The sequence below is a fragment of the Nycticebus coucang genome, chromosome X (assembly GCF_027406575.1).
Source record: "Nycticebus coucang isolate mNycCou1 chromosome X, mNycCou1.pri, whole genome shotgun sequence".
NCBI classification, from domain to species: domain Eukaryota; kingdom Metazoa; phylum Chordata; class Mammalia; order Primates; family Lorisidae; genus Nycticebus; species Nycticebus coucang.
This window is the reverse complement of record NC_069804.1, coordinates 71,357,755-71,501,933: the sequence shown is the minus strand read 5'-3', so window position 1 is coordinate 71,501,933 and position 144,179 is coordinate 71,357,755. Positions and strand designations below refer to the sequence as shown.

Sequence of the window (144,179 nt, the reverse complement as noted above, 5' to 3'; positions counted from 1 at the left end):
TGTTTAAATTTCATTGTCTCTGTACTTGAGTGTTGGAGTGGATTCCTCCTAGACTCCTTGATTCCTGTACTGTCTCACTGTGCACCCAGAGTTTCTTGGCATGACACTACAGCCAGATGTGGCTAGAGTCCACTGTCTTTGATGTAACTGAAAGCAGGTGGTGCAGACATGTTTCTAGTTCACTGTCCTCCTCTCCATTGTTCCATTTATATTTGGGAGAGATTAAATTCTGCCTCCAGTAATGAGACACTTACCTTACCTCCTCTTCAAGAAAGCAGACATCCTTTGAACAGTTTTTCATTTGCTTAAACAATGAGCCATATGGCAGCTTAACCAGCCTGTTGTCAAACTTCTATATTTACACAGAACACATAACTACCAAAGATAACTTTAGACCAAAGAGAATAAAAATGGAATGTTGTACTGACAGAAGATGTGATGATATAAAGGTCCTGGTTATGCAATTAGTGAAAAGAGGAGTTACTAATTTATATAGCAAGAGTTTATAAAGTACCTGTGCAACAAACATGGTTTGGCAACAGAAGATTTTGTTTAAAAAAGATGTGGCTAAGTAAAGCAACCAGATACCCTCATTATGGGATAGAATATTTGCAGTTATGCTTCTGATAAAGGTTGGATAAGCAGAATCCACAGATAACTAAAACTTAATAATAAAATAACAAGTAATCCCATTTCATTGTGGGCAAGGGACTTGCATAGACGCTTATCTGAAGAAGATAAGCACATGCAGACACATGAAAAAATCCTCATCATCTTTAATCATCACAGAAATGCAAATCAAAACCACTTTGAGATATCATCTAACTCCAGTAAGAGTGGCTCACAAAACAAAATCTCAAAAGTACAGATGTTGGCATGGATGTTGAGAAAAGAGAACACTTCTGCACTGCTGGTGTGAATGGAAGCTAATACACCCCTTTTATAAAGAAGTATGGAGAATACTCAGGGACCTAAAAGTAGACCTGCCATTTGATCCTGCAATTTCTCTACTAGGAGTATATCCAAAAGACCAAAAATCACTTTATAACTTTGCACCAGATTGTTTATTGCAGCTCAAGTCATAGTAGGCAAGTCATCGAAGAAGCCCAAGTGCCCATCAACCCATGAATGGATTAATAAATCATGGGATATGTATACTATGGAATATTATGCAGCCTTAAAAAAGATGGAGATTTTTTGAAACCACACTCAAGAAAGAACATTATAAAACTCCTCACTGGAGGAGGGAGGTAAGATGGCTGACTGAAGCCAGCTTTCAGCAGAGGCTCCCTTCCAGAGGGAGAAATAATGGCCTGAAATAACCCAATAAAGTAGATCAGGAGTTGAGCTGAAAGAGAGGATTAATGGGTTCACATCACCCCTGCTGTGACAAGATGGGACTGCAAGGGAACAAATTTCAGGTACAAAACCCATCCCACAGAGGATGGGAATCCTTCCCCAGCTTGAGGTAAGTGAGAACAGAGGACTTTTTGTTTCACCAAAGGGGAGAGAAAGACTGAGGACCTGGAGTACCTCCATGGAGAGATACCACTGCAAACACAGGCAGTCTCTTGCCTGGGACAAAAGTTGATCTAATATTCTTCCTACCTTTCTGAACTCCCAATCCAACCCTTCCCCCTCTCCTGGAAGTCTGGAAGACTACCCCCTGAAAAATTTAGACCATTTGGCAGATTTTTGCTAGGGTAGGGAACCTCATGAGCTGTGGGGCAGTTGCGCTGAAGCTATAAGTTTAATAGATGCAGAGAGTCACAAGGAGAGAGAAACTTGCCCCTTGCTGGAAACAGCATAGCTCGGGGCCCACACTACCGACAACTGGCAACATGGCCCATAAGCTCCCCAGCTTGGTAGCCCACAGTGGGTGGCTCGGCTCCCCACCAAGCTACTGTGACCTGCAGCCCACCGTTGGTGACTCCCACCCAGCTCCTGTGACCCATGTGGCCCACAGCCAGAGTCTCCTGCACAGCTCCTGAGACCCACAGCCCATGGCTGGCGACAACTGCCCAGCCCTTGCTATTGCTATCCCTGGCCTAGGGCTGTTGACTACACCTTTCGGCTCCCTGCCCGGCTCCTAAGACCTGCAGCCCTCAGCTGATGACTCCGCCCTTCAGCTCCCCACCTGGCTTCTGAGCCCTGCAACCAGCAACTCCTGCCCAGCTCCTGTGACACCTGAGGCCCCTGAGAGCAGCAACTCCACCCTCCAGCTTCCCACCTGGTTCCTACAACACGAGGCCATGGGTCAGTGGCTATGCCCTCTGGTTCCCCACCTGGCTTCTGTGACCCTTGTGGCTGGTGGCAACGCCCTCTGGCTCCCCACCAGTTTCTGCAACCTGCACACAGCAATACTGGATACCGTGGCACCACCCCTAACAGTGGCAACACAGGCCTTGACAGTGGTAGAGGCTCCATGGTTCCTCCCACTGGGGTCAAATTAGCTGCCAGTAGACCCCCAGTGCCTAGATGCTGAAGGCATGTTGGACTCTCCCACCTGATGGGTGTTTGTGTTGACCAGGACAATTGCTTTGGAACTCTTGACCTGGGCCAATCACCTGGAGACCCATCAAGGTTGTACCCTGGTTGTGTTGTTGTGGGAATGTGGGATTCACCCCTTCCAGCTGTCGACTGTGGAGTGGTGGAGTGTCTTAGCTACTTGTATATCTCCACAGCTGAAATTTCAGCCCAAAGCCACTGATTCACTAGGACTGGACAGAGTCTAGCTGAATACCATTCAGCACCATCTAGCCCCACCACACCAAGCAGGTCCCCAGAGTTTAAGGCTGTAGTTCTAAATGGGACCTTTGTAAAGCTCTAAGGGAAAATCAACAATCACCAATCCAAATACTTTGGTAAGGGGCTGGTTAATTACAATTCCAGTAGTGCTCAATTACATTACACCTTGCCAGCTTCCCTAGCCAAACAGTGAAAAATAATCATGGGGCAGAATCAGGGAGAAAACTCTGGCAACATGAATAATCAGAGTAGATCAATACCCCCAAGGAATGAAAAAGGAAACACAACAGAAGATCTCATTCATAAACAAATGGCTGAGATGTCAGAAATTGGATTAAGAATTTGGATTACAAATAAGATTAAGAGAATGGAGGTAAAGATGGAATTAGAAATTCAAGGAGCAATTCAAAAGTTGCCTCAAGAATTCAATGAATTCAAATACCAAATCACCAAAGATTTTGACGCAAGAATTTTGCAGCCTTCAAAGATCTGAGAAATACAGTAGAATCTCTCAGTAACAGAATGGAACAAGCAGAAGAAAGGATCTCTGACATTGAAGACAAAGCTTTTGAACACTCCAAAATGCTCAAAGAGGAAAAGAAGTGGAGAGCAAAAATGGATAATTTCCTGAGAGAATTGTGGGACCACTCCAAAAGAGCAAACATTTGCCTCATATGAATCCCTGAAGAAGAAGAAGAGGATGGTCTGAAAGGCAGATACTCTACTCCAAGAGATAATTTAGAACTTTCCAAGTATGGCAAGAGATCTGAAATTCAGATAGCAGATAGTTTCAGAACCCCAGTATGACTCAACCCAAATAAAGTATCTTCTGGACTCATTGTAATTAACTTCACCAAATTTAATATGAAGGAGAAAATACTGCAAGCAGTCAGACATAAGAAAATCATAATCTACAAGGGGAAGAATATTAGAGTGACTGCAGATATCAGTGCTGAAACTTTTCAAGCCAGAAGAGGATGGTCATCGACCTTCAATCTCCTAAAACAAAACAACTTTCATCCCAGGATCCTATATCCAGCTAAATTGAGTTTCATTTATGATGGACAAAATAAATACTTTAGTAACATACACATGTTGAAGAAATTTGCCATAACAAAACCAGCTCTTCAGTATATCTTCAGACCCAACTTCCATAATGACCAGCACAATGCTGTACCCCCAAAGTAACTCACTCTGAAATTCTTGGCTAAAACCCAATTTCAACAGTGGTGAAAAGATTGAAAATGTCCACTTGTCTTTCAAAAAACTTGACACTCAAAATACTACCAGGCTTATCAATATTCTCAATTAAAGTGGATGGCTTAAATTGTCCTCTTAAGAGGCACAGGTTGGCTGGCTGGATACAAAAACTCAGGCCAGATATCTGCTGCATAAAAGAATCTCATTTTACCTTAAAGGATAAATATAGACTCAGGGTGAAGGGATGGGCATCTGTAATACAGGCAAACGGAAATAATAAAAAAAAAAGTAGGGGTAACGATTTTATTTGCAGATACAATAGGCTTTAAACCAACAGAAGTAAGGAAAGACAAGGAAGGTCACTTCATATTTGTTAAGGGAAAAACTCAACATGATGAGATGTCAATTACTAACATTTATGCACCCAACCACAATACTCTTCAATGTATAAGGGAGATCCTAACAGACATGAGCAATTTAATATTTTCCAGCACCATAATGTTAGAGATTTTAACACCACTTTGGCAGTGCTTGATAGACCACTTAAGAAAAGAAATTATAGACTTAAACTTCATCATACAACAATTGAATTTAACGGACATCAACAAAACATTCCATCCTAACAAAACTGAATACACATTCTTCTCATCAGCCAATGCAACATCCTCCAAAATTGATCACATCTTAGGTCACAAGTCTAACCTCAGCAAATTTAAAAGAATAAAAATTATTCCTTGTATTTTCTTATACCATCATGGAATAAAAGTTAAACTTAGTGAGAACAGGAATGTGCATATTCATACAAAATCGTGGAAATAAAATAATCTCATGTTGAATGATATATGGGTCATAGATGTGATAAAGAAGGAAATTACCAAATTTTTGGAACAAAACAATAATGAAAACACGAATTACCAGAACCTCTGGGATACCACAAAGGCAGTCCTAAGAGGGAATTTTATAGCATTGCAAGCCTTCCTCAAAACAATGGAATGAAAGAAAGTCAACAACTTAATAGGGACATCTCAAGCGACTGGAAAAGAAAGAACATTCCAAATCCCAGCAGAAGAAAAGAAATAACTGAAATTAGAGCACAGTTGAATGAAATCGAAACAAAAAAATTATTCAAAAGATCAATGAGGAGTGTTCCCTTTTCACCACATTCACACCAACAAATATGGTTTGGGGATTTTGTGATGTGGGCTAATCTTACTGGAGTTAGATAATATCTCAAAGTGGTTTTGATTTGCATTTCTCTGATGATTAAGGACGATGAGCATTTTTTTCATGTGTCTCTAAGCCATGTGCCTGTCTTATTCAGAGAAGTTTCTGTTCAAGTCCCTTGAACACACTGAGATGGGATCACTTGTTCTTTTCTTGCTAATATGCTTGAATTATCTGCAGATTCTGGTAATTAAACCTTTGTCAGAGTCACAATGTGTGAATATCTTCTCCAATTCTGAGGGCTGTCTGCTTGCTTTACTTACTGTGTTCTTGGCTGTGTAGAAGCTTTTTAGTTTGATCAGGTCCCAGTAATTTATTATTGGTGTTACTTCAATTGGCCAGGGGGTTCTCCTCATAAAATATTCTCCTAGGCTGATTTCTTCAAGTATCTTTATAGTTTCATGTCTTAAGTTCAAATCTTTAATGCAATGAGAGTCTATCTTAGTTAATGAATTGCTGGTGGTAATATAAACTAATACGTTCCTTTTGGAAATTTGTTTGGATATCACTTAGGGATCTAAAAATAGACCTGCCATTCAATCCTCCAATTCCTCTACTAGGTATATATCTAGAAGACCAAAAATCACCTTATAACAAAAATATTTGCACCAAAACGTATATTGCAGTCCGATTAATAATTGCTAAGTCATGGAAGAAGCCCAAATGCCCATCAGCCCATGAATGAATTAATAATTTTGGTATATGCACACAATGGAATATTATGCAGCCTTGAGAAATGATGGAGACTTTACCTCTTTCATGTTTACATGGAGGTATGCACCACACCTATGTGCATTTACAAGGGTATACGTTAAATCTACTAAGTGTAGAATATAAATTTCTTAACACCATAACTAAGAAAATGCAGTGAAGGCTTTATTAACCAGTTTGATGGAAGTATTTCAAATTTTATATAAAACCTGCACATTGCACCCTATAATTGCATGAATTTACACAGCTATGACTTAATAAAAAATACAATAAACTATAAAAACTTATAAAAAAATTAATGAATCAAAAAGATGGTTTTTTGAAAAATTCAACAAAATTGATAAAACTTTGGCCAACCTAACCAGAAATAGAAAATTAAAGTCCATAGTGTCGTCAATCAGAAATGACAAAGGCTAAATAACAACAGACACCTCAGAAATTAAAAAAATTGTTAATGAATACTATAAAAAACTTTATTCTAAGAAATATGAAAGTCTGAAAGAAATTGACCAATTCTTGGAAGCATGCTATCTTCCTAGACTTAATCAGAAAGAACTGGAAATGCTGAACAGACCTTTATAGAGTACTAAAATAAAATCAACTATACAAAATCTCTCAAAAAGGAAGAGTCCGGGACCAGATGTTTTCACGTTAGAATTCTACCAAATCTTTAAAGAGGAACTAGTACCAATATTACTTAACAGTTTCCAAAACATCAAAAAGGAAGGAATACTTCCCAAGACATTCTATGAAGAAATAGCACCCTGATCCCCAAACCAGGAAAAAAAAAAAAATAAGAAAAGAAAACTATAAACCAATATTTTTAATGAACATATATGCAAAAATATTCAGTAAGATCCTAGCAAACACAATCCAGCAGAACATCAAACAAATTATACACCATGACCAAGTGGGTTTTATCCCAGGGTATCAAGGTTGGTTCAATGTACATAAATACATAAATATAATACATTACATAAACAAACTAAAAAACAAAGACCATATGATTCTATCAATTGAGGCAGAAAAAGCTTTTGACAATATCCAGCATCCTTTCATGATCAGAACACTTAAGAAAATAGGTATAGAAGGGACTTTCCTTAAACTGATAGAGGCCATCTACAGCAAAACCACAGCCAATTTCACTTTGAATGGAGCAAAATTGAAAACATTTCCACTCAGATCAGGAACCAGACAAGGTTTCTCCTTGTTTCCACTGCTTTTTAACATTGTAATAAAAGTCTTAGCCATCGCAATCAGGCAAGAGAATGTGATCAAGGGTATCCAATTATCAGAGGAGATCAAACTTTCACTCTTTGCAGATGATATGATTGTATATGTGGAAAACACAGGAACACAACTACAAAACCGTTAGAAGTGATCAAAGAATACAGCAGCATCTCAGTTTACAAAATCAATACTCACAAATCTGTAGCCTTTACATATACCAACAATATACAAGCTGAAAAAACAGTCAAGGACTCATTCTTTTTACAGTAGTGCCAAAGAAAATGAAATATTTGGGAGTTTACCTAACAAAGGAAGTGAAAAATCACTATAAAGAGAACTATGAAACTTTGATAAAATAAATAGCTGAAGATGTTAACAAATGGAAAAACTTACCATGCTCATGGCTGGAAAGAACCAACATTGTTAAAATGTCCATACTACCTGAAGAAATCTACAGATTTAATGCAATCCTATTAAAAAACCATTGTCATACTTTAAATAACTTGAAAAAATAGTACTTCATTTTATATGGAATCAGAAAAAGCTTTGAATAGCAAATACATTACTCAGAAATAAGAACAAATCAGGAGGTATCACATTACCAGACTTCAGGCTATACTATAAATCTGTAGTGATCAAAACAGCATGGTACTGGCACAAAAACAGAGAGGTAGATTTATTGAACAGAATAGACAACCAAGAGATGAACCCAGCTGCTTATCATCATTTGATATTCGACAAGCCTATAAAAGATAGTCAGTGGGGGAAAGACTTCCTTCTTAACAAATGGTGCTGGGTGAACTGGCTGGCGACCTGTAGAAGACTGAAACTGAACGCCCACTTTCACCATTAACAAAAATTGATTCTCACTGGATAACATACTTAAACTTTAGGCATGAAACTATAAAAATACTAGAAGAAAGTGCATGGAAAATACTTGAATAAATTGTCCTGGGAGAATATTTTATGAGGAGGACCCCCCAGGCAATTGAAACAACACCAAAAATACATTACTGGGATCTGATCAAACTAAAAAGCTTTTGCACAGCCAAAAGCACAGTAAGTAAAGCAAACAGACAACCTTCAGAATGGGAGAAGATTTTTTGCAGGTTATGCTTCCAACAAAGGTCTGATAACTAGAATCTACAGAGAACTCAAACTAATCAATAAGAAAATAATAAATAACCCTATTTCTATGTGGGTAAGTGACTTGACCAGAAACTTCTCTGATGAAGACAGGTGCATGGACTACAAACACATGAAAAAATGCTGATCATTCTTAATCATCAGAGAAATGCAAATCAAAACCACTTTGAGATATCATCTAACTCCAGTAAGATTAGCCCACATCACAAAATCCCAAAACTAGAGATGTTGGCACAGATGTGGAGGGAAGGGAAATCTTCTACACTGCTGGTGGGAATGCAAGCGAATACAACCTTTTTGGAAAGAAGTGTGGAGAGCACTCAAGGAACTAAAAGTAAACTTACCGTTCGATCCTAGAATTCTGCCCCCAGGTATATACCCAGATGATCAAAAATTATTTCACTACAAAGACATTTGAACCAGAATGTTTTTTGCAGACAAATTCATAATAGCCAAGACATGGAAACAGCCCAAGTGCCCATCGAACCATGAATGGATTAACTAATTGTGGTATATGTACACCATGGAATACTATGCAGCCATAAAAAAGATGGAGACTTCACATCTTTTATGTTTACATGGATGGAGCTGGAACATATTCTTCTTAGTAAAGTATCTCAAGAATGGGGAGAAAAAGTATCCAGTATACTCAACACAAGTATGATATCAATATATGACCACCTACATACTCATATGAATGGCAAAACATAACTACAGTCCAGAAAGTAGAAGGGAAGAGGAGAGAGAGGGGAGGGGGAATATGGGAGGAGGGTATTTGGGGGCACCTCACCCAATCCCCATAATGCAATGGTACATTTCAAAACTATTAAGAAATGAGTATAATTGTGATGGATATGTTACTTAGTTCATTTTAAACATTTCACATTGTATATTGAAGCATTACCCTGAACCCCATAAATGCAACAATGTACAAAGTTATGATTTAATAAAAAATAATTAATTAAAAAGAATACAGGACATTTCTTAAACTGATAGAGATTATCTACCATAAAACCACAGCCAATTTCACATTGAATGGAGTAAAATTGAAAACATTTCCACTCAGATCAGGAACCAGGCAAGGTTTATCCTTTTTCTTCAAACCAGGATAAACCAGGCAAGTTTTATCCTTGTCTTCACTACTTCCAATGTAATGGAAGTCTTAACCATCGCAATCAGGCAAGAGAAGGTGACCAGGGGTATACAAATAGGATCAGAGGAGATAAAACTTTCACGCTGTGCAGATGATATGATTTTAGACCTGGAAAACCCCAGGGACTCAACCACAAAACTCTTAGAAGTGATCAAGTATACAGTAGGGTCTCAGGATACAAAATCAATACTCATAAATCAGCAGCTTTTATATATACCAACAATAGTCAAGCCAAAAAAACAGTGAAGGACTCTATTCCTTTTACACTTGTACTAAAGAAGATGAAATATTTGGGAATTTGCCTAACAAAGGATGTGAAAGATCTCTATAAGGAGAATTATGAAACTGAGAAAAGAAATAGCTGAAGCTGTTAACAAATGGAAAAACATACCATGCCCATGGTTAGGAGGAATCAACATAATTAAAATGTCCATGTTATCCAAAGCAATTCAAAAGTTTAATGCAATCCCTGTCAAAGCACCACCATCATACTTTAAAGATCTGGGAAAAAGTAGTGCTTTGTTTTATATGTAAACAGAAAAAAAAAACTCAAATAGCCAAGACAATACTCAGAATAAAAGCAAATCAGGAGGAATCACTCTACCAGACTTCAAACTATACTCTAAATCTCTAGTGATCAAAACAGCATGGTATTGGCACAAAAATAGAGAGGTAGATGCATGGAACAGAACAGAGAAGCAAGAGATGAATCCAGACACTTATTCTCATTTGATCTTTGATAAGCCCATCAAAATATAAATTGGGGAAAGATTCCCTATTTAAGAAATGGTGCTGGGAGAATTCTCTGGTGACTTGTGAAGACTGAAACTGGACCCACACCTTTCATCAGTAACAAAAATTGACTTTCACTGGAAAAAAGATTTAAACTTAAGATAGGAAACTATAAATTTTCTTGAATAGAAGGTAGGAGAAACACTTCAAGACATTGGCCTTGGGTAATACTTTGAAGGGGACCCCCCCAGGCAATTGAAGCAACACCAAAAATACATTACTGGGATCTGATCAAATTAAAAAGCTTCTTCACTTTCAAGAACACAGTAAGTGAAGCAGGGAGACAGCCCTCAGAATGGGAAGAGGATTTTCACATGTTATGCTTCTGACAAAGGTTTGATAACCAGAATCCACAGAGAACTAAAACTTATTAATAATAAAAGAACAAGTAATCCCATTTCACTGTGGGCAAGGGACTTGAACAGAAGCTTCTCCGAAGAAGATAGGTGCATGGCCTACAGACACAAGAAAAAAAATGTTCATCATCTTTAATCATCACAGAAATGCAAATCAAAACCACTTTGAGATATCATCTAACACTAGTAAGGGTGGGTCACATAACAAAATCCCAAAACTAAAGATGTTGGCATGGATGTGGAGAAAAGGAAACACTTCTGCACTGCTGGTGGGAGTACAAGCTAATATGTCCCTTTTGGAAAGAAGTATGGAGAATATCCAGGGATCTAAAAGTAGACCTGCCATTTGATCCCGCAATTTATTTACTAGGTATCTATCCAAAAGACAAAAAAACACTTTATAACAAAGATATTTGAACCAGATTTTTCATTGCAACTAATTCATAATAGCCAAGTCATGGAAGAAGCCCAAGTGCCCATTGACCCATGAATGGATTAATAAATTATGGTATATGTACACCATGGACTATTACTCAACCTCAGAAAAGATGGAGACTTTACCTCTTTTATATTTACATGGATGGAGCTGAAACATTTCCTACTTAGTAAAGTATCTCAAGAATGGAGGAAAAAATATCCAATGTACTCAGTACTGTTACGAAACCAATTTACAATCACTCATACTTTCATATGAAGAATAGATCACAACTATGGCCCAGGATGAAGGAAGGAGAAGGGGGAATAGGAGGAGAGGGGAAAGGTCAGATGGAGGGAGGGTGAATGGTGAGATTACACCTATGGTGCATAATGCAAGGGTCCATGTCGGATCTATTATTATAGATTATAAATGTCTTAACACAATAACTAAGTAAACGAGATGAAGTATATATTAAGCAGTGTGATGTAAGCTTTTAATTCTACATGAAGTCAGCACATTGTACTCCATAAATGCATTAAAGTATACATGATCTATGTGTTTGTGATTTAATAAAAAAAGGAAAAGATGGCGACTTTACCTTTTTATGTTTATATGGATGGAGCTGGAACATATCCTACTTAGTAAATATCTCAAGAATGGAGAAAAAAGTATCCAATGTACTCAGTACCATTATGAAACCAATTTACAATCACTCACACTTTCATATGAAGAAAAGATCACAACTATGGCCCAAGATGAAGGGGGGTATGAGAGGGCAGGGAGGAGGTCAGATAGAGGGAGAGTGAATGGTGGGATCACACCTATGGTGCATATTGTAAGGATACATGTTGGATCTATTAAGTATAGAATATAAATGTCTTAAGACAATAATTAAGTAAATGAGGTGAGGAATATATTAACAAGTACGATGTAAGTATTCCAACTTGTATATGAAACCAACACATTACACCCCATAAATGCATTAATGTATACATGATCTACCTCTTTTGTTTTAATATAAAAAATAATAAGTGTTCCCTTTTCTCCGCATCCACGCCAACATCTCTGGTCTTGAGATTTTGTGATATAGGCTAGTCTCATTGAAGTTAGATGATATCTCAAAGTAGTTTTGATTTGCATTTCTCTGATGATTAAAGCGTGGATGCGGAGAAAAGGGAACACTTCTGCACTGCTGGTGGGAATGCAAATTAATACATTCCTTTTGGAAAGATATATGAAGAACACTCAGAGATCTAAAAATAGATCCGCCATTCAATCCTGCAATTCCTTTGCTGGGCATATACCCAGAAGACCAAAAATCACAACATAACAAAGATATTTGTACCAGAATGTTTATTGCAGCCCAATTCATAATAGCTAAGTCATGGAAAAAGCCCAAGTGCCCATCGATCCATGAATGGATTAATAAATTGTGGTATATGTATACCATGGAATACTATGCAGCCTTAAAGAAAGATGGAGACTTTACCTCTTTCGTGTTTTCATGGATGGAGCTGGAACATATTCTTCTTAGTAAAGTATCCCAAGAATGGAAGAAAAAGTACCCAATGTACACAGCCCTACTATGAAACTAATTTGGGACTCTCACATGAAAGCTATAACCCAGCTACAACTTAACAATAGGGGGAAGAGGGAAGGGGGGATGGGTAGAGGGAGGGGGATCGGTGGGATCACACCTGTGGTGCATCTTACAGGGGTATTTGCAAAACTTGGTAAATGTAGAATGTAAATGTTTTGGCACAGTAACTGAGATAACGCCAGAAAGGCTATGTTAACCACTGTGATAAAAATGTGTCAAATGGTTTATGAAGCGAGTGTATGATGCCCCATGATCATATCAATGTATACAGTTATGATTTAATAAAAAAAATAATAAAATAAAATAAATAAAATAAATAAATAAAAAATAATAATAATAGTTAAAAGATGTGGCCTCTGTTTGGAGAGATTATACGGTTTGCTTGGGAAGACACAATGCAAATACACATGTGAAAGAGGGCCACCACTAAATTTCAGTTCATTTGAGCTAAAGCCAGGGGAGGAACAGATAATATGGTTACAGGAGAAAGGAGTAGAGGGTGGGCAGGAGGCTTCTAAGTGAATGCAGAACTTAGGCTGGTCCTGGAAGATTAGATGTTGGCATTCAGAAAGGAAGATAACAATCATCCTAAATAGGTAAAGCCACACATTCCCAGGGAGAAGCCATTTACTCATTCCACAAACGTTGAGTAGCCACTCTGTGCCAGGTAATTTTGGAGGATATCTCTGTGAACCAAAGAGTTCCTGCCTTTGTAAAGTTTATATTTTAGTTGGACAGATAGGTAGTAAGTGAAACATCAAAAATAGATAAATTAGATTATTTTAGTTATTATGAAATGTTATGAAAAAATTAAAAGAGGTTGATAAAATAGGGAATGAGTTCAGGTTTAGCCCTTATTAGCAGCATACATTAAGGAAGTTATTTAACTGTTATGTTTCTTAGTGTCCTTAATCATCTATTATATGAGGGGAAACCATATTTATCTCATAGGAAAATAGCAAATATGATTTAAATTATGAAAAGGGCTTAGAACAGTATCTGGAATATTGTAAGCCATGTTTCTTCCATTACAGGTGTGTATGTGTAAGCTGGAAGATGTGACTACCTTAGATAGGCTGATAAGAGAGACTTATGTGAGATGGGACCTGAATGTAGGCAGATATCTGTGATTTGGGGCCTGAGTGATAAGGCAACTGCCATTCAAGGAGGGACAAGATGGCCAACTAAAGACAGCTTTTGACACAAGCTCACATCCAGAGGGATGGATTATGACCAGAAAGTACTCAACAATGCTGAAGACGAGGAACCAAACTGAGAGAGAAGAGCGATAACTGCACGTCACCACTGCTGAGGCAAGCTGTGACTCCAAGAAAGCAAATTTCAGGTACAAAACTCATCCCTAAGGACAAGTATCTGCCCCCTCCCCCAAGAGAGATTTTTTTTCCCTCTCTTTGGCTCACAGTAGGTTTTCTACAGGCAAGCAGTGAACTGAGGACCTCTTGCCTCACCCCACTGGAGAAAGTTGCAGGAATTGAGGACTACTTATCCAGAGGGACCCAGCTGTAACCCTGAGCACTCTCTTGCCAGGCATTAAAGATGAACTAACATTTTCTCTGCCATTTTGAACTTCCAGTCCACCCTTTCCCCCTTGCCTGACAGTCCAGAAGCCCAACCCCTGCAGAGACTGGAATGTCTGCGGTTCATTGTCAGGTCTGGGCACTGCAAGGGCTGTGGTAGAAAAGCTACACTGTAACAGTGAGCCAAGCAGTAGTGTAGACAAAGGGGGGAGGCTGTTGGGCTTGGCTCTGAGAAAGTGCAAACCAGCTGTGGGAGGAGGCTTCCCAGCCATGCACACTGGAACTGAGCACACTGTACCCCACCCAGCCAGAGCCACCCTGCAGAGCCTCAAGCCCCTGGACCCACCCAGCCAGAGCTGCTCGCCATGAGCCCCATGCTCTGGAGCCACTATACAATTGCCCTGCTAGAGCTGCCTGGGGCACCGCCCTGCCAGAAGCACACCCCACACTGCTGGAGCCATGCACCACACTTCTTAAGCAGCAAATACAGCCACCTCCTGGGCCATGGGAGCCACCTGGGAGTCATGCAGGGACATCTCCCATGAATACTCAGCAACAGTAGAGTGATCTCCCTGGGGTCTAATCTTGGAGAGACACCTCCCCAGCTCTGATGACTGCCAAAAGAAGTCAGACCTCACTCTATAGGGATACCAGGGCTGCAGAGTGGCTGGGGCAAAGGCACAGTGGCTGAGGGAGAAAACCATTTGCTGACTTGTTTTCCTCAGGTTTGGACTGGGTCAGGTGGAACACTCCCCTGTTGCCATTGAGTACCCAAGGCAGGCAGGCCACAGCTCCCCTAGCCGGCAGGTAGCAGAGCATGGTGGATGGGCTGAGGGGACATTGACTTTCCTTTGACTCTGGCAGGCACAAAGCCCTGGCACATCTTCTTATTGGAGGGAGCAGGAACATAGCCCCATGGGATACCATCAACTGGGCATGAAAGAGGTGCAAGGTGGAAAAGAGATATAAGCCCCCTGGTCGAATTCTGATACTGGGATGGCTTTTCTGGCTCCACTGAATGCAGGAGTGAGCCACATTTGAGCAGCCAGTAAATCCCTGCTATCTAGTTGTTGGAGACCTTTTGAACTCTCACACTTCAGATTTGGTACTGACTGGGTCAATTGCTTTGGTAATCCAAGGCTGTGTCAATCACCCAAAGACCCCCTCGGGTAGTACCCTGGTTGTGTAGAAATGAGAAGGGTTGATTTTCCTATCCTAGTTGCTGCCTGTGGGGGGTGGGGTGTCTTAGTTGCTTGTATTTCTCCAAAGCTGAGATTTCAACCCAGAGTCACTGATCCACTAGGATTGGAAAAATACCAGCTGAATACAAGACAGAGCCACCTAACCCCACCATACCAAGTGCGTCCCCATAGCCTCAGACTTTAATACTGTACAGATCCATTGCAAAGCTATAGGGGGAAAATCTACCGTCACCAGTCCCAGATCCTTGGCAAAGCTTGTTAACCAAAACTCCAGAAGCCCCCAATACAATTTCACCTTACCTTCCCATCTAGCCAAACAGTCAAAAATAATCATGGGACAGAATCAGAGCAAAATTCTCTGGCAACATGAATAATCAGAGTACATCAACTCTCCCAAGATATGAGAAAACAGACACACCAGATGATCCTATTCATATGGGTGAGATGTCAAATGAACATCTTGGGTGGAAAATAAGATCAACGGAATGGAGGTAAAGATAGAATTAGAATTTCAAGGAGTAATTCAAAAGTTGTCTCAAGAATTAAATGAATTCAAAGACAAAATCACCAAAGACTTTGACACATTGAGACAAGAACTTGCAGCCCACAAAGATATGAAAAATACAGTAGAATCCCTTAGTAACAGAATGGAGCAGGCAAAAGAAAGGATCTCTGACATTGAAGACAATGCTTTTGAATGCTCCCAAACACTCGAAGAGGAAGAGAAGTGGAGAGGAAAAATGAATCATTCTCTCAGAGAGCTCTGGGATCATTTGAAGAAAACTAATATTCACCTTATAAGAATTTATGAAGGTGATGAGGTTGCTTCAAAAAGAGCAGATGCTCTACTGCAAGAGATAATCAAAAATAACTTTCCAAACATGGCAAGACATTCTGAAATTCAGATAGAAGACAGTTTCAGAAACCCAGCACAACTCAACACAAATAAAACATCTCCCAGACACATTATAATTAACTTCACCAAAGTTAATATGAAGGAGAAAGTTCTGCAAGCAGCCAGGCATAAGAAAACCATAACTTACAGGAGGAAGAATATTAGAATAATGGCAGATCTCTCTGCTAAAATCTTTCAACCTAGAATAGGGTGGTTATCAACCTTCAATATTCTGAAACAAAATAACTTTCAACCCAGGATCCTATATCCAGTGAACTGAGTTTCATTTCTGATGGAGAAATTAAATACTTTAATGATAATGACATGTTGAAGAAATTTGCATAAATAAACCAGCTCCCCAGGATATTCTCAGACCTATTTTTCATAATGACCAGCACAATCCTCTACCACCAAAGTAAACACACACAGAAACTCTTAATCAAACTCCAACTTCCACAGTGGTGAAAGGATTAATGATGTACACTGGACTTTTGAAAAACTTCATACCCAAAATACTACCAGGCTTATCAATAATTTTGATTAATGTGAATAGCTTAAATTGTCCTCTAAAGAGGCACAGGTTGGCTGACTGGATACAAAAACTCAGGCCAGATATCTGCTGCATACAATAATCTCGTCTTACCTTAAAAAGGAAATATAGACAGGGTGAAGGAATGGTCATCTATAATTCAGGCCAATGTAAATCAGTAAAAAAGCAGGCATTGCAATTTTATTTTCAGATACAATAGGCTTTAAACCAACAAAAGTAAATAAAGATAAGGATGGTCACTTCATATTTGTTAAGGGCAACACTGAACATAATGAGATTTCAATTATTAACATTTATGCTCCAAACCAGAATGTGCCTCAATTTATAAGAGGGACTCTAACAGACAAGAGCAACTTGATTTCCTCCAACACCATAATAGTTTGAGATTTTTAATACCCCTTTGGCAGTGCTGGATAGATCCTTCAATAAGAAACTAAGCAAAGAAATTATAGATTTAAACTTAACCATTCAACCATTGGATTTAACACACATCTACAGAACATTTCATCCTAACAAAACTGAATACATATTCTTCTCATCAGGTGATGAATCATTCTCCAAAATTGATCATATCATAGGTCACGAGTCTAACCTCAGCAAATTTAAAAGAATAAAAATTATTCCTTGTATTTTTTCAGATCATCATGGAATAAAAGTTGAACTTAGTAACAACAGGAATCTACATACTCATACAAAATCACAGAAACTAAATAACCTCATGCTGAATGAAAGCTAGGTCATAGATGAGATTAGGAAAGAAATTACCAAATTTTTGGAACAAAACGATAATGAAAACATGAAGTAACAGAACCTCTGGGATACTGCAAAGGCAGTCCTAAGAGGGAAATTTATAGCATTGCAAGCCTTCCTCAAAAGAACGGAAAGAGAGGAAGTCAAAAACTTAATAGGACTCTCATGCAACTGAAGACAGAAGAACATTCCAACCCCAAACCCAGCAGAAGAAAAGAAATAACTAAAATTAGAGCAGAATTAAGTGAAATTGAAAACAAAAGTATTATACAACAGATCAATCAAAAAGTTGTTTTTTTTTTCAAAAGGTCAATAAAATATATAAACCTTTGGCGAACCTAACCATAAATAAAAGAGTAAAATCTCTCATTTCATCAATCATAAATGATAAAGACCAAATAGCAACAGACTCCTCAGAAATTCAAAAAATCCTTAATGAACATTACAAAAAACTCTATTCTCAGAAGTATGAAATCGGAAGGAAATTGACCAATATTTGGAAAGATGTCACCTTCCTAGACTTAGCCAGAAAGAAGTGGAAATGTTGAACAAGCCTATATCAAGTTCTGAAATAGCATCAACAATAAGAAATCTCCCCAAAAATAAAAGCCCAGGACCAGATGGCTTCACATCAGAATTCTACCAAACCTTTAAAGAGGAACTAGTACCTATATTACTTAACCTTTTCCAAAACATAGAAAAAGAACATACACTATACCAACATACACTACACCAACATACACTATAAAGCAAATATCACCCTGATCCTCAAACCAGAAAAAGATCCAACAAGACAAGAAAATTATAGAATATCTCTAATGAATATTGATGTAAAAATACTCCAAACCTTTAAAGAGGAACTAGTACCTATATTACTTAACCTTTTCCAAAACATAGAAAAAGAACATACACTATACCAACATACATACACCAACATACACTATAAAGCAAATATCACCCTGAGCCTCAAACCAGAAAAAGATCCAACAAGAAAAGAAAATTATAGAATATCTCTAATGAATATTGATGTAAAAATACTCAATAAGATCCTATCAAACAGAATCCAGCAACACATAAAACAAATTATACATCATGACCAGGTGGGTTTCATCCAAGGGTCCCAAGGATGGTTCAATGTACATAAATCTATAAATGTAATACATCATAAACAAAATAAAAAACAAAGACAATAAGATTTTCCCAATTGATACAGAAAAAGCTTTTGATAATATCCAGAATCCTTTCTTGATCAGAACACTTAAGAAAACAGGTATTGTAGGAACATTTCTTAAACTGATAGATGCCATCTACAGCCAACCCACAGCCAATATCATATTGAATGGAGTAAAATTGAAATAATTTCCATTCAGATCAGGAAGCAAGCAAGGTTGCCCATTGTCTCCATTGCTCTTTAATGTTGTAATGAAAGTCTAAGCCATCACAATCAGGCATGAGAAGGATATCAAGGGTACCCAATAGGATCAGAGGAGATCAAACTTTCACTCTTTACAGATGATATGATTGTATATCTGGAAAACTCCAGGGACTCAACTACAAAACTCCTAGAAGTGATCAAGGAATACAGCAGCATCTCAAGATACAAAATCAATACTCACAAATTTGTAGCCTTTATATATATCAGCAACAGTGGAGCTGAAAAAACAATCAAGAACTCTATTCCCTTTACAATAGTGTCAAAGAAGATGAAATATCTTGGAGTGTACCTAACAAAGGATGTGAAATATCTCTATAACGAGAACTATGAAACTCTGAAAAAAATAAAAAGCTGAAGATGTTAGCAAATGGCAAAATATACCATGCTCATGGCTGGGAAGAATCAACATTATTAAAATGTCTATACTTCCCAAAGCAATCTGCAGATTTAATGCAATCCCTATTAAAGTACCTCTGTCATACTTTAAAGATCTTGAAAAATTAGTACTTTGTTTTATACAGAAATTTAAAAAACCTCAAGTAGCCAAGACATTACTCAGAAATAAAAACAAATTTGGAGGTATCACTCTTTCAGACTTCAGACTGTACTATAAAGCTATAGTGATGAAAACAGCATGGTACTGGCACAAAAAAATAGAGAGGAAGATGTATGGAACAGAACTGAAAATCAAGAGATGATCCCAGAGACTTATTGTCAATTACCGTTGGTAAGCCTATCAAAAATATAAATTGGGGGAAAGATTCCCTATTTAACAAATGGTGCCAGGAGAATTGTCTGGCGAATTGTAGAAGACGGAAACTGGACAGACAACTTTCTTCTCTAACAAAAATTGACTCTCACTGATTAAAGGACTTAAACATAAGCCATGAAAGTATAAAAATTCTTGGAGATAATGCAGGGGAAACCCTTGAAAAAATTGGCCTGGGAGAATACTTTATGAGGAGGACCCCCTGGGCAATTAAAGCAACATCAAAAATATATTACTGGGATCTGATCAATTTAAAAAGCTTCTGAAATTCCAAGAAAGCAGTAAGTAAAACAAGTAGACAGCCCTCAGAATGGGAGAGGATATTTGCAGGTTATGCTTCTGACAAAGATTAGATAACCAGAATCTACAGAGAACTCAAACTTATTAATAAAAAAAGAACAAGTAAAAACACATGAAAAAATGCTCATCATCTTTAATCATCAGAGAACTGCAAACCAAAACCACTTTGAGATATTATCTAACTCCAGTAAAAGTAGCCCACATCACAAAATCACCAAACTACAGATGTTTGTGTGGATGTAGAAAAAAGGGAACACTACTGTGCTGCTGGTGGGAATGCAAGCTAGTACGTTCCTTTTAGAAGGGAGTTTGGAGAACACTCAGGATCTAAATGTAGACCTGCTGTTTGATCCTGCAATTCCTCTACTAGGTGTATATCCAAAAGACCAAAAATCACTTGGCAAGAAAGATACTTGCACCATATTGTTCATTGCAGCTCAATTCATAATAGCCAAGTCTTGGAAGAAGTCCAAGTGCCCATTGACCCATGAATGGATTAACAAATTGTGGTATATGTATACCATGAAATACTACTTAGCATTAAAAAATATGGAGACTTTACCTCTTTTATGTTTACATGGATGGAGCTGGAACATATTGTTCTTAGTAAAGTATCTCAGGAAAGAAAAAAAAATATCCAATGTACTCGGTACTACTACAAAACCAATTTATAATCACTCACACTTTCATATAAGAGATGAATCACAACTATAACCCAGGTTTAAGGAGGGAAGGAGACAGGGATGGGAAGGTAGTGGGTGGCTCAGTAGAGGGAGGGTTAATGGTGGGACCACATCTATGGAGCATATTGCAAGGGTACAAGTCAAATATGTCAAGTATTGAACACAAATGTCTTAACACTGTGACTAAGTAAATGAGGTGAAAGCTAAGTTAATTAGCAGGATATAAGCACTCCAATACGTACAAATAATCAACACGTTGAATCCCACAAAGACATAAATGTATTTGTGATCTATGTATATATGACTTAATAAAAAAAAAAAAAAGGAGACAGCAATTGGAAGTTCTCTTGGCAAAAATATTCTAGAGACCAGAACAGTTAAAGGCTTGGTACTGAAATAAGGTTGGGATATTAATGAAATAGAAATAAGGACAATGTGCCTAAGCATAGTAAGCCAGATGAAGAATAGTAAGAGCTGAAATAAGAGATAAGCAAGGCCACATCACATGAGGCCTTGTAGACCATGGTATAAATCATAGTTTCATTTTGAGTGTGACAACAAACCATTGGAGAGTTTAAAGCAAGGGAGCAATATAACCTAACCAAATAAAAGTGTAATCTAGCTGCTATGTTAAAAATTGACTGCAGAAGGGAAAGAGTAAAGATGTAGAGACCTGTTGAGAGGGTGTTTTTGTTGTTTTGGTCAGAGGTGATAGTAGCCGAGATTAGGTGATGGCTTAGAGGAAGTAAGAAGAAGCAGTTGTGTTTTGAATCATCTTTGCAAGTAAACTGCACAGGCCTCACTGAAGGTTTGGATGTAGAGTAAGAGAAGAGGAAGGATAATTTCCAAATTTGTGGGCCTGAGGAATGGGGTAAATGGTTGTAACATTTATTTACTGAAGTGAGGAAGAAGAGGGAGAAAAGTATTTGAAAGAAAAATCAGAATTCTGCTTTGACTGAGTAAACTTTAATGTTTCTATTTGATATACAGGGAGAAGTATGAAGGGAGTAGTTGGATGTCCAAAGTGAACTCAGAAAGACTTAGGGATGTTGACCTAAAAGCAAGAAGTAAGGCAAAATTAGCATAAGTAGAGAGTTTATGTAAGCCAAGTTTGAGTATGGCAACTGAGGAGCATAGATTCAAGTTGCCCTGAATGTACACTCCGATTGGCATCATTAAAGGCCAAAAAGAGGGACAGGGATGGAGTGGGATGATACAAAGTTGCTTTCCAGTGATTCTGATTGGTTTACATAAATAACATTGATTAGTGACTGGCTATACATTGCTAAGCTACAGAGTATGGGTTTTAGTGTCTGGAGTGGATTATGAGGTTAATTTATAGCCACTTGTGGCGATAGTAAGCAATTGAATACATAGCTGAAATGATGGGGGAGTAGGATATGACTGAGGTCTCATTTCTGATAATTAGAAAGACTTGCATTCCTCACATAAAAGTTCTTCTTTTCTCAGGAACTAGAAAGATAAACATGAGAGTCATAATATAGGCAGTAGTTAGTCACTAAACTGAATAAGATCCCCTCTGCCTTTCAGTAAATATGAGACCAACTTAGGTAGGAGTTGAGAAGATGCACAAAGAAGGTAAGAGGGGGGTAAGAGTTTCTGATAGGTGATTTGCAGCAGAGGATAGAAATAAGACTACAGATCTAGTGATGAAGCCACTTCCTAGAGGTTATAGTCCCAGCAACAGAGGAGGAGTAAAGTAGACATGCATCAAAAAGCAATTTAGGGTGCAGAATTGAAAGCAGAAGATGGGGCACAGAGATAGGCAAGGGAGTAGGAATTGTCAAGAGAGAAATGTCCTGATTCTTATTCTGGAATCTGGGCAAGACAATTGGAGTCTCAATTCCCTAGTTTCCTCATGTACAATAATTGCCCTTGCCTCAGAGATGTTGTGAATATAACATAAAGTAATGAAGCACATTGAGAGGTCTACCATAAACATTAATTACAATTATTATTACAAGGGCATGTAGGCTTAAGTAATTCCGGGAAGGTGAGGGGTGATAGGTCTAATATGCCTGAATGCAAAGCTCTGGTGGAGATACATTATAATGGGTAGTGGAAGATAGGACAAGTCAAATAGTGAAGAACCATGAATGCCCCTGGACTAAGGAAATTTGGCTTCTCTGCAAGGTGTAGCCCAGAGTGAGGTTTTAAGCAAGGTAGTGACTTGCTCAGCTTTGTTTTCTAGACCACTGAAGGGACAGTGGAGATATAAGAGTGAAGGCAGGGTCTGGCCTAGGTTAAGAGAGAACAAAGGCCTCAATCAAGGCCTCTGGAAAAGGTAAGGAAGGAGTGGATGTGCTCAGAGAGCAATAGGCTTGGAACCCTCCAAGTCAGCTTTACAAAGGCATTCAGGAATAGTGTGGCCCCTTCCCTTAAGATCTTGATTTAAAGATTCAAGGGCCATCACCTGTGCACAGATATGTAAGTGGTGGTGAGGGTGTTATTTAGGAAGAGTATTGGAAGCACAATAACTGAGACAGTAAGAGTGCTCCATGATAGATTGTGTACAGGTCTGGGTAGAGGCAAGAGATAGCTCAAGGCCACATTCTGACACTGACAATAGGCAAGTCCCTTTGACTCTTAAGCCTTAGTTTCTCACTCTATAAAATAAGAAGAAAAGACTGTATCCATGAGCCTGCATGGTTCCTTCCTACAGCAACCTTGAAATTAAGGGCTATTGGAAAATAGACAAAGAATCATTACTCCTAAGTGGAAATTGAAGGGAGCCTTGTGAAAGAATAGGAAAGGCCTGACTTGAGCCCTGAAGACCTAGAAAAAAGAGTCTAGGAGCAAGTTCAAAGCCCATATCTGCCTGATGGCTTGTGTGACATTGAACAAGTTTCTTTTCTTTACTTTTCTTTCTTCTCTTTTCTTTTTCTTTTATTTTATTTCTTTATTTTTTTTTATTAAATCATAACTGTATACAATGATATGATTATGGGGCATCATACACTCACTTCATAAACCATTTGACACATTTTTATCACAGTGGTTAACATAGCCTTTCTGGCGTTATCTCAGTTACTGTGCCAAAACATTTACATTCTACATTTACCAAGTTTCGCAAATACCCCTGTAAGATGCACCACAGGTGTGATGCCACCGATTCCCCTCCCTCTACCCACCCACCCCCTTTCCCACTTCCCCCTATTGTTAAGTTGTAGCTGGGTTATAGCTTTCATGTGAGAGTCCCAAATTAGTTTCATAGTAGGGCTGTGTACATTGGGTACTTTTTCTTCCATTCTTGGGATACTTTACTAAGAAGAATATGTTCCAGCTCCATCCATGTAAACATGAAAGAGGTAAAGTCTCCATCTTTCTTTAAGGCTGCATAGTATTCCATGGTATACATATACCACAATTTATTAATCCATTCGTGGATCGATGGGCACTTGGGCTTTTTCCATGACTTAGCTATTATGAATTGGGCTGCAATAAACATTCTGGTACAAATATCTTTGTTATGTTGTGATTTTTGGTCTTCTGGGTATATGCCCAGCAGAGGAATTACAGGATTGAATGGCAGATCTATTTTTAGATCTCTGAGTGTTCTCCATATATCTTTCCAAAAGGAATGTATTAATTTGCATTCCCACCAGCAGTGCAGAAGTGTTCCCTTTTCTCCGCATCCACGCCAACATCTCTGGTCTTGAGATTTTGTGATATAGGCTAGTCTCATTGGAGTTAGATGATATCTCAAAGTAGTTTTGATTTGCATTTCTCTGATGATTAAAGATGATGAGCATTTTTTCATATGTCTGAAGGCCGTGCGCCTGTCTTCTTCAGAGAAGTTTCTCTTCAAATCCCTTGCCCAGCCTGCGATGGGATCCCTTGTTCTTTTCTTGCTGATGCGTTTGAGTTCTCTGTGGATTCTGGTTATTAAACCTTTGTCAGAGATATACCCTGCAAATATCTTCTCCCATTCTGAGGGCTGTCTGCTTGCTCTGCTTACTGTGTTCTTAGCTGTGCAGAAGCTTTTTAGTTTGATCAAGTTCCAGTAGTGTATTTTTGAAGCTGCTTCAATTGCCCGGGGGGTTCTCCTCATGAAATACTCACCCAGACCAATTTCTTCAAGGGTTTTCCCTGCATTCTCCTCAAGTATTTTTATAGTTTCATGTCTTAAGTTTAAATCTTTAATTCAATGAGAGTCTATCTTAGTTAATGGTGAAAGGTGTGGGTCCAATTTCAGTCTTCTGCAGGTTGCCAGCCAGTTCACCCAGCACCATTTGTTAAATAGGGAATCTTTTCCCCACTGAATGTTTTTAATTGGCTTGTCAAAAATCAAATAGCGGTAAGTAGCTGGATTCATCTCTTGGTTCTCTATTCTATTCCAGATATCTACTTCTCTGTTTTTGTGCCAATACCATGCTGTTTTGATCACTATCGATTTGTAGTAAAGTCTGAGGTCTGGTAGTGTGATTCCTCCTGTTTTGTTTTTATTTCTGAGTAATGTCTTGGCTATTCGAGGTTTTTTCTGATTCCATATAAAACGAAGTAATGTTTTTTCAAGATCTTTAAAATACGACAGTGGAGCTTTAATAGGGAGTACGTTGAAATTATATATTGCTTTGGGTAGTATGGACATTTTGATAATGTTGATTCTTCCCAGCCATGAGCATGGTATGTTTTTCCATTTGTTAACATTTTCAGCTATTTCTTTTCTTAGAGTTTCATAGTTCTCTTTATAGAGATCTTTCACGTCTTTTGTTAGGTAAATTCCCAAATATTTCATCTTCTTTGGCACTACTGTGAATGGGATAGAGTCCTTAACTGCTTTTTCAATTTGACTGTTGTTGGTGTATATAAAGGCTACCGATTTATGAATGTTGATTTTGTAACCTGAGACGCTGCTGTATTCCTTGATCACTTCTAGGAGTTTTGTAGTAGAGTCCTTAGTGTTTTCCAGATACACAATTATATCATCTGCGAAGAGCGAGAGTTTGATCTCTTCTGACCCTATATGGATACCCTTGATCGCCTTTTCTTCCCTAATTGCGGTGGCTAAAACTTCCATTACAATGTTGAAAAGCAATGGAGACAATGGGCAGCCTTGTCTGGTTCCTGATCTGAGTGGAAATGATTCCAAATTAACTCCATTCAATATGATATTGGCTGTGGGTTTGCTGTAGATAGCCTCCATCAGTTTAAGAAAAGTCCCTTCTAGACCAATTTTCTTGAGTGTTCTGATCATGAAGGGACGCTGGATATTATCAAAAGCTTTTTCTGCATCAATTGAGAGAATCATATGGTCTTTGTTTTTTAATTTGTTTATGTGCTGAATTACTTTTATAGATTTACGTATATTGAACCAGCCTTGAGACCCTGGGATAAAACCAAATTGGTCATGATGTATAATTTGTTTGATGTGTTGCTGGATTCTGTTTGTTAGGATCTTGTTGAATATTTTTGCATCTATATTCATTAGTGATATTGGTCTATAATTTTCTTTTCTTGTTGGGTCTTTTCCTGGTTTGGGGATCAGGGTGATGTTTGCTTCATAGAACGCGTTGGGTAGTCTTCCTTCTTTTTCTACCTTTTGGAACAGGTTGAGTAATATAGGTACTAATTCCTCTTTAAAGGTTTGGTAGAATTCTGACGTGAAACCATCTGGTTCCAGGCTTTTCTTTTTAGGGAGGTTTTGTATAGTTGATGCTATTTCTGAACTTGATATGGGTCTGTTCAACATATCCACTTGATTCTGGTTAAGTCTTGGAAGGTGGCGTGATTCCAAGTATTGGTCTATTTCCTTCAGATTTTCATATTTCTGAGAATAAAGTTTCTTGTAATATTCATTAAGGATTTTTTGGATTTCTGATGAGTCTGTGGTTATTTCCTCTTTGTTGTTTCTGATTGATGATATTAGAGATTTTACTCTTTTTTTCCTGATTAGGTTGGCCAGAGGTTTATCTATTTTATTGACCTTTTCAAAAAACCAGCTTTTTGATTTATTGATCTGTTGTATTATTCTTTTGTTTTCAATTTCATTTAATTCTGCTCTAATTTTGGTTATTTCTTTTCTTCTACTGGGTTTGGGGTTGGAATGTTCTTCATTTTCCAGTTGCGTGAGATGTCCCATTAAGTTGTTAACTTCCTCTCTTTCCGTTCTCTTGAGGAAGGCTTGCAGTGCTAATAATTTCCCTCTTAGAACTGCCTTTGCAGTGTCCCAGAGGTTGTGATAGTTTGTGTCTTCATTGTCGTTTTGTTCCAAAAAATTGGTGATTTCTTTCTTAATCTCATCTCTGACCCAGCTATCATTCAGCATAAGGTTATTTAACTTCCATGTTTTTGTATGGGTATGCAGATTCCTGTTGTTACTCAATTCAAGTTTTATTCCATGATGGTCCGAGAAGATGCATGGAATAATTTCTATTCCTTTAAATTTACTGAGGTTAGACTTGTGACCTAAAATGTGATCAATTTTGGAGTAAGTTCCGTGGGCTGATGAGAAGTATGTGTATTCAGTTTTGTTGGGATGAAATGTTCTGTAGATGTCTGCTAAATCTAAATATTGGATGGTTAGGTTTAAATCTAAGATTTCTTTGCTCAGCTTCTTGCTGGAGGATCAATCCAACACTGCCAAGGGAGTGTTGAAATCTCCAATGGTTATGGAGCTGGAGGAAATCAAGGTACTCATGTCTGTTAGAGTTTCTCTTATAAATTGAGGTGCATTCTGGTTGGGTGCATAGATATTAATAATAGAGATCTCGTCATATTGAGTATTACCCTTAACAAATATGAAGTGACCATTCTTGTCCTTCCTTACTTTTGATGGTTTAAAGCCTACTGTATCTGCAAATAAAATTGCAACACCTGCTTTTTTCTGATTACCATTTGCCTAAAATATGGATGACCATCCTTTCACCCTGAGTCTGTATTTGTCTTTTAAGTTGAGATGTGACTCTTGTATGCAACAAATATCTGGCTTGAGTTTTTGTATCCAGTCAGCTAACCTATGCCTCTTTAGAGGACAATTTAAGCCATTCACATTGATGGGGAGTATTGATAAGTCTGGTGGAATTTTGGGTATCGAGTTTTTCAAAGGTCCAGTGGACATTTTTAATCCTTTCGCCAGTGTGGAAGTTGGAGTTTGATCCGAAGTTTCTGAGTGAGTTTACTTTTGTGGTATAGGATTGGGTTGGTCATTGTGGAGGATAGGTCTGAGAACATCCTGAAGAGCTGGTTTACTTATGGCAAATTTTTTCAACATATGAATGTCATTGAAGTATTTAATTTCTCCATCATAGATGAAACTCAGTTTAGCTGGATACAAGATCCTGGGTTGAAAGTTTTTTTGCTTTAGGAGATTAAAATTTGATGTCCAGCCTCTTCTTGCTTGAAAAGTTTCAGCAGAGAGATCTGCAGTTATTCTAATATTCTTACCTTTGTACGTTATAGTTTTCTTTCGCCGGGCTGCTTTGAGAATCTTCTCTTTCATGTTAACTTTAGTGAAGCTAATTATGATATGTCTGGGAGATGGCTTATTGGGGTTGAATCGTGCTTGGTTCTGAAGCTGTCTGCTATCTGAATTTCAGATTCTCTAGGCATGTCTGGAAAATTTTCTTTCATAATTTCATGTAGAAGGGCCTCTGTGCCCTTGGCAGCCACTTCATCGTTCTCCAAAATTCCTATAACCCTTATGTTGTTTTTTTTTTGAATTATCTGAGAGTTCTCTGAGTGAGTGATCCGTTTTTGCTCTCCATTTCTCTTCCTCTTTGAGAGATTTGGAGCATTCGAAGACTTTATCTTCAATGTCAGAAATCCTATCTTCTGCTTGCTCCATTCTGTTACTGAGGGATTCTACTGTATTTTTCATATCTTTGAGGGCTGTAAGTTCTTGTTTCAGTGTGTCTAAGTCTTTGGTGGTTTTGTCTTTAAATTCGTTAAATTCTTGAGACAATTTTTGAATTTCTCCTCGAATTCCTAATTCCATTTTATTAATCTTGTCTACAAACCAAATTCTGAATTCGACTTCTGACATCTCAGCCAGTTGTTTATGAATGGGATCTTCAATCACATCTGCCGTATCTTTTCTTGGGGGGGTTGATCTATTCTGGTTATTCATGTTACCAGAGTTTTTCCGCTGATTCCGCCCCATGGTTTACTGCCTTTGGTTTTTCCCCTGGGGTTTTATCGAGGGCCCGTACAGTGTTGTTGCCTGAGAAACTGGGGCCCTGTCTGCTGTGGTGGAGCAAAGTGGTTCTGTCTTGTTTTCAGCTGGTTTCTGTTCGATCCTATTGCAACTTCTACTCTAGCTTGAAGTCTCAGCTGTGTGGAAAAATCAGCAATTAAGTCACCCCGCCTGCCCACCTCTGGCCCCAGTTGGAAAAGGAGAATCAAGCCTTCCTACAATCGTACACCCAGGGCACCGCCTGAAAAATCCTCAGTCTATTAGCCCAGTTCAAAAGGTCCGAATCAACTGTCTCAATCGGCACTTGTCTCGGGTGGAAGGGTTCAAGAGGTCTCTGGGAACTGGATCACAGGGGCCTGGTGACTCCTCTGACACAGCTCACCCCAATGCAACGTGGAGTCAGGAGGAGCCACCCAGCAAACAGAGCAGTCTGGGAAGGTTGACGTCTCCTTCCCCACTTTGCCCCTCCGTCGGACCCAGTCACTGGTATCTCTGCAGATGGCTAACCCAGTTGCCTGCAGTGAACAGACACTCCAGGGGTTTGCACCTGCCTGAATCACAAGGAAGTCTGCCAGGCCCCCGAAGACTGCCCCTATCTAGCAGGAGGAGATGGGGCCTGACATCTTTGAGTGTTTGATGCAGGTGATGGGAAGGAGGTGTTCACTCAGGCTTAGCCCCGTCCCTGATGGATGCTGCTAACAGAACAGAGCAGAACAGACAACTTTGTGAGGTTCTGTCTCTGTTCCTGTCGTCGCCTACAGAAGACGGGCTGTTTTGAGTTCAAACGTCTTTGCTGCTGGAGAATTGCGTCTGAACACCTCTCTGGGTCTGCCCCGCCCTGGAAGCTTCCCAGGTTTGTGAGCCGTGTCACCGGTGGCCTCCTCTGGTTGCCCAGGGAGACAGGGGGTGTGGCCTCAGAATATCCAGAAGTGAGCGTTCTGCCGTTAAAGAAAAAACGGCTGTTGATCTACCTCCAGGGAACTGCTGCTCTGGTGTGGGCACTCAGGCAACCCTTTTCTCTTCTGTCCCGTGCCCCAGAGTCAGCACTGAGCGGCCGCAGTTTGTGCTGGGTCCACACCCCTTAAGAGATCCCCCAAGAATCAGAACTCTTGGGTGATGGGCCCCCAGACCCCGATTGGGAATGGGGGGGTAAGCTAGAGTTTCATTCAGTTTTACGCAACACTACGGTCCGGGGAGGGCTCCTGCACTGCACCGCAGGGAAGTGCCGCCAAGGCTTGATTTCCCCTCAGCAGAGTGCCCTCTCTTCGCTCACGTATCCCAGAGTCAGCGCTGACCTGACGCAGCTCAGGCACTGTGCACTCCCCTCGAGAAATCACCCAAGGAGCCGAACTCCTGGGGGATAGGCCCTCAGACCCCGAGTGAGAGTAGGGGTTCTCAGCTCTCAGCGGGGAGGCCAGAGTCTGATTCAGTCTTGGGCCCCGTATGCCTGGGGAGGGTTGCTGCACTGCACCGCAGGGAAGTGCCACGAGGCGTGACTCCCCCTCAGCCCGGTGCCCTCTCCTCACTCGGCGCACCTCAGAGTCAATGCTGACCAGTCGCAACTCGGGGACTGTCCACTCCCCTTGAGAAATCACCCAAGGATCCGAAGTCCTGGGGGACAGGCCTCCAGACCTCAGTGGGCGGGAGGGGAGCGCCGGGGATTCAGGGTTGCTGGCAAAGGATTCCCAAAGTTTTATTCAGCCCTATGTCCGGCAGGAGAACGCCACGGCACCCCAGTAGGGGAGGTAGGTCCAGTTTTTAGAAGGTCTCTCCCGTGGAGTGTAGTGGGAGGGCCTTTAATTTCTGCCACTTGTTCAATTGTGGGGCTCTTGAGCAGGTCTCATGGGGGAGGGGGACTCCCGTCCGCTTGGTGGTGGATTTTGTACCTTTTGTTTGCGTCCTTGTGATCACAACTTGCCTCAGCGGTGTTGATGTGCGTTCTTCAGCCTTCTCTCTTGGTGAGGCTCAAGTCCACCAGGATACTTACTAAATTCCTGTCCCTTAACTCTCCTTCTGGACGGGAGCCTTTGTTGAAAGCTGGCTTCAGTCCGCCATCTTGTCTCCTCCCCTAATACTGCCTTTTCTTTTCTTTTATTTTTGTTTATTTTTAGAGACAAAGTCTCACTTTGTTGCCCTCTGTAGAGTGTTGTGGTGTCACAGCTCACAGCAACCTCCAGCTCTTGTGCTTAGTCCCCGAGTAGCTGGGACTACAGGTGCCTGCCACAATGCCCAGCTATTTTTGTCGCAGTTTGTTGTACCAGTGTTGATCCATACTCTATACTCTATTCTATACTCTAGAGCAACCACTCTCTAAGTGTATTTCCTGGACCAGCAGCTTCAGCACACCGTGGAAACTTGTTAGAAATAGAAATTTTCAGGGTCCACTTCAGACTTACTGAATCGGAGACTCTGGAGTTGGAGTCCACCAATCCATTTTAAGAAGTCCACCAGGTGATACTAGTACACACTAAAATTTGAGAACCATAGTTCTAGATATTTTTAAACTTATCCAGTGAGTGAGGTCCCCCTTTTTATTTTTTATTTTTTTTTTATTAAATCATAGCTGTGTACATCAATATGATCATGGGGCACCATACACTTGGTTCATAGACCATTTGACACATTTTCATCACATTAGTTGACATACGCCTCTCCCCTTTTTATTTTTAAAAATGGTTTATAATTTGCACAAAGAATGGAGAATTATATGATCTTTAGCTGCAGCACTAGAAAGATAGTGGAGCAAGAGGAAAGAAAGTAAAACCTGTTTGGCTCCAGAAAATCTCCTGAAAAACAAAAAGGCTTATCAAGCCCTCAAAGCCACTCAGGCAAAGCAAGCAATTTTGGCAAAGAAAGAGCAAAATTGTCTCAGGTTTCAGTGACTTAAATCATTTCTAGATGAATTTTGGTGACAGCAACATGACAATGTGCATCTCAGATGACTAGAAGTAAAACCTCATGCCTTTGAGTAGGCCTTTATTGTATGCATCCAAAGATTAATAAAGATGGTGTAAAAGACCATCACAAGACTTCATCTGAAGAAATTTTCAGCAATGTCTTTTTCAAACTCACCCTCTAGAGCAGGCATCCTCAAACTGCAGCCCACAGACCACATGAAGCAGTGTGAATTGTATTTGTTCCCGTTTTGTTTTTTACTTCAAAATAAGATATGAGCAGTGTGCATAGTAATTTGTTCATAGTTTTTTTTTTTTTTAAACTATAGTCCAGCCCTCCAGCTGTCTGAGGGACAGTGAATTGGCCCCCTGTTTAAAAAGTTTGAGGACGCCTGCTCTAGAGTCTAAAAATGGTGCATACAGTGGAACCGTATGTGACTTGAGGATTTCAAAATCTGAAGTCTATCTGGGGACTTATCTTGAAAGGTGGACAAACCCTGGTCAAGAATAAGACCATATCTCTGACAGACAACACAGTGATCAAAGAGCACCTGGGGTAGGATGGGTGTCATTTGTTTGGAATACCTCATTCATGAAATTATCTTCCTGGGAAAATATTTACAGAGGATTTCATTGTTTTGTGACCTTTGCTCTTCTCAGGGGCCTGTCATCATACAACCAAGAATAAAGTAGACTTCCTCAAGGAGATGGGCTCGCTTGGCTATTGGAGGTAAACACTAATCATCTCACTCAACAGCTGAACTAGACCCAGAATATTTGAAAGCATAATACATTGGGAGCATGTGTTTTTGGCTTTTGGAATTGCTATCAAGTATCTTCAGAGAAGATTATTTTCTGTTCTATCTTCAAAAACTTAAAAGGAAGGGTCAGGGAAAATACAATAAGTTATGATCATGGCAGAAGCCTCTCATCACAATCCAGTTCCAAGTGTTTTATACTTTGGCTGCTTCCACCTCTAAAATCAGCACATGCCATGGGAGAAAGGAGTTTTACTTTGTCAGATCTTCTATTCTGGGATTTAATGTCGGTGAATGAACAACTCAAGCTTGTGTAGGAGGATCCCTAAGACTCTTGCAATAGTGAACTAAGCCAAGGGGCATACTTGAATCTGGGTATTCATAAGACTTTGTTTTTTAAAAAAATGATTTGAAATACAATTAGGAAGAAGAGTACAAAAATAAGCACTCATTTGCCTCTTCAGTGAATTCAATTTTTCAATGATAATTTTGAGAGCTCTCAGAAGGCTGGCTCTAAGTACATTTGGAAGTTTTGTATCCTAGCCTGGACCTGGCTTTGTCCCTTTCTCTAGTTCGGGATTTGAGAACAAAGAACATCTTTGCAAGAAAAACATGGATGTACTCAAAATTTTGCTTAAGTTTAGCATATTTGTAGACTTTTCTCCCCATGGACTTTTGCAGTTCATGTGAGAAAGTCCTCTTCTTATCAGGGTCACTCAAGCGCTTATCTTGCTAATCTCTAGTTCCATTGTCCTGTGGAACACCAAAGCTGACGAAGATAGCTTTTTCCCTTCCAAAAGGGATATTGTGTTGCCCCCTGCATCAACAATTGTGGAAAATGCCCACCATTTTCACCTCTGGGCTTCAGGATAAATTTCCTGGTTTCTCTGATGATCAGCTCTCTCAAACTGAGATCAGGAAGAAATGAATCATTTTCTTGATCTGATATGTATAAAACTAGCTCTATTTGGCTTTGTAGGCAATCAATAGGCAGCTTACTTGACCTTTTCCTTGCATATTCTGGACTCTGGGAGTATTGCCCTTTTTCCTACTAGTACTAATGTAGTAGACAAGTAATAGACCTTCTGAGGATGTTAATCCTGAAAAAAATCAGTCTGATACTGCTTATATATTTCGTTTCATCAGTGTCCACTCCTAAATGAGTCTTCACTTAGTTGCCTCAGCCAGCCCTCTGAGCAATTAGTGAGGATGTACCTGGACTAGTTTAAATTTGGACTTATTCTTAAACATTGTGTTCCCTGGTCCTTTCAGATCAGCTTTGATGCAATTTTGGTTCATAGAGACCTCAAATATAACTGTGAAATTGAGTTATAAGTAAGACAACACCTGTGATTCAGTGAGTAGGGCGCCCACCCCATATACTGAGGGAGGCAAATTCGAACCCGGTCCTGGCCAAACTCAACCAAAAAATAGCTGAGTGTTGTGGCGGGCACCTGTAGTCCCAGCTTAGGCTCCCCTCCTATACTGATGTTCTAGAAACCTAGAATTCTCTTTTCTGTATTAGAATTGAAGCTGTGCAATTGTCTCCTCTTCCCAGTACATGCCTGTCATCCCCCAGGAGTACACACTGGAATCATCAAATATACTGATTGCCTAGATTCCACTACTAGAGATTGTAATTTGACCTGAGCATAAGGCCTGAGCTTTGTAATCTTTAACAGAGTTGAAGAACATTTTCCTTAGTAAGATACCACAAGAATAGGAAAGCAAGTATACAATGTACTCAATACTAAAATTAAACCAGTAGAAAAACAACTACACATCCACACAAAAGTAAAACACAATTAAATCCAAGTGGAGAAGAGGAGGTGAAGGGAGGGCGGAAGGAAGAAGAGGGTAAGCTTTCATATAATAGGCACAATGTAAGAGTATATAGCACAGCCCCTGGGTTAAGGAATCAACTACAACTTGGACTTTACCTAATAAATGCAAACAAAACAGTGTAACCAAATAATCTGTATCCTCATATTATTCTGAAAAAATAAATCAATAAAAAATAAAATATTTTCTTGTGCTTTTACTTCAAAAAAAAAATAAAAATCTAATGTGCAGACATGTTTGGTAGCCACTGCCTCAAAGAGTTGTGAGGATTTCTTTAAAGGTCACAAAATATATGGTAACTTTCTTTCTTGTTAAGTGCGGACTCTCCAAGAAGGAAACTGATGAGAGTGCCAGGTCCAGGACTTCCTAGAAGGTTTATCTGGGCCTTAGTTTCCTCATCTACAAAGTGAGGATAACCATATCTAGGTTACAAAATGTTTTTTATATACACACTTGAGTCCCCATTGCCTTCTCCAGCAGGGCCCAAGGTCATTTCCCTGACCTTTATTGGCACTGAGTAAGTGAAAGTAGTAGGAATGGGAGAATTCTAGAGGACTTCCTGACAAAGAGGGAAGACAGCAACTGACCACCCCTGAAGAAGTCCAGAGATACGAAGAATTAGCTCCTGGGAGTATCACCTGGTCAATGTGGAGCCCATATCCACACTAGAAAAGTTTGCCTGAAGCTTTAGAAAGGGCACAAGCTATTAAGTCAGATAGTCCTATGACTTTAGGCTGTTATTCTACTTTTCTGAGTCTATTCTCCCCTGTACATAATAAGGATAGGCATATTCTCTCTCCCTTTAGAATTAAAATGAGGATGAAATGAATTCAAGGATGAGAAGGTGGCCTATAGAGTGGAAATTAAAGTAAAATATGGAAAGACACCAACTTCAATTGACAGCGAAAGACTTATGAGGACTGTAGTAATATGAGAGCTAATTTATAGTCATATTCTAAAACTCTCAAACTCGAGAAAACTTATCATGCTGTCTGCAAGCTTCATGTGTTGCTGAATCATCAAAAGGTAGACATTTCAGTAGGTGTTGCATTCTGTGTTCTGAAAATGTAGTATGGTAAACTGGAAAATTCTCCTCACTGAAAAGATTTCGTGTATTGTCTTTTTTTGCTGGTACACACCACAATTTAGAAGAATTCCAGTTAGTCAGAATTACTTTCTTTATGAAATCACCAGAATTTTGAATGAATATATTCTTACATGACTCTGACTAGATGCACCATCTGATTTATATACTTGATAATTACATCCACAGTTTCATTATCAATAAATTGCTAGAAAGCATCCAATGGAATATCGGGTTCCATTCTCAATTGTACTCCTGACTGAGTCTTCATAATATTAGCTGATAATCATCTCCGTGATCCTTTATTGGCTGTGAATTCCATATCATTTCCCATAGTGTCATATCTGAGTCATAGGGTGCTCTGTTTTTACAACTGGGCATGGTCTTTTTATCTTGGGCTCCATATTTTGCACTTCTTCTCCATCATAATCTTCTTCCTTTTCACTCTCTTCCTCATTATGAGTAATTTCATCTTCCACCTCTATGAATTCTTCTTTTTCACATCTGAACTAGTGAAAATGTTCTCATCATTTCCTTCATAATCTGACACTATCAGTTCTTCCTCAATCTCAGCTACTGACAAATTATGTTGCCTCTTTGCCATATTTGTGTCTCTATCATGAGAAAAAAATAGTCATTGCTTGACAAATGTAATTATAAAATTATCAGATATTCTGTATTTTCATCATACATATCTTAATATTCACCAAACACAAATATACTGCTTACTAATGTCACTATGAAAAACACTTAGAAAAAAAAAAAAAGAACAATCTTTTCCTAGAAAAGAGATCATAATCTATCCTTGCTGATAAGAAAATTGTCAAGAACTGTTGCTCCAAGTGTGTTTTTATGTAAAAGTGCCATGGACTGGTGGGTAAGGGTCTAATAATAAGAATCATAAACAATGAAACTGCAACTCCACACATAAACAAATACACAAGAAATCCATGGTGGGGTCTGTCCATGACCCCCTACTGGTATGTGACTGTTAAAGCTACCCACCAGCATAACAAAGAAAAATTGAGTCATAGTGAAGTCTTCCTAAATTTTATTGGCACTGAAATAGAACATGGGTTGAGCATAAACTCCTCCAGAAACAATTTTTCTAATCCCCCAAAATCAACACAAAAAAAACTGAATACAGAAATCTAATCTTTCTCCTCAGCCTCTGTGGGGGTGGGTTACTGCCCTTAAAGCAGCTAGATTGGCCCACAATTCCAGGTTTGAATTTAGTCAATAAAGGGTATCTCACCAAGTGAATGTCAGTACAATTCACAGCAATGCGCACAAGACTCCCCAGGGTCAGGCACAGAGGGGTGGGGCAGGGAAGGGGATTGAGGGAGGCTGTGGACTAGGGGCATTGAATGGAGGGAGAGGATGGCCCCTGGAGGACTATAAACTCTTGAGGAGAAGTCAAACAGGAACAATAAAACCAAATACCAAGTACTTTAATAATGGATTATATGACCTGTAGTGACAGATGACATTACTAACATGGAAAGCTTTTTACATTAATATTTCTAGCATAATATTCTTTTGTAATATAGTATATGCTTCCTAGGTATGGGGATAGTCAAGGAGTGAACCCAAAATGTTCCTGCCCCAAGACTAATATCTTCTAATGGTGCATTATCAAGAAAGGCAAAAATTGACATTGAGTTAGATAACACTAGATTATATAATACTGGTAGAAAGAAAAAGAGGACACTTGAGTCACAGAGGAGGAGGAGGAGGCTGCTTCTGGGTTGAGAGTAAGGTATAGGGGTGTGGAAAGACCAGGCCAGAATCCCTGGCACATCTCCAGTTTACAGCTCCAAGGGATAGCACAGCTGGCAGTAAGACCTGGGTTAGAAGTTTGTCAGAGACAAGGTCTAGACACCACCTTGGAGGGGGATGACAAGAGGGGGCTATTGGGTGTCTGAGAGGGTTGAGTAAACTGTGATATTTGGGTCACAGGCTTCTCTCAGTTTCTTTCAAACATACCCCAGTTGAATACTGGCTCAAGTTCTAGGGCTTACCCTATCAAGGCCTGGACAGCTGTGAAGCAGGAACTGTGGCCCAAGTAGCTCTGATGGAGGAAGTGACCTAAAAGCCCAGGCAGGGAGAATACTGAGGCAAAATGTGAATATTTACTCTTTGGTTAGGTAGAGTCTTGATGGGACTGGTGGGGCTTTAGGATACTCTATTCCTACTATTTTAGCTAGAGGGGATTTGGGTATTGCCAAGGGGAAGGACAGATCTCATAAGGGACCAGAGACCTAAAAGAATAACTAAGGGGTACCTCAGCCCATACAGCCCATATGAAACAGGCCTAAGCTCCATCAGGCAGTGGGGCAGGATCTTCTACTCAACCTTGCTAGAATTAGAAGGCCAATGGCCTTCTCAGATGTTGGTGAAGCCTCTTGAAGACAGTATGTCCCCATCTCACCCTGGGGAGAAATGAGTCCTTAAACTCAGGGACAAGGCTTATTAGGACTGAGTTTATAACAGGCCCAATCTGGGAGGTAGAAACAAGAATGACTAAACATCTCTTTATCCTCCAATTATTACAAAGCCTAAATAACTCTAAGCAGGATAGGCGTTAGGAGGTCAAATCCCAGGTCAGTTGACATCCTAAAGTAGATTTCCCCAGGGCCCTGCCTCTAAACCGTGTGATACTCCAACTCTGCAAATCACAAGACCTTAAAGAGGAAGACAATAGTGGGGCAGGGATAGGGGCTAGCTTTTAACCTATTTCACACTTGACTCCCATAGAACAACAATAAGTGTGGGAGTATTTGCCAAATAAAAGAGAAGTGCCTCTGAGCTGAATAAGTGATATATTCTAGCAAGTTAGATTAAATGTGGCAGAGAGTAGAAAGGAAGTCCCATTGGCACCATAGTGGGCCACTTATTTGCCCAGGCAAATAAGTAAGAGCTAAGGGGAAAGATTTGTTCTCCTAGTTGCATTGAAAGCTTGGCATGACTCCAGGGCTGCTCTAGTTAGTGGCTCCAGCACAGTGTGAGTCAGGTGAGGGTATAGGAGTGTGGGGGCAAGGGAGAAGGAAAGAAGGGTCCCTAGAGGCTGAGTGCCCATTACATGGACTCAAACTCATCAATGCGCTGCTTGGTGTTACCCTGCCGAATCTGGCGCAGGGTCTTGTATTTATCTCGGCCCAGTCGCACATTCTCAGCATGGATCATGTCATTGGTGGTCTTCTTGGACTCATCTCGAGCATTGGCCAGCTCTGAAGTGAGGGCCTGTGAGGGTACAAGGGGAAGCAAGAGTCAATGGCTTCCTCTCATTTTACTTTCCATCATTTGACCAGATTTTTATTCTCTTCTTTCTCTCTCTTCCCCACCCCCCCATATACAGAAAGAAAGTCATTACCATCCATATTAGGACCTTAGTGGAGCAAGAATTTTAAAAAATCACAAACTTAGGGGAAAAAATGATAATAAATATCATCCGAGAGTAGAACAATGTACCAAAGATTAAGGTAGGAATTTTAACAGCTAGATATTTTCTGAATTTAAGGGGTGAATGGAGTTTCAGTGCGAAGTGGAGCAGAGAGTAAATCCCAAAAAGGAGATAGGTAGCCCAGAGTCTGATTAATAAGTGAGAAGTGCCTACCCTTAAAGCTGTCTCCTAAGAAAGGCTCAGGCTCCTATATAGCACTGGGACAGAATCCTATACCTATCTCCCCTGATGGTCTAGAAAAGGCCGTGGGCTATTAAGTCAAAACCCTCAGGATACCTTCAGGTGCTTCTGCACACGCTCATTCTTCTCTGCCTCAGTGGTCCGTTCCTCCTCACTGCGGTCCTTGGCCATAGCATCAGCCCTCAGATCAGCACTGGCCTCTGCCCCATTCTCATCCTGCTCATCCTGATCATTCTCAGCAGGCTCTGCCACGTGAGGTGTACTCATGGCAGTCTTCAGCTCAGCACGAGTCTTCTCCAAGTCTTCTTGTACCATTTGGGCCTATCCAGTGACAGAAGATGAGAAAGACCTTCAATCAGACCAGGTAACCTGTGGCATCCTGTGCATGCCTAGAATAGTCTGGCAGAAGGCAGATACCAGGTAGGACAACTAACTTCATCTGCCTAATACTTAGTTTCCTCAACTGTAAAATAGAATTATACAACTTCTTACATGTACTGGGAAATTCTGGGAAGTATTTGAGGAAGACTTGAATGCTTTCTCCCACAATGCCTGCTGTTGAAGAAGGATAGAAGGGGGAGGTAGCCCAAACCTAAAGAATCTAAGGACCTGGTCCTTACACATGTGGCACCAGTTCCCCTAGTGCTTTGCTCTGCAAGTTGTGGCTTACCTTCTGCTGCCACTCCACAGCTTCACTCTCCTTCTTCTGTCGGGCCATCTCCAGCTGGGAGATCCGAGCTGTCAGTTCTGCCATTTCCAAGGCCTGTAGATAAATTGGAAGCCCGTGAGACCTAGGTTTCTGGTCTGCAGTGCCAAGGTGCCTTCAATTTCATTTTCCCTCAGGGAACTAGTAGGAACCTATTGCTCCACCTGCTTGCTGCCTTTTTATAGATCACTTCACACCAGTCCCATCTTCCCTATCCACTACCTCTTTAAAACTAAGAGCTCCCACCTAAACAATAGGCCTTGGAAGACAAAAAACATGCCATCTCTGTCCCTTCTTCATACCTCTCAGTATTACCAAGTATGCAGGTGGGATTTCAGTAAAGCTTTGGAGATTACTGGATCACTTCCTGAAGTGACAGATCCTTTCCTGCTATCTTAGAACGCTTAAGGCTTCACTAAGACACTTCCCAGGACAAGTATAGAAAAGACACCCAAGAGCCACAAGGTGATCTGAACAAGGTAAAAAAGATTATGCACACCTCTACATGTTGGACAAATCTCCCATGACAGGCTTCCCCTGAGAAATAGGCCTTACTCCTACCTCAAATAGTATAGGAGAAGATTATATGCCAAGAAATTTGGACCACAGGTTCTTATCTTCTGAGTCACAGAAACCTTGGAAATTATGATCAAAGTATGGATACCTACCCTACTCCCACCCAAATGCACAAACACTCATTTCTGATTGTGATTTCAGGGAGCAAGCCCTTCAAATAGAGGCAGAAATGGGTTCTAATCCTTATTCAGCTACAACCATATGAATTTTTATAAGTCCCTTAAACTCTCTGAGCCCTAATTTCTTTTCTGGGCATATTATCTCCCATGTGGTTAATCCCATAGGGTTATTAGGAAGAAGAAATAAGAAAGTAAGGAAAAGAAATATACCACTAACACAGTAACATATAGTAGGAACTCAATTAAGTGAGAGTCCCTTTTCTTCTTTCTTCCTTCTCTTTCCTTTGCCATGTCGATCCAAAAGGATTAGAAGAGTAAATAAAAACTAAGAGCTAGAGGAAACTGTTTGCAAAGATTTCTGGGCCACAACAATAATGTCTGAGCTTGCGTTTGAATGAGCTATGTGCTAAAAGCCTGTGGAATGGTAGCCTGCTGGAAGAGGCAGAGGTAGTTATACATAGATAGGTAGATAAGGGAGAAAACTTAAGTTGCACAATCCCATCCAATCCTCAGCATTACCAGCTGTTCCTGGGTCTTCTTCTGGTCTCGGGAGGCCTGCAGCAGGGCCTCCTTTGCCTCCTCAGCTTCTTGACGCTCCTTGGCCAGTTTTTCAGCCTCACTCTGGGCACGCTTCCGTTCCTGCTCAAGTTCCAGAGCCCTGCGGGTCTGTTCTTCCAGTTCTGGACAAAAAAAGAGAGGAAAAGGTGGTGAAGAACACAGAGATAAAGAGAACACAGGAACTTACTTCCTTGGAACGCTCCACACAGCTTGTAGAAGGTTTTGAGCATTCTTCTTGACCCATCCCTAATCTAGTCTGTGGATGTACCTGGACTACATTGTCAGACAGAAAGGTTTCTAGCTTACAAAGTCAGGCTCTTAGGAAAATCCAATCTCCAAGGTGCCTCCAAACTTCACCTTGTTGAGCCTTCTTAGTCTGTTCCTCAATCTGCTTCAGTCTCTCCATCAGTTCTTCCTTTTCTCGTTCAATCTTTTCCTTCTCCTTTTCTGCCATCTCACGCTTCTTCTTCTCATTTTCCAGAAGTGCACTAGGAAAGGAGAAAAACAGGGATGTAACAAGATAGAAAAGCTGCATGAAAACCTGGGGAGTCCCAAGGCTCCCTGGCCCTGGCTTCCTTAGCCCCTATCCTGCCAACACACACAGGGCTTGTAAGCATGGGCCATTTTCCCTTACCTCCACACACTTGTCCTCACATCATAGCCCCATGTGAGCCAGTTTTTCCAGGGCATAGTCAATTTACCCCTGAATCAGGAGACCCAAACTGGAATCCTAGCTCTGCCACTAACCCACTGGGTAACCTTAGCTATGTCACTGCTTTGCTCATGTCTTCAGTCCCCCAGTCTGTAAAATGACCTCGTAAGTCCCACCTCTTCTACCTTATAGAGTTATAGAGAACAAGTCTTGGTTTTGTGCTGCGATGCTGTGCTTCAAATCTGTTAATCTCTGTGGCTAGAACATCAATCTTTATATCTAACTATATCTACCCAAAAGTCCAGTTCTAGGCTCTTTTTTTTTCTAGAATTTGTTGGCAATCTGAAATAAGTATTTCCTTGTTCTTGCCATAGCACTTCTTCTCTTGCCTGTTATTTTTCACCATAGCACTTCTTATTCTCTCAAATATCATATAATTTGCTTATTTATTATGCCTGCCTCCTTCCACTAGAATGTCAGTTTCATAAGAGCAGGGAGTTTTTGTCTGTTTTTTGTTATTTTTCACTTACTGTTCAATAAATATTTATTAAGTGGATGAATGACATAGTCTTTGAACTTTGATATATGTATATAATATGTTTTCTTCTGTTCGCTACTAAACTATGAGGACCTAACAGGCAGGTTCCTGCCAGATCCAGCTCTGTAACTGCCCTCCGCAATCTTGGCAAATTTTACTCTGAATAAATATGAACTTTAGTTTCCAACCTCTCATATAATCTTTTACAGCCTTCTTGATTAGAAGCTTCCTAAGTTTCAAAACTCTTTATGACAGAGTACTTACCAGAGTAGTGCTTCTCAAACCTTAACATGCATAGCAATCACCTGGAATCTTTTAAAATAATTTATTAAGGTGAAATTCACATAATATAAAGTTAACTATTTTAAAGTGAATAATTTAGTGACATTTAGTACTTTCACAATGTTGTGAAACCACCACTTTTTCTAGTTCCAAAACATCTCATCACTTCGCCCATTATGCAGTTTTTTGGATGCAGTAAAACCCCCACCCATTAAGCAGTTTTTTCCTATCTTCTCTTCCCTCTAGCCCCTTACTACCACCAATCTACATTCTATTTCTATTATTTTTCTATTCTTGACATTTCATATAAACGTACCTTTTATATCTTCCTTCTTTCACTTAGCATGTTTTTTAGAAATGCATTAATGTACACAGATATGATTTAATAAAAAATAAAAATAAACAAATTAAAAAAAGAAGTTGATCTACCTTGGAGGATATATCAGTACTTCATTCTTTTATAGGACTGTATGTACATATTATACAATTTGTTTATTCATTTATCCATTGGTAGACATTTGGGCTGTTTCTACCTTTTCACTATTATGAATAGTATTGCTGTGAATATACATGTGTGTGTATTTGTTCGATCACCTACTTTCAGTTCTTTTGGGTACGTACCTAGAAGTGGAATTGTGGAAACATATGGTAATTGTATGCTTAACTTTTTGAGAAACTGCCATACTGCTTTACACAGTGGCTGAACCACTTTGTATTCTCATCAGCAACCTCACCAACCTGTTATATTCTGTTGTTACTTATTATAACCATACTAGTAGGTGTGAAGTGGTACCTCATGATTTTGATTTGCATTTCCCTAATTATTTAGGATGTTTTTGTGTCTGACATTTGCAAATATTTGAGAAATGATCACCTCGATTCTTAAGATGCAGATTCTGAATCAGTGGTCTGGGGCAGGTCTCAGATCCTGTCTTTCTAACAAGTTGCCAAGTTGATGCTTATGTTGCTGAACCTCAGATTACACTCTAAGTAGCAAACAGCTATGAAACAAGGACTAGGGGCTTTGTAGGAAAAATTCTGGTGGCTCTGCCCAATTCTGTTCAAAAAGCCTCACAGAATCCAAGTTTAAATATGCTTGGAGCCCTCTACTGCCGCCACTATATTGGTCAGTTAGCAACCCAAAATCTGCCTAGCACAACCATAGCATGAAGGTCATAGACAATGGGGAACTGTGCTTCGGATGCTTACTTCCCAGAACAGAGATGCCTAAAACTGAATGCTAAATGGCAGGGCATTTTACACGTCCATTATTCTCTCTGTCCCAATCCTAGGTTGGTTTCATGTGCTATCTTACAAGGCTGGGCACTTTTGAGAAACTTCCCGTTCCAGCCCTGGCCCCCACTCTATCCTTGCAGCACCTACCGCTCCATCTGTTTCTGGTGTTTCTCCTCCCGGGCCTGTGCCTTCATCTGCTGTACCTCAATGGTGTCAGGCTTACGGCGACGCATATATAGCTCATGGTTCCCCATGCACAGAGCCAAGATCCGCTTGTTAATCCGTAACCGGGGAGCATAGAAGACGAAGTCCTGGTGGGAAAACAGCAATCAGAAAGAGTTTAGAGGGCCAAGTTAAAGTGAGCTTGTACCTTCTGAAAAGCTAAGTCCAAAAGCATTGGAAAGATTATTTAATCCAATATTTCACATTACACGTGGGAAAACTAATTATCAGAGTGGTGAAGTTACTTGCCCAAGGCCAGACAGCAGGTTACTGGGCAGACCCACCACTAGAAACTCATGTTTCTTGACATTGAAATCAGTGCTCTTCCCACTAAATTATAATTTATTTCAACCTTTGTTTATGAAAAGCATCCTAAATTACCCTTAATCAAGTTGAAGGATCTGAACTGTCTTTCTCTATTAGGAAAGCCTGCTGGATTTCAGGAGACCGCTTTTAGAAGCCAAATAATCCCTGCATAATACCCTGGTGGGTGCAGTATGGGTGGCTGGACTATTTCTGTAATCTCCTAGATCTAGCCCCTTAAATTCTTTTTGAAACAAAAAACACTATAAATACATACATAAATACATACATTTTCTGAGCACTAAGGGAACTGGTGGTTGATTTTCTTTTTTATAAGCCCTTGATCTCTTTGTTACTTACCTTTTTCTGATGAAAGTTGAGCACAGCAGCAATAAAAAAACACAAGAAAATCCAGTGAGTTTTAAGCTTGTTACTATAAATATCACTGGACTAAAATCACCAACTGTTGTGCTAACCACCACCTCCTCTGCCAAGAACTCCAAACTGCTACTATCTCACATAGCTTGGAGTGAAGTTGAAGGAACACAGGTTCTCCAGGTTAAATGATGTAGGTATAAATCCCACCTGTACCATGTTTAGCTGTGTGATCTTGGACAAATCACTCAATCTGTCTAAACCTCTATTTCATCAGCTATAAAATGAAAATGTTGTTACCCACCTGAAAATGTTATTGAGGATTTACGGCAGTGGTTCTCAATTTGTGGGTCACAACCCTTTTGTAACAACGAAAATACATCACAGCATTAGGAAGGCTGAGAGCCACTGGTTTAAGGAGATCATATATATAAAGTCCCTAACAGGAAAGTTCATCTACCTCAGGGCTGGAGAACAATGGTTGAGCCCTCACAAGAAGGGTCAAGCTTAGCACAGCATTTAGCCTTGTTGGACATGAGATATACCAGAAGAGTAGACCCTCAACGCAGTTTCCTATCCTACCCTCAATCACCAGCTGACAGGTCTTATAAGCCATAGGCAACTAAGTAAGTGAGAAGCATGATGAGTATGTTAGAAGAATAAGTGAATCCAAAACATTTCTTTAGTCTTGGGTTGCTCTGGAGAGAAATCTGTGAGGCAGTAGTAAAGTTATACCAAAAACCAAGTTTGGGGGATCATCTTTGGATATAGACTTCTTTTGGCTCTGCCCTTTCTCCACAATTAAAAATAAATCAAATAAGGAGGCACCTGTGGCTCAATCGGTAAGGTGCAGGCCCAATATACCGAGGGTGGCGGGTTCAAACCTGGCCCCGGCCAAAACTGCAACCAAAAAATAGCCGGGCGTTGTGGCGGGCACCCGTAGTCCCAGCTACTCGGGAGGGAGAGGCAAGAGAATCCCTTAAGCCCAGGAGTTGGAGGTGGCTGTGAGCTGTGTGAGGCCACGGCACTCTACCAAGGGCCATAAAGTGAGACTCTGTCACTACAAAAAAATAAATAAATAAATAAATAAATAAATAAAATACATGAACAGTGTTCACTTTCTTGAGCTCTTGGGAAGATGAGAATAACTTTCTGTTTCTTCCGTAGAATGTCAGGCAGCAAATGACAATAACTAAGTAGCAGCACTTACAACTGCCTGTGTCTTTCCCTTATCCATAGCAAGGGAGACAGGTATTAGGGTACTCAAGGTACAGGATGCCTCCTGGCCATTTCTTGGCATTGGCATTTCCTTCCATCTCCAATCTCCATTTGTACCTACTATTCATGCATGTGCACACATGTTCACATACACACATGCATCCATCAGAAAAGAAAGAAAAAATACAATGACATGATTGCTACTAGCATTACCCAGGCCTTTGCAAGTACCTATCTTGGGCAAAGACAGGAATCACTCACCGGAGCTTTTTTGTCAATGGGCTTGATGACAAATTTCTTATCATTGAAAGAAATGTTCCTGATTTCACTCCAGGGGAATCCTATCTTTGGAGTAAGTCTGTAGAAATGAAGACCAATAACATTAGGGCAATGTCAAGACAAGGACATAGAGGGAACATGCCTTGCCCTCACCCCCACCCCAAACTTCTCCCTTGAGGAGGTAAACTCAGTGCCAGCTCAGCCAGTATCATCATAAGCCACCAGGTCAGTTGTCAGTATTAAGGGTGCACAAAGGACCTCCTGAGACCACAACCAACACATGATTCCTTGTCCCAATCTCTGAGGTTTGTTTTGTTATATTTTTGGTTGAGACATGAATCTTGTAACAATTCCTCAGGAGAATCCTGACCTTATTTAATTGATACTCATCTATCTGAGGCTGTAGAAGTTGAAGAAAAAATAGACAATGAGCTCCAAGAGTTAGGAGTTATATGTAACAATAATCTATTGATCTCCATCCTCACCAAGACTATGGGAAAAATATAAGCAAGCAAGATAAGGCTACATTGAATGGATTATAGACCAAAAGACACTTAATCATCACAAAGTAGGTTCCAGTACAGCACTGTCTCATAGAAAGATGAGAGCAGACATGTAATTTTTAGTTTTCTAATAGCCACATGAAAATAAGTAAAAATAAATAGGTAGAATTAATTAGAAGTTTAATTAACCCAATATATTAAAAATACTACCATATGAACTTGTAAATAAATATTTTTAAAAATAATAATGAGACATTTTACATTTTGTTCTTCACACTAAGTCTTCACTTACAGCACAGAATAGCCACATTTTAACTTCTCACTAGCCCCATATGGCGAGTGGCCACCACAGAGGACTGTGCAAGTTAATTAATATAGGATTTGGAGGCCTAAGGGAGGTGGTGAAATCATCTGCGTTAGACTAAATTAGGTAGAAAAAGAACTGATATGGGACCCAAAAGGTATAGTCCTGCTCCAAGTTGAGGTGTAAAACCTAAATGTCAGAGTGGCCCAAAACTGTCTTAGTTATAAGAGACATTTGGAATATACCTGTCATTCTGCTCATAGATGTTGAGACCCAGAGCATCCACCCCCAGCCATAGTTCTGAGCCTTTCTTGTTCTTGATACTGAAGTAGTTCACACCATACATCTCTAGGTCTTGGGCAATTTTCAGATATTCCAGGACAGCATCCTCCCTAAATGATAAAGAGTAACAGATCATACAGGGGACCTAGACAAGGATATGGAAAATCTGATTGCTCTGTACTTCTTACAAGTATCTTGCTATCAGGAGATAGTAAGGTGGGGAAAAGGACACAGGCAAGCAGATGATAGAGAACCAAGCCCAAGACTTTTGCCAAGAAAAACCTGCTAACAAAACTTAGGATCCAATACTGCCAAAGGCAGTAAGGGTGGGCTGACGCTTGTTGGCTTCTAGCATATTAGCTGCCACTGAAGCAATTTTCTTCCTCACATTTATTGTGGCAGCCTCTTATATAGGCACATTCTTTTTTTTTTTTTTTTTTTTTTTTTGCGGTTTTTGGCCAGGGCTGGGTTTGAACCCACCACCTCTAGCATATGGGGCTGGCGCCCTGCCTTTGAGCCACAGGCGCTGCCCAATATAGGCACATTCTTAACAGAGCTCAGATAGAGTGGTGATGGCAAAATGATGAAATTTGTTCCTTAACTAGGTAGCCCCCAAATGTTTTGCCATATTTAGAGAACTCCTCCATTTCCTTCTTAGGGAGGAGTCCCTGGTAGCCTAGCAGCTCCATAGAGATCCTGAGTACTCTTCATTTCTTTATAGTGAAAACTTTTGGGGTCACCATTCACCAAAACAAACAAAAAAAGTCTTATAATGGTTCTGATTTGCCTTCTATCTTTAAATGCCAATATCATTCCCGTCCCTTTTTCTCTAACATCCACCATGTCCCTAGTCATCTGCCGCTTCCCCTCAGAACACACTCTCATTCTCCCTATAACAGCAGTGGGGCCTACAGTTGCTTGTGCAGGCTTACCTGAGCATGCCCCGGTGTTCCTCATGCCACACCTGGATCCGTTCCTCCCACTGGTCCTTGTTGAGTTTGTGCTGCTCCAGTACTCTGGAAAGACAATAGATGAGTAGATTAAAGCACAAAGCCCAAGTGCAGGAGGAAAAAAAAAATCCACTTAGTTCTCTAAGGAGTTGATGCAAAGAGGATGTAGAGCTGGCCCACCGAGGTCATACTGAAAGTAGACTGAAATTATAGCAGGTAAGTACTAAATTAGAACTGCCTGGCTCGGTGCCTATGGCTCAAGTGGCTAAGGCACCAGCCACATACACCTGAGCTGGTGGGTTTGAATCCAGCCTGGGCCTGCCAAACAACAGTGATGGCTCCAACAAAAAATAGCCAGGCATTATGGCAGGTGCCTGTAGTCCCAGCTACTTGGGAGGCAGAGGCAGGAGAATCGCTTGAGCCCAGGAGTTGGAGGTTGCTGTAAGCTGTGATGCCACGACACTCTACCCAGGGTGACAGCTTGAGGCTCTGTCTCAAAAAAGAAATAGAACTTTCTGAGAGGTAGGTAAGAATGGATGACCAAAAAAAAAAAAAAAAAAACAATAGGAACACCTTCCTTTGTAACTTTATCCAGAAAATCCAATGATGTGCTATGGTCCCCAAGCACAGCAGTATTGTATCCGGAGTCTGTGCTGATTTAGTGGGCCAAGAATAGGAATAAGCCTCACAGAGCTAGGAACATTCTCTTCTAGATCCTCTTGGGACCATCAGTTTGTGTTTATAATAATACTGCTCAGGGATGAGAGGACACCCTTTGGCTACAGAACAAAGAACTGAACCCAAATGTTTTGGGGAGAAACCAACAAGCTCAACCTTCCAGGCTTACTAGATTGTAAACAAGGCTCACTTAAACATTCCATTTCAGATATTGTGGCAATGACTGGAGTCACAGGTCACAACCATTATCCCTAATACCTTCCAGTACATTCTACATATGCCACAGCTCTAATGAGATTGGTGCTCCCAGAATAAAGCAAACCTTGTCTTTCTAATCCAAAAGCCTATGGAAATAGCCATTGGATGCAACAGGAAATAAATTAAAAAACAGAGTTAAAATATTAAGAGACTAGGGTTCTAGGTCTGGCTCTGCCTCAAATGTGCAATGGGAGATAGGGCAAGCCAGTGAGAGCATCTCTGCATATCTGTTTCCTTAGCCAAGAAATAAAGATAATGCTTGCCTTATTCATTGTGTGTTGTTGTGATTCTAAATAAAAAACAATGAATGTCAGAGGGAGGGGGTGGGGGGGTCAATGGGTGTGGTACACCTTTTGGGAGCAGGACACAAATATAAGAGGGTCCTCATCTAACAAAAGCAATCAATGTAACCTGCTTCTGTGTACCCTCAAAGAATTCCCAACAATAAAAAAAAAGAATTTCAAAAATAACGAATGTTTGAGTACCTTCAACTTTGAAAAATGAAGCTCAGTATACTGGTTGTGGTTACAGTTATTAAAAGACTATTTGAGCTCCCCATATTCCTGTCTTGCATATTTCTGTCTCCCCTATGAACTTCTGATATAAGAGGCCTAAATCAGCAAAAAGGATTGAGAAAATGGAACCAAGGAGGAGAAAAAGGAATAAATCCATCTCTGGTTCTATATAAGCACCTGCCTCCAGGAGAATTAAGTTATGTAGTCAGACAGAATAGGAAAAAGTCTTTTCATTTGCAGAGCCAGAGAGAAAATAGGGTATGATGCTATATGCAAATGTGCTGCTCTGAGCAGCATAACAATCTTTCTGACAGATCTTAATGGACAGGAACAGATCTGGTAGACCCTGTGGAACAGGGATTGGTCAGCCCTGGGCTGCAGCCCCTCTGGCAAGGAAAAGGAGGCCAGAGAACCACCTCACCTCTGTGGCAGCAACTTGTCTCCGGCCAGGTAGCCAGACTTGTGCACCTCCTTATTGAAGTCACCGTACTTGGACTGGACAGCATAAGAGGCCAGTAGCACAGCAGTCTCAGGGGGACAGTAAATATCATCATTGAGAATGCCTTCTTTCACTTGAAGAAAGAACAGGCGCTGTGTGATGTCCTGGATTAATTCCTCAGATACATCCTCAGGGTAGAACTTGGCCCGGAACTTGAAGAGCAGGGGACTTTCTTTCCGCACATCTTGGGCGGTCACCTGAGAGCAGCAAGGGGTTATGAGTTCTCAAAAAATAGACTTTAGGGGTGGAGGAGTGGCTATAGGGTGGGGAGAAAACACTAAAGGTCATCAATTTGAGTGATTCCAGAAAGCCAGGTGGCAACCTGGCTAGTAATTCAGACAAGAGATACATATTTTTACTGGGGACCCAATCCCTTATCTATAATCACTTTCTGTTGGGAAATTCTTCCTGAAATTATCCAACAACCACTGACAGTCAGAAGCCTTCAAGTCATCATTATCTGAAAATATATCCAACTGCCCCCAAATTCAGAGTGCTGACATAAGCTCCTATTTTAAGTTCCTCTTTTAAATCTCCAACTCCATAAATTAGCAAAGTAAAGACTAGGATAAATGACTGAGGCCTGAAAATTAACTAGACAAAAGCACAAACTTGATTTTTTTAAAGCCTAAAACTGACTCCTAATGGATCTGCATTTGTCCAGAAAAAGTCTCAACTCTTTAGGAAGAGACAAATTAAGATAAATAAGCCACAGGACAGTATGGAGACTTCTATGAACAAGGTCAGCCAGTTTGAGGATCCCAAGATGGAAGACTGTCAGGTTTCTGCATAGTTGCTGCTTGGGGTAAAGAGATGAAATAGACTCAAATCATCTCACATGGATTCAAACTGTCCCATTTGAGGTACAACCTATATAGATCAAGAAAGAGGAGAGCATCTATATGAGGTTTGGGCATCAATGACCAGTGGAGAAGGTGTAACATAAGACTATGACATCTTTAGTATCTTTTTCTAGTTCAATAGTCCATGGCTCTCTGTTTAATAAATTTCCTAGAGCCTTAGAGTATGTAAAAAAGAAGGGGATACTGATCCCCTCTTGAAAGGTACTAATAGCTTTGGTCCAAAACATATCAAAGTTCAAGACAGTGCTCCCAGTGGAAAGGAAAGGTCTCTTCCTTGAATGTTGGCCACTCTTGCTATCAGAAGTCAAAGTGGAAACAGAACAAGAGTCTTGCCATGGCTGAATTCTCTGCCCTTATTCTGATTTGGGTGGTCAACAGACCATGCAGTGACAAACACACCCTTAGGTATCCTGAATATGCCAGTTAACATTTGGTACCCCCTGAGACAGTTCTGGTGGAAAAATTAATTCCAAACCCAACAGACGGGTAAGCAGTTACCTTCTTATTGAGTTTCAGCCAGGTAGAGAAACCCTTAGTGTCCTGATATTGCAGACCAAAGAACCATACTTCCCTCAGGCCAATCGTTTTCACCACCTAGAAGAGAGAATACAAAATAATTATTAATTGAATTTCTACCCTGTACCAGGCACAGAAGACAGTATAAAGGTTGGGGCCAACATGGCCACTGGCATTACGGAGTTTAAGATGGTCAGAGTCTGGCAAAAAAAAAAAAAAAAAAAAAAAAAAAACATTTAGCCAGCAGTCAAGAACCAATGCCAGCATCTCTCTGAATGAAATACTGCTGAGGTACAGAAGGGATCTGTTACTTATGAACACTGCCACACACCAAAAACTTTATATCCATTGGCTCCTTTAATTTTCACAATAGCCATATGATATAATTATAATTATGCACATTTTATAGATAGCAAAAGTGAAGTTCAGAGAGGTGAAATCATTTGCCCAAGATTCAAGTAGTGAGTGGCAGAGTCAAAACTCAAACCAAGTCTATTTGACTACAAATCCTCTCTCCCTCCACAATGACATGCAATTTCACACTCCTAGGGTGGATTAAAGAGTGAAGGTTCTACATCTAGTTCTCTTTGGTTGCTCCCATATATTTTCTTTTATCTTTAGGAACTAGGGCTAATGTCTACACCCTAAAGGTAGAGTCCCATTTATAATATCCCAAGAAAGAGTATTGGATAAGTCAAAGCAGCAATTGTGCTATCTTTACACTGTGAAGATGTGCTGCCCCTGAGTGCTAAGACACTTTTGTTTCAGCCCTGATCAAAGCCCAGTCGTGATTCCTCTTATACTCACACAGGTTGAGGATGGAAATGATGGTAGAAACAAGGTGTACCTCAGTATAGTCGCTGAGGGATCAACTCCCTGTTGTTTTGGGACTCCTGGCAAGGCAGTGGGCAGGAAAGGGAGTCCCGCCAGGAGAAGACAGATTGGGGGTCTAATTTCAGGGTCTCTTCTCTAGTCCCTGAAATTAGCATGTTAATGGTCTGGCTGTCAGCTCAACCCTAGCGTGCCTACCACTGGGCGTGGTAGCAGTGAAGCTGAGCCACATCCTAATGAGATCAGGCTGATTTTCAGGCAGTTTCAGGAAGGTTAAGGTGAAGTGAGTAGAGAATCTAAGAAGTGTACCTGGAGATAGGACCAGAGAGCAAGGACTGAGTGTTGTTGATCTCCCTGTGAACAAATTAATATCTCCCCTCAACATTCACACACACACACACACACACACACACACACACACCCCTCCACTATATCCATAGTTTCTACTGTGTATCCAAAGTCAAGTCCCACACTCACACCTACAGTTCACAATCAGAGATTCAGGGGCCTTAAGGAAAAAGTAGTTCATACCTATTAAACCACATGCCAAGTACTAAATGTTAGATAGCCTTATGAGATATCAATTATCTCCATTTAGGAAACTAAGGCTTAGAGATATAACCTATCTAAAATCACAGAGCCAGAGTCTTTCTGAACCTACTCTGTTTAGAAGGGCTACTTGATTAGTAATAACAATAATAAAAACAAAGTCACAGATCTATATAACCCTAATGTGTCTGACTTCAAAGCCTGTACCCTTTCTTCTGTAGGTATTCCCTAATGCCAAGGATCTTAGAATCTCTGGAATTCTCAAGTGCCCAAACACCCGAGACCCACTGAGATTCCATTATAGGCTTGCCAGCAGCTGCATCACCTACCCACCTAAAAGCAAATCAGTGCATAAATGGAAAGCTCTAAGTGGCTACCACCACATTGCTGCTTCTGTTACTTCTCTTCCTGTGCTCAAGTGGCCACCTGCTCTATAGCAAAAAACACTCAGCTAGTAGGGTCCTAAGTTTTGGAATCAGGCAAAGAGGAGGGGAGATGGTTACAGAGGACACAGCTGACAAAAGGCACCAGGAAACCTGAAAATACTATATGCCCTGGTTCAAGCCTCTGCTATACCTCTTCCTAGCTATGTGACCTTAAACATATTTTCACCTCTCTAAGCCTCAGTCCCTTGTTTGTAAAATGGTGATATTACTATTATAATAACAGATGTTAGTTATTTCATAAAATAAAAACACCAAGAAAGAGAAAGGTTTCCGTTCTGAATATAGTCTTTCAGTCTTAAGTATTTTACTGAGCCAGAAAAGTTTCCTAATTTCATAGTTTCCTCATCTGAACTCCCAGGGCAACTGCCATCTGTTTATTTAGCCCTTAATAAGAACAATTAACATTAGAATGCCTGCTATGCATCCATCACTTTATTTATTTTCTAATTAAATCACAAAATCTCCAAGATTAGTGTGATTATCATTTTACTGAGGAAAGTCCTGAGAGGCTAAATGAGTCATCCAAGGTCACAAAGGTAAGTAGCAGGAAAGAATTTGAACCTAGGGTTGACTCTAAATCCTATGCTTTATACATCATTTCATGCAATATGCACTTCAAGGATGCTTATGTCATTCTTTTTGTTAGGAGAGTGGCATATGCTTTTCTATGTCTCTATAGATAAGGAACTCCAAATTCCTTAAAGTACAGAGATAGTATTTAACAGAATAGCTCTTCAGAAGAAGGGATGGATACTGATATTTCACCTTTCTCCTAGGGCTCAAAACCTTGACGGAAGGAAGCACATAAAGGTAGGCTATAGTTAGAGCTAGCAGGGCTGGCTGGGGAGGAGACAAAGGGATCTCAAAGTAAAACTCACAGTGGTAGCACTGCCCTTCAGTGTCACCTAAGTAATCTACAATTAACAGCCCTTTGAAGACTCTCAGGCTTCAGAGTGGGAGACAAGTGACAGAATAATTTTGGCAAAACATTTCACTCTCCTCCCTAGCTGTGAGTATACTTACAAGAAGAAACAGAGGTAAACCAGAAGAACTGTGCCCCACTTCCCCTTCCCACCAAGCCCTGGCATCCCATTGTTGACTGCTGTTTGTCACTGGTGCCAAGGACAGTGCTTCCTCTCCCGTCTGCTTCCTCTCTGGTCATCAGCCAGATGGCTACTGGGTTCCAGGATGGCCTGAGAGCTTTTGTCAATTCCCCCCGGAGGTCAGCTCCTTCCTCCTAGGCCTGGGCTCTACCAGGAGAGCCTCCATGAATGATGGGTTTCAAGGGCCAGACAGAAGAAACTTCCTGCTATATGCCTCATCAAGTTAGAGACAAAAGCTTACATCCCCCAACTGCCTGTGATCACAGACCTCTGGCGATTCCCATCCTGAACTGTCTTAGTTTCAAGAGGGCCAATGCTCAATACTCTATCTGGAGCTCAAACTTTTTTACTGTAGTTTTCACCTGTAAGGTCTAGCTATGATTCTCCTGACCCCAGAGAATGTGACCACCCCCAACTTTCTAAGACAGTCCCCTCTGAAAACAGAGAATATACACATCCACCTATCTTTCATGAGTCTTCTTCAAACTAAACAGCCTCATTTGCCCCAAGCAGAGTAGTGCAGTAGAGGAAAAGTATAGTTTTCCAAACAGAGCTATATTTAAAACTCCATGTCACAACTTACTAACTACATGACCTATGGTACATTCTTTCACCTCAGAGATAGTCCCTACTAGGTAAATAAATACTACTCAAGATGGAAAAAATATATATATTCTGGATGGGAAGTCCTGAGTTTCCAGGTTTCTTCACTTTCCTTTTCCCAACCAGTCTGAAAAACTCAAGTCCTTCAAGGGTTTTGTTTGGGAAACAGTAGCTATTAAAACTAGCACACCAATGTGGCCAGGGCTCCCTACCAACTGGGCTTCCCTCAGAACCACACCCACAGTATGCAAACTAATACTAACTAAAAAATTACCAGGCCTTGTGGCTTTTTGAAGTTAATAAACTTACTTGTTCAAAGAATTTTTCTGCCCCAAGCTATACATCATGCCTTTCTCGTCCTCAGCAGCCATCCCCCTCCAATGCAAAGGAACAAAGACTCTGGTGTTGAGGGCATTTGGTTTGGGAGGGAGAGTGAGTCGAATCAGGGCTCTGCAAAGGAATCTCGGTAGAGGCCAGATGATCCTCTGGGTCCCAGGTGGACCATAAAATCTGCACTGACTGACACCCTCCCCTCTAGAGCTACTGCCCAGAATGATATTGCTGTTTAGAATAAAGGGTCCAAAAGCCTATGTATTATACAGGTGCCTCCTCCTTTTTATACCAGAGAAGGTAAAAAGCCTGTCTAAAGAGATGTATCCCCTGGCAGCTTGATCCCTCTACATACACCAATAACTGATTATAGCCAGGGGAGGTATTTCCCTCTTTCTTACAGAAAAGAGTTGACTGAAATCCAAATAGTGAGAATAGAAATGAGAGAAAGAGAAACGGAATGCAGAAATAAATGCCAGAGATAAACCTTTCGAAATATAACCAGGTTTGAGAGATAACTTAGACACTCTATATATGGGAAACTGAGCGCCAAAGGGGAGAAAGGTTTATGTAAGGGACCATGGGAAATTCGTGGCAGAACCAGCTCAAAAGCCCAAGATTTCTGATTTTCTAACCAGTTACTTTTCAAATTCAGAAGGCTGTCTCTTTAAAATTCCTCCATTATAAAATCTGCATGCACCACGAAAGCTATGTCAACTAGTGTGATGAAAATGTGTCAAACGGTCTATGAACCAAGTGTATGGTGCCCCATGATCATACTAATGTACACAGCTATGATTTAATAAAAAAAAGAAAGAAAAAAAATCTGCATGCAAAGGTAGAACACAAAACCTTAATAAAATCAGGATGCATTCAGATTAGCACTGTAATCACTCATGAGCTGTATGAATGTCAGCACATTATTTAATTGTAGTAAATGTGTATTTAAATACTCACACTAATTCATTTTTTCATAAATTAAATATAAATGATAACATTTAGCCATTCAAAACAAAACAAAGAGAAAAAAAAAAAAAACTCCAGAGAAGAAGCAAGTCTCAACTAAATCCAAAATTGGATATTCTAATAATCATTAAGCCATCTCCCACTTACATCTCATTAATGAGACAAGAAGCATCATGGTATTGGAAAGGGCACTATCATTTATTACGTCTCTATTACATGCTGGATGCTTTATATAACTCTCTTCTCTATCTGTATTTTCTTATTCTCTTCATTATCTATTTCTAATTTATCTTTTTGGATTAGGCATCCTTATATGCCACCATAACTAGTTTTTTTGGTAACATGTAAGATACAAAATGTAATGAATACACTCACAAAAAGCTTGTGAGGTAGGTATTAGACTTCTGGAGGTGGTGATGATACTGAACTAGAAAGGTTCAATAATTTTCCAAGGTCTAGTTTAAAAAAAAATTAGGGTGCAGTTTCCTTATCTTTAAAATGGGCCAGTACTAATTCCTGAACTCACAGGGCTTTGTAATAGTCAAATACTGTCACAGTACCTGGCATATAGTAAGCCCTGAACAAAGGTTAACTTTCATCTATATTAGCCACAGACGGTAATTTCCCCATTCTGTGTAACATCAGGGACTCAGACAGCATGTCCAAGCAATCCTCAGATTTCTAGCCATCCTTTCCTTCCTCTTACATAGAGACCTAACTGGAAAGAGTATGCCTCATTGGCATCTTCATTCTACACCTGTCTTTCCTCATCAGTCAGAAGTATTTGCAGGAATAGAATTAACCCTTTTGAACACAACATCCATCCTTCTTCCTTCCTTTTCTTTCATAACCATGGGGGGAAGTTCTCATATAGTAGAAGGACTCAGAAAGCAAGGGAGAAATGGAACCAAGAGGGTCTAGAGACTCTACCAGGGTGATCTTCAAACTCCAACATCCTGGACAATAAGTTAGACCTTCGCCTCACCAGATACTGGTGGCAAAATGGGATAATGGCCCATCTTGTGAGGTTTAAATCTCTGGAAACTGGACCCTTATTTTTGCCCTTGGAAATCCAGCCACAGATGGTACATTCTCCTGGTCCCTAAGGAGTGTTTGAATACTAAGAGATTCCATAATCCCTACCTGGTTATTATGCAATATATCCTTTCTGATAGTGATGACTTACTGAGAAGGGATGGGTGGGAGTTGGGAATAACTTCCCTAGTAGGAATTAAACAGTTTTCTCCATGGCATGCCTGCAGGAGATGAAGCACCCACCCACTGTATCCATCAACCCACTTTCATCCTAAGTTGAAAATTCCTTTGAGAGAAATGTACATAGAACACACTATTTCAGGGAGAATAAGTTGGTTTACTCCCATTAGAAAGCAAAAAAAAAAAATTGTGCCGAGGCTGGGTGGTACAGTGGCAAGAATGTGAATTTCAGAAAACAATCACTTTTCCATAAGAGCATTTGCACTCAAATGTTTATAGCAGCTCCATTCACAATAGCAAAGATGTGGAAACAACCCATGTGTCCATCAACTCATGAATGGATTAATAAACTGTGATATATGTATACCATGAAATACTATTTAGCCATAAAGAAAAATGGGGACTTAGGGTGGCACCTGTGGCTCAGCGAGTAGGGCGCTGGCCCCATATACTGAGGGTGGCGGGTTCAAACCCAGCCCCGGCCAAACTGCAACAAAAAAATAGCCGGGCGTTGTGGCCAGCGCCTGTAGTCCCAGCTGCTCAGGAAGCTGAGGCAAGAGAATCACGTAAGCCCATTATCTGGAGGTTGCTGTGAGCCGTGTGACAACACAGCACTTTACCGAGGGCAATACAGTGAGACTATGCCTCTACAAAAAAAAAAAAAAAAAAAGAAAGAAAGAAAAAGAAAACTGGGGACTTCACATCTTTTGTATTTCTATAGAAGGATTTAAAGAACATCCTCCTAAGTAAAGTATCACAAGAATGGAAAAGCAAGAATCCAATGTACTCAATATTAAGTTTGAAACTAGCAGATAAACAACTACATGCCCATGCAAGAGAAAAACACAATAAATTCAAGAAGGGGGAGGAGGCATGTGGTAAGCTCTCACTTACTGTGCATAATGTAGGGGCATAAGGCACACCTCCTGGGTGAAGGGCTGAACTGCAACTTTGACTTTATCTAAACAAATGCAAACAATTATGTACCCTTAAATTAATCTGAATTAAAAAAAAAAAGAACTTGAGGTCTAAATCCCAGCCAGATATCAGCTGGGTGCATTAATTTATGACCCTATTCATTAAATTGCAGAAGACATCACTTACATCTTTCAGAGTTGAAAGGAGGGCTTCATGTGCTAACATTTGTACTACATCTAGCACAGAATCATACTCTCTCCTCTTTTCTCCCTTATTCAGGACCAAAGATAGGACTAATCATGACCATGGGGTGCAGGTTGCCAAAGTTAACTTTGCCCCCTTTTTCATTGAAAGAGGATACCTGGAAAAAGTAAGGTCTAAGAGAATAGAGGTCTTCTCAAGGATACACCTGTGAGGTCCTCCTCTTGATGACTCAGCTCTTAGGAATTTGTAGAAACTTAACTTTCTTGGACCTGAAAACTAATAATGCTTGATTCCACTTCTGTAAAAGCCCACGGTTCTGTAAAATCTGGAGCCAGCTTCTCCAGCGTGATTCAGACTGACCAGTGAGAAAGGTAACCATGGGCCACAACTTTTTGACTGGGGACAAAAAGGAGAAGACTGAGCCAGTCGGGGAGCATAGCCATTTTGAATTATTCTGTTCCATCTCTCCTCCAGTTGAAATAAAGCCCTTGCTCTTTTAAACATGGTGTTTGGGTGTTTGTTCTCTCCATTGGGCCTCATCTTCCTGCAACATTTCTGTTGAGCCTGATCAGCCTGGGCAATGTGAACCACTGGACACTCCAGAGATGGCAGTTTCACATCCCTGTGTGGAGGCCTCACTGGGTGGAGAAAGGACTCTTTCAGTGGATCTTCAAGGAGTCAAACACCAGGAGAAAATGGCAGACAGGAACTGGCACCTGCACTGAGAGACATCTACAGCAAGGTAGGACCAGTTGAGGCCCACTAGAGTGGAAGAGGGGTCTGATCAACTCCTGGGCATTAGATTTCCGACAGGACTGGTGGGAGGTACATGAAAAAGTGTGGGTGTGGTGTGACTGAGATGGACACCGAGGGTAGAGTTCCGACTTCCCCTCGCAGGGCTGAGGCAATTGTTGGCTCTGAACTGTGGTACTGTAGGATACCTCATATAGCTAAGTGGTAGTTTGAGTGGGAAACCAAGGCTGCCCAGGTAAGGAAATAGATTGGAAAAAGGTTGGAATTGTGTGCATATGATTGCTTACAGACTGATTGAGACAGATAACAATAGGTGGTACTCCGCTCCTTCACAGTGTAAAATGATTCTGTAACTTCCCCATAGGTTTTCCCATTTTTACCACATCAGTGACCTTGTTTTTAACCCATCTGTTATGTGTTTGTGGTTTGTTTGAGGGAAGCAAATGGGACACACACAGGGGAAGCCCATCCCATTGGGAAATATGCTGAAGGGTTTTAAGAAGGGGTTTACAGGAGACTATGAGGTAACTATATCTCTGGGGAGATTGAGAACTTTGTGTGAGCAGGAAGGACTCAAATGCCTTGTTGTTCAGGTGATTGTGGTATCCTTTGAGATAAGATTAGTTTTAAACCTGTTATTAAAGTTCAAATGTTCAAGGATTATAAAACTGCCATGTCTGTAATATTTCTAAATTTGCTAGATCTGACTGTGAGTTTATGTTCTTGATTTTAAGCCTGTGAATTCTGAGGTCTAGAGAGGTAGCTATGGTGAGGGCTAAGAGCCACATTCCCCATTCTTAGGCCAGCAGCTACAAAGCACAGTCTAGCCCACAAGGCCCCTTCTTCCTAGCTCCAACATTGCCCCCTGGCTATGTTGAGAGGAACTAGATGTTCTGGTTTCCTGCTTTCTATCTTGAACTCTGTACCTGGTAAATGAATTAAGGGCACAGGTCCTGTCCTTTGCAGACATCTTGGATGCCATGTGACCATGTGAGACACAGGGGGACAATGATGCCTATGCTGTGGTTTCAGAAAATTTTTTGGTAACTTAAAACCTTAAAGTCATGTTATATTCCATGAAATGTCTCTCCCTTGTAAAATGTAATAATTTGGTTGTTTAGATTGTTTGGAAAACTGAGTCTTTAGCAAATAATAAGATTCTTGCCTTTAAAGCCTTCTGTCAGTTTAGCCAAGTGAATAATTAACTTCATAATAAACTGTGATCCTGTTTTGTGAAAAGTGGTGTTTTTTTTTGTTTGTTTGTTTGTTTTTTGAGAGTAAGAAAAATTAAACAGAAAGGAAAATAGCATTGTGTAAGAAACAATCTTGTGTGGTAAATTTTGTCCTGAAACAGAATGGTTATTTAAGAAAAAGAAAGGCAGGGCAAACCAGAAGGCTTAGAATGTTTCTAAATTGTCTGTACAGGTTGAATAAGGCTCATAAAAGGAAATGTTTGAAGGAATTTGCATGTAATCCAGTTGATTATGTACTGCCTTTAGAATCTTTTGGCTTGTAATCCTGTTTAAACAAATGTTTTAAGCCTTTGATATTTGACAAACCTTTCAAAATCAAAACTTTAAATATGGTCTTTTTGAAATATTAAGACCACTGAAAGTCTGAGAAAGCATATTAGGCTTCTGGTATTTTAAAAATGCATAGAAAATATTGTCAAATATGAAATGGTGGTTAATTTTCTATAGATTATGTTTTATATATATTTTCTAGTATTATCAAATATTGGTCTGTCTTAATGTATGTTGTCAGCAATTATTTTTGTACATCTCAGAAAGTGTTTTTGTAATTGACTAAGTCCAAAGTTTGTCCTTCAAAGAAAGTAGCAGAAAAGGCTGGCAAGTTCTCTTGAATTCAAATTTCCAGTGACCAGAGATTAAATACCATCAGATTAGAAGAAAACTTCCAGGACTTTATTTAGAAAGCTAACATGACAATGAGTATCGCTAACCCAAATTCCAACAGAACAAAAATCAGTTACATGGAAACAAGCTGATTTGTAATACCTTTTTGTGTGAAACATTGCTGATTCTTTCTGTGTTCTGTTTTCCAGTAGTCAAGAAAACATTTTCTATTTTTTAAGCTATTTGTAACTTTCAGCAATGTATGTACTTATAAGTAAAATTTAAAACATTTATTTTTTTATCTCTCTTTGATTTCTCTGGAATTCGGAAACCATTTGTAAGTATTCCTAATTTCTGACAGTATAATTATTTACGTAAGTTCAATAAGAATAGTATTCTTCTTCTATAGTACATGATGAAAGGCATGGGTTATTTTACCAAGGCTCTGATCAGAATAGGTTTTTCTGAGGTGTCCACCTACATTAAGAAATCAAGGTTGACTTTATAAGGCCAATAAAAAAGCCTGTTGGAAGACTGGCCAGATACCTCATCAATAACATTTCCTGATCTGTGATGAGTAAAAAATGTCACCTTCTGACAGGTCCTGGAATCACAATTTGCTTTGGGACCTCAAGAGAAGAGGAATTTACCCACTCCATACAAGGTATCTAATGGCACAGATGAAACCTGGGCTCATGGGAGGCTTTCAAGTCTAACCCGAGAGTCCATATAAAAGGTTCCAGCAAAGCCAATTTTAAAAGGAAGAAAAGAGGATGATGGGAAGATGGCGGACTGAAGCCAGCTTTCCACAGAGGCTCCCATCCTGAAGGAGAGTTAGGGGATGAAAATTTAGCAAGTAACCTGATGGATTTGAGCAACACCAAGCGAGAAAGTTGAAGAACGCACATCAACCCCACTGAGGAGAGCTGCAACCACAAGGAAGCAAACAAAAGGTACAAAACCCATCACCAAGAGCACAGGAGTCCCCCCTCCCCCACCTGATTGGCTTAAGGGCCCCACAAACAAAAGGGCAGAAATCAAAGGCCCTCCCACTACACTTCACAGGAGAGACCTACCACAAACTGGACCTACCTCCCTTACTAGGATGCTAGGCATTCTCCTGCCAGGCATAAAACTGTATAAATCTGTAAATATCCTTTGCCGGTAATTCTGAGCTCCCAGCACTTCCCTCCACTTTCTCTGAGGTCTGAAAGCCTGTCCCCCAGGAGTTCGGATTCTTGGGTGACTCCTAAAGGGGAGAGGACAGTCCCCGAGCTGCGGCTGGTCAGCGCTGATTCTGGGGCACGGGAGAGAGGTGAGGACAGTCAGCGGAGGGAGACCCTCACCAGGCGGCGCTTCCCCGAGGCGAGGTGCAGCAGCCCTCTTTGGGCAACAATACAACCAGGCATATAACTGAGTCGAACTTGCTACCAGCTGCTCTGAGCTCCCTGCTGCTCTGAGCTCCTGGCGCTCCCCCTCACCCTCACTCTGTGGTCCAGAGACCTGAGCGCCTGCCGTGTGACCGGGCAAGGAGTAGGGTGGAGCTGAGTCTGTTTTTCGCTGCCCGGTGGTTCTGGGCTCTAGCCGCTCCCTCCACCCCGCCCCCACTCTGAAGCCTGAAGGTTTGTGCTGTGACGGTACAACCAGGCGAGAGACTAGGAGGAACTGAATTTGCTCGCTGTCGACCGGGCTCCCTATGGCTCGGAGCCCCTGCTGGCTCTGGGCTCCAGGTGCTCCCCCGCCCTCACTCTGTGCTCTGGAGACCTGAGCACCTGCAGTGTGGCCGGGCAGGGAACTGGGGGGAGCTGAGTCTGTTTGCTGCCCGGAGGTTCTGGGCTCCAGCCGCTCCCCCACCCTGCCCCCACTCTGAAGCCTGAAGGCTTGAGCTGCAGCGGTACAACAGGGCGAGAGACTAAGAGAAACTGAATTTGCTCATTGCCGACTGGGCTCCCTGCAGCTCTGAGCCCTTGCTGGCTCTGGGCTCCCGGTGCTCCCCCCGCCCTCGCTCTGTGGTCCGGAGACCTGAGCGCCTGCCATGTGGCCGGGCAGGGAATGGGGTGAAGCCGAGTCTGTTTGCTGCCCGGCGGTTCTGGGCTCCAGCCGCTCCCCCCACCCCACCCCCACTCTGAAGCCTGAAGGCTTGAGCTGCGGCAGTACAACCAGGCGAGAGACTGGGAGGAACTGAATTTGCTACTGCCGACTGGGCTCCCTGCGGCTTTGGCTCTGGGCTCCCGGCGCTCCCCCCACCCTTGCTCTGTGCTCTGGAGACCTGAGCGCCTGCCGTGTGGCCGGGCAGGGAACTGAGTGGAGCTGAGTCTGTTCGCTGCCTGGTGGTTCTGGGCTCCAACAGCTCCCCGCCCCCGCCCCCACTCTGAAGCCTGAAGACTTGAGCTGCGGCGATACAACCGGGTGAGAGACTGGGAGGAACTGAAGTTGCTTGCTGTCGACTGGGCTCCCTGTGGCTTGGAGCCCCTGCTGGCTCTGAGCTCCCAGTGCTCCCCCCCACCCTCGCTCTGTGGTCTGAAGACCTGAGCGCATGCTGTGTGGCTGGGCAAGGAACTGGGTGGAGCTGAGTCTGTTTGCTGCCCGGCGGTTCTGGGCTCCAGCCGCTCCCACGACCCTGCCCTCACTCTGAAGCCTGGAGGCTTGGGCGGCGGCGGTGCGGTGGAGCCAAAGATTGGGAGGAATTCAGTGAGCTTGCTGCCAGCAACTCTGACCTCCCAGCGCCCCACCCCACCCTCACTCTGGGATCTGGAGGCCTATCCTCCAGGAGTACAGATTCTTGAGGGATCTGTCAGGGCATAGACAGTGCCCGAACTGCGGCTGGTCGGTCCTGACTCTGGGACACAAGAGTGAGGCTGGGGGAGACCCACATCAGAGCGGCAGTTCACTGAGGTGGCTGAAGCCATACCCCATGCCTCCCTGGGCAACCTAAGGAGGCCACCCTGAGTATAGGATTTGCCTGAGGTGACTCACAGACCCTGAAAACATCCAGGGTAGGGCCGACTCAGAGAACTGAGACTTCAACACAGAGCAAGTGCTTCACTGAGGTCAAACAGAAGCCAGCTAACAATGAGTCAGAACCACTCAGCCCCACTACACCAGACGATGACCCAGTCTTTCAGGCTACAACACTGAACGGGCCCTCAACAAAACCCTAGGAGAAAAATCAGAGGGAGTAAAACAACCATGGGGCGGAATCAGCGGAAAATCTCCGGTAACGTGAATAACCAGAATAGATCAACCCCCCCCAAGGAAAGAAATGGCAGATATAATTGAAGATCCCATTCATAAACAACTGGCAGACATGTCAGAAATAGAATTCAGAATTTGGATTGCATACAAGATTGATAAAATGGAATTAGGAATCCAAGTAGAAATTCAAAAGTTGTCTCAAGAATTTAACGAATTTAAAGACAAAACCACCGAAGACTTAGACGCACTGAAGCAAGAATTTGCAGCCCTTAAAGATATGAAAAATACAGTAGAATCCCTCAGCAAAGGAATGGACCAAGCAGAAGAAAGGATTTCTGACATCGAATATAAAGCCTTTGAACGCTCCCAAACTCTCAAAGAGGAAGAGAAATGGAGAGCAAAAGCAGATAATTCTCTTAGACAGCTCTGGGATAATTCAAAGAAGGCAAATATACGAATAATAGGAGTTCTGGAAAACGATGAAGTGGCATCGATGGGCACAGAGGACCTTCTGCATGAAATTATGAAAGAGAAATTTCCAGACATGCCTAGAGATTCTGAAATTCAGATAGCAGACAGTTTCAGAACTCCAGCATGATTCAACCCCAATAAGTCATCCCCAAGACATATCATAATTAGCTTCCCTAAAGTTAACATGAAGGAGAAAATTCTCAAGGTTATCAGGTGAAAGAAAGCCATTACCTAAAAAGGCAAGAACATTAGAATGACTGCAGATCTCTCTGCTGAAACTTTTCAAGCCAGAAGAGGGTGGTCATTGACTTTTAATCTCCTAAAGCAAAATAACTTTCAACCCTGGATCTTGTACCCAGCTAAACTGAGTTTCATCTATGATGGAGAAATTAAATACTTTAATGAAATTCATATGTTGAAGAAATTTGCCACAACCAAACCAACTCTTCAGGATATTCTCAGACCTATCCTCCACAATGACCAACCCAATCCGCTACTACAAACGTAAACTCACTCAGAAGCTCCTGATAAACACCAACTTCTACAATGGCGAAAAGATTAAAATTGTCCACTGGACTTTTGAAAAACTCGATACCCAAAATTTCACCAAACTTATCAATAATCTCCATTGATGTGAATGGCTTAAACTGTCCTCTAAAGAGACATAGGTTAGCTGACTGGATACAAAAACTCAAACCAGATATCTGTTGCTTACAAGAGTCACATCTTAACTTAAAAGACAAATACAGACTCAGGGTGAAAGGATGGTCATCGATATTTCAGGCAAAAGGTAACCAGAAAAAAGCAGGTGTTGCAATTTCATTTGCAGACACAATAGGCTTTAAACCAACAAAAGTAAGGAAGGACAAGAATGGTCACTTCATATTTGTTAAGGGTAATACTCAATATGATGAGATTTCAATTATTAATATCTATGCACAAAATCAGAATGCACCTCAATTCATAAGAGAAAATCTAACAGACATGAACAACTTGATTTCCTCCAGCTCCATAATAGTCAGAGATTTTAACACTCCTTTGGCAGTGAGGGGTTGATCCTCCAACAAAAAGATGAGTAAAGAAATTTTAGATTTAAATCTAACCATCCAGCATTTAGATCTAGCAGACATCTACAGAACATTTCATCCTAACAAAACTGAATACACATACTTCTCATCAGCCCACGGAACTTACTCCAAAATCGATCACATCTTAGTTCACAAATCTAACCTAGGTCAATTTAAAGGAATAGAAGTTATTCCATGCATCTTCTCGGACCATCATGGACTAAAACTTGAGCTGAGTAACAACAGGCATCTACATACTCATACAAAAACATGGAAGTTAAATAACCTCATGCTGAACGATAGCTGGGTCAGAGATGAGATCAAGAAGGAAATTGCCAAATCTTTGGAACAAAACGACAATGAAGACACGAACTATCACAACCTCTGGGACACTGCAAAGGCAGTTCTAAGAGGGAAATTAATAGCGGTGCAAGCCTTCCTCAGGAGAATGGAAAGAGAGAAAGTTAGCAATTTAATGGGACATCTCAAGCAACTGGAAAAGGAAGAACACTCCAACCCCATACACAGTAGAAGAAAAGAAATAACCAAAATTAGAGCAGAACTAAATGAAATTGAAAACAAAAGAACAATATAACAGATCAATAAATCAAAAAGATGGTTTTTTGAAAAGGTCAACAAAATAGAGAAACAGTTGGCCAACCTAATCAGGAAAAAAAGAGCAAAATCTCTAATCTCATCAATCAGAAATGACAAAGACGAAATAACCACAGACTCCTCAGAAATCAAAAAAATCCTTAATGAATATTACAAGAAACTTTACTATCAGAAATATGAAAATCTGAAGGAAATGGACCAATACTTGGAAGCTCGTCACCTTCCAAGACTTAACCAGAATCAAGTGGAAATGTTGAACAGGCCCATTTCAAGTTCGGAAATAACATCGACCATACAAAACCTCCCCCAAAAGAAAAGTCCAGGACCAGATGGTTTCACATCAGAATTCTACCAAACCTTTAAAGAGGAATTAGTACCTATATTACTCAAACTGTTCCAAAATGTAGAAAAAGAAGGAAGACTCCCCAACACGTTCTATGAAGCAAACATCACCCTGATCCCCAAACCAGGAAAAGACCCAACAAGAAAAGAAAATTATAGACCAATATAACTAATGAATATAGACGCAAAAATATTCAACAAGATCCTAACAAACAGAATCCAGCAACATATCGAACAAATCATACATCATGAACAGGTTGGCTTTATCCCAGGGTCTCAAGGCTGGTTCAATATACGTCAATCTATAAATGTAATTCAACACATAAACAAAGTAAAAAGCAAAGATCATATGATTCTCTCAATCGATGCAGAAAAAGCTTTTGATAACATCCAACATCCCTTCATGATCAGAACACTTAAGAAAATCGGTATAGAAGGGACATTTCTTAAACTGATAGAGGCCATCTACAGCAAACCGACAGCCAATACCATATTGAACGGAGTTAAATTGGAATCATTTCCACTTAGATCAGGAACCAGACAAGGCTGCCCATTGTCTCCATTGCTTTTTAACATTGTAATGGAAGTTTTAGCCACCGCAATTAGGGAAGAAAAGGCGATCAAGGGCATCCACATAGGGTCAGAAGAGATCAAACTTTTGTTCTTTGCAGATGATATGATTGTATATCTGGAAAACACTAGGGACTCTACTACAAAACTCTTAGAAGTGATCAAGGAATACAGCAACGTCTCAGGTTACAAAACCAACATTCATAAATCGGTAGCCTTCATATATATATACCAACAATAGTCAAGCTGAAAAAACAATTAAGGACTCTATCCCATTCACAGTAATGCCAAAGAAGATGAAATATTTAGGAGTTTATCTAACAAAGGATGTGAAAGATCTATATAAAGAGAACTATGAAACTCTAAGAAAAGAGATAGCCGAGAATGTTAATAAATGGAAAAACATACCATGCTCATGGCTGGGAAGAATCAACATTGTTAAAATGTCCATACTACCCAAAGCAATATATAACTTCAATCCCTATTAAAGTTCCACTGTCATACTTTAAAGATCTTGAAAAAACAATACTTTGTTTTATATGGAATCAGAAAAAACCTCGAATATCCAAGACATTACTCAAAAATAACAACAAAGCAGGAGGAATTACGTTACCAGACCTCAGACTATACTACAAATTGATAGTGATCAAAACAGCATGGTATTGGCACAAAAACAGAGAAGTAGATGTCTGGAACAGAATAGAGAACCAAGAGATGAACCCAGCTACTTACCGTTATTTAATCTTTGACAAGCCAATTAAAAACATTCAGTGGGGAAAAAATTCCCTATTTAACAAATGGTGCTGGGTGAACTGGCTGGCAAACTGTAGAAGAATGAAACTGGATCCACACCTTTCACCACTAACCAAGATAGACTCATACTGGATTAAAGACCTAAACTTAAGTCATGAAACTATAAAAATACTAGAAGAGAGTGCAGGGAAAACCCTTGAAGAAATTGGATTGGGTGAGTTTTTTATGAGAAGGACCCCCCCGGGCGATTGAAGCTGCTTCAAAAATACACTTTTGGGACTTGATCAAACTAAAAAGCTTCTGCACAGCCAAGAACACAGTAAGTAAAGCAAGCAAACAGCCCACAGAATGGGAGAAGATATTTGCTGGTTATGTCTCTGACAAAGGTTTAATAACCAGAATCCACAGAGAACTCAAACGCATTAGCAAGAAAAGAACAAGGGATACCATCACAGGCTGGGCAAGAGAAAAGAAACTTCTCCGAAGGAGACAGGCGAGCGGCCTTCAGACATATGAAAAAATGCTCCTCATCTTTAATCATCAGACAAATGCAAATCAAAACCACTTTGAGATATCATCTAACTCCAGTGAGACTAACCTATATCACAAAATCTCAAGACCAGAGATGTTGGCGCGGATGTGGAGAAAAGGGAACACTTTTGCACTGCTGGTGGGAATGCAAACTAATACATTCCTTTTGGAAAGCTATATGGAAAACACTTAAGAGATCTAAAAATAGATCTGCCATTCAATCCTGTAATTCCACTGCTGGGCATATACCCAGAAGACCAAAAACCACATCATAACAAAGGTATTTGTACCAGAATCTTTATTGTAGCCCTATTCATAATTGCTAAGTCATGGAAAAAACCCAAGTGCCCATCGATCCACAAATGGATTAACAAATTGTGGTATATGTACACCATGGAATACTATGCAGCCTTGAAGAAAGATGGAGACTTTACCTCTTTCATGTTTACATGGATGGAGCTGGAACATATTCTTCTCAGTAAAGTGTCTCAAGAATGGAAGAAAAAAATATCCAATGTATTCACCCCTACTATGAAACTAACTTAGGACCTTCACATGAAAGCTATAACCAAGTTACAACCTAAGAACAGGGGGAAGGGGGAAAGTGTGGGGAGGGAGGGGGGAGGTGGGTAGAGGTAGGGGGATTGAAAGGATCACACCTGTGGTGCATCTTACAAGGGTACATGTGAGCCTTGGCAAATGTGGAATGTAAATTTCTTGGCAAAGTAACTAAGAAAATGCCAGGAGGGCTATGTCAACTAATGAGATGAAAATGTGTCACATATTCTATGAACCAAGTGTATGGTGCCCCATGATCATATTGATGTACGCAGCTATGATTTAATAAAAAAAAAAAAGGAAGAAAAGCCTAGATGGTGAATAATTACTCTTGCTGCACTTTATGCAAAGAATCAGACCCAGTATACTGAAAGTAAAGTTTATGTTGGGAATTAAATTAGTTCTGCTACAATTTGGTTTTAGTAAAGTGAGAAATTAGGGAGAGAAAAATGGTTCAATAGGAAAAAATACAGCAGCCCACCGGTATTAGATTCCAGCCTTGTCTGCAATGCCAGCTCATGAAATAAGACATAGCTGCTTAAATAAACTGATCTGTTAAACGGGACTAAGAGACTGGCTAAAGAATGTAGATCATGGAAAAAGCCCAAGTGCCCATCGATCCACGAATGGATTAATAAATTGTGGTATATGTATACCATGGAATACTATGCAGCCTTAAAGAAAGATGGAGACTTTACCTCTTTCATGTTTACATGGATGGAGCTGGAACATATTCTTCTTAGTAAAGTATCCCAAGAATGGAAGAAAAAATACCCAATGTACACAGCCCTACTATGAAACTAATTTGGGACTCTCACATGAAAGCTATAACCCAGCTACAACTTAACAATAGGGGGAAGTGGGAAAGGGGGTGGGTGGGTAGAGGGAGGGGAATCGGTGGCATCACACCTGTGGTGCATCTTACAGGGGTATTTGCGAAACTTGGTAAATGTAGAATGTAAATGTTTTGGCACAGTAACTGAGATAACGCCAGAAAGGCTATGTTAACCACTGTGATAAAAATGTGTCAAATGGTTTATGAAGCGAGTGTATGATGCCCCATGATCATATCAATGTATACAGTTATGATTTAATAAAAATAAATAAATAAATAAATAAAGAATGTAGAAATATATACAGTAGTTATATTTGCTCTAAAGCCTTAACACTCAACAAAGGTCCCCTGTTGGCTACACTGGAAAAATTTGTCAAGTATTAAATGCTACCTGCTCTGTCTATGTAGGTACCTCAGGAAATATTGGAACCTGAATAAAAATTTCCCAGTAAGTGATGAGGCTGCAACATGGCCTCATAAGTAGCCCCACACCCTACTGATCTTCAGGAATATTCACTCAAATCACCCAGAACTTTGGATCAGTTCTGTAGGGACTCTTAAAACTAGGTATTTATTAAGAAATGTGCTAATACTTTAAATAAGAACACTAATGCTCTCATTGTGTGAACCTTAGCTTCAAAATACAGAACTAGTAGATATTTGTAGGTGACTGCTAAATAGTTCCACTTTCTTACCCGAACCCTACCTTGACCTCATCCCTGTCAGGGCAGGAAAGCCAGAAAGCCATAAACATATGCAAGGTGGCTGAGGTCACGCAGAAGCCAGATGAAAGTCTTGGGGATTTCTATGAAAGACTGTGTGAAACATACAGACTGGCCAAATCATTGTATGAAGCCACCAAGTGGGAAGAAAAAGAGCCAATTGAGTAGAAATCCAACCAATCAACAGCCTTCAAGATGCTAAAGGATAAACTGTGGGTAGTCCTGGTGCTACACTTCCCTGACCTGGCCAAGCCTTTTGAACTCTAGGTATCAGAGTAGAAATAGAACAGCTGAGGGAATGCTAACCCTGAATGCAGAATCCTGGCCAAGACCAATTGCTTACCTCTCTAAGCTACTTAAAGGGGTCTCGAAAGAATGGCCTCTGTGCCTAGAAACACTTGCAGCCACTGTCATTCTGGTACAAGAGGCTGCAAAGTTGACTTTGGGGGAAAACTCAAGAGTGGTCACTATTATGAACACCAAAGGGCACGATTGATTGACCAACTCATGCCTCACTGAATATCAAAGCTTACTGTGTAACAATCAGAGTTTGGTTATAGAGGTTGTATGCATGAGGCCATGCACTGAGGACAGAAGAAAAAAGAAAATTAAGAAGCTTCTGGGAAGATACCTTCCCCTGTTGGCCACCCTTGCCAAGAAAGTCAGCCAGCATTGTGTGATATGCAACCAACACAATGCTAAACAGAGATCATCCCTGATGCCTAAAATTCAGTCCTATAGGGAAGGAAGCCTCTTTTGAAGATGTGCACATGAACTATACTTAGTTATCCAAATATGGAGGAAATCGGTACTTACTAGTTCTAGTCTGCACATACTCAGGATAGGTGGAAGCCTTTCCCACCAGGATAAAGAGGGCTCATGTTGCTCAGAGAAACCATCCCATAGTTTAGATTGCCACTTCGGATTGATTCTGATAAAAGACTGGCCTTCATAACAGACATAGTGCAAATGACCAGCCAAAGCCTTGAATATCACCTGGAAATTACATTTGGTATATAGGCCTCAAAGCTCAAGCAGAGTAGAGTGCATGAACAGAAACATAAAAGTAGAAATTGGTAAACTCTGCCAGGAAGCAAAGTTTAATTTGGTACAGGCCTTGCCACTGGTCTTGTTCAATATTAAATGTGCCCCTTCTAAAAGGTCAGGGTACTCCCCTTATGAGATAATGTATAACAGGCCTCCACCAATCCTCCACAATTTACCAGGGACACCTAAAAGAACTGAGAGAGACTGAATTGCACAGTTAGAAGCCTTAGGAAGAGTAGTAAAAAAGACTTCCACTCGGGCAATTAACCGTGTTCTGTTTAGTCTTTTGTGTCTGTACACCTTTTCTCTCCAGGGGATCAAGGGTAGGTCACAGATTGGAACCCAGTCCCCCTCAAACTAAGGTAGAAAGAACTCTACACCACCATCTTGATCATACCCATAGTAGTGTTCATTCTCTCTATTGGGCCTCATCTTCCTTCAACATTTTTAAAGCCACAATCAGTCTTTGCTTTGACCTATCTTGAAGTAAGGAGGCAAAAGAGATTGTCTGACAAGAGGTAGAAGGCATGGACTGTTATCATTATGGTAGAAGCTACTGGGACAAGGGGAGGAGACCAAGGAGCAACAGTTCTCTCCCTTACCTGATCAAACAGCTGTTTGCCAGTGGTGTTGGGCTGTATGGCAAACTCCAGCTCTGCATCCATGGTGGTCACGCGCACACTGATCTAAAATGAAATTAAAGGCAGTAGGTTAATTGTTTGATTCTATGTTCCTAGGGCCTAGAGCAAGTGTCTCTAATCAACCACAGAGGAGAAAACTAGAATGATAGAAACCTGAGAAACTAAGATATTTGTTGGAAGAAAAGTGTAATATTGACCCAAACAAGCAATAACACAGCCCTTATTCGCAACCAACTTACTGAAGACAAAAATCAGAGCCACAGAGCAATGCCTACCAAGGGGCAAACAAGAATGAAAATCAGCTACTACCAAGAGGAAGAAAATACTTGACAATACTTCTTTCAGGAAGTCTTCCCCAGCTATTTACTATACAGATTGGATTATCTACAGTAATGGTAAATAACTAAAGAAGAAAGTTAAGAGCAGAGTAAAAAAACACTGGGTTCTAAGCCTAGAACTTCAACCAGATCAATCAATAACCTTAGATAAATCTTATCTCTTTCCTGGGCCTTAGTTTCCCTCATCTGTGCAAAGGCAGGAATGGGGTGGAGGCACCAATTAACATAGGTAATTTCCAAAGACCACTTCATTGCTGCTGTCTGTGATTCCATATACCATCTTGCATTGTTAACGCTTCTTGTATTTATGTCTCATTGTCCTCCCTAGGCACCAGAGAAGAAGAGGGCCTCAACAGAGGTAGGTGTGGGTAGCACAGAGGTGCGATAAAAGACAAGTCAACAGAGGAACAAAAGGACAGGGACAAGCACAAAATAAAATAACAGGCAGCCACATACCTGATTTCATACTCATAGGTACTAGAAAAAGTACCAACCACCTTTACAAATAGATTTTCTAACCCAAGTCAATGATAACTGAAATTTCATAATCAAAATTTATTCCTTTGGCTGAAAATTTGGTAGTAGTGGTAATAGTTCTAATAAAAAAAGTCAGTAGCTTTCATGTGTCAAGACTTGCTACTCACTGGGCACTTCATATGCACCACTCCATTTAATACCAAGAATCACCCTGTGAAGTAAAGAATGTTATATCCACATTGGGAATAAAGAAATAGATACTTGCCTAAAGTCACAATGGTATTAAATGGATACAAGTCTAAATCTAAACCTTATGATTTAAACCAATATGTTAAATTTCTCTTAAAAAGTACCAATGTCTCTCATTAAAATAAAAATAATTTTTTAAATTGGTAGACATTTTGCTTAAGTAGATAGTCTATATAACATAGTCACAAGATGTCTTGTCACATGGTCATATAAAATCTCTGTAAAGACTTATTTCATGTTCAGGGAAGATATTTTAGTTTTAGTGAGGAATTATAAACAACAAGAATTCATACAGTGCATGAGCTCAACTTTGTAAAAAGCATACATATAGAAATGATTTGAATCATGTCCAAGTATGAAGCTTGGTTTTGGGGTGGTGATCCTATGAGGGCTTTTTCCCTTTTTTAACCTAAAAAACCCTAGGATGATCACATACTACTTATATTGAGAGAAAAGACTTGAAATTGAATTGCCAAAGATGCAAATCCCCATGGATTTGGTATGGAATAGGTAAAACATTAAGTCTTATCTGTCTTTGAACTTCTGGGACTTTCCTGAGCACAGGGTTCAAGCATTAGGGAAGAGAGGGCCAGACAGCCATTTTTCCAGTTAAACAATTATGATGAGGACCAGGCTCAAGGAACAACTTTGTAAATAAATCTCACTAGGTAGCTAAAGAGGAAATCTATTTCAGGATTGACAATGGAACAGGAAAAACCATGAAGGCAAAAACAAGTAAGGCCAGTACCTCTATGGGAGAAAGGCAAAGTTAGACACTGAGACTTGGTGTTACCTAGACTTCCTTCCAGTCCAGTGACCCCTATAGAATGGTCCCTCATAAAATAATGAAAAAGAGACCCAGTACGCTAAAATTTGGGAGGCATCATCATATGTCCAGCCTCAAATCACCCTTGAGCTGAGTTAGGAGTAACCTCAAAACATCAATGACTAAGGAGACAAGAGGGAGTGGAAAGGGTATCGTTGGTTTTCTAGTACACTGGAATTCATTCTCACCTCAAGATTTATGTCTTACTTAGAATTACCTCACCAGTACCCATGGCTCAATGGGTACTCACATAAGATGTTGGCCAAATGAACAGGTACCAAACAAAGGGATATAAGAGTTAGATATAGCACAGTATATATACATACAGAGATGGAGACATTTTGCATATTGGCCTTTTTATTTCATGGACCTTTCTTGCCTATCTAGTGAAGCCTATGGACTCCTTCTTAGAATATTTATAAGTGAACAAAATATAGTAGATATAAGAATATAAATTATATTGAAATAATTACCAAAGCTTAATAATATGCACTTATTTATTATCATTTAAGTAATTACCTAGCACTAGGTCTTATTAATATTACTATTCTTATTTCAAATTTGTATTGAGAATAAATGATATTTTGAGAAATCTACAATAACTAAATCATGACATAAAAATATATTATATTCATAAAATTTTATTAGTTAAGGAAACCAAGGAAAGGGGTGGGACAACAGGGAAACATTATACAGCCTAGGAGTTGGTAACAAAGTCACAGGTACTGCTATTACCACTGCCTTTTTTAGGCTACATTCATAAGTGAAAGAAAACTAAATTACAAGTGACAGGTTAGTGAAAACAAATATGTAATTTTCCTCCATCAAAGTTTATATATCCTTCCCATTTCAAATTCTATTCATGGACTCCATGGAGGGGTGAGGACTCCAAGTTAATAAACCTCCTATAAATTTATTTTAATTCACCTAATATTAATGAAACATGATGTTTAAGGATCTACTGTTAAAGCAGAGCTACAGGATTAGTCCGTGATCTCAACTCACTTACTGAATAACAGGAAAAGTCTAATTAACCAGGAAGACTCTGAAAAGTGCCATAACAGAAGAACAGAGGAAAACCTTTGTGGAAATTAGGAACCACAGTTCAAAGTGGTAATTGCACTAATCTTTAAGGACAACCTGGATTTTGGCAAAAGGAGACTGCAAGGATATAGGGAAGAATACCCAAATGTCCCAGGTAGAGAAACTAATGCATGTGATGGCCCTGTGAGAAGCATGGATGCAGATGGTCCCTTTAGAAGCAATACATAGGCCTGCTCCGGAGTGAATGAAGCCTTCACAGTAAAGAATGGACAGAGAGGCTTGGAAAGTAGGTAGAAGGCCTTTAATGGTAACTAGAAAGCTGAGCCTTAATCCTCCTGGCCATAGCCAGCAAGCCTGGAAGTTCTAAGAAGAGTGGGGCAGAATCAGAACTGGGATTTTTTGAAGAAAGCATCCAGGAAGGAAACTAAGGAAAGAGGAACTCTAGGGAAATATTCCATGGCCTAAGAGTTCCCATTAATTCATAATACTGGGAAAAATTTTCAAAAAAAAGCAAGCCAGTGTATCTCACAGATCATGTCAATTGCAGGTTATATGAATACAGCATCTTCAGGGTACTGACCAAGGGTGGAGGTCAGTGATTGGCCCATAGCAGGTACTGAAATATTTGTTAAAGAAATGTTGTTGTTTTTTTTTTTTTTTTGTAGAGACAGAGTCTCACTGTACCACCCTCAGTAGAGTGCTGTGGCGTCACACGGCTCACAGCAACCTCTAACTCTTGGGCTTACGCAATTCTCTTGCCTCAGCCTCCCGAGCAGCTGGGACTACAGGCGCCCGCCACACGGCCCGGCTATTTTTTTGTTGCAGTTTGGCCGGGGCTGGGTTTGAACCCGCCACCCTCAGCATATGGGGCCGGCGCCCTACTCACCGAGCCACAGGCGCTGCCCTAAAGAAATGTTTTTTTAAAGAAATCAGTTATTAAAGAAGGGTCAATTTTTGGTTAGAGATAAGTATATCATAGAGGTTAGGGTTGGTCATGTTTCTTCCCATCTATCTAGAGCAACACCCCAGAACAAGGGCCTAAAATCTAAAGGTGTATAGCTGAAATCCAGTTGGAACCTCTTTTTCCTAAATATGTGCTCAGAGTTTCTACCATTTCAATGTGGCTACTTCTCCAAGAATAGCAGACTGGGATTTCCTGAACTTCTTGGGAGGACAATCTTAGATTTTAAAATAAAATTAGAAAAAAACACACAAACACAGAAGAACTTCCATCCTTGTCTCCACTTAACTCAGAAGAAAATGTGGCTTATTGGTGGGAATATAAACTAGTACAGGCTCCTTCAAAAACTACAAATACAATTACCATATGATCTAGCAATCTCACTCTTTGGTATTTACTTATCCAAAGAAAAAGAAATCAGTATATTGAGGAGGTATCTGCATCCCCATGCATATTGCAGCTCTATTCACCATAGCCAAGATACAGAATCAATCCAAATGGCCAACAACATGTGAATGAATAAAGAAAATGAAGTTAAGTATATACAATGGAATACTATTCAGTAATAATAAAGGATAAAATCCTGTCATTTACAGCAACATAGACGAGACTGGAGGATACTATATTAAGTGAAATATGCCAAAAACACAAAGTTAAACACCTTATGTTTTCACTCATATGTAGAGGCTTAAAAAGTTGACCTCATAGAAGTGAAGAGTACAACAAAGGTTATGAAAGGCTGGAAAGAGTAGGGGAAAGAAGGGTATAGGGAGAAATTTGCTAAAGAATACAACATTATATCTAGATAGGAGGAATAAATTCTAGAGTTCTATAACACTATAGGTTAACTATAGTTAATACTAATATTCTATATTTACAAATAGCTAGAGGAAAGGACAGTGAATGTTCCCAAAACAAACAAAAAAAATGATAACTGTTTGAGATGAAAGATATACTAATTACCCTGATTCGATCCTTAAAACATTGTTATATTCTCCATAAATATGTATGATTATCATGGGTCGATTAAAAAAATAAAAATTTAAAAAGAAGAATAAAATGTGAGTTATGAGGACAGGGCATGGATTTGTGCTCTCCTGTTTTCTTCATGTGTGTTAGAGGTCAGAGGGCAGGGGTAAACAGTAATAACAACTGGGGGCTGAAGGTGTCAGACAAGGTAGGAATCCTGATAAAAGAAGGTCCCTTTGTTCTCTCTTAGATTAATCAGGGACCCAAGAGTGCAAGATGGGCTACAGGCCCAGACCCACAGGCACACAGGGTCCACTGGATGCTCATCCTTAAGGTATACTCACCGCCTGCCTTTTAGGCCTGGCTTCTGCTCTCTCACTGAGGTTAAGAGAGTAATCTAATTTGGGAGGGAAGAACCTGAACATGAAGCATACAAAGTCAGCAGAAAGTTTCTAGGCAGCCCTTCTGCTTGGCAAAAGTAGAGGAGCTGACATATGTGGGATAACATTTCAAGATGTAGTCCCCAGCAGAGAACTGTTTATACAGATAAATTGCTGACTAAACAGGGCCCTGATGATCTAGGCACAGCCTGAGGTCAAAGAGGGTGTCTTTAGAGAATGTAAAGGGTTTAACAAACAGCAAAGTCTCCAGAGGTTTTGGGGATGGGGGAGTGTCATTCTCTCACACACACTAGCCCTTCTATACCTTGCCCAAGAACAGCAAATCTACTATTATTTATTGAACAATTAAACACAGAACCTTCCCCACACTAACCCCTTCACTGAGGATAAACAAACCCATCTCAGTGGCCCAGTGTCCAAAGCCTTCAACAAAATGTGATCTCGCCCATATCACCAATTGGCTAGACTGAGACACAGAAATAACCAAGCCAGATGTTACCTCTGCCTTGGCACCAATAGCTGGAGTACTTTGGTGTCTGGGCTTGCTAGCTTCAAAAAAGGGACCGTCTCTTTCCCTAGAGCCACGAACACCTGGCTCACGGTGGTAAGTAGCCTGGCCACAGCAAAGTGGTTTGGCAATGGTTTCCCCTCACCTACCTTGTGTCACTGAATTATAATAAGATGTCTCTTTCCTGGATAGAAGTTTGGAAGGAAAGAAGGAAAAACAGATGGAGAATCAAATAATCACAAGTAACTTGCCTGAAGCATGGACTTCCAAATGGGTGGAGATGAAGGTTACCAGCCTCACCTCAGAGATAAGAAAACTGAAGTACATAGAGTAAGGTGATAGAAAGATGGAAATTAACATTTACCGAATGCCAACAGTGTGCCAGCCCCATCATCCACCATCTCACTTAACATCACTGAGGCCACATTTACTCAGCCAACAAGTGATGGAGGTGGATCTTTTCAAAATTTCCTGAGCTCCTTCCACAACTCCACCCACCTTTCTCTGGTCATGATTATTTTGCTGCTGTCCTCAGACACTGCCTTGGCAACAATTTTGACCAAGGCCCAAATGCTCTGGCGTAGGAAGCCTGGGCACATCTGGGAAGCACTACTTGGGAAGGTCCCTTTTCCTCACTGGGGCAGAGCTGGTGAGTCAGCCTAGTTGGGTCTGAGCTTAATGATCTCACCTCTACCTGACACCTCCTCAATCTCCCAGAGGGCCCACTTCTTTTGAGCTTTTAGTGGAGCCACTGATGTGGAGAAGGAGGCAAGTGTAAGTAGGGGAGGAAAGCCAGAGGAAGGATTACCCCTACAGTGGGTAACCCTAGAGAAGCATTTTCTTTCCTGGCCAAAGAATAAGTCACCCCAGTATCACCAAGGCCACTTTCATCAGTCCATAGACTGATCCTTGATATTTAGGCTCTAGCACCCACCATTTCCTGCTGCCAGGACGGAGGCTAGGGCATGACAGGTCCTGTTCTATCTATCTTGTCTTTTAGGACAATAGTACTGCCTCAAGCTGCTGTTTTCCATAAGGGGAAAAACAAGGGTTGCTTTGACTCTCTAGGCTGGGAGCCATCCTCCTTCTCCTCCTTCTTCTCTTTCTCCTCCTCCTCCACTGACTCATTCACTTTCCAGCAATTTAGCTTCTTCCCTACTGACGTGGAAACAGTACCTTGTATGCTTAGTTATCTGCTCTGACCTCTTCCTGCCCAGTTCCAGACCCTCAACACAGCCAGTAACACCTGCCTGGAGTTTACCTTTCCTATACCTGTGCCTTTTCCCAGTAGTTTCTAGAAAGGAGAACTACACCCAATCCCACTCTCAGCCACACCTTAATAGGTCATGGGTGCATCTTCAACTGCTCCAACTGCTCTAGAGGTCATGGGAGACCAGACTCCCCTTTCATTTGCTTTGGCCAAGCCCTGCCATCCAAAAGTTCTCCAAAAAGCATTTCAATTTGAAGACAAGGGCATATTAGAAACAAGGTGGGCACTAGTCCGTCCTAGCAATAGGAATATAACCACCTTGTCACTGTGTGATGAAAGCTCAGGGCAGATACCAAAGCAGAAAAAAAAAGAAATAGAAACAGTGATGTCACCCAAGCAAGCTTCAGCTTCATTAATCCAGCCTTAATTATAGAGCCTTTTGTTCAACCTAACTAGCTCCTTAGTGTCTGCACCAAACTCCAAGTCTTCCTTTGAAAATCAACTCAATCAAACAATACCCCAAGAGCAAACACTCCCCATCCCCACTATATCTCTCCTTTCTAGGCACATAAGCTGTCTGATCAGCTTCTTAGCATGACCGCTTCCTCCTGATTTCAATTCTCTCATCCTAGAATCTCATCTGGCTTTCTCCCTTCTGAATTTTTCATTGCTCTTCTCCAACATAATAGTCTAGTCCAGAATCCCAAACTGTCAGATTTACAAGGGACCTCAGAGATCATTTGATTCAAACCTAACTATATAGATCAGTGGTTCTCAACCTTCCTAATGCCTCCTAATGCTACGACCCTTTAATACAGTTCTTCATGTTGTGGTGACCCTCAACCACAAAATTAGTTTCATTGCTACTTCATAACTATAATTTTGCTACTGTTAGGAATCATAATGTAAATATCTGATATACAGGATGTATTTTCATTGTTACAAAGGGGTCGCGACCCACAGGTTGAGAACTGCTGATACAGACAGATAGATAGATACTTGAGAAATAGATATAGATATACAGATAACTAGGAGAAGTAAGGTCCAGAGAAGGGGAGGCACTTATTTGGGGCCACAAAGCTGTTAGGCAGTACAGGAGTAGGGATTAAAAACCTGGCTCAAGGTCAGGGTGCAGTGGCTCATGCCTGTAATCCTAGTACTTAGGGAGGCAGAGGGGGGGTCTATTGCTTGAGGTCAGGAGTTCAAGACCAGCCTGAGCAAGAGCAAGACTCTGTCTCTAGTAAGAATTAAAAAAAAAAGAAAAAACTAGACAGGCATGGTTGTGCACGCCTATAGTCCCAGCTACTTGGGAGGCTGAAGCAAGATAATCACTTCAGCCCAAGAGTTTGAGGTTTCTGTAAGCTATGATGCAACAAAGTGACACTCTGTCTCAAAAAGAAAAAAACCTGGCTCTTGATACATTAGCCTATTTAATCCATTTAATAAACCATAGTGTCACCCTGGCACTTAGAAAATAGTGGACAATTCACAGACACTACTGTTGATCTGGAGAGACAATATGAAGGAGACTGGATCAACTTCCTTTCATGAAAAACTCCAAGCTGGCACTGCTTGGAAGTCTAGTTTCACCAGAGGGTAGTCCTAGCTTTTAGCTTCTGAGGCATTCATCAACACCCACTCTAGTAAGACTAAATCTTTTATAACAACATGGAAGGAAATTCAGAGACCCTTTTTCCAGGACAGCTTCCTTTGCAAAAATTTGGATTGCAACTGCTTGGGAAAGCCCCCACTCACAGTCACAGCCAAGACTCAAGCTGGGGATCAAGGAGGATGCAAAGAGCAGAGAAAGAGGCAGAGAATTTGAGGACTAGGTTTATATCCAGGAAGCCAAGAGCAACAGACTTATTTAATTCTCATAAAACATTAAATTTACTGAAATAAAAGGGGAGCAAGCCCATCGTTTATAAAAAGTAAGTCTCAAAATGGGAAAAGCTCCTCTCTGGGGCCACACCCAGCTAGGCTTCACTCTCTTATGTCAGTTTCCTGCTTGACCCAGCTTCCTGCCAGCAAGTTTCACAGGAAGTGTTTGTAGCCTGGAAACAGACCATTTTGGCTACCTGAAGATGCCAGTTCTGCCCAGGGCACCAAAAGAAGGCTCCACAACCTCTGCTCAGGAACACACACCAGCAACCTCCAGCATCACATCTCTGAAAGTACACTGGAGCTCATCCAAACCCTAGGTTAGGTTCCACACATTGTTCATGGGGGTTCTGCCCTGTCCTGTAACATTGGGTGTTAAAGTTGCTAAAGCCAGGATCAGTCAACTATGCAGGAGCAAGGGGAGGCTTCCAAATCTAGTCCAAAAAGATGTTTTCAACCACAGGGTTAGGCTAAGGTTGACTTCCTGTCTACCTTGCTGGTGAGTTGACAGCTAAACCTGGTATCTGGGGAACCTACAAAATTAGAACCTTTGTCCTATATATAATAATCTTAGCTCTTTAAAGAACAAAGCATGAAATAATAGAAAGAGGGGCCCTCTGCTCTTTATAAAACTCAGTCTCCTAATCAATAAAATGGGTCTAATAATATCAATACAACTACAGGGTTATTGGGAGATGTAAGCTAAAATAATAGGCATGACAGTACTTGATACATTGTAAGTAGAATATGATGATTACTAATCCCTTCCCTTTTAGTCATATTATTACAAACATCTAACCTATTAGGAATTATTTAAAACAAAAATCTGTCTGACTTCAGCTAGGAGCGACCCAAGAAGACCTCTAAAGTGTCCTTCTAGCATAAAGGAGGCAAACTCTAAAAATTTGCTTAGATTTCTAGTTTGCTAGACAATATGAACCATACACAACAGTTAGATACACACATATTCCTGCATTATTTTAACTGTTTTCTCTCTTAGGAGAGATGGAGGATTTACCCTCAAGAAGGGAGGGGAGGGAAGAGGAAGGGGGAGGATGGGTGGAGGGAAGGTAATTGGTGAGACCACACCTACAGTGCATTTTCTAAGGGTACATGTTAAATTTACTAATTGTAGAGTATAAATGTCTGAACACCATAAGTAAGAAAATGTGGTGAAGGCTATGTTAACCAGTTTGATGAAAATATTTCAAATGGTATATAAAATCAGCACATTGTACCACATGATTGCATTAATGTACACAGCTATGATTTGATTTAAAATAAAAGAAGCAGAACCCTACAGAGAGGCAGAAAACAATAGGAGCTATCTTATGCTTTTCAAAGGCTTCCTAATCTGCCTTATTCATTCCGAGATCTCCCTCACCATTTTCTACAGTTATGTCTCACCAACATTCATGAGTTTCTACTCCTCAACATGACCCACCAGTACCTCCAAACTCCCTGAGATCATATCCAGAAGATCACAACTTGGTCTGCAAACTAGCTTATTAGAATCACGTGGGATAGAGAGGCGGAGCAAGATGGCAGCCGAGTAACAGCATCCTTGCATCTGGGCACCGTGAGTCTGGGGATATAGGACTCCAGACATCTCTGGCTGCTGGGATCTGCCTATCATCACCCCTCAGAGGGTACAAGGAGTCAGCGAGAGACTTCTGGACCCCAAGAGGAGGACTAAACAGTGGAAAACCGGCAAGTGGTCGCGTGTGTTCAATCCGTCTAAACCCTCCCGCAACTTCGACAGGCACGAGAACTTAAAGAGCAAGAGGAAGTGAAAGGAAAATTAGGGCAAGGAAACAGATAAAAGAAATCACCCATGAGGAAGAATCAGCAGAAAACTCCAGGCAACATGAAGAACCAGTCCAGAACAACCCCGCCAAGGGACCATGAGGTAGCTACTGTAGAGGATTCCACCTATACAGAAATGTTAGGAATGACAGAAAGGGAATTTAGAATACACATGATGAAAACAATGAAAGAAATGATGGAAACAATGAAGGAAAATGCTAATAAAGTGGAAAATAACCAAAAGGAAATCCAAAAACAGAATCAAATCAGAGATGAACCATATGAAGAATATAAAAAGGATATAGCAGAGCTGAAGGAAATGAAACAGTCAATCGGGGAACTTAAAGATGCAATGGAAAGTATCAGCAACAGGTGAGACCATGCAGAAGAAAGAATTTCAGAGGTAGAAGACAAAGTTTTTGAGATAACTCAGATAGTAAAAGAGGCAGAAAAGAAGAGAAAGCACAACGTTCACTGTCACAATTATGGGACTTTATGAAGCGTTCCAACATACGAGTTATAGGAATCCAGAAGGGGAAGAAGAACGCTCCAGAGGAATGGAAGCCATACTAGAGAATATTATAAAAGAAAATTTCCCAAATATCACCAAAGATTCTGACACACTGCTTTCAGAGGGCTATCGGACCCCAGGTCGCCTCAACTCTAACCGAGCTTCTCCAAGACACATTGTGATGAACCTGTCCAAAGTCAAGACAAAAGAAAAGATTCTGCAAGCTGCCAGGAGTAAGCGCCAGTTGACCTACAGGGGCAAATCCATCAGAGTGACTGCAGATTCTCTAATGAAACTTTCCAAGCAAGAAGACAATGGTCATCTACCTTTAATCTACTTAAACAGAACAATTTCCAGCCCAGAATTCTGTACCCAGCTAAGCTAAGCTTCAAAATTGACGGAGAAATCAAATCATTTATGGATATACAAACAGTGAGGAAATTCACCACAACAAGACCAGCTCTACAGGAAATACTTCAACCTGTTCTGCACACTGACCACCACAATGGATCAGCAGCAAAGTAAGAACTCAGAAATTAAAGGACAGAACCAAACCTCCACACTGATGCAAAAGATAAAACTAAGCAATGGACGCTCACAAAATAAGACGAATAGAATACTACCACACTTATCAATTATCTCAATAAATGTTAATGGCTTGAATTTCCCACTGAAAAGACATAGATTGATTGACAGGATTAAAAAACACAAGCCATCCATTTGCTGTCTGCAAGAAACACACCTGGCTTCAAAAGACAAATTAAAGCTCCGAGTCAAGGGTTGGAAGACAATTTTTCAGGCAAATGGAATTCAGAAGAAAAGAGGAGTTGCGATCTTATTTTCAGATACATGTGGATTTAAAGCAACTAAAGTCAAAAAAGACAAAGATGGTCACTTTATATTGGTCAAGGGAAAAATACAACAAGAAGACGTTTCAATTCTAAATATCTATGCACCCAATTTAAATGCTCCCAGATTCTTGAAACAGACCTTACTCAGTCTGAGCAATATGATATCTGATAATACCATAATAACAGGGGACCTTAACACTCCTCTTACAGAGCTGGACAGATCCTCTAAACAGAAATTAAACAAGGATATAAGAGACTTAAATGAGACCCTAGAACAACTGTGCTTGATAGACACATATAGAACACTCCATCGAAAGATAAAGAATATACATTCTTCTCATCACCACATGGAACATTCTCCAAAATTGATCATATCCTGGGACACAAAACAATTATCAACAGAATCAAAAGAATTGAAATTTTACCTTGTATCTTCTCAGACCATAAGGTACTAAAGGTGGAACTCAACTCTAACAAAACTGCTCGACCCCACCCAAAGGCATGGAAACTAAACAATCTTCTGTTGAATAACAGATGGGTGAAGGAAGAAATAAAACAGGAAATCATTAACTTCCTTGAGCATAACAACAATGAAGACACAAGCTACCAAAACCTGTGGGATACTGCAAAAGCAGTTTTGAGAGGAAAATTCATCGCTTTAGGTGCCTACATTCGAAAAACAGAAAGAGAACACATCAACCATCTCACAAGAGATCTTATGGAATTGGAAAAAGAAGAACAATCTAAGCCTAAACTCAGTAGAAGAAAAGAAATATCCAAAATCAAATCAGAGATCAATGAAATTGAAAACAAAAGAATCATTCAGAAAATTAATGAAACAAGGAGTTGGTTTTTTGAAAAAATAAATAAAATAGATAAACCATTAGCCAGACTAACGAGGAATAGAAAAGTAAAATCTCTAGTAACCTCAATCAGAAATGATAAAGGGGAAATAACAACTGATCCCACAGAGATACAAGACATCATCCCTGAATACTACCAGAAACTCTATGCCCAGAAATTTGACAATGTGAAAGAAATGGATCAATATTTGGAATCACACCCTCTCCCTAGACTCAGCCAGGAAGAAATAGAGCTCCTGAACAGACCAATTTCAAGCACTGAGATCAAAGAAACAATAAAAAATCTTCCAACCAAAAAATGCCCTGGTCCAGATGGCTTCACTCCAGAATTCTCTCAAACCTTCAAGGAAGAGCTTATTCCTTTACTGCAGAAATTATTCCAAAAAATTGAGGAAGAAGGAATCTTCCCCAACACATTCTATGAAGCAAACATCACCCTGATACCAAAACCAGGAAAAGACCCAAACAAAAAGGAGAATTTCAGACCAATCTCACTCATGAACATAAACGCAAAAATTCTCAACAAAATCCTAGCCAAAAGATTACAGCTTATCATCAAAAAAGTCATTCATCATGATCAAGTAGGCTTCATCCCAGGGATGCAAGGCTGGTTTAACATACGCAAGTCTATAAACGTTATCCAACATATTAACAGAGGCAAAAATAAAGATCACATGATCCTCTCAATAGATGTAGAAAAAGCATTTGATAAAATCCAGCATCCTTTTCTAATTAGAACTCTGAAGAGTATAGGCATAGGTGGCACATTTCTAAAACTGATTCAAGCTATCTATGACAAACCCACAGCCAATATTTTACTGAATGGAGTAAAACTGAAAGCTTTTCCTCTTAGAACTGGAACCAGACAAGGTTGTCCTCTGTCACCTTTACTATTCAATGTAGTGCTGGAAGTTCTAGCCAATACAATTAGGCAAGACAAGGAAATAAAGGGAAACCAAATGGGAGCAGAGGAGGTCAAACTCTCCCTCTTTGCTGATGACATGATCTTATACTTAGAGAACCCCAAAGACTCAACCACAAGACTCCTAGAAGTCATCAAAAAATACAGTAATGTTTCAGGATATAAAATCAATGTCCACAAGTCAGTAGCCTTTGTGTACACCAATAACAGTCAAGATGAGAAGCTAATTAAGGACACAACTCCCTTCACCATAGTCTCAAAGAAAATGAAATACCTAGGAATATACCTAACGAAGGAGGTGAAGGACCTCTATAAAGAAAACTATGAACTCCTCAGAAAGGAAATAGCAGAGGATATTAACAAATGGAAGAACATACCATGCTCATGGACGGGAATAATCAACATTGTTAAAATGTCTATACTTCCCAAAGCAATCTACCTATTCAATGCCATTCCTATCAAAATACCAACATCGTACTTTCAAGATTTGGAAAAAAATGATTCTGCGTTTTGTATGGAACCAGAAAAAAACCCGTATAGCTAAGGCAGTTCTCTGTAACAAAAATAAAGCTGGGGGCATCAGCATACCAGATTTTAGTCTGTACTACAAAGCCCTAGTGCTCAAGACAGCATGGTACTGGCACAAAAACAGAGACATAGACACTTGGAATCGAATTGAAAACCAAGAAACGAAACTAACATTTTACAACCACCTAATCTTTGATAAACCAAACAAGAACATACCTTGGGGGAAAGACTCCCTATTCAATAAATGGTGTTGGGAGAACTGGATGTCTACATCTAAAAGACTGAAACTGGACCCACACCTTTCCCCACTCACAAAAATTGATTCAAGATGGATAAAGGACTTAAATTTAAGGCATGAAACAATAAAAATCCTCAAAGAAAGCAAACACTGGAAGATATTGGCCTGGGGAAAGACTTCATGAAGAAGACTGACATGGCAATTGCAACAACAACAAAAATAAACAAATGGGACTTCATTAAACTGAAAAGCTTCTGTACAGAGAAGGAGACAATAACCAAAGCAAAGAGACAACCTACACAATGGGAAAGGATATTTGCATATTTTCAATCAGACAAAAGCTTGAGAACTAGGATCTATAGAGAACTCAAAATAATCCACATGAAAAAAGCCAACAATCCCATATATCAATGGGCAAGAGACATGAATAGAACTTTCTCTAAAGACGACAGACGAATGGCTAACAAACACATGAAAAAATGTTCATCAACTCTACCTATTAGAGAAATGCAAATCAAAACAACCCTGAGGTATCATCTAACCCCAGTGAGAATGGCCCACATCACAAAATCTCAAAACTGCAGATGCTGGCGTGGATGTGAAGAGAAGGGAACACTTTTACACTGCTGGTGGGACTGCAAACTAGTACAACCTTTGTGGAAGGAAGTATGGAGAAACCTCAAAACACTCAAGCTAGACCTCCCATTTGATCCTGCAATCCCATTACTGGGCATCTACCCAGAAGGAAAGAAATCCTTTTATCATAAGGACACTTGTACTAGACTGTTTATTGCAACTCAATTTACAATCGCCAAAATGTGGAAACAGCCTAAATGCCCACCAACCCAGGAATGGATTAACAAGCTGTGGTATATGTATACCATGGAATACTGTTCAGCCATTAAAAAAAATGGAGACTTTACATCCTTCGTATTAACCTGGATGGACGTGGAAGACATTATTCTTAGTAAAGCATCACAAGAATGGAGAAGCATGAATCCTATGTACTCAATTTTGATATGAGGACAACTAATGACAATTATGGTTATGGGGGGAAACAGAAAGAGGGAAGGAGGGAGGTGGGTGGGGCCTTGGTGTGTGTCACACTTTATGGGGGCAAGACATGATTGCAAGAGGGACTTTACCTAACAATTGCAATCAGTGTAACCTGGCTTATTGTACCCTCAATGAATCCCCAACAATAAAAAAAAGAAAAGAATCACGTGGGATAAGTTTTTAAAATACAGATTCCCTGGTATCACCCAGAGATTCCAATTTATTAGGTCAGAAGTAGTGCCCAAATATCAGAAGCTAAGAGTCTCAGATAATTTCAAGATCCAGCCAGATTTGGAAGCTCCCTGCATAGATGATAGCTCTCCAAGCCAACCAGCCTCTCATGGGCTGGTGTTAATATCACTACAGGGATGCCTGATGGAAGGGAAACAGAGTAAAAAGAGTAACTGCAGAGACCACTGAGCCTGGTGAATGGCTCTTCAGGCTTGAACACAACCCAGGTCCACAAAAGATCAAGGATGCAGTCAGTCTTGCTACTGATCCCAAATCTCTCTGCACCCTGGCCTACCCCTATTTGCAAAGTAGGGCAGGGATTATGCCAGCTCCTCCCTACGTAGAATCACCACTACACACCACCACATACACCATTGTGCACCAAAATAATGTCTGTAGTAGGAGGAACATAATTTTGTATTCTGAAAACCTGGGTTCAATCTAGCTCTACCAATAACAAGCTATGAGCTCTAAAGTCTCCTTACTTGCAACACAGACAAAATGATGCCACTCTGGAAGGAATATTGTGCAGTGCTTAATGAAGTCCCAAACTTCACTGATCAAAAGAATCACTTGTGGCACTAGTCAAAACTGAGATTCCTAGATGCCATTCCAAGCTTATTGAAATGGACTTGCCAGAGGAGAAGATTAAAAATTAGTATTTTAGCAAGTGCGTCATGAGATTTTTCCCATCTAAAAAGTTGGAAGAAACATAATTTTGCACAGATGTCATTTATACGAGAGCTTAAGACTGAAAGTCTACTCCTCCAAAATGCTTTATAGCCAAAAGATTCCCATGAGAGAGATCTTGAGGTTAGGACACAGCAAAGTAAACTGCAAGCAGGAGAAAGAGGAGGAAACTTTGGAATTCTAGTCAAACAGCTAAGTATGTCAAGCCTTCAGGCAATTGTCCAAAGTCTTCAACCATCCTTACTTCCAATTAAGAAACAGCAAGTGCAGATACCTCAGGAGCCAACAAACACTGATGACAATGCTAATTAGGGCCCCAAAGCTCTCTTGAGTTTTCTGCCTCTTAAACACTCCACACTCAATATTTCCTAGAAGAACTTACAGGCAAGAAGACCTTATAGGATTTTCTCCCTTCCTGGATGTTCTGGAAACCTGGGCAACAGAAGAGGCACAAGGAGAGGGTGCCATATTTGCATGAAGATATAAGCAGGTTGGAAGGATGAGGGCATGATTCTAGGATAGGTGTGACTAGCAATGGTGTACTGGAACCAGCTCACGCTAGAGTGAATCACGAGCATCTCTTCCCAACTCCTCCATGAAATTGGCCATGGCATATTTACACCACGGGATTTGGCAAACAGTGCAAATCATGGCTTTTCCAGAAAATTTATTGTTAAACATTTACCAGCACACTACTGGACATAAGACATCTGCAAGATAAACATACTTAAAAACTCATATTACTAATGAGGAAATTGACTCTCAGAGAAAAGAAGCAAATCCCATCTTCTATCTGTATAACCTTGACTAAGAACCAGGTCTTTCTGGCTAGCTACAAATCCCTGGGTCTCCCTACCAGCATCCCCAGAAATTAGGAGGTCCTTATTGTCAGCCAAAAGATGGCTGACTACCAGGCTCCCCCATCAGCTAAAGGCCAAACCAGGACACCTAATTGTGCCTGGTGCACCACCAAGGAAAGTTGAGCATAAAAGGCTGAGACATGAAAGCAACAAGAGAGTATCATCCTCACCAGAGGAAGAAGGCTGGAGTGAGGTAAGGAGTGAGCTAAAAGCCACAGTAGCACAGTAGAAACCATAGTACATTCTTAAGGTCTCTTCACAAATACCTAACAGACAGCCTGGGCTCTGGAGAAAGTACCTGAAGTATTACAAATCTTTGACCTCTTTTTTTTTTTTTTTTACAAAATATATAGAAACTTTATTGAAGAATACTCAAAAACTGAATCAAACTCTCCTTGTTTTCTTATTCACATACAGATTTTGTATCATCTAGATAAGGACATCCCATCATCACATTGTGAGGGTATATAATACACCCCCTGGGCGAGGGGCTCTTTTACAACTGGAACTTTACCCTGGAAGTGAGAAGAATGTAACCTAAAAATTTGTACCCTCATATTAATTTTAAATTAAAGAAACTAATATGAAATGCTCTTCCTAAACCTCTTAAAGCCTCAGTTTCCTGGAAGTGTGAACAATGTAACCTACAAATTTGTACCCTCATATTAATTTGAAATTAAAAAAAACTAATATGAAATGCTCTTCCTAAACCCCTTAAAGCCTCAGTTTCCCTATGAGTAAAATGAAAGTAATAATACCTGCCTCACAGGATTATTGTAAGGATGACATTATTTCTTTTACTAATAGAAAAGCACCTGGCTTGGTACCTGGCATGTGGTAGATGTTTGATAAATTTTAGGTCCTTTCTCCTGCAACCCCATATCAAATCCAGATTCTTCCAAAGTCTCTGGCTCACCTGTGTACAAAAATAATCCTAGCCTCATGTGCATAGAACTCTACAATTTAAAGACACTTTCCCACATTCATTCTTTCACTGAATTTAATCCTACATGAAATGCAAGGCAGAGACAAGCACTATTTTACAAAATAGAGAAATGGAGGCTCAGTGAAGTTAAAAGCAAATTGCTCATGTGTGAAGGAGACAGAACTAGAACCCTAGTCTCCTCAAATACTAGTACATTGTTCTTTGCTATTCTAACTTTCTCTTATATAAGATTATAAGAAGATCCTTCCAAAGGCTTGTCTATTGTCATTTATTTCATCCAAGAAATCAAGTGGCCTCTGGCCTCCTAACTCTGTCTTAGGATACTACAAAAGGGGTTCTCCTTGGGATGGGAGAAGAGCAAAGCAATGCAGGATATGGACAGTCCATCTTGTAGTAGAGAAAACTACATCATTAGCTGGAAGCAACCAGCTAAGAACAGTGGTCCAGAAATTAGGTATGATCCCAGTAAATTTGGGATATTCCTTTCTCTTTCTGTAATGGGTAAGTCTTGCTCAGTGGTTTTCAACTTTATTACTATTTTAGCAGCTCCCTGCTTCCTCACTCTCCCAAAAAGAAAATCACCCAAAATGTGAAAATATAAAGAACAGCCAGGTGCAGTGGCTAACACCTGCAATCTCAGCACTTTAGGAGGCCTAGGCAGGAGGTGACTTGCGCCCAGGAGTTTGAAATCAGCATAGACAATGTAGCAAGATCCTTTTTCTACAAACAAATAAAAATAGCTGGGTATGATGACACACACCTGTAGTCCCAGCTACTTGGGAGGCTAAGGCAGGAGGATCTCTTGATCTCAGGAGCTATGATCATGCTCCTGTCTTCTAGCTTAGCTGACAGAAGAAGATCCTGTCTCAAAAAGAAAAAAAAAAAAAAAAAAACAAGGACATAAAAGTAGAGTTGTTCTAACCAAAGGGAGTTTGCAGCTCACCAGGCAGATAAGCCAAATAGTCTGCAACCCACTGGACTAGCAGCTTGCAGGGAGAAAGAGAGAGCTCTAAGTCTGACCTTCTAGAATTCTTTTCATCTTAGCTCTGTCACTGATTCTTTACAGGACTCTTAGGATTCACTGAGCTTCCATTTCCCCATCTGTAACATAAGGTGGCTGGACTAGTTGGCCTTTAAAGGCTTTTTTTCCTGTGATTTCAGGGAAGAGTTCCTAGCTATCCCCATGGTAGAGAACTATGAAGAGAGAAAATCATGAGTAAAGCCCCATGTCTATGCCCCAGAGAACATCTTAGACTCTGGTGGCTCGGAACTGTCTAACTCTTCAGGCAGTTCCTCAAACGCTAGGTGAATGGCGGCTGGGCAGATAAGCAGGAAGGCAGGCGCCCCCACCCTCCCTTGCACAGGAAACTAGCTACATCCTCTTTTCCCCACCCTAGGCAGCACATCTCCAAAGTTCCCCAACAGAAGCAGTGGGGGCAGGGAGAATAGGATGAGAGGGCCTGAAAGGAAGCTGAGCATGCAAATCACCTTAGTGTGCTAAGGAACCATTTGGGGCCAGGGAAACAACTAGGGCCCTGGAAAAGAGCACGAAAGCAGATCTATTCTCTACTGGGGCCTAGCTTCCCAATAAAACCTTGCCAAAACGGCCCATAGCTATAGGTGATCACAAGGAATCACAAGACATATGCTGGTACAGTGAGCACTCTGCCTTCACCTACTCCACCCCACTGAGTTTCTGCAAGCCAAAGTGTACCTGAGAAAGGTACAGTCTTTCTTAAGATAAGAACACAGACACAACATGGGTAGGGGTGAGGTTTTATACAAGTGAACACTCAAGAATATAGAAGCTCTTCATGTCTCTCAAAACCGAGGCGGTTGGTACCAATCTTCATGGCCATATCACCAGCCCATTTTCCCCTGCCCACCCTAATACTCAGTGACTGGGGCCCAGCCCTTCCCACATCCTGTTCTCAGACAACACATGGCTGGCCGAGGAAAGATAATGTCATTACCACACTTCCCCTCCCTGGAAGAGGCTTTGGTTCACTGGGGAGGGAGGTAGAATTTGCTCCCTGACAAGGCTGAATAATCTGCAGTAAATCCCCCAGTTTCACACACAGGGACAGGAAAGGTGACTAGCTAACAACACTAGGAGCATCATCCACATTTAGAGAATCCATGCCTAGAGATAGATGATTATGGTCCAAAAGGCCTTTTGGAAAAATGAGTTTTCTGGAAAAACACAAATTGGCAGCTGCTGCTATAGTTGGACCTGGAAGACTATGTGCTAATGGTCTTCTTGTATTAACAAACCAGGAGATGCAAAAATAAAATAAAATTATATTTAGGAAAGGCTTCCAAATGTCACTCAGTCTCTCTACAAAGGGGTTTTAGATGTCAGCATAAGCATTTCTGCTAAGCAGCATGATTTAATAGGCCTAGAATGGCTTTGGCCACTTCAGAAAATAAAATTATTTCAGACTCATATGAACAGCTCTCCTGACAAACTTCAAAAAGGAATGGGCAGTGAGGAGGGTACCATAGCCTAAACCCACTCATTGTTGAATCTTCTCTAATTTCTCTCTATCCCTTACTCCCTGGCTCCCACTTGTCTTCCTTCCCCAGCCTATGAATACAGCAAATAATATGACTGAACATTCCATCTGAGTATTCAGGGAAGCTCTCCTTACTCATACAGGATAATAAATTGGAAGGCAGATGTCATTCCACAGCACTACCTCGCTAAGTGTGGCATGATCTTTGGCTGGGCTTTGATAAGAGGCCTCTGGCCAGCCACTCCTAAGCAGGATATCTATCCCCAGTCCTACCCAGCCTTTTGCAGCCCCACACCTAATCTTACAGCCTAATCCAACTCTTACTCCCATCAAGGAACAAGGTTTATCACATTGGCCTTAAGAAAATAGTGACTCTTGAAAATACCTAGCTCCAGTGGATGTGCTCAAGCCTGAAGGTTGGCCTCATAACCTTATAATCTTCCACAGGTGCCTATGTTTATAGCCACTACTTCATAGTCTTCCTTTTTATGGCCATCTTCCTAGAAGCAAAGATATATAGAGAGAGCCCAAACAATGCTCTTGGCTTTGTGGATCTATTATTGTTTTGGACAAGTCCTTTGTTGGAGTTAGGAAGAAGATTAATAAGAGAACACATGGTATCCAGGTTATTAGTTTTGGTCCTTACATAACTTGAGGTAATTTTTCTAAAAGCTGGCTTTGTTTTTTGTTTTTGTTTTTAGTTTGTTTGTTTTTGAGTTGATAAAAGCAATAATACCAGGTTTTTGGCACCCCTACCACCACAAACATGCAATCTTCACACCCTCTAATGCTGAGGTGAGCATGCCTAAACCCACTTAGCCCCCCACACACATAACACATATCAATTCCAAGATTAAAGGGAAAGGGGAGCTCCTGGTGCTCTGAGTAGAGATAGCATGTACATACATGGAAGAAAGAAACATAATATATGCCTTCCAAATGCTACAGAGAAACATAGGATAAGTGAAAACCCTCCCAAAGGCATGAAGTTAAAGGTCTTAACTTCCTCATCTCCCTGATCTTCTTCTTACAAGTATCTATCAGAAGAGAATAAATAAGAGGCCTTTCTGCCACCTGGGTATCAAGCACCAGCTCAACAGAATTGGGGGAGATGTGTGCCACAGGCAGAGACAGAAATCCCTGAAGACAAAGCCAGACAAGGTGGTCTAATATTCAAGATAGAGGTAGGAATTAGACTCTTTCCACAGCCCCAGTGAGATATCAGCTTAACTTAATGAGCACTCCCCACTTAGGCTCCCACACCCCTCCAGGGAATCACTCTTCAAAACTTGAGAGCCTACTACAACACACTTTCAATCCACGTGAAAAACCTATCTACCTACAGATATACCTGGAAGGACAACCAGACTAAAATCCCTCTGTACTCATACACTTACACACACACTCTCTCATACACATAGACATACACACACAAAGAGGAAGTGAAAGCCACCAGTACAGCAAAGGCCTGGGCTGGGCCCCAGTCAAGACTGCCTGGCTTCTGCAAAGAGGCAAGGACCCACTGATTTCACAAACTGTTCTGTCCTCTTGAGTAAGGGTTCCCCTAATCATTTTCTCCTCTGCACATTCTCCATTCTTCCCATCTCATAACTATCCTTTTCTACCCTGAGTCTTATACACCTCTTCTCCTTTTCCCCTACTCCCTCATCTTGGGACTTTCAAGCTCCCCAGACCTGGGGTTCTTCTTTACAAAGCAAAAGCAGCACCCATACAGATTCTCAGAGTGTTCCTTGCTAATAAACCACAGCAGAAGATACAGTGGGGTTTACCACAAACTAGACCAGTTATCAGCATCACTGTTTCAAGTATCAGTTTCCTCATCTATTAATATTTTTAAAAAATATACACAGAGATAGTACAGCCCAGGGAGCATAGTTATACATTAAAGGCAGAGCTTGAGTCCTAATATTCTTTGATTTTAATTTCTTTTAAAGGGAAAATATGATGAAAATATTTAAGGAAATAGGACATTTATCAAGCTTCAATTTTGACAGGTACCCTACTAAATATACTTTCATACTCCTGACCTCTTTTAACTCACATAAATCCCAGTGAAGTATCATTACTATACTCCATTTTAAAGATGGAGAAACTACAGTTTAGAGAAATTAAATGACTTACGTGAGATAATGCAGCCACACATAATTCCTGAAAGTAATTAAATAATTTGCCTACATGCTTTATTTTATGGCTATTACTCTTCCTACTCTTGAACCACTTTGAGCAATGCTGACCAGACCCTGGCCCCAGAAACGTCACAAGACCTGAGGCAACTTTGCTTGAGATATACACCACTGTCACCTAAAAAAACCACTTAACCCAACCTCACTCACTACTCACAAATATGCTTCAGTCCTTAAAGGAAAGAAATGTCTTTGCACATTCCTCACACCTACTGCTAGGGATAAAGTGCAGGACTTTAGGAGCATTAGGAAGTGGAAAGGACAATAAGTCCTAGTGAGTGTTGCTGACCCGTTTGGGCCCTGAATGTTATTCCTGATCAAGAATCCCAGTGGTTGAGTCTCCCAGGCCTAATAGCCTGGTGCTAGGTAGGTATCTACAACCCTGAGTGAATTCAGAGAGGGCAGGCACAGCAGCAGGGAAAAGAGAAGACATTACAGAATATACCTAAGACAACTCCTCTCAGAATTCTGGCCTTTCCAGGAGAGCTACTTAGCATTGGCACCATACTCCCTCTACTCCAGGATTCCCAAATACCTGGCATGAATGAGGATGAGTTCTCAAATAGGCATGTACCCACATAAACACACAACAGCTAATATAGTGCAAAGGGCGTAAGTGCTACAGATGGAGTTAGGAATGCTTCCTTGGCTGGGTTAGTCTATCACTAGAGCTACACTGTAGTATAATTCCCATAACTCCCAAACAGTCTCAATGTCTTGCTCCAAAAGTACCCAAGATTATTTCTAGCAAGGTGTGGTCCCACAAGAACTCAAAGGAAGCACCTTCTCAAAAAAGCCAGTTTTGATTTAGGTGGCTCAACAAAACAAAGGATAAAGTATAGGGGGAAAAAGGGTAAGAGCTGGCCCTAACTCTGGAATCTCCTGTTGAATATAGCTTAGGACTTTTGTGTTTGAGTTTTCAAATCTCTTTAATTACTATCAGTAGCATCTGTGTACTTACTAGATTAGGCACCATCTGGGATGAAAAGTAAAGTTTTACAAAGGAACAGTGAGCTGAACGAAAGCATCATCTAGCAGGTTCTTTCTACACCAAAAAGGATACATTTTTTTTTTTTTTTTGAGCGGAGCTAAAGTGCCATGGCCTCAAACTAGCTAACAGTAACCTCGAATTTTGGGACTCAAGCAATCCTCCTGCCTCAGCCTACTGAGTAACTGGGACTACAGGTATCTACCACAATACTCAGCTAATTTTTCTAATTTTAGCAGAGACGAGGTCTTCCTCTTGCTCAGACTGGTCTTGAACTGAACTCAAGCAATCTTTTCACCTCAGTCTTCCAAAATGTTAGAATTACAGGCAAGAGCCATGGAGCCCAGCGATACAATTTTATTTTATTTTTATTTTATTTTTTTTTATTGTTGGGGATTCATTGAGGGTACAATAAGCCAGATTACACTGATTGCATTTATTAGGTAAAGTCCCTCTTGCAATCATGTCTTGCCCCCAGAAGGCGTGCCACACACCAAGGCCCCACTCCCCTTAACCACAGTTGTCTAGAACTCAAGTATGCACCAGAAGGAGACAGAGTTGTTTGGTTAGTTAGTAACCAACATAAGGGAGTTATGAGTTGCTACAAGCAGCACAATCATAAGCTAGGAGTCAAAGGATTCAAATGTATCTTGCTCAGGAAAAAGGTTAAAAGATAAAAGAGTAATGAGTATGTAAGAAATGAGCTTACAAATTGGTAGTCTAAAGGATAGACTACTAGGGGTTGACAAACTGTTTCTATGGGCCACGTATGGTCTCTGTTGCACATTTTTCTATGTTTTTGAAAAATGTAAAACCTATTCTTCAGTACATAGAAAACAAACCTCATGGGCAAGTTTGCCAATTTCTAGACTAGACCAAATATCAGTAAGTAATAACTCCACTGACTACCTGCAAGGCCTCAAACATGGACTAATTAGCTGTCTTTACACTTTACTTTCAATAGAAGATGGGCAGCAAGGGTTTTATCTGAAAGTTAGCTAAAAATAACTGGCCCACATACGAGATAATCATACACAGTGGTCTACTCCCTTCCAATACAAAGGGTTTAAAGAGAAAATAGATAATAATTTTAGACTACTAACCATCTTTCCCAAAAGCACATTCACATACCAAGAAGTACCTCATTCTCAGGCCTCTGGCTCAAACCCCTTGACCTTAGAGAGCAAGAGTCATGTGTGAAGATGAAAGAAAGAAGGAGACCACTCCTAGCTGGTTTATTAAAAGGCTCTCCCTGTGCCTAAAAAATGGTTTGGTGAACAAATGGAAACCAAGTTGGAGATGCTAATCACAGTGGGACAGAGAGGATAAAAATGAAACTAAGCCAACCATAAAGCTTCAATGATAAAGACAGAAGGAGACCACTCCTAGCTGGTTTATTAAAAGGCTCTCCCTGTGCCTAAAAAATGGTTTGGTGAACAAATGGAAACCAAGTTGGAGATGCTAATCGCAGTGGGACAGAGAGGCTAAAAATGAAACTAAGCCAACCATAAAGCTTCAATGATAAAGACCTCCATTAGTAGCCAATACTGTACTCAGGCCTTTCTCTTCTGGACTAGTTCTAGGATGCTCATGATGTAGTTGGCCCTTCTCTCAAAAGTATTGAGAAGAAACAACTATTCAGGAGTTCACTGTCTAAACTCCGACTCTGGCTCTTTATACTTGTCCCTCCTGTAGAAAAAAAAAAAAAAAGAAAAGAAAGAAAAATATGTAAGTGTGAAAGTATATATACCCAAAAAGTCAACTACGAACTGTGGGCAGGCTTCTAGATACAAGGGATGCTATAGATAGCAACCCTAAGATGCAGTCCTTTCCTCTTTCCTTAGATTCCATAGTCTTCAGCCAGAACATAAGAGGCTTCTAGGGAATATGATTGGATTCAAAAGAGAGGATAGAAGAAGAAATAACCTCAAACCAATTCAGCAGCTATTGAACTCCTGCAAAGTATGGTGGCATTTTTTTGTGTACTGGAAATACAGACATTATAACAAGCCTTACTTTAAGGTGTTTCCCATCTAACAGGAAAAAGACAATTCTTGGGGGCGGCACCTGTGGCTCAGTGGGTAGGGCACCGGCCCCATATACTGAGGCTGGTGGGTTCAAAACCAGCCCCGGCCAAACTGCAACAAAAAAATAGCCGGGTGTTGTGGCAGGTGCCTGTAGTTCCAGCTACTCAAGAGGCTAAGGCAAAAGAATCGCCTAAGCCCAGGAGTTAAAGGTTGCTGTGAGCAGTGTGACGCCACGGCACTCTACCGAGGGCAATAAAGTAAGACTCTAACTCTACAAAAAAAAAAAAAAAAAAGACATAATTCTTGGATGTCACAGAAGGAGGTGTGTACTATAACTACCCAAAAGCTCCCAGTCACCTTTCTTCCCCAAGAAAAAGACTGGTAAGAGAAAAGAACCAAAGTATCCTTGTTCCATTCCTTAGTTCTCTCCACTAAGTATCTTCCCATGCTCCTGGGAGGACTTGGAATAAAACCCTCTTTCTTACCACAGGAGGAGCTTATTCTATAATCCAAGTGTCACAAATAAAACAATGGGAAATAATCAAAGACTACACTGTGATACAGTGTGTCAGGATATATGGAAGACTTTGATGTACTATGAAAGGATGGGAGCAGCAGAGGCCAGGGCATAGAAGAGGCTGCTCTATGGCTGGGCTCACTCCCCAGTCAGGTATAAAGGCCATCCAGCCAAAGCATTAAGCAGAGAACAAGCAGTCCTCAGTTCTCAAGCACCCTACTTTGGACACAAGACAGGGCCCTGGCTCAGCACTCCCCATATGGGGAGTGAAGTCACCACGTCCTTGGGCTCTTAACTGACTAACTCTGTGTAATATTCCCACTAAATAAATGCCTTGGTGTTCACTGCATTACTCACCTCCCATTCTCTCCCATCTTTCCCCCTCCTCCAAGCCACTGGTTTGCACATGTCCAGACAGGGAACTCACTCTCTTAAAAAGGAGTGCTTACCTCCCTTGGGTCCAGTTAGTTACTCTAAACCTCACCCTTTCCTCCAGCACTTGTAGGTTGGGAGCTTTAACTCCTATTTTCTCCATGCTCTCTGACCAAGTTTATAAGATGCCCTACTGAGCTGTCAGGGCCAGCTTAACTTAAGATGTTAGAGTAGAGTGAAAGGAACCCTGGGTCAAGTCTCAGCTTAGTTCAGCTGTATCCATGCCATGTGGGTAGGGGCATGGATGTTCTCACCTTTCTGAGGTTCAGATTTCTTGTACATAACAAGGAAAAGCTTCCATTATATATGATTATCAACCTTTGGCCAATGTTGGAATCCCCTTTAAAAACACTGATGCCCAAAGCCCTAACCTAATTCAATTAATCAGAGTTTACATATGTTTCTACAAACTGTCCAACATTAATTGAACAGACAATCTAGAATTCCCTCAGTACACAGTGGCCAAGGTGGATCAGAAGGCAAGGTGCTCAGGCCAGGTGGCTCCATGTAAAACTCAGCTCCTTACTATAAGAAAGGAAGCTCTAACAATTAACATTTAGCTTCATTTTGACCTGAGGGTCCTGAGTTCAAATTCCCCTTTTCTAAACCTTGCTTCAAACCTGCAAGAAATAAAATAAATAAAATGTATCAGCACTAGGAGATCCAACCCCACATGCTTTGACATCAAGCAATCATTACAACTTTTCCTTTGTCTCAAGGACCAGGCCTATCTGCCTTTATGAACTTGTTTCTTTCATTTTCCACATACAGTCTCTGTGACCCAACTTTAAGAACCTCTCATCCTACACAGAGGGAATGGTGACAAGCGGGAGCAGCTCTCCTTGCCTCCACAGCTTTTGGCTGCTCTTTTAACCTATTGCCACGTGAGAGTGTCATATTCCTGAGTGCTTATCAACTGCTTATAACTGGAAACTACCTATCCAGGGACTATGCTAAAATATCTACTCCATGGTATCAGTTTATTGCCTATTTCTGGTGGGTTCCCTAAGAACTACCTCTTCAGAGCAATTCTTTCCTCCTTAATCACATCAGGTCTGGACTAATGCCTACCACTTTCACCTGCTCACCTTTCCACCCAGTTGGGCTCCTGAACACTCCCAAGGCCTTTCTATGTAGGTTTACCTTCCAAAATCCAGGCAAATCTGGCCACTTTCAATTTTCCAGAGCTGGTAAGATTTGCCTGTTTGACTCAGTTCACACAGGACAAAACCACTTGAGACTTGTACAACCATCCTTCTACCCATGTTGGGGCAGACCAGCCTCCACTGTTAGGGAAGTGTGACATTTCTGAATGAATAAAAAAAAAAAAAAAACATCAGAGAAAGAATAGCCTTCCAGGATTAGCCAGGTCAACCCCTTAAGGAACAGACTATGCCCCAGAAAGGGGAAACAGCTTGGTCAAGATTGCCCTGGAAAGCTAGCAGCAAGGCCCAGACTAAATCACAGGTCTTCAAACTCTAAAGGAATATCCCATCCATGATTCCTCTACTTCCTCCTCTCAACAAGAAGTTGGATCAATGATCTTGTTCACCCCAAGATACAAACAAGACCCTACATTAGCTAGATCTAAGCAGCCCCCAAACAATTCTCACTTGCTAACAAGTAACTCCTATGCATGGCAAATCCAAGTAAGTTATTGGTTCAACCAGGTGGAAAGCATGACTAGACTTAAAGAGCAATAGTCTGATACTAACAAGAAAGGTAGCACAGGAAGCCAGCTGCAAAACAAGAGTCTGGCAGAACACAAACAACATAACAGGTGGCCATGCCCACATAGCCCTCAACCACTAGAATTCTCTCTAAACATTATTTTTGACTCACGATTTTTTATTTTTTTATTTTTTTATTTATTTTTATTAAACCATAGCTGTGTACATTAGTATGATCGTGGGGCACCATACACTTGGTTCATAGATCGTTTGACACATTTTCATCACATTAGTTAACATAGCTTTTGTAGCATTTTCTTAGTTATTTTGCTAAGACCTTTACATTCCACATTTACTAGGATTCACATATACCCTTATAAGATGCACCGCAGGTGTAATCCCATTAATCCCCCTCCTTCCCCCTCCCTCCCCTCACTTTCCCCTTTCTCCCTATTCTTAGGTTGCAACTGGGTTATAGCTTTCATGTGAAGGTCCTACATTAGTTTCATAAGAAGGGTGAGTACATTGGGTACTTTTTCTTCCATTCTTGAGACACTTTACTAAGAAGAATATGTTCCAGCTCCATCCATGTAAACATGAAAGAGGTAAAGTCTCCATCTTTCTTTAAGGCTGCATAATATTCCATGGTGTACATATACCACAATTTATTAATCCATTCGTGGATCGATGGGCACTTGGGCTTTTTCCATGACTTAGCAATTATGAATAGGGCTGCAATAAATATTCTGACACAAATATCTTTGTTATGGTGTGATTTGTGGTCTTCTGGGTATATGCCCAGTAGGGGGATTACAGGATTGAATGGCAGATCTATTTTTAGATCTCTAAGTGTTCTCCATATCTCTTTCCAAAAGGAATGTATTAATTTGCATTCCCACCAGCAGTGCAAAAGTGTTCCCTTTTCTCCACATCTACACCAACATCTCTGGTCTTGGGATTTTGTGATATAGGCTAGTCTCACTGGAGTTAGATGATATCTCAAAGTAGTTTTGATTTGCATTTCTCTGATGATTAAAGATGATGAGCATTTTTTCGAGATGAATCCAGCTACTTACCATTATTTAATCTTTGACAAGCCAATTAAAAACATTCAGTGGGGAAAAGATTCCCTATTTAACAAATGGTGCTGGGGGAACTGGCTGGCAACCTGTAAAAGACTAAAACTGGACCCACACCTCTCACCATTAACCAAGATAGACTCTCACTGGATTAAAGATTTAAACCTAAGACATGAAACTATAAAAATACTAGAAGAGAGTGTAGGGAAAACCCTTGAAGAAATTGGGTTGGGCGAGTTTTTTTTTGAGAAGGACCCCCCGGGCAATTGAAGCTGCTTCAAAAATACACTATTGGGACTTGATCAAACTAAAAAGCTTCTGCATAGCCAAGAACACAGTAAGTAAAGCAAGCAAACAGCCCTCAGAATGGGAGAAGATATTTGCAGGTTATGTCTCCGACAAAGGTTTAATAACCAGAATCCACAGAGAACTCAAACGCATTAGTAAGAAAAGAACAAGGGATCCCATCGCAGGCTGGGCAAGGGACTTGAAGAGAAACTTCTCTGAAGAAGACAGGCGCACGGCCTTCAGACATATGACTCACGATTTTTTAGAAGAGAGACTGAAGAGATGTTAGGCAACTACTAGAGTAGGAGAAAGGCCAAATTTTTAAAGCTGAAATTTCCTTTCTAGCTTTAGAACTCTGTCCTAACTATGACTGGAGCCTAAGTCCAGACCTTTATCAAAAACTTGTCTTCCCTTTCCACACCCCACCTCATGCATAGTGTAAAAACAGTCTTCTGTCTCCCATTCAAGTCTTGTCTCCATCACTCACTACAGGGTCACTTAATCTCTTTGAGCCTAAGTTTCCCCATATAAAAACATAGGGATAATAATTCCTAACTTTCCAACTGAAGAGTTGATAAATATCAGATATGACATTGTCAATAAAAAGGGGCTTTCCAACTAGGAAGCATATTACAAATGTAGACAATCATTATTTTGACACTGGAAGAAAATTACAGGGCAATGCCTGCCAACCTATAAAGGGATTCCTTCAATTCACATCAGACTGAGCTGTTTAAAATGCAGAACTACTTGGAAAGTAGATAGCTATGCCCTAAACTTAGAACTCCCTCTCAGCTTCCTAAGCCTAGAATTTCCTTTTCTATGCTGCTAAAACATCAAGAATTTCTAGAGGAACTTTCCAGAGAGGTCTCTGATGGCTCTTTCAAGATTTTCTTTAGCCTTGCCTTTTCCTGTCAAAGGTTGAGAAGAGTGTGGAGGAGGGAGAACTTCTCAAACACTCCCCAGAAAAATAGTCCCTGAACACTCTCACATATGGTCTTCTCTGTCTCAAACCTTTGAAGGGTTGTATCCTTCCCATTGCCAGTTTCATAAATTTGCTACCCCTACCTGAGTGCACAGCCTGGAGGGATGATGAATGATGGTACAAATGACCTAAGAAGTATATGCTATTACTTTCCTAGTTCCAGAGAGTAAATTTCACTATTTTCAGTTACCCACATTAACTTAAGAGTAACACCCTATGGATTACTCGAGAGTAACCGCACTATAACCACTTTACTTGGGAAATTTTGGTGACATGTTTATTAAGTAATTACATATTATTTGGATTATCAGAAGAGCTTACATTCCTTGAGCTCATGTAGCTTACAAAAGGCCATCCACAGGTAGCATGAAGAAGAGAGTTTTATTATGGATAGTTGAGAGCTGATTATATGGCAATACCTCACTGATCTTAAATAATCTATAAATGAGCTGTTCCACAGAAGTGAACTTTTCCTGATAACTGAGACTTACCCTTTTAAGAATTATAACCATTCTTAATGGTGAGATGAAAGTCTTTCATCTATTGACACACTCTACTGCCTTTGTCAGCAGAGGCTATTAAAGCATGATTTAAACTTCTCTGAGCATGTGAATCTTGTACACTTGATTTTCTGCAGAACTAACAATGACAGTTTCTCACCAACTCTGAAACTAGCATTACCAATGGGAGAAAGGGAGGCTCATGGAAGTTAGGATTTCCCCCAGGGTTACACAACAAGTAAGTACTGAAACAGATCTTTCTACAAGCCTAGCCTATAATAAATGACTTTAGATCAATACCTTCTCAAGTAGCCAAAAAAAAAAAATTCTTTAAAAATTTAATCCCTTCCCCTTTTTTTGAGGAAGATCTCAGAACTTTACTCTCCCTGCCCCAGAAAGATTCAGAAAACTCTAGTCACTCAGAGTCTATAGGCAGCTTCTAATGCCTGATGCGGCCTATAGGCCTAGCCTAGTCAGGGTCAACCTCTGGTTGGTAGAGGCTTCCAGGATTAAAACCTCGGCAAGCAGAAGCTGTGCTCCACCTACTGTGGAAGTAATGTAGGACCTTCACATGAAAGCTATAACCCAGTTACAACCTAAGAATAGGGAGAAGGGGGAAAGGGAGGGGAGGGAGGGGGGAGGTAGGTGGAGGGAGGAGGATTAATGGGATTACACCTGCGGTGCATCTTACAAGGGCATATGTGAATCTTAGTAAATGTGGAATGTAAAGGTCTTAGCAAAATAACTAAGAAAATGCCAGGAAAGCTATGTTAACTAGTGTGATGAAAATGTGTCAAACAGTCTATGAACCAAGTGTATGGTGCCCCATGATCATACTAATGTACACAGCTATGATTTAATAAAAAAATAAAATAAAATAAAAAACAAAGAAGAGAAGGGTAGAGCCTTTCATGAATGGGAATAAGAAAGCCAGCATTTCTGGTAATTCTGCTTCTGCTTCTTCTCTCCTGGCCTGGCCCTCAAGCTACAAAGCTTCTAAGACTAGGATCAACAGCTACAAGTTTAGAATTTCTTTTCAAAATACATCATATGTTTATTTAAATTTTCTATATCACTATCTTCCTAAACTCTTCAACTGGTATAGCTCAGCTATAGCTGAATGCTCTTAAAAATTCCATTTTCCATCACCTAGACAAGATTCCTGTTATGTATGTATCCCTGGGGGGGATTCTAATCCACCTTCACTGACAAGTGACAGGTCTTCCCACTGCTCTTCTTTGGGGAAGATTGGAAAGGCATGTGTCTCCCACCAACACACATATACATGCAGATGGCTTCTTTCGTTCACCTCAGACAACTCTAGCAGTCAAGGGGAGTAAACTTCTTAGTCAGGTACTAGAATTAAACTATCCCAAACTGGTAAAACCACAGAGCAGAGAGGGGGCCACATTAAGTACAAGAAAGTGGCTTTCTGCCACCAATCACTTCACTAAGATCACTTAGATACAGGTGAATTCACAATAATCTCTAGAGGTGGGGCCTGTTGAGCTTGGAAAGGGGAGCAGTTCTCATGATCCTTCATCCAAACACAAGGGTCCAAAACTCCCACCTCTTCAGAAAGCCTTCCCTCTCAGGCAGGCAAGCACTCACAATGTCCTTTTCATTTTACACTTAATGAAGAGGATGGGCCCTTTGTCTGTGTTGATTTTTAAGTGTTCTTCCCACTCGTCAATCTGCTTATTAATGAACCCATATAGGCTAAAATCTGATTAAGGGTACATATAAGTGCATCTGAGCAAAAGTTATATTCACATAACTGGAAAGTAGATTTCTCTCTGGAAAGTAGAGTCAGGAACAGAAGACAGGGAGTCTATATTTTTCAATGCCATCTCATTTCTCACAGCAAATATGTGTTAATTTCATAATGAAAAGGAAATCTAAAATTGTAAAGTAAATGAAGTCATTCTTTATTTAAGTATCCCTATCAAATGGCAGAAACTGTATCTGTTATTTCTTGTATGGTATCTAGCTCACCACTGGGGGGAAAAAATGGATAGAAGAAGCTTTTTGAAGACAAGGTGAACTTTAGAGGCTCTCTCTATTTTAGGGTGGCCAATCTTATCTAGTAAGCCTAAATCTATACTTCTCAAATTTTGGCCACACCCTTCTCTCAGGAGTAGATGGGAGGAAAAGTCCTCCTATTGCCCACCCCCCCAAATTATCCTACCTTAACCAAAATATATATGCATCTCTGGGCCTTATGGCAGCCTAGGTGGGCAACAGTAGCAACAGCAGGATTGGACAGCCACTGGGTGCCTGCGCCAACATGATGATTTCCAGGACTTCCCTACCACGTTTCTTGATCTGTACCTGGCTCTTTCCACCCCTGAGCACAGGGGCTAATCCCATCTCCAAACTTCAAGGGCACGATGCTCTCCAGATTAAATTGCCCAATGCAGCCCTTCCTGCTGGATATGCCATAATGAGCAGTGCATATACAAAAAAAAATTAAAACTGAGTAAGGCCTCAAATATGTACTCTACAGACAAACTTTGGGCTACTTCACAAGGACAGACAGAAATGATTGCATGGCTGCCTGTTAGAAACCACTGAAAGCTTTGATTTGGATATTACCCCTTGGCATGAACACCTTGTGTAAAGACATGGGGAAAAGGGAGTGAAATTTGGTTATGAACAAGCTGGCCACTCACAGATAAACAGGCTCTCCAAAGTGCACAAGAGGGACAATGCTTTCGCATTCCCTGGCACTACTCTCCTCTACTCTTCCAGAGACCAGCTAGGTTCACATTAGGTAGTTTCTAGTGGACTACCAGAATTGTTGTTTGGCTCACTGGTAGACATAGCTAAAGGAATCCAACTTGAGAATGGTAGCTATTAACACATCTATTCAACAAATATTTTTTGAGCACCTACTTTATGCAAGGTACTGTGTTAGGTACTATGGATACAATGGGTAGTGGGAAACAATCTCTATTTTTTTTTTTTTTTTGAGACAGTTTCACTTTGCCACCCTTGGTAGTGTTGTGGCGTCACAGCTCACAGCAACCTCCAGCTTTTGGACTTATGCAATTCTCTTGCCTCAGCCTCCGGAGTAGCTAGGACTACAGGTGCCCACCACAACATGCAGCTATTTTTTCATTGAAGTTTGCCCAGGGCTGGGTTTGAACTCATCGCCCTCAGTATATGGGGCCGGCACCCTACTCACTGAGCCACAGGCACCGCTCAATGATATCTATTCTTATAAAATTTAGATACTAGTGGGCTAGACTTACATAATGAAAAAAATACTATATTCACGAGAGTCCTGGCTTCAAGACTAGCTTCTGCTTTAAGCAAGTCCCTCTCCTTTGTTGATTTATAGTTGACCAGTAGATCTTCCACAGGCTCAGGTTATTTGCTTGCTTACAAAAAGTAGAACCCTGAGGTTGACTGGGGATTAAAAATGGCCTAGACAGCAGCAAGAGGCCATGGGTAGTATGTGGTGAAAACATAAGCAAACTAGATGGAGAATCTCTACCCAAAGACTTCACAAGCTATTAGCCCAAGATAGGTGGGATGGACAGGTCTCTGAAGAATTTATAGTCAGTGACATATTTGAAGATCTCTCCTTCCAACAGTGAATGATATGCTTGAAACCAGAAGACCTGAAATGCATGCAGTTTAACTGCAACTACTATAAATATGTCTACTTCCAGCTAAAGGGATGATAAGAACCTTCTACTCTAGTAGCACTTATTTGGGGCTAGAGAACTAAGGAGAAGGGAGTATCTCCCTCCCCAGCCACTTAAAGCCATACTTGAGTAGGGCTGTGCTGGGACCAGTTGGAGCCATACTGATCAGGCAAGTGGGTAGACAGTACTTCCCTGAATATCACCTACTAAAAAGAACCAGGCTGTAGGGTAACTATGCGAGGTTCAGAGAAACTGCCACTGGCATTCTGGGCTCAGAGGCTTGATGGGAAACACAGGACAGACCCTCAAGAGGCCAACTGGAAAAAAAATTTCTAAAGTGTCATGGACCTATCCACCCTTCTCTGTGCCTTACACTTCACAGATCACTTTCAGATGCATTAGTGCACTGAATGCATCTTTATCATAATCCTAGGAATTACGGTGCTACTACTCTTTCCATTCCAAAGATAACAAACTAAGATTTGGAATGGTTTAAGAAATTTGAAATTCTCAGTGAGTCAGAGCCAGCTATGCTGTCTGTATAATTATGTTCAGGCCTATCCTTCCTAAAGGTGCTAATGTACTCTCTCCCCTTTTCAATGTATTTTCTCTATTATTAGTGCCTAATATGCCCTAATAGGTGCATATCTAACACTGTTGGATCTCTTGCACACATTTTTACTGCTTCTCTGTCACCATGGCTATCACAAATTAAATATTCTTCAAAGGTTTCCCATTCCTAATACCCTGTAACTGGAGAATGGCCCCTTTTTGAGGTATGGGAGCTAGAAGTTTTAAAATCCACAAATTTACTGAAAGAGAAAGCCTGGGAGCCCAGATAGCACATCCTAAGTATCATAACTGAAATTCTTACCAAGTACAGAAGGCATGCAGAAGATGGGAATATTTAAAGAATGTTTCTAGTGCAGGTGACATGAAGTTGGGAGAGATGAAGAAGAGGAACCTGACATTTCAAGCTGAAAGAAAAGCAGATGCTAATGAAAAAAGGCAGAAGAATAGCTTTCTTTTACAACTTTTTTTTAAAAATGTATGGCTTACTTGAGTAATCTTGTTCACACAATGCTACGGCATAGTGTAAATGTAGGAATAAATGGGAGAGGGAGATAGAATGGAACCAGGTACCAAAGGTCCCTCTCTATATGCCATGCTAATGGGTGTAGATTTTTCCTTCTTCACACTCACTGCAGTGTTATAAATATTGGCAAAAGCTGAGCGTAATCTAAATGCCTTCTGAAAAGGGAATGGCTAAGTAAATTATGGCATACCCAATCCCCTAGGAAGAATGAGGAACTACTACCCTGTTTCCCTGAAAATAAGACATCCTCCGAAAATAAGACCTACTTACAGGAAAGATAAGACGTCCCCTGAAAATAGACCTAGCGCATCTTTGGGAGCACACCTTAAAATAAGACACTGTCTTATTTTTGGGGAAACAGGGTAGCAAGGCAGCTGCTTCCAGCAGCAGCCCTGCATAGCGCAGAGACCATTATAGCTCAATGCTAGGAAAAAATCTTCCCCCCAACAGCATTGCCCAGCCCTACACAACTAAGCCTTCTCTGGTTAAACTACCTAGGAACTTGTTTCTAAAGGATGGAAAACACATGTTAAGACTTATATCCTGCCCTCCTTCCAGGGGGCTCAGAGCAAGTGAGATTCATATTCATAGCCAACTTCTATATGGCTGAGATCTGGCATGGGCAAAAATTGGAAGGGAATAGGCAATAATTGGAAGGGAATAGGAGGCAAAAGAGGAGAATAAGGAAGAGAAGAAGGAAGAGAAGGAGGGGTAAAAATAGATCCAGCCAAGGGTATGCCATTCCCAGGAACTTACTTATACCCTATCAGAAAATTCAGAAATCCCTCTCCTTTGATATATAGGTCTTACATCAAAGGAAGACACATTCACAAAATGCAAAATCAGTTGAAAGGCTAACACTTAGTGTGTGGCAGTCTCCTTGGCTAGAAATTCTTCCCTTTTACTCCACCCAAGCCCACATCACCAAGCTTTCCCCATCCAAGGGCAACATAGACACCAATGACTCAGACAGAGGAAGGGGAAGAGGTGCTTAGCAATTTAAGACTTAGCCAAAAGCAATTTCACAGCCCTACGGAGAGAGATGTTGTGGGGGAAGAGATAGAGGAAGTCAAATATCATTTGCACTCAGTTTTGGTTTGTTTCTTATTCTTCCACTTTCTTGATGGAAAAATGACTGATCCAAGGGTCTTGTGTTCTTTCTTGAGTCACCAATGACCAAAATTAGCCTAAAACTGTAGTCTTCAGGCTAGACTCCAAGGCCCCATCTAAGGCATTCAGTCAACAGTTGTCTCTCCAAGCCAGGATCCCTGCAGCAAGCTCTACCGTAGGAAAATCCAATACCTCCAGAGCAGAGCTCACTGAAATAGAGGGGTCTGCTTACATATTGATTGGTGGGGGAGAAAACAACACCCTCAATGCCATTCTAAAGGGGAGAGGGCAACTTCTTCAAATAGTTATTGCTCTCTGTTCTGCTACAGTATTTCCAAGAACTCCTTACTATATTCTTAAAGACTAGAAACAATCATAATGTCATAAAAAGTCAGTATCTCTACAGATAAGAAAACTGAGGCTCATGAAAGTGACCTGCCCATGGTCACACAGGCAGAGACTAAAAACCAGATATCCTGATTCAGTCCACTATTCTTTTTATTGTACCATTTCTACTAAAAGACATTTACAAAAATAAAATAAAATACATCCAGACTGGTGCCCCATGCTGTAAGTGTCAAAAGCTCAGCTCTTCTAACCTATGATTAGAAAGCTCAGGACTAGGAATGAGAGGAAGAGCAACCTTGGACCCAGCCCACTTAGGAAAGCCAAGGTAGGAAGCCTAGCCATACAACAGGGCACCCCCACAAAGAACTAGGTTTACCAACTAGAAGGTTTTACCTACTTCAGAGGAATATATTCAAATGCTGAGAACCCTAGCTCCACCCTACCTTTATACTTTGAGCCTTTGGGGGCCAAACAATACTACTCTGAGGCTGTCAGAGATCTAGGCAAGCAGCTGGAGAGGGTGATTAGGTAGGGTCAACAGGGCAAGGAGAGATAAGAAAGGATGGTGGAGAAATCACAGACATTCCAGAGCTCTCCCATCTTCCTTTCTCTTTCCCTACTGCTCCCTGCCTTAGGGCTCTAAACAAGTAGAAAAGAAACATTTGCAGTTGGTATTGTATAAACTTGAAGAAGGCATTCCCTATACCAAAGAAAAACAAGAGACTGGTTGAAATGGGGACACTTAGGCGGCCCAAGGAAGAAAATAGCCAAATAAGGCATATTTGACCGGTAGGGAATCATCAGGAAAGGTTCCAGAAGCTGACGTAGCAGGGAGGAAGGCTTTAGTCATCGGTTTCCTCTGGCAACTGGCCTAAGGCCAGTAGACAAACTCCCAACCTTACGAAAATGCCCAGAGTATGGCAGAGAGAAAGGCAAATAGGTTAGACTTTCCCCAGGCCCACCTCAGGCCCTGCTACAGCAGCTCTCTAAATACATAAAGCAGAGAAGTATAGCGCAACTCTGAAGCAAAATGGCAGATGTTCCCACCAAATGTATTCTAGATCCACCAGGCACCAAGAGGAATAAAGAACCTGGGGAAGGAGGCTTTGTTCCATTTCATTTATGTATTTCTGATATTTTCTTTTTTTTTTTTTTTTTAAGATTTTGGCTGGGGCTAGGTTTGAACCTGACACCTCTGGCATATGGGGCCAGTGCCCTACTCCTTTGAGCCACAGGTGCCACCTATTTCTGATATTTTCATTTTGAAGAAAAGGAAGATTCACAGGCAAAGGATTATGTGACTTTTGTTTTCAATAAGGGAATTAGTTTCCTACAAGTATCTACAAGAATGTTTGGGCTGGGCATGGTGACTCACACCTATAATTCCAGCACTCTGGGAGGCCAAGGCAGGTGTATTACCTGAGTTTACAGGTTCGAGACCAGCCTGAACAAGAGCGTCTCTAAAAAAAAAGCCAGGTGTTGTGGTGGGCACCTGTAATCCCAGCAACTTAGAAGGCTGAGATGGGAAAATGACTTGAGCCCAAGAGTGTGAGGTTGCTGTGACCTATTACGCCACAGCCCTCTACTGAGGGTGACAAAGTAAGACTGTGCCTCAAAAAAAAAAAAAAAAAAAAGAATATTTGGAGAGGAATTTAGTTAACTATAAAAACCTTTGAAGATAGCAAAGATTTGTACATCTTAAATAATGACACCTAAATCGGCTGCTACCTTGACCCTCACCTTTCAGCTCCATACCACTTATTAGTAAACCTCAGTTAAAGACTACAAGAGGTAAAAGAGTCCCTTGGTGTACTTCATCAAATGACCAGGCTGAGATTTCTGAAAAAGGACTGGACCAGGGGGAGGTGAGGGTGTATGGAAGATTAGATCAAGAAAGTAAGATCAGGAACTTTATCTAAAAATACTTAACTTGAAAAAAATAAAATGTAGTCCTTCCCAGGTTTATAAGGGAGACTAGAACCAAAGAGAAGGAAGGAAATGTTGAACAATCCTATCAGGTTTGCCTCATTCACTCTCCTAAGCCTTGGCCCCTGTCACTTTCACAACATACACCCAGAAAAATATTTTTCAGATATTTTTTTTCATGTAACTGGATTCTCATGTCTCAACTCTTCTTTTGTTAGGCTTTGATCAAAACCCTGGCCACACAAAGTGTCTATCAGAGTCCCACAATGTAGGATTGCCATGGATGGGAAGAAACTTCAGTCTTCAAAGTCACTAATCATAAGAACTAACTGGCAATATAGTAGTACTAAGTAGGTGCAGAGACATTCACTATACCAGTAGCCTGGGAGCTATGTCAATGCTTACCTTACCCCAAAACAAGCCCATTGAAAAGAGCATAAGATATAATGTATCTATCATCAGACACAGCCAAAGGTTGTGCTTTAAAAAGTTGTCCAAAAGGCTCTTTCTTCAAATTCAAGGCCCAGATGCTGCAGCTTGGTGCTGGTCAAAAAATGCCATACTCCTTCACCTATCACAACCACACACTGAGAAATGTTCCCTTCATCTCCACGCTTTCCCAAATACCTGAGCTCATAGCCAAGCCACTGGGAGAAGTGAAAGCTGTTTCTAGGCTGCTGACTTAAAGTCATCACTTAACTCTATTCCTTGGTTAACTAATTTAGAAGCATGAAGGAAGGACCCTCTCACATACCTACTTGGGCAACAAAGAAAATTAGCTTTAAATTAATTCACCCAATTCTGTAAACACAGGTACAGTCTCCCCCAAAGACCCTTATGGAAGGTTTTCCAATTAAAAAAGGACTGTTGACATCAACTAACCCTAGAAAGGGCAACTTGGTCTATACTTACATGTACATATCTGTGGCTCTCTTTGAAACAAACAGCACCTCAAACTTTCCTTTATTTTATACAAATTCATTTTCAAGAGGGCATTGGCCTAAGACCACCTGGGCTATACTCATATACCAAAACCACATAACTCTCCCACTCAGAATAGCCACTGACCCCAAGAGTACTCATTCTTCAAAGCCTATTCATGTCTCAGCAAACTCATTCTTCTCAAAATCTATAGAAAGTGTCAGGCAAAGTCTACAGTTTTTTCAAAGTGTTTTAAAGTAAGTTAGCCCTAAATCATCAATTAAGTAGGAGATCTTCAATGGAATCAACTGTAACCTCCATTCATGTATTTATATGCATCACAGTAAATAGTAAATAGTAGCTACTTAATAAATTGTGAGAATACAACTTCCTGTCTTTTTTCTTACCCATCCTACCTAATACATATAGGTTAGGTATGCAGTAGTTTAACAAATAATTAGGGTAACTAACATTTATGTCTTATTAGGCACCTTTCTAAGCACTATACATGAATTGCCTCATGTAATTCTTACCAAATTATGAGACAGGTACCATTATTATCTTCACTTTGCAGCTGAGAAAAATGAGGTGCATAAGTAACTTGCCCAAGCCTACAGAACTAACTGGTTACAGAGCTAAGATTATTTGAGTTCATGCAAATTGGTGCAAGAGTCTTTGATTTTCAGTACTACTCTATGTTCCTTTTCTATGAAGCCTTGAAATGTACTTTTTTTGGCTACCTACCTGCCTCAAATTTGGCCTACAAGCACTTAGAAGTAAGTGGCAAGGACTGAGGACAGGAGACTCCAGTTGGTATTCAAATAGTTACTACAGCAGCAAATATTGTCACCACATAGGAAAGGAAAATTCCATAATATTCTCTTAATTCAAGGAAAAGGTCATGCTGGAGCAATGAGACAAAATTCAAAGATATCAAAGCTCAAAATTTAAAAGCACAAAGAGAAAGCAGGGAATTTGGGTAAGGGGACTACAGGAAGAGAAAAAAGTCATCTGAGGTCCCCAGAAGAACTTAGTCACCCACTCACTGAAACCTGCTACAGCAGAAGTTATTTAGGGGAATTCCATTATGATCATCTTGATAATATAAGCACTAAAGAGCCAATTCTTTGGAAGCCTGTGCCCCCTGGGTGAAGAGAGTCATCCTTTCAAGGCAGGCAAGTCCAGTGATAGACAATTAGCTTGGGAATTAGAAAATCTAAATTCTCTTTCAATACTATTACCAACTTTATGTCATACCAAAAAAAGCTGTCTAATCCCTCTGGCTATGAATAAAGAGAAGAAATAACTACTCCCTAACAACTCCTAGGATAAAAGGGCCTAGTCTCAAGCAGGAAAATGTGACTAATTTCTTCTCCTCACCTCCCTTCAGCCCACACATGTCTTCCACCACCCTTCAGAGCCAAAGAAGAACACTTACCTTCCCGGGAATTGCTACAAAGAGTTCCTTAAATAAGGTCAGGGCCTGAATCATCTCCATACAAAGAATCCCCTGAAATCTACTGAGTTGCTCTTTCCATGACCATAAAACAATGGTCAAGTCATCTCCAAGCACAGAGCAGCGCAGTGCATGCCATTTGGAAGACAGGCATTCAAAGTTCTTATCCTGAGGACCAGCCAAGTTGGGTTTTAGTCCTGGCCATATAACCAGTTCACTCAACTTCTGTCCCTTTTCTAAGCTTTGGTACCCAAAACATAAAGGCTGAACTAGAAGGTTTGAGGCCAGCTCAGTTGTTCTCTGGTTCAAAACACTTCTGTAAAAAATATAAACCATCCATAACAATCAGCTAAAGGGAAGCTTAAAGCTGGAAATGCTCAGGGTTGCCCTAAATACAAATGCCTTTGAAATGCTGTACCTCTACTTTAGCCAGTTCTCAGCTCACTGGTGGTGGAAACCTTATGAGGTTTGTTTATGCCCATGAACCTACTTTAATATCTACCATATATATCATATTCAAAGAAAAACTGAAACATAACCTAATAGCTTCCTAGCCTTTCAGCAGAATTACAGTGGGTCTATGCTACTGTCAAACAGGCAGGCATTGGGAAATGTCAGACAAAAAGCAGGGAAACCTATGAAGCTTTTGGTGTTTGTCCAAAGCTCTTCAGTCAGCCCATGGCTTTCATAATATAATCTCACGTGGGGCTTTTTATTTCTTCAGTAAGGAGACCTTTTTCCCTCTATAGAGTCAATAAGAAATGGCCAAGAGTACCCACACCAGAGTCTTGTCAGATCTACTAATGAAACAAACCAACTCCCAAGCTAGAAACACTATGTTCTGAACTTAGTACTCAGGAAGAAACAGCACTTCAGAAGTGTGGGGGGAAACAAGAAGATACATTTTAACATGCACTACTCAACTTTGTACTCCTATCATTGCTGGTACATAGAATGTGCTCAGATGTTGAAGAAAGAATGTCTGAAGGAATGAACATACAAATAGAAGGCTCAAGTCTCTCAAGAACGTTGGTACTAAAAAAGTTCCTAGAGTTCACTTACTTATTACTGACAGAGCTCCCTCATAAGAGACTTAAGGGCCTGAAGAAATGACTTGCCTAAAGGCCCATTTCACTTAGATCACTTTCTAAGGACAAAAAGGAAGTTATTCTTACATGGAATTAGAAGAAAAATTATCAATTCAGTGCTACTTTCCATTTCCCAACTCCCATCTTCCAAATTCATGGAATCCTGAACGAACTCTCCAAAGTGACAACTCTTATACCACAAATTAGAACCTAGAATTGAAAAATTTCTCAGTTCTATCAAGCATGAAATGGGAGAAAGGATAAACAGCAAGGCTAGTCAACCATGAAAAGGCCACTCCCTTCACTTGACCAATAGACTTCCCCAAAGGAGACCACCTTTGTATTGCTGTTTTGCTTTAAAGGCAGAATAATATGGTGGGATAGGAGCAAGAAAAGATTGTAAGTTAGGAAAAAGACATATGATAAAACTCAGTTCTACCTTTGAATCAGAGACAGACTGTTCCCAACCTGTACCGATGCCAGTTTTCAGCAGCTCTAGTTATGAAAAGCTCAATACTGGTAGTTTTGGTACCCAGATCTTCTGCCCTCTGGGGACCATGAATCTAGAAATTCCAGTGGAGGGGATTCCCAGGAAGATACAAAGGAACCTAAGACAGGCTATTTCTAAACACTATTAGAACAGAGTTCAGTATAATTGTAATTATCATCTTATTTCATTCAGAGAAAATTAGATTTGGAGGCGGGGGATAGACCAGATGACCTCTAAATGTCCCTTCCAGCTCCACCATTTAGTAAAACAGTTAGATGAGAGTAGAAGGCAAGAGAAAAATTAAGCACAACACTCTTAAAACAAGTTACTGTTATAGGCAGCTAGAAAATAATGGACAGTTGGCAAATTAATGGTCAATACTATCTCTCTCACTGACTCACAGAGCCTAACACAAAGGAGTATAGATTAGTTGGTGCCTCAGAGGTTCGGTCTCACAAAGGTCTTCCAGCCCTCTCCATACCCAGAGGGCTGTTCAAAGACAAGCCTAAAGGAAATCCCCAAAATGGTTCCTACTCTGTTTCTATCCAGGGCTAAGAAACTTGTGGCCTTAAGGAAACTTGTAGCCTTCCTAGTCCTTTATGTGTGGCCTTTCGACTGAATCCAAATTTTACATACAACATCCTTTTATTAAAAGGAATATAGCAGAGAAAGATGAAGCTTTCCTTGCCTTCTTTTGGTGTTTTAAAAAGAAAAATCTTAAAATCAGAAGGTCGCTTATTGTCCATCCCTGCCAGGCCATTCCTGATTCCTTGCCCCACCCTGATGTCTGCAGGTAAGGCTGGTTCAAGGGTTAAAAGCCTAAGGTTCTATCTCTTATTTACCAAATATCACTTTAGTGCCACTTGAATGGTTCAAGCAATGCTAGGAATGGCTGGAGAATGGAGAGTCCACACAGCCCCTGTTAAAGTTTAGCTGAATGCAAACTCCAAAGCCTTCAAATACTTCAAGGAGTTGGACTCTATGTCTGCTCACATTGATGGACCAATCAAATGTCCACTTAATCACTTTTTCCCTGACCTATTGATCTAAGGCTAAAACCCCAGCAAATCAAAGAGGTTTTACCAAGAGTAACCCTCCAAGACCTAGATTCAAGTCCTACCTTTGCAACTTGCATGCTATATCACTCTAGATTAGTGTCTTCCTTTCATGGGTCTCAGTTTCCTCATCTATAGAATAAAAGGAGTTGGACTTTATAGTTGCAAAGAACCTTTCCAACTCTAACACTCAGTAAATTCTAAAGAGCGAAACCAAAAACTCAAGGACACCTTGAAAGTTCAAAACAATCATTTTTAGTGAATCCAAAGAGCCCCAAATCCTTTGAGATCTTTAAATAAAAAAAGTTAGAGCATAGGAAAAAGGAAAAACTGCAAGCGCGCGCACGCGCGCACACACACACACACACACACACACACACATTGTCATCATCACCAGGAAGTAGGGATAGCAGTTAATAAGCTTCTCCATTGTGGCTACTAAAGAAGACTCAGGACATTGGCAACCAGAAGCAGAGTTCAAGAATGCCAAGAAAGGGAGGTAGGTGAGGCATGTTTTAACAGATTTAAAGAAGATTGAGCTGACCAGGAGAGACAATTGGCTAAAAAAGTAAAACCAACCCTGGATACACTGTAGTACATGGTTCATATGAATGAATGGGTTTGGTTTTCCACCACCCTTCACTATCTGCTATAACTCTAGAAATAACCAAAAGCACACCAATGAAAAAGGAGAAAGGAAAAATTTCCTCTCTTCATTAAAGTTACTGGCTATTATTCAGTGAACTAGGGTATGCACCTGGACATCTCAGCCTTGAGATGAAGAATGAAAAAAGTAACAGGAGATACCTTGTAACACTCCCAAATCTTACCAGGGGACCAAAGTTGGTCACTTTGCCCAAATTGCCCATTTCCTTTTATCTGAGGACTATGAAGGCCTGAAAATATGGAGCAATCTGCTTTGGGCAAGACAGAAAACTCAAATCTCAAGAATTCAATCACTGGGTCAGAGTAGGTTGTCAATGGGCATCAGAAAACATGGACCCCCCCCATCTTGGTTCAAGTACCATATGCCCTTAGGTAAGTCTTTTCCTGTAGGCCTAAATAGCTTCATTGTTAAAAAAGAAAGAGGGTTTGCTCTAAAGTCTGTAAAGTCCCTTTCATGTTAAGATGCTATGGTCTTAAGAGGCATAATAGTTATTTTTCCTAAAAGTTGACCACTCCTTGAGTCAAACAGCATAGAGAAGTCTGTAATGATCCCAGTCTATCAAAATTCAGCCTGCTCCTTCCAATTCCATTCAAGATTCAGTCAATCTGCATAAAAGCACCTTCAGTTTTCAGATATCTTCAGTACCCCATGCCTGAACCCAAACAGCTCACACTCCAATCTCTCTCCATACCCAAGAAAAGGATCATCACTCTTTTTTTTTTTTGCCATTTTTGACTGAGATAGGATGGTTAATACAACTGTGAGCCAACATTCTAGGTATGTGGAGTTGTGCTTAAAGGTGAGATATCTCAGAATTTCCCTAAGAGAAGAGAAGCCATAGAGCAAAGTCTATTTCCAGAGATCTATCCAACTATTCAGGCAAAGTGAAACCTGACTAAAAGTCAGGAGTCAATCACAGACAGAGATGCACAGAGAGGCTCCTAGAAGGATCTTCATAAACTACTGTGTTGGAAGTGACAGTAAAGTTTTTTCCTCTCTCTTTAGAAAACCATTCTCTTTCACTTTGTGGGGGGGGCAGGGATTTGGGAAAAAAAGGATACAAAAGCCCCATGTCATTAAAAGCATCAACAATTTAATAGAGAGATAGTGAAAAAACATACTTTTTGAAAACTCGGTGTTTCTGAAGGGTAGGGCTCTGAAAAGGCAAGAATGACTTGGTGGTGAGGCAAGAATACAGGAAAATGGCGAGTAAAGCTCAGCATGAACCCAAAGAACTGAGTACCTCCAATCACCTCCTCTCATCTGAGGGGCCATCAGCTCTTTTCTAGGTTACTAGTCACTATCTCAGCTCTACAAGGCTCAGGAAGTCCTAGGAAGGCAGATCTGGAAGCAATGCAAAAAGCCTATGCCAACCTAACAAGCTGCTTGACCTAAAAAATTCATACCAGGGTGGTCACCAGGCCTTCCAAGAGCAAGGGAAGGGCCCCAGCAGCCATTTGGCATGACTTGCACAAAAGTAAGCAGAGCTCATTAGTCAGGCACACCCTTCCCCAACCCCTCCCTCCCAGGCATCCGGCCCCCCTAGGCTCCAATCCCAGGAGGCTTCTGCTCTTTTCATAATCAGTGGGGTAGAAACCAGATCTCAAAATCAACCACCACTCCAGAAAAGTGTGGCCTCACAGATGAGAACCCACACCTCACAGAACAGTCTAGAGGGTATAGAGAGACATTAAGTAATGAGAAGGGTGGGGCTCTGGTGGGTGGAGAGGAAGGAGAAACTGGTTGCCTCTTTCAGGATGGAGTAGGCCTCCCCTCAGATTGGTGCCTTGTAAAGTGCTGGTGTCTCATGTAAAAGCGAGCAACCTCGATGATGTGTCCCTCCACAGCTCTCTCCTCATCTCCTAGCGGGAAACAGCTGAAGCCACCAGGGGAGGCTGTGGGAAAGGTGACTGGGGTTGTGGGATCCTCCCTGAGCAACTCTCAACCTCCTCCTCCTCTCCGTTCCCATGGCCTCTCTTGGACAGTGGTATCCTTGCCCTAGAAAAGTGGCGATTCCTGGGCCAGGAAAATGTTCTCTTCTAGACCAGAATTCTCCTTTCTGCGCCCACAGGCCGTCAGGCCCCCAACGGAGCCTTCCCCACTGTAGCATACTAGACGCAGGTAACTGGAACCTGAGAAAGAGGCTGGTCCCGCCCTGTCCACGCTTTTGGCCTGGAAACCCCCTCACTCCTGGGGGCGCCCCACACCAGAATCCCGCTCGAGTCTCCTCGCACCCACCCAGGCCTAGGCAGAGGGCGCGCTGTCCCACGCGGGCTGGCGGGCAGCCAAGCCCTGGGCCATCAGCATAGGGCCAAGAGAGTCCGCTAGAGCCCCCGGGGTCAACAGTGCCCATCCCAGCACTTACCGTCTTGGGCATGATGACGGCAAAGGCAGCGGAGTTGTAGAAGTTTGGCTAGGAACTCTCAGACAGCTCTGAGACCGCTGTACACACGGATGCGACTCGGGGGGCCAGGGGTTCGGACTGGGTCCCTCTCTAGCGTCCGGGCGAGTGCTCGGCTTCCTGTTAACGGGCCACGACTTCACAAACCCCACCCAGGAAAGAGCCGCCCCCGTTGTGCCGCCAGCTCCTTTCTGTGGCCAGGCTTCGCGCTGCTCCCCGCCCTAGATCCCGCCTTCCAGCCAGCCGCTGGCCTCGCCCCGCCCAGCCCAGTCCGGCCCCAGCCCGCCACAGACCCGCCACACCGGTCATGTTGGGGGATGGGGTGGGTCTGAGCGATCCAAGGGGCTCTCCCACTCCTTACTCAAACCCACCCCTCTCCTGTCCCCATCTTCCACATCCCTTAGTCATCCAGGTCCGGGTCTTCCAGCCCCACCTCCACTTAGAGCCAGTCCCTAGACCACACCCTAGCAGATGCTTATGCAGACAGTGGTTGCAACTTTCTACTGATGGGGAGCTGACTACGTATCAAAGCTGCCTGTTTCCTCTCAAGATAGCCCTGAATCTTAGAAAGTTCTTCCTGAGTGTATGGTCAGACAATTAAGTTTGTGAACTCATCCTAAAAAAGTGTTACATACTTCATTGCTGAATATCACTACCTCTTTGTAAACTACTTTATGCCTATATGGCCCTAACTTATGACCTCCCCACCTTCTATGATCCTATAGGAATTGAGTGTTAGAAGGACCTTCCTTGTAGCCAGAGTAATCCCCATAATTAGATGTAGAAATGATGCTATCTATGCCAGTATTTGTGGAGAGAAGACATGGAAATAAAGGCCAAACATCCACATATAGGTTGGCTACTCTGGGAAAGGAAAGTAAGAGTTATGAAGAGACTTAGGTTTTTAGACAAGCTGAATTCAGAAAGTTCCAGGAGGAACAGACAAATCTTTTTCAAGCAGTAAATATAGGTGAGGGTCACTATGAGCAGAGGGTGTTACAGGAACATCCTGGAGTTGGAGTCCAAAGAAGTTGGACTCATCTCAATATGGGGGTAGGAGATGCAAACGGAGAAGATCTGACCTTGGATCTAGGGCCAGACTTGGGGTTCAATTGGAAAGGCACAGGATTCCTTGGAGACTGGGAAGGCTCTGGAGCTGTAGCAAGTCTGAACATCAAAGTCAAGGGAAGGAAGAGCAAGCAAGAACTGCTTAAGAACCAGGTATGGTGGCTCACACCTGTAATCCCAGCAATTTGGGATGCTGAGGTGGAAGGATTGTTTGAGCCCAGGAGTTTGAGACCAGCCTGAGCAAGAGTGATACCCCATCTCCTGTAAAAATAGAAAAAAACTAGTGGGGTGTTGTGAAAGGTGCCTGTAGTCCCAGCTACTTGGGAGGCTGAGGCAGGAGGCAGGAGGCAGGAGGATTGCTTGAGCCCAGGAGTAAAAGCTGCAGAGAGCTGTGATTGAGCCACTGCAGCAACCCAGACTGGGTGACAGAGCAATATGCTGTCTCAAAAAAAAAAAAAAAAAAAGCATAAGGCCACACACTCTGAGGCCTTCTTTCTCTTTTCCTTCCTTGGAGTCAGTAGCCCAAATACTTGACTAGTTGTGTCTCTTAAACAAACAAGAGAATAGTCTAGTGAACACACTATTGTCTCCCCAAAAGAAAGAGATCCCTCATAGCACAATATGGCTGAGACTACAAAATGCAGCAGTAGAAAAGTCTCACTTTTCACCATACTCAGTCTTCTACCCACTTCTTAGAAACAAGAGGTAGAATTTTGGTAAAAGGAGAGAAAACAATATTAGTGAAGCACCTACCACGTGCTAAGCATTGGGAAGGCCATTTTAACATCTGCCCTATTGTAACCCTCATAAGAACCTTCAGAGATAAAAATGAGGACATCAATGCTCTGAGGAGTGACATGACTTATCCAAAAGTCACACAATTTGTTGATAGTGGAACAGATACGTAGGCCCAGGTAGTCTGAGTCCAAACCTGTGACCTTTTCAGTCCCAAGCTGTGACTAGACACAGGTATTTTAAGATTCTAAGATTCATGTTATCCCTGCATCTTAGTGGTCAGAATAGACAGCTTGAGATAGCAAGTGGGTGATAATAAACAACAGCTATAAGGCATCTTGCCAATACCAAGTGTCTGGGAATATTTCTTACAAATCATACTAATGCACCACTGTGAGAAGGAGAGTTTCTATTTACCTCTGATAAATATGGAAGTTTTTTCAAGAGCTTCCTCCAGCCAGCCATCATCAGTTTAATTCTAACCAGTGTCTTTTTGGAGTATGAAATTTTCCCTACAAAAAGGGTCTTCTAGTCTCCCAGTGGAGCCACTAGCCCCCAGCTCTAACCCAACTGACCACTGACCAGTCTACATGTACACAGAGAAAAAGTAGCATGCTGAGCTGACAGCCTCTTGTGAACTGCTTGCATTTACAACTTGGTATATCTAGAAGGAAACTCTCCATCCCTCCACCCCACCTATGTGTCCAGCAGTGACCAAGTGCCTGTTTTGGTGACAAGTTCTACATGAGACTCAGTGAGGGGTACTCACCCTCTTCTTTCCCTTGAGCTCTCCTTCCCAGCAGCTCTGTATCTGTTGATGGTCTTCCTGTTAGCACTGTCTTTTGTGTGCACATTGTCATCATCTTTAAGTGTCTTCTACCTGACCCTGCCATCTGTCACCAAGCTTTGCTCTTTGTCTGTGTGTCCTTTACAACTTCTCTCCCACTCATCTCCACTGCCAGTCCCCTAGGTCAGCACTCCCAATCTCTGGCCTGAACCATGGTAACAGGTTTCTCTCTGGTCTCCCTGCCTCCAGGCCATCCTGTCCAGGCCAGCTTCCACATAGCCATCACCATGGTGATCTTCACCTGTGCTCAGAGTTGACAGGTGACCCCCCTCCACCCCAACACACATACATACACACACACACACACGCACGCACTCACCTTATCCTCCTTCTCTTCATCCCTTGGCTCCTCAGCATGGGCCATGCCCTCTAGTTGGGCTACTCTCACTGCACACAGCAACACCATATGCTAGTCCTTGTCTCTGGGCCTCCCGGACTCCGCCTTCTGAATTTTGTCCTCCTTGTTATATCCTTCCCTCATGCTCTCTACCTTCCCTAGCCCCACAGTGCCCATAGTAGGTCCTCAATGTTCATCTGGCCTCCCCCGCACGTCCTGCTTTGTGTTGTCAGCTGTTGCTTTTCTTTTTCTTATTTTTTTTTCTATTCTAAGCTAGGCTGTACCTGCTCCTGTAAAGAGATCACACTTTTTGTTCCATGCAGAAGGAGCCCACACACTTATAAGTATATCCTTGGAGCTCACCTAGGCCAGAGGAGAGAGAGAGCTGCCATTCTAATTTTCATCCCTATAGACCTATAAAATTGTCTTATGTGCAGATTCTTGAATGGCCCAAGATTCCCCTCACATTACCTCAAATGCTTCTCTTAGGAGATAAGACCAGTGGAACAGAGCCTCCTACCTCCTTACTCCCTCTCTCACGACTCAGAACAACAACAACAACAACACCACACACACACACACACATACATAATCTATGTCAGCTCTATTCTTAGTCTACCTTAGGAAAAAACACTCTACCGTGTACAGAGAGGCATTTACTAGGGCATTCATTGAAATACTATAATAATTAAGGGAAACAACCTAAATGTCCATCACTAGGGCACTGATTAAATACATGTAAATAATGGCACATCCAGATAGCAGGATGCTGTTCAATCTTTTGCAAATGTGAGCTACCATGAAAAGAAGTTTTTGATTTACTAACAAGTCACAGAACAATATGAATAGTATGATTCCATTGATGGACTACAATATCCATACTTTTACACATATGTTTATGAGTCCCCCAAAAGGAAAAGAGGCATGGCAAACTGATAGCAGGGGTTATCTCTATAGAGAAGACTGAAAATAGGGAAGAGTAAAAGAAGATTTTTTTACTTCTTTATATATATATATAATATGAATTATTTGATGTTTTAATGAGTATTAATTACTTTTTTAATATGAAACAGTAAAAATAAAAGAGGAGGAGGGGGAGAGGGAAGAGAAGAGAAGAAAGGAGAAAAATAAGAATAATATGAAAGAGAATGCTGATAGGTTGGGCAATGGAATCAGGACCCAAATTTATGACTAGCCCAAATAATTATAAAGCTTAAAAGTAAAATAAATGTAAGGATTATGCTTGAGTCCAAGCAACCAACATCATGAGGGAAGACTGGAAAGATATGATTTAGTAGCAGCATAGCTAAAAAGACCTTTGAGACTTTATCCCATATATGTTAGCAGTGAGAAGGATCTGAGGTTGTTTAACTTTGAGAAGGGAAGATTCAGGGGAATGTCATCTATGTCAGGGTTTTTCAACCTTTTTTTAATCTCACAGGACACTTGAACCTACGGTTAAATTTCTGTGCCATACTTAATTATGTTGATCAAAAAAAAAAGAGTAAAAAGATATGCTTACTGTGCTTTGAACATCTTTTTTTCTCTTTTATTTTTCAACATAAATTCAAAAGGTTTATTGCACCAAATACCACATAAAAATGGATCAAAATAATATGTAAACAATTTTTAAAAAATGTTAACACAATGACACTGGTATCTATTCAACTGATCAAAAATATAAAGTCCTATCAATTTCTCTCAGTGGAGCTTCAAATAATAAATCCCAGAATTTTCTCTTCTTGAACACCACTTAAATTTAAGCATATTTCAATATCACCTCCAAGATATACAGTTAATCAAATGAACTTCTTTTGAAAATAATTTAATAAATGATCTTCAAAAAGTTTCATGGCACACTGGTTGAAAATGGTCCATGTCTTCTGCCCCAGTGCTAAGGGTCAGAACAGCCACAAGAGTTAATTCAAACCTAGAAGGCTAGTGTCTAGGAAGAAAGAAAAAGTGCTGCTTTCTTCTTCCCTAGTCAGACCTCACTTGAAGAACAGTGTCCTGCTGTGCCCTTTTAAGGGGGGCACACATACTTTGGGATCTTTCCAGAAAGGAGTGAGATGGCTGGTAAAGGAGATGGGACCCAGGACACATGAGGAACAGTTGAAGGATCTGAAGTTGTTTGACTTTGAGAAGGTTTGGGGAAATGTCTATATCTTTGAGCTTCCAAATGCTAAGAGGCAAATCTGGGACCAGTGGAAAAAAAGTTATGCTGGACACAACGAAGAAGGACATTCTTATGGTCGCAGTTGTTCAAAACTGGAGAGAGACAGTTACTCAGGGAGTACTGAAGTCCTCATAATTGGAAGTATGTGAACAAAGGTTAAAGGACCCTATGCTCTAGGAAGCTGAAGAGGAAATTTCTATGCTCTGAGAGTCTATGAACCAATATGTTAAAAACCCTAAAGTGAAAGCAAAACTATTTTTAAATGTTTACCTCATTCACTCCTAAAAACATCTTAGGCAGTCAGAGTAGATGTCAATCCATATTTGACAGATAAGGTAACAGAGGCTCAAAGAAGTAAGGTCACTTGGCCATTACCACAGTACAAGTAATGTCTTGAAACCAGGTCATTTGACTTTCTTATCCATCCATTCATTTTTCATTCAATTATTTTGTGTGTGTATGCTTACTATCCATAATTCACAGTACTAGGTTCTTTGTATGTAGCCATTGAAAGACAAAAGTCCCTTGGGTGGTGCCTGTGGCTCAAGGAGTAGGGTGCCAGCCCCATACACCAGAGATAGTGGGTTCAAACCCGGACCTGGCCAAAAACTGCAAAAAAAAAAAAAAAAGACAGAAGTCCCTACCCTCATAGAGCTCACCACCTAGGGGGAGAAAAAAGGAAACATGTTATGAAAATTTATTTTTTCCCATCACTCCCCATGTACGAAGTATTGAGGTGTGGCAATCAAATGCTTCATCTTAGTAGAGCCAGCCAAAATTGTTGGCCCAGCATGTAAAGCTCTCACCTTAAATGCTCTGAAATGACACCCCATAGGTGAATAAACAAGGAACAAAAAGGAGGATGGCTCAGGGCTTTGAGTAGATCCCTACCCTCATACTGAGTTCATCATGAGAGCTCAGCCCAATAAATCCTGCTGGCTACTGGGGGTGTACATGTTTTATTTATATTCATATTCTCCTATGTATATGCAACAAGACAGTTGCATGATTTTTTCTTATATTTTTATATATGTTAAGGGAGAGAGAGAGACGGAGAGAAAGTGCTACAAGGAAAGCAACATGAGATAGTATAAAGAACATTGAATTTGGAACCAGAAGACCTGTTTTTTTTTCAGATTAATCTAAAGGTACAAATATTTAGGTTACATTGCTTTCATTTCTAAGGTCAAGTTTAAGTTGTATCTGAGCCCTTCATCCAGGGCTGAACACATTCACATTGTGCACATTAGGTGCCAACCCATCAATCACCCTACCTCCTCCCCCCATCTTCCCCATCCTCTCTCCCCACCCTTGCTAGACTATACTTGTGTTTTTAATTTTGTGTGAGCATGTAGTTGTTTGTATATTGGTTTCGTATTAGCATCAAGTCCATTGGATACTAACGTGTTTCAGTTCCATCCTGGTAAATACAATGGGTGTAAAATATCCATCTTTTATTATGGCTGAACAGTATTCCATGGTATATATATACCACAGTTCATTAATCCATTCATGAGTTGATGAGCAACTTGGGTTGCTTCCAGGTCTTGGCAATTGCGAATTGAGCTGCAATAAACATTCTGGTCAAATGCCCTTATGGTAAAATGATTTTTTTTTAGAAGACATTGTTTTTGTCTCAGTTTTGTCACTTACTAGTTCGATAACTTTAGGTAAATCAATTGACTAACTCAAGCCTCAGTTTCTTCATGTGTGAAAATTGTGGTAATAATAATAGCTACCCCCCAAAATTGTGTCAGAAGAATATATGAGGTTAGATATGAGAAGCATTTTTGGAAACCTTAAAGTGCATGCACATAGGAAAATGAGTGATCATAGCTGTGTGTGAATATGGCATAAATGTAGGTACCAGAGTCTTCCTGGACCCAGATGTGCCTCTGGCCATATGTGTGTTGACCATGTGTTTCCATGCTTTCCTGTTTATGTCCATGTGCTTGTGTATGGATAGGTCTAATATGTATTTCCAACTCAACCTGATACATAGTAGCTCCTTCCTCCTACCACTTACCTTCCTGAAACACTTTTCATTCCTTGGCCCCTAGTCTCAGATCAGAAAACATTCTAACACTCTTACCTGAGAAATGTAGGTCTCAAACACACCTAACTATATTTTAAGAGACTTCCCCCTACTTGGCATTGTACCAAAAGCACTGGTTTATATTCAATTCAACCATAAGAGCCCATATGCAGCTGTGTCTCAATGGAGAGAAGGCAGGGCCCTCCCCCAGGCTTGAAGTACCCCTCTGAGTCAGCCACATAATGTATTCCTGGGCTTCCCCAGGGACTCCGGAGCTGGCAGAGCAATGCTACAGGGGAAGAGAAGCTTCTCTCCAGTTTCCCTTCATACACTAACCAGGCCTAAACCCCCCAGCCTCTACTACCATGGGCTTTGGGATTGAAAACCAAGAGGTCTATTTTCCTTAGGCCAACAAAGCCCTAAATGCTGGAAGATGACTGGCTCCAGACATTTACTCTGAGTGTCAAACGTTTGGAAGAAGAGAGACAGCCCCGTGTTTAACTCACAGAACCACTGAATCTTAGAGCATGATCTTTCGTCACTGCCTAAACCCACCTCTCCAATATGCTTATGAAAGGATCAAAACAGAAATCATAATCAGGATCTGAGACCCAGTAGAAATGCAAGCTTCTCTTGTCCAGGAACTAACTAGGAAACTGGACGCGGGTTCCATATCTCTATAAAAAGCTTCTGAAGGCAGAGGTTGTGGTTTGCATTCTCTTTTCACATCCCAGAAACTTGCCTAGCTCTGAGCCTTCTGACTGATGATGCTTGCCATGGAAAATGAGATCATCCTGACTCCTTGAGTAAAAGTCTCTGTCTGGGTCCACCCACTGGCTGCATTCCTGAGTTGCAAGTGCACCAGCTCCACTTTATAGTTGCCCCCATCTTTCAGGAGTCTGGATCTGCTGGCCTAGGGAGGCTGCTTCCCATCCCCAGGGCCCTATCCTCATAGATGCATGAGGGTTGGAAGTAGAGGCAATGACAACCTCTCACCTCATCATATTTACTCATTTATCATCTCATTCATTTTTGGCAAACTTTTCTGTTTTCTGAGCCCTCCCACTTCCTAGAAAAGGTTATACTTGCACTTTTTCCTTTTCCTGTTCAGTGCCATATCTTTTTACACCTTAGAGTCCTTTAAGATACTGTTCCTTCTGCCTCATACACTTTTCCAAGAATAGTCTTCCTCCGGCTCTTTGTATGACTGGTTCCTTTCCTTTCTTAAGGTTTCAGTTTAAAAATCACTTTTGTCCTTGCCTGTTCTTTCTAAAATACAAAGCTCCCACCAAAACAATAGCACCAACAACATAGTATTCTCAATCTCAGGAATTTATTTTCTTCATAGAACTTACTAAAGTTTGCAATACTGTATTTTATCTATATATATACTTGTTTAATATCTACCTCCTTGCAGTGGGCATAATAATGGCCCCCAAACACATCTACACCTTAGTTTCCAGAACCTATGAATAGGTTATATTATATTAAAAAGAGGTATTATGGTTGAAGATGAAATTAATGTGGCTAATCAGCTGACATTAAGATGAGGAGATTATCCAAGATTACCTAGAAGGGCCTAATGTAGTCATAAGTGTCTTTATAAGTGGAAGAGGGAGGATTGAGAGGAGGTTATAGTGATGTGATATAACCATTGTTGATTTTACAGAAAGAAGAGGAGGTCACAAACCAAGGGATGCAGGCAGCCTCAAGAAGCTAGAAAAGGCAAACAAATAGATTCTCCCCTAGAAGCTTCAGAAGGAACTCAGCCTTGCTGACCCATTTTAGACTTTTGACTTCCAGAACTGTAAGAAAACCAATTGGTGTTGTTTTAAGCCACTAAGTTTATAGTAATTTGTTACAATAGCTATAGAAAATGATTGTACTTCCCTACTAGAGTATTATTTTGATGAGGACAAAAACTATGTTTTTTCTGTTCACCATCATAACCCCAGCATACTGTATAGTACTTGGCATAGAGTAAGACCTCAGTTAATATTGGTTTGGCTAAATACATTAATGAAGCCTGGGCATGCCTTACATATTCTCTCTCCATAATACCCCTCAATGTGGGGTGACATTTTATCCAAGGGGATGAATTTAAAGGAAGCTGACACCTTCCCGCTAGCCCCTGGTAGGAGAGAGAAGCTGGAAGCCTGTGAATACCACCTACATCTTTTTATTTCTTATAAATGAGGCCTATGGACTCTATATTAATCACCAGTTGGGCCAGGTATGACGGCTTATGCATATAAATCTTAGTACTCTGAGAAGTCAAGGTGAGAGGATCACTTGACATCAGGAGTGTGAAACTAGCCTGAGGAAAAGCAAGATTCTGTTTTTACCAAAATTAGAAAAAAATTAGCTGGATATGATGGTATACACCTACAATCCCAGCCACTTGAGAGGCTAAGGCAGAAGGATTGCTTGAGCCCAGGAATTTGAGGCTGCAGTGAGCTGTGATAATGCCACTGTTTTCTACCGAGGATGACAGAGTGAGACCTTGTCTCAAAAAAAAAAAAAAAAAAAAAAGAAGAAGAAGAAGAAAAAAGAAAAGAAACTCACCTATTTATGCAAGAATGTACAAATATTCTCATTTCACACACACTGATTCTCATTCAAAAACCTTTTCTGGGGCACCTGGTATGTGCCACATGCATTTCATATTAGCGATGTTCAAACTGTTTTAGAAGTGGAAATAACAGGATAAATTAGAGAAAGATTAAAGAGGTAAAGTAGGACTTAATGATTAGAAGCCTAAGAAAAGGACCAGTTTGTGAAGCAGAAGTAAGAGGATGGTTTTTGGACACCATGAATTTGAAGTATCCATAAACCATCAAAGTGGAGAGGCCCAGGAGGTAGTTGATTAGTCTCATATCAATATTCCCACCCCGATCCCTGTTCTCTGTCATCCCACCATGCATTTTCTCTATGCTGGATCCACATCTAAGAATCCTCATGTGGGCTCAAAGCTCTGTGCCTCCAAGGCCTCTGTTCCCTCAATTTTATAATCCTTTTCCACCTGACCATCTCCTACTCAGCCTTCACAACCTAAATCAAATGTCATTTTTTTTTCTGTGAACCTCCCCCCCCTTCCTCAAAAATTCCCTTTATTCTCTATGCTTCCACAATATTTTGGACACCCAGCTGTCCCCAAAACATGCTTCAGGGAAATTCTGTGGGGCAGAAAGAAAGAGAATTCTGTCTCCTGGAAGTGATCAAGAAATACAGTGATGTCTCAGGGTATAAAATCAACGTCCACAAATCAGTAGCCTTTGTATATATCAATAACAATCAAGTTGAGAAGCTAATCAAAGGTACAATTCCCTTCACGTTAGCTTCAAAGTAAATGAAATACCTTGGAATATACCTAATGATGTGAAGGAACTCTACAAAGAGAATTATGAAATGCTAAGAAAAGAGATAGCAGAAGACATTAACAAATGGAAGAACATACCATGCTTTTGTCTGGGAAGAATGAACATTGTTAAAATGTCTATTCTACCCAAAACAATGTATAGATTCAATGCAATCTGCATTAAAATACCAAGGTCATATTTTGAAGAAATGTAAAAATAGTTCTTCATTTTGTATGGAATGGAACCGGAAAAGACCATGTATAGCCAAGGCAATTTTTAGTAACAAAGCCAGAGGCATCACTTTAAAAGAATTTATGCTATATTACAAGACCACAATGATCAAAACAGCATGTTATTGGCAAAAAATAGAGACATAGACATATGGAACCAAATTGAAAACCATGAGATGAAACTGATCTTTGATAAAGCAAACAAAAGCATACACTAGGAAAAAGAATCTCTATTCAATAAATTATGCTGGGAGAACTGGATGACCTCATGTAAAAGACTGAAACTGGACCAGCAGCTTCTACCACTTATAGAAATTGTCTCAATATGGATAAAACATTTAAATCTAAGACATGAAACAATAAGACTCCTAGAAGATAGTGTGGGGGAAAACTATTGAGGATGTTGGCCTGGGGAAAGATTTTATGAAGAAGACTTGTATGGCAATCACAACAACAACAAAATAAATAGGATTTAATTAAACTGAAAAGTTTTGGCACAGCTAAGGATATAACAATTAAAGCAAATAGACTACCTTAAGAATTGGAAAAATATTTGCAGGTTGCTAATCTGACAAGAACAGAACCCTCTTTCAAGAAGAGAGATGAATGGCTAATAAACATATGAAAAAATGCTCATTGCCCCTAATTATTAGAGGAATGCAAATCAAAACCAACCTGAAATATATCACCTAACCCCAATAAGATTAGCCTACATCACAGAGTCCCAAAGCTGCAGATGCTGGTGTGGATGTGAAGAGAGGAAAACACTTTTACACTGTAGGTGGGACTGCAAACTCATACAGTCTCATTGGAAAGAAGAACGGAGAATCCTCAAAGAACTCAAGCTAGACCTCCCTATTTGACCCCACAGTCCCACTACTAGGCATCTACCCAGAAGAAAAGAAATCATTTTCTCATAGATTTTTTATCGCAGTTCAATTTACAATTTCCAAGATGTGAAAACAACCTAAATGCCAAAAAAATCTGGAGTGGATTAACAAACTGTAGTATATGTATACCATGGAATACAATTTAGCCATAAAAAAGAGGGTGACTTCACATCCTTTGTAGTAACCTGGATGGAGTTGAAATACATTTTTCTTAATAAAGTATCACAGGTATGGAAAAGCAAATATACAATGCACTCAATATTAATATGAAGCCAGTACACAATAATTCATACCACATAGGAGAAAAATTCATTTCAATTGAAGTTGGGGAGAGGGGGAAATAAGGAAGGGGGCTGGGCAGGAGGGGAGATTGGTGTACTCCCACTTAACGGGCACAACGTAGGTAATTAACAACTACAAGATGAACTCTACCTAACAAATTCAAATATTGTGACCTGGTTGTTAGTACCTTCACATTAACCTAAAATTAAAAAAGAAAAGAGAGAACTCTGCTATGAGGAACTGGGAGTGGAGGGATCATTATGTGAAGTCCAAAAGAGAGATGGAAAAAACTCCACTAATGCCAATGGGAATAAGAGCCTAAGTAAAGATCTTGAGAGATGCATTTCCAGGGCCCAGAACAGAAGGATCTTGGGCTAGAGGAGCCTGGGAAGCACACTTAGGAAGGAACAGCCTGAAGGCCTTCTAGCCTGGGCCCAGAGTCTACATGGCTTAGTGTAGAGGAAGCCCAGGCAGGGGAAGGTGGAGCTGGGTCTTCTCCCAGCCCAGTATCTCAGAAATGCATCAGGGCTAGGTGTCAGCTCTAGTACTCAGTATTATCCTTATTCTGAGAGTGAGGGTAATTCTGTAACTTTCCCATTGTTGCGTTGATCCCTCTCTGTTTGTTCTGGAGTTACAAGTGGTTAAAGAGTATTAAATATCTGACCTAGCTTAAAACCCGTCAATGATGTTCTGAGAACCACAGGCTAAAGTCCAATCTCCTTAGCAGGGCATATATGATCAGCCTCATCTCCTGTCCAAATACCCATGCTCTCTTGTCATACCAACACCTGACTGGACTGAAAAGCCATGTTTTCTGTTTCCTCTGGGCAATTGGACGTGCTACACCCACTGCCCAGAATTTCCTTCCCCTGATGGGTTCTCCTGTTTACCTGGAGAACTATCACTACTTTTCTTTTAGTTTCAGCTCACCTCATCTGAGTTCTCCTTGACCATAGCTACTTCCCCTGGCCAAATTCCATTCTCCTACCTTGAGCTCCCACAGCCCTTTGAGTTTGTTTTTCTCTTTGTACTCAGAGACTTTTCATGAAATAAGTGAAAATACAATGCCCCCAAAAGGACATATAGGCTTACAGGGGCTAGAGAGGTGGCTGGGCAGTGATACTGAACCCCAGCTCTGCTGCTAATGAAATGTATGATCTTGAATCAGTCATTTTACCTCTCTAAGCCTCCATCACTCCATCTGCGGCATATGGCTGAGGCTAAGAGATGTTGTGGTTCCTTCCAGCTCTGATATCCTGGGGTTTGGGGGAATAGGTAAAGGAACCCATGGGAGGGGAAAAAGGGATAAATAAGAGCCAGGCTGCCACCTCAAAAGATGTTACAGATGTAACTGGCAGGCAGCCTATAACTTTTTCAGCTTGGAAGGTACTGATTATTATTTACAATATTCCATTCAAACATGCCCTACAGATCACTGAGCACTTTCACTAACATTATTCTATTTTACAGCTCCAGGTGAGAGAGGGCAGAACAACCTTTAAAGGCCATAGCCTTGTTTCACATACAATGAAAACTGAGGGAAAGAAAGAAGTGTTTATATGAATCTGTGCTCAAATGATTTAAGGTTTAAATACTTGCAGTCACCTGTATAGAGTGACCAATCTTTCCAATTTGCTGAGGAGGTGAAACTTTCCATTTTAAAACCCAGAAAGTCCCAGGCAAACCAAAAAGTTTGGTCACCCTACACAAATAACTAGTGCTGAGCCCTCAGTCACCTTTGAGACAAGGGGTTGTAGCTGGGGAGTGGTGGAATAGTACCATCCCTTACCCATGGGTCCTGGCCTATAGGGACCAGGAGGCTAAATTCCAGACCTTGTATGTTCTCCCTAAAGCTAGGTAACATCTGGCTAGGTTTCTCTAGATTCAGTGGCTCATAGCCATGTCTGCATGTTAGAATCACTTGGGAAGTTGTACAGAAATAACTCTGCCCATGCCCCACCCCAGGGCAATTAAATCAGAGCCTTATAGCTTGAGAAATACTGAGGCCTGCTGCAGGCATCAGTATTTTTAAAATCTCTCTGGGTGGTTCCAATGTGCTGCCAAGCCTAGGAATGACCGAGTCTAGTGGTTCTAAGCTCTAAACACAGAGTACCTGGGCTCCTGGATAGAAAAACTCTTCCCTACTTAAAGGATTCCTCCCCCTCCTGTCTTGCTCAGCCTCTCAGTATAGAAAACTTCCTCTAGATACTCAGAAAGAGCCCTATGTAGAATACATAAATCCTCCCCAACCCCTCTTTCCTGGCAGCTTAAGATGATCCCCTTCCTGGAATTATTGGCATTTTTGCAAAGGAATTTTGGAAAGCATTCAAGATTCAAAGGACAAATCACCAACAAAAAATGCAGACATTTGGGAGGTGTCTTTAAACAGAAGGATAGGTCTAGGGGGCCTTGGAATCATGTCATGTGGATAACCTCCTACCTATTCAGCCTAATAATGGGGCTAATTTAAATTTTCTGATACAGAAAGGGAGAAGAGGAGGAGGGAGTTCCAATCTCAGTCATAGAATCCCTACAGTTTCCACAGGTCAGTTGGATGCTATGGAAGAAGGTAAGGGCAGGTGGGGCAGGAAGGGGGCAGGGAGATCTCTTCAGAGTCCCATTATTAGGATAAAGTTGGGAAGCCAGGCTGACTGCAACTCACTGAAGATCCCACTGGAGTCTTCCCTTTCCCATCAGCCTCAGGGAGACAGTGCAAGTCTACAATATTTATCAAGTCTGAGACTCTCAAAAACTACAAAAGAATGAACTCTGAGGTCATCTAACTGACTCCCAAACCATCTCCTTACACACCTCCAATAATGAGAAGCACACTCTCTCATCCTATCTAGATAACCTACTCAATTACAGAAGAGCTGAGACATTCAAAGAGATTATTTCATTTAAGTCAAAATCTGTTCCCCTTGGATTTCTGTCCTCTCTAGCCCCAGATCCTTCAACTGTTTTCCCTAGCTTGTTTTCTGCTCCCTCTCAGCCTAATTACTTCCCTCTAGAGAGACTCCAGTTTAATACCTGCACTTTTTTTTTTTGCCATGCCCAAACTGACCCTGGAGGATTCTTCTAAATGTAGAAATAAGCTGTTACCTCCCTTCTAGAAATATTTGTGTTAATATAATCTAGAATAAACACACACACATACACACTCCTCACAATTTACTCAACAGTAAATTGTTACTCACAATTTTTTACTCAACAGTGTTCTTGGGCATCTGTACTCCATAGTTCTATTTCTATATATGTAAATATCACCCTTCTAAGTCCTTCTATAGCTTGGGTTGTTTTCAACTTTGCACTATCAAATAACATTCTGATGAATAACCCTTATGCATATCTCTACACACTCATCCATTTTTCTCCTCAAGGATTAAAGAGTAAACAAACCTTAAATTTTGATACGTTTTCAGTCATCAGAGAGAGTTTTCTAACTTCTATTTTTTTGAGCAATGAATGCAAGTACTTTTATCCCCACACACTCATCAACACAGGGTATCATTAGTCATTGTAATCTCTATCAGTATACTAGAATGAAAGAAATCTCCTTTACCTTTATTTTAATTATTTAATTACTAGTGAGGATAAGCATCTTTTCATGTTATAATAGATATATTTATATATCATATATCATATATATGAGAGATCTTTTTTCTTTGTCCTCTAGTCAATAGGTTTTGTACCTGAAATTTGTTTTCTTGAATGCTCTGCCTTAGAGTTACAGCTTGCTAAACTTCTTTCTTGGCTCAGCTCCCCACCTTTGGTTTTATAGAGTCCAATTCCATCCACTTTTTCTTTCTGCTCAGGAGCTCTCAGGAGCTCTCTCTCTCTCTCTCTCTCTCTCTCGAGAGAGAGAGAGAGAGAGAGAGAGAGAGAGAGCGAGAATCTCACTGTTTTGCCCAGGATGAAGTGCAATGGTCAATCAGAGCTCACGGTAACCTCAAACTACTGGGACTCAAGGTATTTCCCTCACCTCAGCTTTCTGGGTAACATAACTACAGGCTTACACTACCACATCTAGTTAATTGTTTTTTATCTTTTATAGAGATAGGTTTGCACTTTGTTGCCCAGGCTAGTCTTGAACTCCTGGCCTCAAGCAATCCTTCCACCTCAGCATTCCAAATTACTGGGATTATAGGTATGAGCTACCATGTCTGGCTATATATTTCTTCTTTTATAGATTGTTGACTCAATCCTTTACTTGATCTTTTCTGAAGTGTTCTCACCTTATTATTGATTTATAATATTCCTTTTAAGGATATATTTTAAGGATACCAGCCTCTTGTATGTCAAATATCTTACATTTTTCAAAGTTTGTTCTTTGTCTTTTTCCTTTGCTTTAATTTCATTTTTGAACACAAAATGTTTTCTTAATTTTATGTAATCAATACTACAATATTTCTCTTATCATTTCTCCTTTTCTGCCAAGATTATAAAAAATTAATCTGAATTCTGGGAAGATGGCTGACTGGTAGCAACCCTCATCAGAGGCTAATGAGCAGAGGAAGAAAATCTGGATGGAATTGGACTCTATGAAACCAAAGGTGGGGAGCTGAGCCAACAAAGAAGTTTAGCAAGCTGTAACTCTAAGGAAGAGCATTCAAGAAAACAAATTTCAGATACAAAACCTATTGACTAGAAAATGGAACACCCCTCCAAGCAGGAGGCCTGCTGCAGGCTATCTGCAAATGAGCAGGGAACAAAGGACCTCTCATTTTACCTTGCTGTAGAGAGACACTAAACTCTGGGTCTCTTTCTCCAGGGAGTTCCCATTTATGAACCTAGATACCACCCACTAGGCATAGAACTGAAAATATATTTTCCCCCACAAGTCCAAACTCCCAGTCAACCCTTTCCCCTCGCATGGCAGTCTGAATTTCTGCCCCCTGCAGCGCAGAGTGTTTGGTTTTGTCCTGAGAGATCTTGGCATAGTGTGGACTGCCAACCATCAGGACGGAATTGGTGACTCATGGGGAAGAAAGAGGGTGTGAGAAGAAAGGGACACTTGGTAGGAGGAGGAAAAGTTCCTTGGTTATGACTATGCACAGCCAGTGGTGGTGTTGACCCTCGGTTTGGGCTGTATCTGGTGGGAGGGGGCACAGAACCCCTGGCTCTGACAGCACCCACAGTGGGAGAGTTGTTGCCCCATGTGGACTGAGTTCAGCAGACAGGGCTGGTCTCCAGCCCCTGCTGGGCCTGTGAGCATAGGCTTGCTAAGTGTGGACTAAGACCTGAGAGCAAGATTATGGTCCCCTGATTCCAACAGAACCCTCAAGCAGTGGCTTGTTGGGTGTGAACCAAGGTCTGAGGGCTAGGGCATGGTCCTCTATCTCCAGTAGGGCTGGTGAGCAGGGGCTTACCAGGTGAGGACTGAGACCTGCGGGCAGGGTGCTGTGCCCTGGCTCTAACAGAGCCTGTGAACAGAGGCTTGCCAGGCAGTGAACTGAGACTGGCAGGTGGGGGCATGGTCTTCTGACTCCAACTGCTCTGGCAAGCAGAGGTTAGACCAGTGGGTGGGGGCATGGCCCCTGGCTCCAACTGGGCCTATAAGCAGAGAAGTGGACAACAGTGTGGACTGAGTCTGGTGGGTGGGAGTGTGGATCCCTGGCTCCAATTGTGCTGTTGAAGACCCTTGAACCCCTATCTATTGAGCAGGATTTGCACTGCCTGAGACAATTTAATTGGAACCTGTGTCTGAAGCTGTCCACTCAGGGACATTCTGAGGTTGACCTTTGAAGTTCTGTAGTGGAAAAGAACTGAAGGGTGGAAGCTGGGCACCACAGCTATTTGTATCTCTTCACAGTCAATATTTAAACCTAATACTGAGGCTTCTTAGGGTAGGGTAGAGGATGCCTGATATCAAAACAGAACTAGCTTGTGCTATCTCATGAAGTAGGTCCTCAGAGTCTCTGGCCAAAAGGGGCCTTTGTAAGGTTGTAGGAGATAAGCCACAATTACAAATCTAGCACTTTGTTAAGGGGCTATCTCCACTACCTGGAAACCCCAATTCAATCTCACCCCACCAGTTCTAATAACCAAATGGTGGAAAATAAACATGGTGCGGACCCAACAGAAGAACTCTGGCAACACAGATAACCATAGTAGATCAACTCCCCCAAGAAATGACAAAGGAGATACAACTGAAGATGCCATGCATAGACAAATGGCAGCAATGTCAGAAGTCGAATTCAGAATATGGATCACAAATAAGATAAATAGAATGGAAGAAAACATAGAAATTGAATTTCAAAGAGTAGTTTTAAAGTTGTCTTAAGAAATTAATGAATTCAAAGCCCAAGTCACCAAGATATGGACATAATGGAAAAGAGATAGCAGAGCTCAAAGAAATGAAAAAGTTAGTTGGATGGTGCCTGTGGCTCAAGGAGTAGGGTGCCAGCCCTATATACCAGCAGTGGCGGGTTCAAGCCCAGCCCCAGCCAAAAAATGCAACAACAAAAAGAAAGAAAGAAAGAAAAGCTGGACGTTGCGGCAGGTGCCTGTAGTCGCAGCTATTCAGGAAGCTGAGGCAAGAGAATCTCCTAAGCCCCAAAGCTGGAGGTTGCTGTGAGCTGTGACGCCACAACACTCTACCAAGGTTGACAAAGTGAGACTCTGTCTCCAAAAATAATAATAATAATAATAATAATAATAATAAAATAAAATGTTAGTTAAGGATCTCCAAAATACAGTAGAATCCCTCAGTAATACAGTTGACCAGGTAGAAGAAAGGATCTCTGAAACTGAAGACAAAGCTTTTGAACATTCTCAAACACTCAAAGAGGAAGACAAATGGAGAGCAAAAACTGATCATTCCCTGAGAGAGGTGTGGGATCAGTCCAAAAGATCAAACATTCGTCTTCTAGGAATTCCCAAAGGAGAAGAGGCTGGTTATAAAGGTACAGATGCTCTATGCGAAGAGATTTTGAAGGAGAATTTCCCAAGCATTGCAAGACATACAGAATTTCAGACAGCAGACAGTTTAAGAACCACAGCAAGACTCAATCCAAATAAAATATCTCCTAGACACATTGTGATTAACTTTGCCAAAGTTAAAACAAAGGAGAAAATTCTGCAAGCAGCTAGATGTAAGAAAAGCATCACATATAAAGGGAGAAGTATCAGAATGACTGCAGATCTCTCAGCTGAAACATTTCAAGCCAGAAGAAGAGGGTCATCGACCTTCAGTCTCCTAAAACAAAACAACTTCCAGCCCAGGATCCTGTATCCAGCTAAACTGAGTTTCATTTGTGATGGATAAATCAAATACTTTAATGACATACACATGTTGAAGAATTTGCCATAACTAAACCAGCTCCCCAAGATATTCTCAGACCCATCCTCAACAACAACCAATGCAATGCTCTACCTTCAAAGAAAACTCACTCAGAAAGTTTTGAACAAAACCCAACTTCCACAGTGGTAAAAGGACTAAAAATGTCCACTGGACATTTTTGACAAAATCACGACACCCAAAACACAACCAGGCCTATCAATTTTCTCAATTAATGTGAACGGTTTATATTGTCCTCTAAAGAGGCACAACTTGGCTGACTGGATATACAAACTCAGACTGGATATCTGATGTATACAAGATTCTCACCTTAAAGGATAAAAATACTTAGGGTGAAGGGATGGAGTTGTATAATACAGGCAAGTAGAAACCAGAAAAAGTAGGGGTTGCAATTTTAGTAGTAGATACAATTGTCTTTAAACCAACAAAGAGAAAGAAAGATAAGGAAGGTCACTACAAATTTGTCAAGGGAAATACTGAACATGAAGAGATTTTGATAATTAACATTTATGCACCCTACCAGAATGCTCCTCAATTCATAAAGCAGACCCTAATGGATATGAACAGCTTGATATCTTCCTGCACTATAATAGTTGGAGATTTTAACACCTCTTTGACAGTTTTGGATAGATCCTCCAAGAAGAAAATAAACAAAGAAATATAAGACTTAAACTTGACCTTAGAAAAAATGGACTTCACAGAACTCTACAGAACATTTCACCCTAATAAAACTGAATATACATTCCTCTCATCAGCCCATGGGTCATCCTCCAAAGTAGATCATATCCTAGAACACAAGTCTAACTTCATCAAATTTAAAAGTATAGAAATTATTCCTTGTATCTTCTCAGAACATCATGGAATAAAAGTTGAACTCAACAGAAACGGGAATCTTCATACTCAAGTCATGGAAGCTAAATAATCTTAGGCTGAATAATACCTGGGTCAAAGACTAGATAAAGAAGGAAATTACCAAATTTTTGGAATAAAATGATAATGAAGACACGAATTATCAAAACCTGTGGGATACAGAAGACGAAAAATCACAACATAACAAAGATATTTGTACCAGAATGTTTATTGCAGCCCAATTCATAATTGCTAAGTCATGGAAAAAGCCGAAGTGCCCATCGATCCACGAATGGATTAATAAATTGTGGTATATGTATACCATGGAATACTATGCAGCCTTAAAGAAAGATGGAGACTTTACCTCTTTCATGTTTACATGGATGGAGCTGGAACATATTCTTCTTAGTAAAGTATCCCAAGAATGGAAGAAAAAATACCCAATGTACACAGCCCTACTATGAAACTAATTTGGGACTCTCACATGAAAGCTATAACCCAGCTACAACTTAACAATAGGGGGAAGTGGGAAAGGGGGGGTGGGTAGAGGGAGGGGAATCGGTGGGATCACACCTGTGGTGCATATTACAGGGGTATTTGCGAAACTTGGTAAATGTAGAATATAAACGTTTTGGCACAGTAACTGAGATAACGCCGGAAAGGCTATGTTAACCACTGGGATAAAAATGTGTCAAATGGTTTATGAAGTGAGTGTATGATGCCCCATAATCATATCATTGTATACACTTATGATTTAATAAAAAAATTAAAAAAAAACCTGTGGGATACTGCAAAGGTAGTCCTAAGAGAGAAATTTATAGTATTGGAAGCCTTCATCAAGAAAACAAAGAGAGGAAGCCAACAACTTAATGGATCATCTCAAGCAGCTGGAAAAGGAAGAACATTGCAACTCCAAACCCAGCAGAAGAAAAGAAATAACCAAAATTAGGGCAGAATTAAATGAAATTGAAAACAAAAGAATCATTCAGAAGATCAATGAAACAAAAAGTTGGCTTTTTGAAAAGATTAACAAAATTGATAAACCTTTGGCCAACCTAAACTGAAATAGAAAAATAAAATCTCTAATATCATCTATCAGAAACACTGAAGGAGAAATAACAACAGACACTTCAGAAATTAACAAAATCGGAGGCGGAGCAAGATGGCAGCCGAGTAACAGCTTCCTTGCATCTGGGCACCGTGAGTCTGGGGAGATAGGACTCCAGGCATCTCTGGCTGGTGGGAACTGCCTATCATCACTCCTATGAAGATACAGGGAGTCAGCGAGAGACTTCTGGACCCCAAGAGGAGGACTAAAACAGTGGAAAACCGGCAAGTGGTCGCATGTGTTCAATCCGTCTAAACCCGCCCACAACTGTAAGTTCAGTAGCAGCGAGACTGCAAACCAGAAAGGCCTTACCTGTGAACTGTTTTGATGTCCTTGGACTTGGCACTGAGTTGAACTGCCTTGGGAAAGGCCTGAGCGGGAGTGCGGAGAACTTTGGCCGTTGTCTAGGGCCCCAGTCTGAGCCGCTGAGCCAGACGGAGCTAATAGTGTTTGGCGGTGGGTCACACGGATCCATTGTCAGTGATCTGCCCCGGCAAGCTCCGCCCTCAGGGTCGAAGAGCTAGAAACGGGTGGGAGCTGGTAACCCAGCAACCAAGTAGCCTAAGGGTGGAGTCTGAACCGCCTTGCAGCCCTAACCCTCAGGGGCAGAGTGAGACCGGTTTTGGCACACTGAGTAAGTGGATAGCCACTTCAGCAGCGATTCCAGCGAGAAAGCTGGGAAAGCTTCTGCTCAGCAAGTTTACAAGTTCAAAGTGCCTTTTAAGTAGGCTGAAGAGAGATTTAGGGTGTCTACTTGCTGGGGTTTGAGAAATCAGCAGCCTCCAGTCGTATCAGAACTGTGACTAACATCTCATACCCCAGAAGACCACGTGTTGCCCAGACAATATTCAATAACATATACAAACTGCTTTGTTTTTGGTTGTGTATTTTTTTCTTCTTTTTTTTTTGGTTTCGTTGTTTTTTTTGTTCGTTTATTTTGACGTTGCTGATGTTCTTTTGTTTTTTTAATTTCAATCTTTTCCACACAGATCCCTTTTTCTTTCTCAATTTTCGAGTTTAATTATAATTTCCCATTGCTGTCTTTTTTAATAACTTCAACTTCATTTTTGCTAGTGTTTCTACCGATATAATTTGGTTTTTCACCCAATTTTATCCCCGTAAAGTTTTCTGTTTGCTTCTTTTGGTTTCATTTATAGCATTTTTGTCTTTCCTCTCTACTTGGTGGAGGTGGGGTACTGTGTTTGATCAGGTTAGCAAAGAGCTGCTGACCTCAAGGGAACCACGCAACTGGGCACCCCCAGAAGGTGGGGTTTTTTAAGGTTGTGTCAAAGTACCCTACTGTACACCTATATTGCCCTGTCTCCCTCTTTCTGTGCCTCTCTTCTTTTTGTCAATATTCCTTATACCCACCCCCTCTCCGTTCTCTATATTTCTTTTTTTCTTATCACTCGGTCCTCCTTTCTTTCATCCCCTTTTTTTGCTCTTCAACCTTCTCACCCTTCTGGTCCTGTAACCCTTAGTCCACAGGCACAAGAACTTAAAGAGCAAGAGGAAGTGAAAGGAAAATTAGGGCAAGGAAACAGATAAAAGAAATCACTCATGAGGAAGAATCAGCAGAAAACTCCAGGCAACATGAAGAACCAGTCTAGAACAACCCCACCAAGGGACCATGAGGTAGCTACTGCAGATGATTCCACCAGTATAGAAATGTTAGGAATGACAGAAAGGGAATTTAGAATACACATGTTGAAAACAATGAAAGAAATGATGGAAACAATGAAGGAAATTGCTAATAAAGTGGAAAATAACCAAAAGGAAATCCAAAAACATAATCAAATAAGAGATGAAGGATATGAAGAATATAAAAAGGATATAGCAGACCTGAAGGAACTGAAACAGTCAATTAGGGAACTTAAAGATACAATGGAAAGTATCAGCAACAGGTTAGACCATGCAGAAGAAAGAATTTCAGAGGTAGAAGACAAAGTTCTTGAGATAACTCAGATAGTAAAAGAGGCAGAAAAGAAGACAGAGAAAGCAGAACGTTCACTGTCAGAATTATGGGACTTTATGAAGCGTTCCAACATACGAGTTATAGGAATTCCAGAAGGGGAAGAAGAATGCCCCAGAGGAATGGAAGCCATACTAGAGAATATTATAAAAGAAAATTTCCCAAACATCACCAAAGAGTCTGACACACTGCTTTCAGAGGGATATCGGACCCCAGGTCGCCTCAAATCTAACCGAGCTTCTCCAAGACACATTGTGATGAACCTGTCCAAAGTCAAGACCAAAGAAAAGATTCTGCAAGCTGCCAGGAGTAAGCGCCAGTTGACTTACAGGGGCAAATCCATCAGAGTTACAGCAGACTTCTCTAATGAAACTTTCCAAGCAAGAAGACAATGGTCATCTACCTTTAATCTACTAAAACAGAACAATTTTCAGCACAGAATTCTGTACCCTACTAAGCTAAGCTTCAAAATTGACGGAGAAATCAAATCATTTACGGACATACAAACATTGAGGAAATTCGCCAAAACAAGACCAGCTCTACAGGAAATACTTCAACCTGTTCTGCACACTGACCACC

At 40.9% G+C, this 144,179-nt stretch overlaps 1 protein-coding gene across 1 annotated transcript; it reads right to left on the bottom strand.

Moving 5' to 3' along the window:
- Positions 1–36,467: 36,467 nt before the first annotated feature.
- MSN (moesin) lies at positions 36,468–120,630 on the bottom strand. The gene is made up of 13 exons (XM_053579693.1): positions 120,377–120,630; positions 72,591–72,674; positions 51,491–51,586; positions 50,052–50,326; positions 48,162–48,245; positions 47,193–47,339; positions 46,123–46,219; positions 43,891–44,054; positions 41,393–41,523; positions 40,997–41,157; positions 39,747–39,839; positions 39,173–39,397; positions 36,468–38,676 (listed from the first exon to the last, which is right to left on the bottom strand). Exons 1-13 carry the CDS (start codon positions 120,386–120,388, stop codon positions 38,512–38,514), a joined length of 1,734 nt encoding a protein of 577 aa, XP_053435668.1. The 5' UTR covers positions 120,389–120,630; the 3' UTR covers positions 36,468–38,511.
- Positions 120,631–144,179: the final 23,549 nt, after the last annotated feature.

Bases quoted from the DNA above. Each gene is read 5' to 3' on its own strand.
- MSN (XM_053579693.1), bottom strand. The intron at 44,055-46,122 runs GTGAGTGATTCC...TTTTCCCACCAG, and splicing joins CCATTGACAAAAAAGCTCCG to GACTTCGTCTTCTATGCTCC. The intron at 41,158-41,392 runs GTGAAGTTTGGA...TTTTTTGTCCAG, and splicing joins GACTAAGAAGGCTCAACAAG to AACTGGAAGAACAGACCCGC.